Source organism: Muscardinus avellanarius (genome assembly GCF_963383645.1).
Source record: "Muscardinus avellanarius genome assembly, chromosome: 19".
NCBI lineage: Eukaryota > Metazoa > Chordata > Mammalia > Rodentia > Gliridae > Muscardinus > Muscardinus avellanarius.
This window is the reverse complement of record NC_137805.1, coordinates 47925140-48066649: the sequence shown is the minus strand read 5'-3', so window position 1 is coordinate 48066649 and position 141510 is coordinate 47925140. Positions and strand designations below refer to the sequence as shown.

Here is a 141510-nt window from a genome sequence, read left to right as displayed (position 1 = left end):
TATGGTGAATGAATGAACGGGAGACCACAACTCCAGAAAATGAAAATCCATGAGGTGCAAGGCAAACCCAGCCCTTGCCCCTGAGGCCTGCATCCTAAAGCGGAAACGCACGCCCATATAGTTCCACATCGTGGCAGTTGCCATGAGAGGCAGCCGATCAGATGCAGGGATTGGGGTAGCGCAGGGGCCTCTAGTGAGACAGGGGGCAGGAGGCTGGGCCTCTAATGAGACTGGGTAGGGGACAGGAGGCTGGGCCTCTAGTGAGATAGGGGGCAGGAGGCTGGGCCTCTAATGAGACTGGGTAGGGGACAGGAGGCTGGGGCCTCTAATGAAACGGGGTGGAGGCTGGGCCTCTAATGAGACGGGTGGTGGGGCCAGAAGGCTGCTCTGGAGATGTCTGATTTGGGCTCTGGGTGTTAACAGGTCAGCCAGCAAGGATGGAAAATAAACGACCTTAGGGGAGCAGGAGGGCCAGCTTCCTAGGACCGCAGGAGATCAGGGTGACCTCAGGACTGGCCCTGAGCACTGTGGGAGGAGGCAGCCCTGGTCTTCCTGGCTGCTGTGTGACTAAACAGGCCTCTGGCCTGTTTTTAGCCATAGCCAGCTTCCTTGCCCCACCAGCTGCCACCCAGTCACCAGTGGGACGGGAACAGGGGATTCGTTACGCCCGGACCTTTGGGCATGTGGTCTTTGCCATGTGTGTAGGAAGGCACAGAGAGAACGAGGTCCAGGGAATCAGGCCCTCCAGTGGGGCCGTTTTTAATTTCAGTTTCAACCTGTTGACTAAATTATACACACAGGGTACAGAATGGGACTTCCCATATATCAGTCCTGGGGGTAGGAATCATTATCCCACTTCACGGTTGAAGAAAAAGAAGCTCAGAGAGGTGAATGTACTTGCTCAAGGTCACCCAGCAAGGAAGAGGAGACCACAGAAAAGAAATCCAAAGTCTTGTCTGTGTCTGTCCCCTTCCTCAGCATCCTGTCCCCTTCCTCAGCAGCAGCTAGACACTGCCCCCAGGTGGAGGGGAAATCAGGTTTAGGGATCATGCCCAGGAGCCAATACCTTCTTTCTTTTCTTTTCCCTTTCTTTCTTTCTTTCTTTCTTTCTTTCTTTCTTTCTTTCTTTCTTTCTTTCTTTCTCTTTCTTTCTTTCTTTCTTTCTTTCCTCTTTCTTTCTTTCTTTCCTTTCTCTCTCTTTCTTTCTTTCTTCCCTCCCTCCTTTCTTTCTTTCTTCCCTCCCTCCCTCCCTTCCTTCCTTTTCTTTCTCTTTCATTATCTTTCTTTCAGGGGTGCTGGGGATTGAACCCAGGGCTACATCCCCAGGCCAATTTTATTTATTTTGAAATGGGGTGTCATTAAGGTGCGGAGAGTCTCACTAAGTTCTGAGGCTGGTCTCAAATCTGTGATCGTAACCAGGCGTGGTGACACACACTTGTAATCCCAGTACTTGGGAGGCTGAGACAGGAGGATTGTAGGTTTTCAGACAACCTCAGGTACTTAGTGAGGCCCTCTGCAACTTAGTGAGACTCTGTTTCAAAATAAAAATAAAAAATAGGCCTGGCGGTGTAGCTTGGAGGTAGAATGCCCCTTGGTTCCATCCTTAGTACCGCAAAAACAAACAAACAAACAACCCTGTGATCATTCTGTCTGGGCTTCTAAAGTACTGAGATTAGCCAGGCATGGTGGCACACGCTTAAAATCCCAGCGCTTGGGAGGCTGAGACAGGAGGATCGCACAGGTTCAAAGCCAGCTTCAGCTACTTAGTGAGACCCTGCTTCCAAATAAAGTATAAAAATAGGTCTGGGAGTATAGCCTGAAGGTAGAAAAGCCTCTGGGTTCCACCCCTAGTACCACTAAATAAATAAATGAAGTACTGAGATTACAGGCTTGTGGCACCACACTTGGTTCCAAATACTCAATTTCACATAACAAGCATTTATATTGTACCAAACTTAGTTGTGCACGCCTGTAACCAGGACTTGGGAGGCTGAGGCAGGAGGATTTCACACTCCAGGCCAGCCTCAGCAGTTTTATTGAGACACTCGGCAGCACAGCGAGACCCTGTTTCAAAACCCCAAATTAAAAGGGCTCGGGGTAGGGTGCCCCTGGGTTCAATCCCCAGTACCACAAAACCCAACAAAATACTTGCACTGTGATTTCCACATGCCAGATCCTGTTAGAAACACTTTGCAAATATTAACTCAAATCCTCAGGGCGGCACCGTGGGGTAGGTCCCGCGAGTGTCCACGCTATAGATGAAGAAAGCACAAAGAAGGGAAGGAGCTGGCTCCAGGGCACGCAGCTAGGAAATGGCGGGCCGGGCCATGGACCCAGGCAGGCGGGCCCCTGGCAACCCGAGGGCCGTCCGTGTGGGGAAGGGTTGTTTCGGCTGAGGTCTGGATTCTGGCCTTCAAGCACTCCCAGCAGGCGGACATGCCAGGCTGGCCGGCACCACCTCCCCTGCTTCCTCATCACTGCGGCGGCCTCAGAGTGCCCGCTGGCCCCGGAGAGGGCTGGCCGGGGGTGGGAGGGGAGCGGAACTGCGGGCCTGGAAGGCCATAAGCCGGGAGGCTTGGGGGGGGGGCGGGCGTGGAAGAGCCTGAGCGGCCTGGCTGGGCGTGGGCCTGGGGTGGGGAGTCCTCTGGGCCTGCCGGTGAGAAGCTTCCTGGCAGGTCTGTGAGGCACAGAACCCCACGTGATGTCACGGAGGGGACTCAGAAACTGGGCAAGAGACACTTGGTTAACTCCCATATGCCAAGAATCTGAGCGGCTGTGATTAAGAACCCTGTGTGTGCGGTACCGGGGGATGGAACCCAGGGGCGTTCTACCTCCAAGCTACAACCCCAGCCCGATGTTTTTTATTCTTTATCTTGAAACAGGGTCTCACTAATTTGTGGAGGCCTCACTAAGTAGATGAGATTACAAGCGTGCACCACCATGTACAGCTCTGGAATATTCTGAGTGTGTGTGTGTGTGGTGTTGGGGACGGAACCCAGGGGCATTCTACCTTCGAGCTACACCCCCTGCCCTATTTTTATTCTTTATTTTGAAACAGGGTCTCACCAAGTTGCAGAGGGCCTCACTAAGTAGCTGAGGCTAGCTGCGAACCAGGATCTTCCTGTCTCAGCCTCCCAAGTACTGGGATTACAGGCGTGCATCACCAGGCCTGGCTTAGAAATACCACTGATTCTGCCATTTTATCTTTTTATTTTGAAACAGGGTCACTCCAGATTGATGAGAGTCTCACTACTTGCTGAGGCTGGCCTCCAACCTGCAATCCTCCTGTCTCAGCCTCCTAAGTACTGGGATTACAGGCCTATGCCGCCAGGCAAGCTCTCAGTGTCCTTCTGCTCTAACCGGCTGCAGAGGAAGAGTGGGGCAGGTCCCTGCCTGGAGGGAGGCAGCCTCCAATAGGGAGGTCTTTGAAGAGGGTCCACTTAGGAAAGGGCAGGCAGCGGGCTGGGGCTGAGGAGGTGGCTGTCCCGCCTTGCTGCGTGGCTCTGGCCTGGTCACTTACCTTCTCTGGCCTCGGCCTCTTCATCTGAGCCGTGAGGCTCCATCTGTCTGGGCCAGTCCAGATCTGGCATTCAGAGTCTCTGTGGAGCACTGGCCACCCGCATCCCCGCCCAGTGGGAGCCAGAGGTGTCCGTGGGTCATGGAAGGAATGTGAGGGCTGGAGGCCCAGCGGGTGGGGCCCTGGGTGGCGTGAGATCATGGTGTCTAGGCGCCATGGCCCAGCACCGTTCTCCTGGGGTCACACCCTCCCCTGGGACTCAGGCCCAGAGTCAGCTCCCATCCCCCACCCCGGGGCAAAGGGACTGGAACTGAGGCCAGAGAGGTGGCCCCGGGCCCAGGTGGAGTCCCAGGCCTGCGCCAGCCCAGGGACCTGCGTGGCTCGGGCTGGGGTGTCTGCCTTTGCTTCTGACAGACAAGAAGCCTCGGGGGGGTCAGAGAGAGGTGTGCAGAGGAGCTGGGGAGTGTGTGGGACGACCCTGTGTGCTTGGCCCCTTCTGCATGCTCTCCCGGGACCCGGGCTCAGCCTTCTTCCCCACGCCCAGTTCAGAGGTCTCCTACTGGCTCAGGGCTCAGGCTGGGAAGGGACCAGGTCACCAGGGCCCGTCAGGAATGCACAACAGGACGTGCCCAGCAGAGGCCTCCTCCGACCCAGCCAAGAAAGAAGCATGCTGAGTCTGTCTGTAGCCACGGGCCTCTCGACCCACCCAGCGCCTGCCTGGCCCCCCAGGCCTGCCCCGCAGCAGGCACCACAGACCCTCGCCTGGCTCCTCCACGCGGGTCGGTGTCTGGCGGGGCCGCAGGCATGGGGGAGGCTCCGTGCTGGCCAGGCATTTCCCCAGCCCCTTCCGGCCACAGTGAACCCCGCCCCGTGGGTCCCCCACCTCAGCCCTGCAGTCTGTGGGAACCAGACAGTTTGGGCTGTACAGCCAGGCTTCCTCCCGGGCCCCAGGGGACCTGCTGAGGGAGGAGGGAGCCGCAGAGGCTGAAGCCAGGATGGCCGGCTGCCCAGGGAAGGCTCTGGAGGGACTGGGCCCCTGCCCAGCCAAGGGGTCTTCAGCGCCCTGGTGCCTCCCTGTGAGCTAGAAGACCAAAGTGCCCTCAGCCCCTGTGCGCATGGCCCCCTGGGAGGGCTGAGGCTCTGGAAGGGGCGGCCCAGGCTCCTTCCTCTCATGGGCAGCACCCGCACCTCCACATTCCAGTTTCCACCCAAGGGTGTAGCTAGAGGCTCTCGAAGTGGGCTTCTGATGGGTATCCTGGATGGCCACACAGCCTGCCCACCTCCGAGGGAAATGCTTCCATAAAGAGCCAGGGAGCAGGGGACCAGGAGAGCGCCCCATTCGTGTGGGAGATCCAGAGGAAGGGAGGTGTGCCTGTGAGCTTGGGGACCAGGGGGTGGGGAACCGCTTAGCCCTGGCAAACAGTATTTCAGAGAAGCCCTGCCTCCCTTAGGGACACCACCGCCCTGATCCCACTCCCCACCTGCACTCCCCTCACCTGCAGGCAGAGCCGCTGGGTTCTGGTCCCAGTGTCCCCGCCACTCAGTGGGCGCCAAGCTATCTGAGACTCAGTTTCCAGCACTGTGAGTGGGGCCAACATTCCATATCACCCAGGGGAGGTGATAGATGTCTGGGATCGAAGAAATGCCACAAATGGTCATGGGTTTTATGGCTGCTCATAACGGGCGTGCTGAGACAGTCTGGGGCAGGAGAATCAGTCCCCTGGGCCATCTCAGCCTCAGCCCCCACCCAGTCCCTCTCTTGGTCACATCCCCTCTGCCTGCCTTATCCCTGATACTCCTGGGAAACCCTCTGCGAAAGTCCCAGACAGGAAAAAGACAGTTCTATCCCAGGTCCTCAGCCCCTGCCGCACAGCCACCACCACCTCACCTAGACCTGGCGTTCTGGCCTGCAGCCCCAACCATCCAGCCGCTGACCCACATCATCACACCGGCTTTATTGATCCTGAGAGCCACAGAGTAAATCCCAAGGGGCTCCGTCCCCCTCACCCCCAAGTCAGTTTGGAGGCCCCGAGGGCCTGGCCGAGCTTTGGTTTTGGAACTGGCTCCCGTCCTACTGTCCTTGGTCTGCCAGGGTGGCCCGAGAGCTCTCCGGGTCCTACAGGGTTGTGCCTGGCAAGGGCCCTGCTGTCACTCAAAGAAGAACATTCCTGGGGTCCGGTATAAGCAGGGGGGCAGCCCCAAAGGGTAGCCTGAGCCTCCCTGGACAGGGAAGCCCCCTGCAACCCATGGTTCCTTGGGGTCAGCTGGCAAGTGCAGCGGGGCCCGGAGTGTGGCCGGAGGAGTGGGTGATGCAGGAGAGGGGGTCGCTGAGGCCAGGAGGTGCTCCAGGCCCGGGTCGGCCCCCATGCAGAAATTCAGCGCCTGCAGCCGGCACTGGTAGTTGTTCCCAATGCCTGCTTCAGGGCTTGAGACAGGCGCGGGGGCCTTGCTAAAGCCCTCGGCCTCAGAGAAGCCAGTGGGAAAGCTGAATGCCGGGCACGCGGAGGATGAGGCGGCGGCGGGGAGCTCCCCTGGGCCTGCAGGCTTGGGTGCACACAGCTCTTTGGGCTCCACAGGTGGCCGAGGACTGACTTCAGTGGTCGTCGGGCAGGTGCTGGCTGGCAAGGCCCCCAGCACACACCCAAAGCTTAGGCCCTTGGGGTCCAGCAGCTCTGGTGGGAATGGGCACTGCCTGGCGGTTGTAGTGGCTTCGGAGTCCTGGCTGGTAGCCCTGAGGGGTCCTCCGCGAGCCTTGGCAGGGCTCTTGGCACCCTCGGCATCTGCCCGCCGGGTGAAGCGGCGGCGGCGGCGGAGGAAGCTGCCGTGCTGAAACATGTCATGGCAGTCGGGGTCCAGCATCCAGTAGCTGCCCTTGCCGGGCTTTCGGTCATCACGGGGCACCTTGACGAAGCACTCGTTGAGGGACAGGTTGTGGCGGATGCTGTTCTGCCAGCCGGGCCGGTTGTGGCGGTAGAAGGCAAAGCGGCCCATGATGTAGCGGTAGATGCCGCTGAGTGTGGCGCGCTGTCCTGGAGAGCTCTGGATGGCCATGGCGATCAGGGCTATGTAGCTGTAGGGGGGCTTGGTGGGCTCGGCTGCAGGGCCCAGCGGCCCGGGCGGCGGCTGCTGCATGCTGGCCGGGCTGGCCGGGCTGGTGGCTGTGGAGAACACAGGGCCAGGCACGACGTCCAGGCTGGCGTCCGGCACAGCCTGCCTGGGCTGGTTAAAGGCCCACTGGCCCAGCCTCCCAGCCTGGGAAGGCAAAAAGGGGTGGGCCCACCAGGCTGCCTCCCTTCCTCCCCTGCAAGGCCCGAGAGGGGCGGGCACTGGAGGAGCTGGGGAGTGTGAACAGCTTAGCTGCCAGGGGTGAGGAGGTGGGAGGGAAGACACTGGGACCCCCCAGCCCACATGTGCTGCGTGGTGGGGCTGGGGAGGGACAGGATGTGAAATTAAGGAGACAGAGAGAGAGAGAGAGAGAGAGAGGCAGAAGCATAAAGAACACACTCACAAAGAGAAAGAGGCAGGGACATAAAGAGATAAAGACGGGGCCAGATACAAGGAACCAGAGAGACACATCCACGCAGGGACAAGGAGTGTGCGGGAGAGTTAGACCCCGGGGTGACGAGGGCCCTAGAGAAGGACGGAGCTGGACACCCCAGCGTGAGGTGGGGCAGTGTGCTGCTGAGACCAGAGACAGGCAGAATGTGAGCAGGGTCCCCATGGGCTGAGGAAAGCCCCAGGCACCTCTCAGCTCTCCACTGCGGGGCCCTCTCCTCTCCCATCTCCCATCTTCCCCTGCAGTGCAGAGCTACTGGGGCCACGCTATCCCTATCCTCCTGCACTGGGGTGTGTACCGGTTTCCTTGGGAGGTAAGGAGGCAGGCCCATTCTTGCTGGGCCCTGCTGCCCTCTAGTGCCTAGTGTGGGGAGGACAGCCATTTGGGCAGAGAGGTCATCTCAGAGACTTCCCCATCTCTAAAATGAACTGGCATCTCTTTAGCTGTCCGGGCCGCCGCGAGGAGGTGAGACTCCCTTACACAGAAGGCAGCACCCTGGGCGAGCATCACACGAAATGGATTGCCACTAGGAACTGAGCTGTCCTGGAGCTGGCAACAACGAAGCCCTGGACACACTTCATCCTTCTGACGGATGGGACAGTGTCCTCCCTGAGCACCTGCTCCCACGCCCGTGCACCTGTTCTGTTCCAAGCCCTCCCCCTCCCGCCACTACATCTACTCCTTGGACCAGCGCTGGTTCCGAGGTCTTCATAGCTTCTTTTGAACAGATAGATGATCTAAGGCTCAGAGAAGTTAAGTAACTTGGTTGAGGTCACAGAGGTAGTAAAGCTAGGATTAGAACCCAGGATCAGGAACTTCTTAACACCACTCCTTTGTGAGGGTCAAGAGAAGGAGACAGTTATAGGACCTCAACTGGAAAGCAGGCTATGAACCCTAAGAGAGCGGAGACCTTGCTGTTTTGCTCTGTCCCCAGGACCCAGTACTGGACCCTAGAACAGAGTAGATGTATTCCATACACACTTGTTGAATGAATAAAAAAATAGCAGCTAACTGGCTTCTGTCTTTTGTTGAATCATACAGTACCCCCCATGGTTTGTTGGCTGGGGGTGCAACTCAGTGGTAGAGCACATGCTTAGCATATGTGAGGCTCTGGGGTCTATTCCAGCAACACACACACACACACACACACACACACACACACACACACACACACAGTCACTTATTAATATATCATCAAAAGAGTTTATTTTGTTGGCATCTATAAGATTACTATAAATAAGGTCAGAAATAAGAAAAAGAAAAAAGTTACACACAAGGCAGTTTAGTTACAAGATAAACTTATTGTATTTTGAAAATGCAGCACCTGCTTCTCAAGGGTTTCCTACAGCTTACAGTCTGCAAAGATCTGCGGGGCTTGGGAGGGGCTGGACTCGCCTCTGGCCTTTGCCTTAGCGATGGCTGTGTTTGGGAGTCTGCCTCTGCTTCTTCAAAAATAGTGTTCTACTGCTGGTGGTTCAGCCTTAGCATCTACAGCTGAAGGCTCACAACAAGTCCTTGTGCCCCAGGGAGAGGGCCTAGTGGCAGGTGGGAGGTATCATCTAGAAACTCAGTCCCTTAGAGCCAAGCAAGTCTGCTACAGGTTGGCACTGCTCTGAATAACCCCCAGGATCTAATTACTGGTAAATGCAGCTTTAAGCAAACATTGTGGGCTCACAGGTAGGGCAAGGCTGTACCCAGGCAGCTCTTGGCGTGCTGGGCTCTTAAAAAGTGATTCCATTCTATTTCTGCCCCAGTTACTGTGGTCTTTGAGACTTCAAGGTCCAGCTGGGTTTCCAGCTGCCTAAGGCTACTGCAGTCTTCATCTTGTGACCTGGGGGTGGGGGGGGGCAAATCCACTGGTTCAGGGAGGGGGGGTAGGGGCAGGGTCTGTGCTCCGTGGGGGCGCTGCTGTTAGTGGGTGGGGGAGGAGGAAGCAACCCGCCCAGGGTGACTCTGTTTCCACAAAGGTGGGCAACACAGTCCGGGGTGCCGGCTGGGACCCTGCAGGGCGCAGAGAGGATCTCCCGGCTCCACCTGCGGTGGCGGGGGCAGCGAGACAAGCCTTGGTTTCTATGGGAAATCACAGCGCTAGTGACAGCCTATCCCCACGCCTTTTCCAGGCACGGTTCCATGGAACAGAGGGTCATTCAGGGTCTGGGCAAGGTGGGGGCCGGGTGGGGGGGGTGCACTTAGGGCGTGGTTTGCGCTGGAGTGGAGAGTGAGTCACAGACAGCTCCTTGGGCTGGTCAGGGGCCCCAGGAACTCCTCCACAAACACAGATGGATCTGGTACTCTGGTTCCTGACCGCCATCCTGCAGGTGGGCGCGCAGTCCAAGAACTAGGCACCCACCCGGTGCCCACCTCGCACCCATATCCCATGCCCACGTCCTATATGCCACATCCCAGTCCCAAGCCCGCACGTGTCCCCCTTGCCTGGCACCCCTACGTCCACTCCCTGCCCTGATGCCTAACCCATGCCCACTGCCATCCCGTGTGCCTATGATGCCCAGTGCCCCTGGTGCCCACCCTATGCTAGCCCATGCGGCCAAGTCCTCTGCTTCTGTTCCCATCCAGGGCCCCACAAGCCGGTGCTACGCCCCCTAGAGGCCTACCCCATGCAGTCGGTTGGCCAGCCCTCCCGATAGGCTATTCTTTCCCAGCCCGGTGCTTCTGTGCTGTGTCTCTGTTTTGATATCCTCCCCCAGCCCGGCACCCTGAAGCCCATACCCAGCGCCCACATCTCGTGTGCCCACTCCCCTCTGCCCACCCCATGCCCGCCACCAGCGCCCGGCCACCCTGCCCCATGCTTACCCTCCGGGAAGCGGCTGGCAGGGCGCTCCAGCCCGCGAGGTTTGCGCGGTGTGGGGAGGGTGCACGCGGGCCTGGCACAGGCCCTGAGTGAAAACGCCTTTGGGCGCCACCCACAGCATCACCCATGCTCCGGCTACCACAGCCACGCGCGCTCGGGGAGGCCATCTGAGGAGCTGACTCGTGCCATGCGTGCCCACAACCGGCCCCAGCGGGCCCTTGGCGGCCGCAAGCAGCAGCTGTCCACTGGCTCAAGAGGTGACCTCCTCCCAGCATGTGGGGCTTGGCGCACTAGCGCTACCAGCAATCTGCCAAGCAAGGGGACAGGGGCTTAGGGGGGCACTAGAGATGCCAACTTTTCCTTCTCTTTCTTTTCTTTTCTTTTCTTTTTTTTTTTTAATTTTTTCAGTATTGAGGATGGAACCCAAGGACATTCTACCTCTGAGCTACACCCCCAGCCCTATTTTTAATTTTTAAACTTTTTTGGGAGTACTGGGGGTGGAACTCAGGGGCTTTTCTACCTCCGGGCTCTACTCCCAGACCTATTTTATACTTTATTTGGAAACAGGGTCTCACTAAGTTGCTGAGAGCCTAAGTAGCTGAGGCTGGCTTCGAACCTGTGCGATCCTCCTGTCTCAGCCTCCCAAGCATGGGATTACAAGTGTGTGCAACCACGCCCGGCTTCTTTTTTATTCTTTATTTTGAAACAGGGTCTCACTGAGTTGCAGAGGGCCTCACTAGTAGCTGAGGCTGGCCGCGAACCCGTGATCCTCCTGTCTTAGCCTCCTGAATGCTGGGATTACAAGCGTGCGCCACCACGCTGGCGTTTTCCTTCCCTTTCTTCACCGGCCTACACGGTAACATCCTCCCAGCTTCTACCTCGGGAATTTTTGCCACTCCCTCCCGGTCAGTACTAATAATTCTAGTAGCAGCAGCAGTAAATAATACCGTGCAGTGTAAACACTAACTGGCAGTCTAGCTCCATGGTTGGAAGCGCAGCCTCTGGGACCGTCTGGACAATAGGGACCCTGTGACCTTGCAGCCCTGATATCTGGGATTCTGGGAGCCCCCCACCCCTCAAAGATCAATGCTGGTAGAAATAACAAGAGCGACAACAGTATGTCCCATTCCGCCCTAAGGAGCCGGCCGCAGAGTTCAGTGTCAGGGCTGTGGGCTCAGCAGCCAGGCCCTCCACTCTATTCTCCCGCTGCTACTTGGTAACTAGCTGTGTGCCCTTGGGCAAAGTTCTTAGCCTCTGTGTTGTGATTTCTGCACTTGCTAAATGGGGATGGCGGGCAGCATCTACCTTGCAGGGCTGAGGGAGGGCTTAGAAGGACTGCTGACATAGGTGAAGTTCAGGACTGTTCGCTGCTGAGTGGTTTGGGAGAGCCAGGGCCCACCCCTGGGCTCTCCCCAGTTAAGCACAGTGGTCCTTACCAGGATTGCTGAAGTCCTCAGAGAAGGTTCAGGGCTGTCTGTGGTCCTGTGTCTGGTACCCCGGGGAAGGAGGGTGAGCCTCTGCACCCCCTTGACCCCTAGAGCAAGGAGAGGGCCAAGGAGAGGTGGGGGCAGGTGAGGACACCCAGTCCTGACTGTGGTCAGCCAGCCAAAGGGTCTGGCAGGAGGGCGGCTGATGGCCAGGAGGCCTGCTGGGCTAGCGCGGGGGACTGCAACTTGTCCCCATCATTTGTGGCCAATCCAGAGTCATCCTGAGCGCTGGGAGAGAGGCTGGCTTTGAAGGTGGGAGAGGAGACCCGTGGGCCACAGGAGTTGCCACGGCGTCCCCATCTGGGCAGGGGGCAGTCTGGCTGACTGAAGGCAGCTGGGACTGATAGGAACTTTGGAGTTTCAGAACTCAAGACCCTCTCCACCTTGGAGGTCAAGGGGGAGTCAATGGGATACTGGAGGTGATAGGGTCAGAGTGGGTCACTGGGCTGGGGAGAGGAGTGCTGCAGTAAGGAGCTAGAGATGGTAGAAACAGACAGCTACAGGACCGGTGCTGATGGGGGCCCCTGAGGACATGGGCGATGGAGACAAAGAAGTGACCCAGCGATGACGGGGAGAAGGTAACAGGTGATACCGAGTGATAGAGCTGGATCTAGTGGGGCGTGTGGGGCAGTGAGAGGCTTGTGGGTGATAAAGGAGGAGGTGATTTAGAGAAGGGGGTTTGAGGCAGACAGTGATGGACGTGAAGATGGTGGAGGGGATGAGGATGGAGAGGGAGCCGGGACGGAAGACAGAGCAGAGGTGGTGGAAGCGACGGAGCAGAGGTCGGGCTATACAGGACAGGGACAGGGATGGAGTCAGGGGTCAGGAGCGTCTGGGGCTGCAGCTGCAGCTGGCGAGGGCCGCTGTGTGTCTGGGCTGAGAGGTGCCTGAGCGGGAAGGCCGCAGGGGCTGGCGGCCTGCACTGACCTGGTCAGTCCTGCGGATGCCCTCAGTTACTTCCCCAGGGGGCTTTTATGGGCTGTGAGGAATGGCCCCCCCCTGGAACACAGACCCTGGCAACTGTGAGGAGCAAAAGCAGTCTGTTGTTCCCTGGGCCTCGAGAGGGGTTCCCTCAACCAAGGTAAGCCCAGACAGGAGTACCAGAGCTCACTGTGGGAAGGCCCACCTGTCTCTGGGCCTTAATGCCTGTCTGTCTGTCTGTCTGTCTGTCTGTCTGTCTGTCTGTCTCCTGTCTGTCTGTGTCCTGTGTGTGTGTGTGTGTGTGTGTGTGTGTGTGTGTGTGTGTGTGTGGTACTAGAACCCTTCTACCTCTGGGCTATACTCCCAGACCTATTTTATGTTTTAATTGGAAACAGGGTCTCTTACGCCAGCGCGGCTGGCTTCAAACCTGCGCGATCCTCCTGTCTCCGCCTCCCAAGCGTGGGGATTACAAGCGTGCACCACCACGCCCGGCTATCTGTCTCCTTTTTGCTACTAGGAATTGAACTCAGAGGCATTTAACTTCTGAGGTACCTCCTCAGCCCCTTTTATTTTTTATTTTGTAAAAGGGTCTCACTAGGTTTCTGAGCATCTCGCTAAGTTTCTGAGGTTGGCCGTACACTGGGATCCTTTTGTCTCCTAAGTACGGGGATCACATGTGTGCTCCTCCACACCTAGCAGTTTTCCTCTTTTCAAGCTGGCAGGAACACTGGGTGGTCTCAATGTCCTTCTAAGTTTCCCAGACCATGAGTTCAAGCTCCGAGAGTGCACTATTGCCTAAGGAGCCTCTGCGCTGTCACTGGGAGCAAGGTGGTACCCGGGCCCGGCATCGTCAGGCACGACGCAGTAGACCTTATAGGGGTTGGAGATGTCCAGCTGGCGGCGCTCGTGGGCCCCTTGGAAGTCCATACCCTTGTTGAGGGCACAGTGGAGCTGTGTCTTCCGAGTGGAGGGGTCCCCCTGGTCAGTGTCCTCCACGTGCCTGCCCTTGTGGAAGGCCTAGGCCTAGAGGTGAGCAGGAGCCGGGGGATAGGATGGTGCCAACTGTAGGGATGAAGACTGGCTGGACCCACCTCTCAGACTCTCCCTTTTTCCCTCTTATTTTTTTATTTTTTTAAAAATTTTAACTGGGGATTGAACCCAGGGGTGTTCTGAGCTACTCCTCTAGCCCTACCTTTTATTTTGAAACAGGGCCTCATTAAGTAGCTGAGGCTGGCTGCAAACCTATGATCCTCCCATCTCAGCCTTGCAAGTACTGGGATTCCAGGTGGGCACCACCACACCCGGCTCCTCCATATTGGGTTTTTTTTTTTTTTTTTTTTTTTTGTGGATCTGGGGATGGAGCCCAGGTCCATTCAACTTCCAAGCTACACCTCCTGCCCTATTTTTTATTCTTTATTTTGAAAGTGTCTCATTAAGTTGCAGAGGGCCTCACCAAGTAGCTGAGGCTGTCGTGAACCTTGGTCCTCCAATCTCCGCCTCCCAAATGCTGGGATGACAAGGGCGCGCCACCACGCCCGCTCAGCTCCTCCATATTCATACTGTGTTGTAGCAAGGACTGGAATTGGATGGGGCGCGAGAAGAACAAGGCCTCTGCTCTTGAGAAACTCGAGTCCAGCAAGAGAAGATGGCTGCATTCAGCTGATCAGGAATAACCATATTGCAAATTGTGGATTGTGATAAATAGCAATAAATACGTGAGGCGATAGGATGCACACGGCGGCAGTGGTTTGCCATGTAGAAAATTATAAAGGCGTGGTGGCGCAGGTTTGTAATCCTAGTACTTGGGAGGCTGAGACAGGAGGATTGTGGGTTTGAGGACAGCCTTAGCAAGTAGTGCAACTTTCATCAACCTAGTGAGACACTGTTTCAGAAATAAAAATAAAATAGGGCCGGGGGGTAGCTCAGAGGTAGAATGCCTCTGGGTTCAATCCCCAATACCACACACAGAAAATCAAAATGAAATTCTTACCTGTTGCCACAAAGTGGTCTCCAGGTGATCTTAAAAAAAATCATAAAGCCAGGCGTGGTGGCGCACGCTTGTAATCCCTGCACTTGGGAGGCGGAGACAAGAGGATCGCGCAGGTTTGAAGCCAGTCGCGCTGGCTTAAGAGACCCTGTTTCCAAATAAAAAGTATAAAAATAGGTCTGGGAGTGTAGCCCGGAGGTAGAAGGGTTTCCAGGAACCTCAGTACCACCAAAAAAAAAAAAAAAAAAAAAAAATCATAGATCGCTGGGCGTGGCACACACTGTAATCCTAACATTTGGGAGACTGAGACAGGAGAATCACGATTCGCGGACAGGATCAGCTTCTTAGGCCCTTTCCAACCCTGTGAGACCCTGTTTCAAAATTTAAAAAAAGCTGGGCGTGGTGGCACACGCTTGTAATCCCAGCATTCAGGAGGCTGAGACAGGAGGATCGCATTCGCGGACAGCCTCAGCTACTGCTTAGTGAGGCCCTCTGCAACTCAGTGAGACCCTGTTTCAAAATAAAGAATAAAAAATAGGGCAGGGCATGTAGCTCGGAGGTCGAATGCTTCTGGGTTCCACCCCAAGACCTGCAAATAAATAAATAAATAAATAAATAAATAAATAAATAAATAAATAAATAGGGCTGGGAGTATAGCTCGGAGGTAGAATGCCCATGGGTTCCATCCCCAGTGCTGCAAAAAAAAAAAAAAAGAAAGATATCATAGATAACAGGTAAAACTATAAAACTAATAGACTATAGCGTAGAAGAAAATCTTGTAAAGGCAGAGAACACCTATTGAACAAAACTCAAGAGGGATGGGTCATAAGGCAAAAAAAGTGCATGTCTGAAGCCAGCAACATACAAGGCACTTCTGCAGATGGCAAGGGACAGAGGAATCCCCTAAAGGAGAAGCACTCATCACGCAGGAACGGGTGCGTGGGAAGCCAGAAGCCACAGCATCTGAGGAGGAGCTCGAGTCTAAGCGGCAAGGGAACGCACGTCAGAATGGGAGATGGGGCAGCCGGCTGGGTAGAGCTCGGGGCCGGGGACGTGGACACTGGTGGCTGTGGAAAGGGCGTAGCGTTTCTGTCTGGTAGTGCCGCATGCCCAGTGCCATCAAGGAGTAGAAACATGTCTCTGCAGCAGAAATCCCCACTCCAAAGGAATTCTCGCAGCGGCTCACAGGGGCCTGGTGAAGGGACCCCACAGCAGCATTTTGTGCTGGGAGTTGGAAGCAAACTTGTGTCCATCCTGGGAAAGCGGATGGGTGTGTGTGTCGTGGATGCCTACTAGAGAGTCCACGCAGCGTCTAGAAGCAACAGACTAAATCTATGGGGAGGAAACAAGAGCAACAAAAACAAAAAAAGTGAGACACAGAATGAGATCTAGAACACATGGTGTGTATGAGGTTAAGAATGTACACACAACAGCCACGCCCTTCGTATCTGTATGAACCATAGATATTCATGAAACATATTAGAAGGATGGTTGTGGTAGAGGGATAAAAATAAATAAGCCAAGCATTTATTTACTCTATTAAAAAATAAAGGAGCCACTTTAGAGAGGTACCCAGAAAAGGCCTCTTGAAGAGCTGGCACTGGGTTGAAGACTGAGAGCGTCAGTGTGCCTGAGAGCTGGGGAAGAAACTGGTGTCCTGGGGGAAAAGAAAGGACAGATGCAAAGGGCCTGGGGTGGAGAGAGAGCGCTTGGTTGAAGAAGGCGTGGGGGCTGGCACGGTCAGAGGGGGCCAAGGACAGCTATTGCCTCTAGTTACCACGTTCAGCATGGAGGGAGTTTAACTCATGGCTCACACCCACCCACTGTTCTCGGAGACTCCCGGCTAGTGGGGAACAGGCACCCAAAGAGAACAGCTACAGTTCCTGTGTTGGGGCCAGGAGTGCGACCTTTTGAGGCTTGGTTTCGTTGTCTGTAAACGTCTGTAGGTGTCAGTAATTCCTAACCTCATGTGGTTGTGGTGGTGTAAGACAAGCTGGTATACATGAGGCACTTAGCAGAGCGCCTGGCACACAGTCAGTGCCTATTCATTGTAATAAGTGCATCTATTCAGGATCACTTACCCACTGGGTTAATAATGCTTTGACCCATAGGCAACGTGGGCACAGGGCGGGTGGGCAACAGCCGCAACAAGGGGGCCTTTGCTTTCTCTCTGCTGTGTCGCAAGCCATGCCTGGCATGCAGGAGGCGCTGGATGAAGTGAGCTGGGCTGGAGCTGAGCAGGAGGTGAAGGGTGGAGGTGCCTGGCAGAGAGAACAGCGTGCGCGCAGCCTGCTGGCGTGGAAGGGTGTGGTGTGTGCGGGAACAGTGAGCAGCCCGTGCCACTGGGGCTGGGTGTCTGAGGGTATGTGTAGAGCTGAGTCTCATGATTCAGGTTCGTCATGTTCTTTCAAGTCCCTGTATACACTGAATTAGCAAATACAAGACCATTGCTTTTAGGGGAAATATATTTTATCAACTGATCATCTCGTTTTATGTGTGTTTCTGTTTAAAGACACTATTTGGTGCCAGGGATTGAACCCAGCATTGTTCTACCTCCGAGTGACAGCACCAACCCTTTAAAATTATTTTTTCATTTTGAAAGTATCTCACAGGCCAGGCATGGTGGTGCACGCTTGTAATCCCAGCGCTTGGGAGGCTGAGACAGGAGGATCACACAGGTTTGAAGCCAGCCTCAGCTACTTAAGTGAGGCCCCGTTTCCAAATAAAATATATAAAATAGGTCTGGGAGTGTAGCCCTGAGGTAGAAAAGCCCCTGGGTTCCACCCTCAGTATCACACACACACTAGATAAATAAATAAATAAATAAATAAATAAATAAATAAATAAATAAATAAATATTAAAAATGTTATAAGACTGGGTGTGGTGACCCTTGACTGTAATCCCAATACTTGGGAGGCTGAGATGGTAGGATTGCAGGTTTGAGGCCAGCCTTGGCAACTTAATGAGGCCCTCAACAACTTGATAAGATCCTGTTTCAAAGTAAAAAATAAAGTAGGTCTGGGGATGTGGCTCAGAGGTAGAATGTCCCTGGGCTCAATCCCAAGCACCACACACACAGACAGACAGACACACACATGCACGCACACACACACACACACACATACATGAGAATAAGGCACTAAGTTGACTGTACAGGACACTAGTTGGCAGTATGAAGGTCGCGCTGAAGGTTGGAGCTGCCCTGCGTGAGCTCATCTTCAGCCGTCCCCATTTTCAACCTAAATTTTTGTCATTTTGTGCCCATCTGTGAGTGGCCAAGAAGGTGACTCAAGTACTGATTTGGGGAGTACAGAATTTGCAAATATGAAATCCATGAAAATTGTGGCTCGACTATGTGTCCATTGGAGGACAAAGAATTATTTTATTTTATTATTATTTCAGTACTGGGGAATGAACCCAAGCTACCTTCAAGCTATACTCCCAGCCCCTTCTTAGTTTTTATTTTGAGACAGGGTCTTGCTAAGTTGCTGAGGGTCTTGTTAACTTGCCAAGGCTGGCCTCGAACCTGTGATCCTCCTGTCTCAGCCTCTCCCAAGTTCTAGCTGAGGACTGATAGTTTGGATAGATTTACTGGGTGGTAACTTAGGCAGGAGGGCTTGGCTGGAGGTGAGTCTCTGCGGTCTGCCACACATGCCACCATGGTGTCCGTCATGAAGTTGGCAGGCTATGGGCTGGGCCTCGGAAACCGTGAGCCAAAGAAACCTCCCTCCTCTAGGTCACTCAGGTCAGGTATCTTGGTCAAAGCGGCAGAAAAAATGGACTAAAACAGCCACCTGCGTAGGTGGGTGGGTTGGGGTGGTACAGCCAGAAGGAAGGGGAAGGCCGGCCCCCAGAACCTCCCTCCTTGCAACAACGGCATATAAATCTTAAGGACAAGGCAGGTAAGCCCCTGTTCGATGCTTACTGAGCACCTACTATGTGCCAGCCCCATAGCTCTCACCATCTGGTGTGAAGAGACAGACTCATCGCAGCGCTTCGAACCCAGGACAGGTGGATCTGAAGGGGGAGCTGATGGACCAGGGATGAGCTTAATGAATGAATGAAACCAATTGGCCCATGGGGAAGCCCTCTCCAGGAAGAGATGTTTAAACCGGGGACACAGAAGTCAGGCTGGAGGCGGGTGCTGGGGCGGGGAGGGAGCTAGTGGAAAGGACCCCCTGCGGGTGCTTCTTTCTGAAGGAGTGGGGGCGAGAGAGGGTGTTCGTGGTGATGGCCTGATGTGCAGTCGGTTGAGACTCTCATCAATCTAGTGAGACCCTGTTTCAAAATAATGATGAAATAGGACTGGGGGATAGCTAGGAAGAAGAATGCCCCTGGGTTCAAGCCCCAGTTTGTCTCTCTCTCTGTCTCTGTCTGTCTGTCTGTCTGTCTGTCTGTCTGTCTGTGTCTCTGTCTCTCTCTCTCTCTCTCTCTCTCTCTCTCTCTCTCACACACACACACACACACACACACACACACACACACACACACACACACACGTTTTGCAAGCTGTTGAAATTCGCCCTTTTCCCTTTGGGGTGGGATCCCGAGGGAGTTCCCATGTTTGGGTCTAATGGCTCTGGTGAGATGTGGCCCGAGAGGTATAGGTGGTTGGTGCAGGTCACCAGTTGTCTGGCTAATTCTAAGAGGTGTTTGAGGGTCTCCAGGAGACAGAGACCACTACCCTCAGCCCCAGAGGCCAAGCGAGTGGCCTAAGGTCCCACAGCTCACCGGCGGGTGCAGCTGCTGGGCCCATGCCCCGCCAGGGCTCCCAGGTCCGGTAGTTCCCTCACCTGACCCTGTGGCGCGCTGGCGGCCCTGCCTCGCTGCGAACTTGCAGGGGACGCGGAAGAGCGTCTTGCCCGGGTCTTCCCAGCGAAGCCCAGTGTACAGTCTGCTCTCAATCTGCCCCACTGGCCGGTGGAGGAGACGCACAGGACCCCTACCCCCGTTCTTGCCATGGATCCCCTCCTCACAGGGGCCTTCCTCCTTCTGTCCAGCATGGACCACAGGCCACAGCACAGTGCGCAGTGAGCCGAGGGTTAGATCCCTGAGGTGCGGCAGGGGACCCGCAAGGGTCAGGGCATCTGGGCCACCTGGTACAGGGAGGCAGCAGAAGTGAAAGCTTGTGCCCAGGTTTCACCTGCCCGCTCCGCTGCAGCCTGGCCTGGAGGCTGTCTACAGGTTCTGCGGGCTGTGGAGGGCTCCCACCCGCACCCAGGGACCACCCGCACCCAGGGACCACCTGCACCCAGGGACCAAGCCTGCGCGGCCCTGGTGTCTGCTTCTCTTTCTCTCTCGCCTAGCCTCGCCTCTGTCTGTTTTTCTCGCTCTCTGCTAGGAGCTAAGCTCCTCCTAAGTCTTCCTAAATTGCTGAGGCTGACGTCAAAAATGCAATCCTTCTGTCTCAGCCTCCCACGTACTGGGATTACAGGAGTGCCCAGCTGCACCAGGTTCAGTGTGTGTGTGTGTGTGTGTGTGTGTGTGTGTGTGTGTGTGTGTGTGTGTTACTGGGGATTGAATCTGGGGGCATTTTGCCTCTGAACTCTACCCCAGCCCTATTGCCACGCCTTTTCTAGAGGGCTCTCATATAAGAAGTAGAACTCAGAAGAGCTCTTTGCCATTCTTTTTTGGGCCATTTTTTTTTTTTTTTTTTTTGCCATTTAAGGGCAGCTTTTGCAGCTCTTAACCCTCTCCCCATGGCGCTCTCATGCATTTCGAGATGACCAGCGTCTTTCCTGAACCTGTGTCTTTACTTTGCTTGAATTAAAACCTCTGCCTTAGCTGGGCGTGGTGGTGCACACTTGTAATCCCAGAACTTGGGAGGCTGAGACAGGAGGATCTCACAGGTTCAAAGCCAGCCTCAGCTACTTAGTGAGGCTCTCGGCAACTTAGTGAGACCCTGTTTCCAAATAAAATATAAAAATAGGTTTGGGAGTAGAGCCCGGAGGTAGAAAAGCCCCTGCGTTCCACCCTCAGTACCACAAAAATAAAATCTCTGCCTTTCTAACTGGCGCATATTGAAAATCTTTTTACCACGGAAGCCAAGAACTCACAGAAGTTATTGTGTTGCCTGTTAGATGAATTCGGTTCTTATTTCAGATCCCCCCCGCCCCCACATAAGCTAAGTCTCCTGAAAGGCCCTGGTCTGACCAGTTAAGCTACCATCCCCCTCTGACCGAACCTGGTCACTTACCTGGGAGACCTGCCCCCTCCTGGTGCCCTTGGCCAATCAGTGAAAGGGACATTCCCCCGCTGACCCCAAGCCAATTACCTGGCCACACGACCCCCTCCCATGGGACTCTAGACAATTAGTTCAAAGGGCATTTCTCCTAGCCTACTGGCCCCCAATCTGTAACCCCAAGCCCCTATATAACCCTGATCCCAGCACGCGCTCTCTCTCTTCCCGGATTCTTCTTTCTCTCTCCCCCTCTGTCTATCTGTCTGTCTGTCTCTGTCTGTCTGTCTGTCTCTCTCTCTCTCCTCTTTCTCTCTCTCTCTTCCTTTCATACCGGCCCCTCCAATAAATCTCTTGGCTACAAGGTGGTCTCTGGTGTGATCAAACTTTGTCCTTTCATTGCCCATGCCAAGTGCACATTTGTTAAATGGCTGTGGAGGAGTGGAAGGGGCGGCAGGGGAAGGCCACTTCATGCATTGCCTCCCCTGAAGCCGGCTCCCGCCTTGCCCGCAGCCCGAGCCCCGTGCGAGTGGCTGCTGGGTTATAGTTGCTTCAGACCCTTCTCGACTTTAGGTTAATTTTGGTTTAGGAAAATCCAGCTCAGCAGCCGGGCATGGTGGGCATGGTGGCGCACGCCTGTAATCCCTGAATCTGGGGGCTGCGACAGGATTGCGGAGGCCCTTTGCAACTCAGTGAGACCTTGTTTCCAAATAAATAACTAAGTAAGTAAATAAAATCTGGGCATGGTGGCACACGCTTGTAATCCCAACGCTTGGGAGGCTAAGACAGGAGGATCGTACAGGTTCGAAGCCAGCCTCAGCTACTTAAGCTCTCAGTAACTTAGTGAGACCCTGTTTCCAAATAAAGTATAAAATAGGTCTGGGAGTATAGCCTGGAGGTAGAAAAGCCCCTGGGTTCCACCCCCAGTACGAAAGAAAGAAAGAAAGAAAGAGAGAGAGAGAGAGAGAGAGAGAGAGAGAGAGAGAGAGAGAGAAAGAGAGAAAGAATGAAAGATAGGGCTCGGGATGTAGCTCAGAGGTAAAATGTCACTGGGTTCCATCCTCAGTACTACAAAAAAAAAAAAAAAAAAAAAAAAAGAAGTCCAGCTCAGCCATCACCTCTATTCATCCTTGGGGCCAGGTGCTTATCGGGCAGCTCTGGCTTCTAAATTCCTGGTGGGAAGGGTCATTCCCACTAGCTGGAGGGGTGTCCGTAGCCAGTAACCTCCCAGACCAGCAGCTACTTCCCACCCACCACCACTGGGCTCAGACTAAGTCCACACCCAGCCTCCCTTCTCTAGCCATGCTCCCGGGTAAGCTGCCTGGCCTCCCTGAGCGCCCATTTTCTCCCTCAGGATAAGCGAGCTCAAGCCGAAGAGGGTCAGGTGTGGGTCTGGGGTGTGGCCATAAGCACTTCCTAGCGTGCTAAGGTGCTGGGTTCGATCCCCGGCACCAAACACAAGGTCAGGTGCGAGGGAAGCACTACTGGACGTAGTGGCCAGAATTTATAGAAAGGAGGAAATGCGAGCGGGGCGGGGTTCTCTGGGGACACTTTTCCAAGCGGTGGGAGACCAGCGCTCCCGTGGTGAGGCGAGGCCGGAACTCAGCGGTGCAGACTGCGGTCGAGGAGGGCTTCAGAGGACGCAGACCCCCTCTCATCCCTGTCCCCGGGCCCCGGGGCGGGCGCGGGGCGGGGGCTTTGGCCGAAGGACAGAGGCCACGCAGGCAGGCAGCTTCCGGTCTCTTTAATGAGCCTCCCGGCCCCAGCCTCCCGCACGCAGCCTCTGGGCGGAGGCGGAGCCCCTCCCGCACCGAGGCCCCCGCGGGCCGGCCAGGGCAGGGCGGGTCTGGCCCCGCCGCCTGGGCGCGTCCGGCGGGGCGCGCAGACAGCCCCGGGGGGCGGTGCAGGACGGGAGCCGCGGGGCGCGGTCCTCACTGGCCGCCCTGGCGAGACAGACACCGCGGGAGGCAGGAGAACGTCTGCTTGACCCGCGCCAGCAGCGGCCGCGGCCGGCCGGCCTCCCGCGCGGGGCGCGGCGCCAGGCGCTGCAGGGCGCCCTCCGAGGCGGCGGCCGGGCCGCGGCGCCGGCACAGCGGCGGCAGCGCGCGCACGTGCTCCTCGTCGCGGAACGGGCTCTCCCCGAAGCGCTCCTCCAGCTGCCGGCGAAGCTGGGGACGCGGGCAGTCAGGGCCCGCCCCTCCACCCTCTCCGTCCGCCAAGTGGCCCCCGTACCCCGCCCGCGGGCGTAGCGACAGCCCCCCCCCCCCCAGGGCATCCTCGGCCGCCCAGCCTCGGAGACCCTGCTCTCAGCCACCTGCCGAGAGCCAGCCAGCACCCCCTCACTCCTGGTTCCTGACATTCCCCTGCCCAGGAGGAATAAAGAAGGAACTGCTTTGGTCTCAGAAAGACCCAAGGATGGGAGGCCGTGGGCAATTGTCCCCAAAGCGGTGAACGCCTCACGTGCCTGAGGTTGCAGACAGAACTGGCAGCACGAGAGCTAGGGCTCCCGGCCAAAATGAAGGGCCCAAGTCTGTTCTAAAGGCTACCACGTTTTAAGTTAAAAAAAAGAAAAGAAAAGAAAAACCAGCCAGGCCTGGTGGTGCAGGTTTAGAATCCCAGCATTTGGGAGGCTGAGACAGGAAGATCCCGGTTTGCGACAGCCTCAGCTACTTAGTGAGGCCCTTTGCAACGCAGTGAGACCCTGTTTCAAAATAAAGAATACAAAATCGGGCTGGGGGTGTAGCTTTGAGGTAGAATGCCCCTGGGTTTTATCCCCAGTACCACACACACCAGAAAAAAAAAAAAAAAAAGAAAAAAAAAAAGGAAGAAAGAAAAGGAAAAGAAAAACCAGTGGGCATGGTGGCACACACCTATAATCCCAGTACCTGGGGGCTGAGATGAAAGGACACTCAGCAATTTAGCAGTCTGTTAAAAAAAAAAAAAAAGACTGGGAAGCCGGGCATGGTGGCACACACTGGTAATTCCAGCCTTTCGAGGCTGAGACCAGAGGATCTTGGTTCAAGGACACCCTCTGCAATTTAGTGAGACCCTGTTTCAGAATAACGAATTTAAAAAAAAAAAAGGGCTGGGCATGGTGGCACACACTTGTATTCCCAGTGCTTGGGAGGCTGAGACAGGAGGGTCCCACAGGTTCAAAGCCAGCCTCAGCTACTGAATGAGGCTCTCAGCAACTTAGTGAGACCCTGTTTCCAAATAAAGTATAAAATAGGTCTGGGAGTATAGCCCAGAGGTAGAAAGCCCCTGGATTCCACCCTCAGTACCAAAAAAAAAAAAAAAAAAAAATAGGGTTGGGTGTGGTGGCACGCATTTGTAATCCCAGCATTTGGGAGGCTGAGACTAGAGGATCACAGTTTAAAGACAGCCTCAGCTATTACTTAGTGAGGACCTTTGCAACTCAGTAAGACCCTGTTTCATAATAACAAATAAAAAATAGGGCTAGGGGTGTAGCTCGGAGGTAGAATGCCCTTGGGTTCCATCTTCAGTTACTGCCAAAAAAATTTTTTTTGACTGGGGGTGTGGCTCAGAGGTGGTTCAATCCACTGTATAAAAAAACAAATCAGCCAGGTATGGTGGCATAAACTATGAATCCTGGCATTTGGGAGGCTGAGACAGGAGGATCGCAGTTCGCAGCCAGCTACTTAGTGAGGCCTTTTGCAATTCAGTGAGACCCTGTTTCAAAATAAAGAATAAAAAATAGGGTTGGCAATATGGCCGGTGGTAGAATGCCCCAGGGTTTGATCTCCTGTACCAAAAACAAGCAAACAAACAAAAACCCCACAAAAAAGATAGACCACCTGGCTGTTAAACTACACCTTCCTGGAAGCTGGATTAGCTCAAGGCCACAAGTTTGGGACCCCAGAAGAATCTTCCACCAGCCCCCTTCCCACACCCCCACCTGCTCCCTGCCCAGCCCTACCTTCTGGGAACTCCCCCAGCCAAACTCTTCAAGTTGCTGTCTAAAGCCTGGGTTGGGGTTGGCGATGGGCCTGGTGGCCTGGATGGCGTCTAGCACTTCCCGCCAGCCTAGCCCGGTCACCGTCATCACATACGCTGTCACAATGGTGGTGCTGCGGGAGATGCCTGCAAAGCTGAGGTGCCCAACAACCCCCAGGCTCCAGGTAAGGTGAGATCTCCTTCAAGCCCCCAGGTACCCCATCTCTCCTTCCCTCCCCCACCCTTGCTGCCAGAGCTCCAAGTACAGGATCCCAGGAGGACAGGGCTTCCTCGCTCTGGAGCTCTGCCCCTGAGAGCCCCTCACCCGGCCATTGTCTCCACATCAAAGGCTGGGGACCTCATCCATGAACTCAACCAACACCTCCTCCTCGTCTGGAGCTCACAGTATGGTTGGGGGGACAGACACTAGGCAGAGGGGCACCTGCAGGTGGCACTCTAAAGATGGGTCTGGGGAGCCGGGCGTGGTGGCGCACGCTTGTAGACCCAGCATCTGGGAAGAACCCAGACAGGAGGATCTGGGTTTGCGGACAGCCTCAGCTACTTAGCGAGGCCCTCCGCAACTCAGTGAGACCCTGTTTCAAAATAAAGAATAAAAAATAGGGCAGGGGGTGTAGCTCAGAGGTCGAATGTCCCTGGGTTCCATCTCCAGACCCGCAAAAAATAAAAATACATAATAAAAAAATAGGGCTAGGGGTGTAGTTTAGAGGTAGAATGCCCCTGTGTTCAGTCCCTGTTGCTGCAAATTAATGATAATGATAATAATAATAATAATAATAATAAAAATAGGGCTGGGGTGTTGTTGGGAGATAGAATGCCCCTGGATTCAATTCCCAGCACCACAAAACAAAAATAACAACAAAACCACAAAGTAGAAGCCTGGCGAGTTGGAGACTAGGCATTAGAGCCAGTAGATGGTGAAGGAGGGGAGGGGAGTGGGCAAGCCTGGAGCGCCCTGGCCTGGGACAGGTGTGCCGGGAGACATCACCTGGGCCAGGGCTACCCAAGAAGACTCAGAGGTCCTGTCTGTCGCCCAGCCTGGGGCTCCCCGCTGCCCTGCACCCTTACCTCAGAGGCCCAGGGCAGCAGAGAGGGAGCAGGACGACGGACTACGCCCACTTATGAACTCACCCCTCTCCCAACAGCCCCGTCAGCCTGCATCCGGTCCTCCATTTTACAGATGAGAAAACTGAGTCTTAGGGCAAGCGGCTGCTGGGCATGGGCCCGACCTCAGCCTCCAGTGGCCTCTCTGGAGGAAGGCTGACTGCTAGATGGTAGCAGCTGGAGAGCCCCCCAGGTGCTATGTTCCCCCCAGGATGGAGGCGCCTCCAACTCCCCAACTCACCAGTGCACGAGGCAGCTTCCCCCGCCCAGGCGGCAGCTGTGGATGAAGGTGACACACTCTTTGAAGTGCTTTTTGCTGGAGGAGAAAGCAACAGGGGCGCTGGGGACAGGTCTCAAGGCATTGGTTCCCTCCCCACGCATGGGGTAGTGAGGGACGGAGAGCCCTCCAGGCCAGCCAAGGCGTGTTACCTAGGAAACCACAGAGGGGGTGTGGCCCAGAAGCCAGCAGCGTTCAGGGCGGGAGAGAGGCCACCACCCACCCCTGTTTTCACTGGGGGATTATTTTGCCTTTTCAAAGAAAGGCAAGAGAGGAGGCCCTGGGGTCCCACCTGTGGGGTCTGCAATGATTCACCTAGGAACAATGATGGCCAGCAAGGGGCTGGGAGCAAGACCCCCACGAGGTGCCCCAAACTCGGGGCGGGGGGCACTGATGCTAATAACCAAAACAAAAAATCCATTTTTGTCTGAGCCCCTACTACAGCAGAAGGGACTGCAGACCCTTCCGTAGGTCCTCAACCCGTGCCTTCTTATCTTTGAAAGCCTCCTTGACCCTGACTGGACTCCTGTTTGACAGAGGAGACTCAGAGAAGGGGAATGGTTTGTCCAAGATCACACAGCAGCAAAGGGCAGAGCCGGGCACAGGTCCAGATGTCTTAACTCCACGGCCCAGAACAGCTGAGCTTAACCATTTCAAATTTACTGCTGCATCTGGTCCCAAGAGACAGGGCCCATTCTCCATTTTCTAGCTAAGGAGATGGGAGTTGGGAAGGTTGAGAGTCTTAGCTGGGGACATGCACAAGGACATGGTTGAGGCAGATCCCACCAGGGCCCTGTGACAGCTTCCTGGTCTCCCCCAGACCCTGTCTTCCTCCCCAGCAGCAGGAGGCAGCTGTCTGTCCACCCAGGGGAACTTACATGGGTACCTCAGGGGTATCAGCCACCGGGATGCGAAGGTAGGTGATATCCTGCAAAGACCAAACACACTCAGGCAGTGGGGACCCTGCTGGAATCCCCCTTCCCCTCCCCTTCCCCTGGCCTGAGCTGCCTAAGCGCTGTGTGGCCCTCTCTGGGCCACTGTTGTCTCCCTGTCCAAAGAAAACAGACACCACCTCTGACTCCAGAGCCTTCTGAGCAACGTCCTAACTTCATAAGTGACCTGGACTGAGAACTTGATAAGAACAACTTAAGAAACTTTTATCTAATAGTTTAAGAAAAGACCTCTGAAAGTGACTCCCCTGCCAGTGGAGGGTACAACAAGATTACTGAGTGAGAAGGGCAAAGCAGATTGGATTACCTCAAAAATAAGTAAACATTATTTTAAAAAATTACATTTCATCAATTATGGTTAGAAAGCCATTCCTAAATGTGAGACGTCAAGGGGTGGATCACCACCGTTTTTTTCCCAGCAGGCTCGCTATGATGCCCGTTCCTCCGAGCCTAACCACCACATGCGCTGTCGGGACTGTTTTTGCCCACGTTTGGAGAACCCCATTGCTCTACAGGACCTCCTTTAATGCTCTCGTATTTATATGGCCCTTTTCAGGCTCCTGGTCCACCACTGGCTGTGGCCAAGGGACCACTGGCTAGGTCATCTCTTGTCTGTGGCTTTGTGCAAGGTTCTGGCCCTTCTCTGTCTTACGATCCCCAAGGTCATGGAATTCTGCATTTTGTGCAAGGTTTGCGGTTTCACTTTCAACACATTTGGCCTTGGGTTGGCATGGTATTGTCAAACTCTGCTAAATTCCCAAATGGCTGGGCGGGAGAGCTGCTAGTGAGGAAGGAGGGGAGGGCACGGGGACAGGACTTATTTTTGCAAGTAATCATTTCATTAGTAAATATATTAATAACTTGACAACCTTCCCCAAAGCAATCCATTTGGACTACATATCCCATATACTCCCAAACGAGGCTGCCCTATAAAGCAAAATCAGGCTCCATTGGCCTGGAAATTTCTTCTTTGACGCTGAAAGCCATAGATTATTGGAACAAACAGGCCCTGAGAGAAGGACCCTACCCAAGGTTACATTGCAAGTCCATGGCAGAACCTGGTTTCAGTCTCAGATTTCCTAAGTCTTTTCCCACCCACAGGTCCTTCCCTTCAGTGGACAACACAGACACTAACAGGGCTTTGTTTATAAAGTAAGAATAATTAGACCAGATGTAGTGGCACATGCCTGTAATGCCAGTACTTGGGAGACTAAGACATGAAGATTGCAGGTTTGAGGACAGCCTCAGCAATGCAGCCCGACTCTCAGCCACCTAGTGAGACCCTGGTTTTTTTTTTTTTTTAAAGGGGGGGGGAGCTGGTAGTGTAGCTTGGAGATAGAATGCCCCTGGTTTCAATCTCCAGTACCACACACACCAAAAGAATGTTTTAAACTTTATTATACCAGTTTTAATTTGTTGAGCATTGATTATATGGGTCTCAGCAACTCCGTGAGATTGGTACTATTATAACAATTCCACTTAATAGGTCAGGTAATAGAGGCTCAGAGGGAGGAAGTCCTGTGCCCAAGGTCACAAAGAATGGTGATGTAACTTAGGTGTCCTGTGGGTCCTATCACCCTCGACTCCCTTTCCCAGGATTCAAGGATGCCAGTAACAGCCCCTCCAGTGGGGACCACACCTTACAGTGTGTAAAGCTTCTTCACCTCCCCACAGTGGGCTCCTGCGGACAGTCGGGACTAAGAGACCAAAGACCCAGAGAGGTAAAGTCACAGCCCCACGCTGCACAGCAAAACACAGAGCCCAGAATCATCTGTGTGGGACCATCTCTTCAGTGGGGCAATGGCTGCGAGACCTCTGGGGCCAGAGGGCCTGTGTTCAAATCCTAGCTGCCCAGCTTCCTGGGTGTATGGCCTTAGATAAGTTAATTTACCTATTGGGGACACAGTTGCCAAATAGGGATGATAACATAAACCAGTCCAGTGATGGAGAAGCAATGGGCTAGCAGGGTCAAGACGGCAGCTCTGGGCCTAACACACAGTAGATACTTGATAAATGGTGCTAAGGGGACCACAGCCCACCCAGCCTGCTCACGGCCCTGGGATGGGGTTTGGAGTACCTGTAGCAGAGGCTGGGGTGACTCATGGATAGAAATGATGTGTGTGATCTTATTCCGGCCCAGCTGATCCGGGTCTTTGGCATCTGAAAGAAATGGGATGGCCAAATACGAGGAAAGCCTGCTGCCCGGCTCTCCTCCCCCTCCCACTCCAGTGTGGCCCACCCGCCACTGGCTGCCTGCTCTTCCCCAGCTCCTGCCCTGGGCACTGAGGTCCTATATGTCCTGTGACTTTAGTCTTGCCTCTGAGGCACCCACAAGCCACAGAAAAGCACTTGCCAGGCTTGCACGTGCCGTTCCTTCTGACCCACACACCTCCTCAGCACAGCCTTTGACCCAGCAATTGTGTGTGTGTGTGTGTGTGTGTGTGTGTGTGTGTGTGTGTGTGTGTGGTACTGGGAATGGAATGGAACCCAGGGACATTCTACCTCCGAACTGCACCCCAGCCCTATTTTTTTTTAATCATTTATTTTGAAACAGGATCTCACTGAGTTGCAAAGGGCCTCAGTAAGTGGCTGAGGCCGTCTGCAAAGCACAATCCTCCTGTCTCAGCCTCCCAAGTGCTGGGATTACAAGTGTGCGCCACCACGCCCTGCCTGACCCAGAAATTCTACCTCCAGGAATCTGGGGTCAGAAGCGTTTGCACACAAAGAAAGCTATGTGGAGGACAGTGCTCTCTGCAACTCTATATATTTCAGAAACAACTACAATAGCCTTCAGTTGTCCATCAGAAAGGGACCAGGTAAATAATGGTTTGCCTGTAATTTGAACTACTGTGAAGCTCTCTATGTGCTAATGTGCAGAAATGTGCATAATAAACCGGGCGTGGTGGCGCACGCTAGTGATCCCAGCACTCGGGAGGCTGAGACAGGAGGATCGCAGTTCGCGGCAGCCTCAGCTACTTAGGCTCTGCAACTCGGTGAGACCCTGTTTCAAAAATAAAGAATAAAAAATAGAGCTGGGGTGTAGCTCAGAGGTAGAATGCCCCTGGGTTCCATCCTCAGTACTGGAAATAAATGTGCATAAGAGATTTGGGGGGGGAGCGTGGGAATTGAAGCCTGGGGCTTACTACCTCCGAGCTACACCTTTAGCTCTATTTTTTAATTTTTTGTTTTGAAACAGAGTCTCACTAGGTTGCTGAGAGTCTCACTACATCACTGAGGCTGGCCTCAAACCTACAATCCTCCTGCCTCAGCCTTCCAATTACTGGGATTACAAGCATACACCACCACACTAGGTTCCCATTTTGTTTTTTTGTTTTTTTGGTGGTACTGGGGGTGGAACCCAGAGGCTTTCTACCTCCGGGCTATACTCCCAGACCCACATATATACATATACATACATACATATTTAATTTGGAAACAGGGTCTCACTAAGTTGCTGAGAGCCTCACTAAGTAGCTGAGGCTGGCTTTGAACCCATGCGATCCTCCTGTCTCAGCCTCCCAAGCGCGGGGATTACAAGCGTGTGCCACCACACCCAGCTCCCATTTTGTTTTAAATATATCTGAGCCAGGCATGGTGGTGCACACCTGTAATCCTAGTACTTGGGAGGCTGAGACAGGAGGATTGCAGGTTGAGGATAGCCTCAGCAACTTAGTGAGGCCCTCTGCAGCTTGAGACCCTGTTTCAAAATAAAAAATAGAACAGATCTGGGGGTATAACTCAAAGGTAGAGTGCCCCCGGGTTCAATCCACAGTACTGCCCAAAGTAAAAAAAAAAAAAATTAAGAAAAATATATTTGTATCACCAAAGATATATGAGGGCCAATTCAGGGCTGTAGCCACAGTGCCATCAGAGGCTATCTGCAGGAACTGGGTGTCTAGTATGTAACAGACCTTTTATAATCAGCAAAACTACAACAGCCCCTCTATCTTCATAATCCAAGTCCTCATTCAACGATCACTTCTGGGTGCTTACTATCTGTAGCCTTTGGCTGGGCACTGGGGGCCTGAGGTCAACTCCGTAACTCCTGGCCTTAGGCACCTACACACTTAAAGAGGACTCGGACCTTACGTAGTCAAAGCAGAAATCAATGCAGTGGGAGCTGCTGCTGAGCTCTCAGGAAGGAAGGGACCAGAGCACCTGAGCCCCTCCATCCCAGGGCTGCAGACCACCATGGGCCCCCCAAGCCCCGCACAGCCTGCCCTCGCCTGTGGGCGTCTGTATTTGCCTCCCCAGAGCCCCTGGAAGCCTTTGAGGGCAGGGATGGGGTTGCGGGCAGGGATGGGCTGGCTCTACATCTTTGTCACAGCTACCCACTGAGATTGTGGAAGGATGGATGGAGCAGGAGAGACAGAAACTTGTAGGCCCACTAGCCCCTGGCACTTGGCTACTTTGTCGTTTCTCTCAGCCTCTGCTGGACATTGGGGTTGGTGCTGGGGTCTCTGTTTTCAGAAGGGCCCAGAGACCTCTCTTTGGTGGGCTCCGGGCTTCCCAGTTGGAAGCAATGGGGAGGACCTCCCTGGAATCTCAGCCCAGAACCTCAGGGCAAGAAGAACACTTGGGGCTGGTGGGCCTGGGGCCAAGGAGGTGGCTGAGGCGCAGACCCTGAGCTCAGGGTCTCTTGGCAAAACACAGGTAAAAGGCTGAATTGGGGTGGGGGGCTGAAGGACTTGCCTCCCTGCCTTTCAGGCCTTGCAGGACCCCCACTCCTGCACCCCTGACCCTCCATACCCCTTTCACTCCCAGCCCCCTTCCTGAAAACGGCTCCGGGACGTGGGCCAGAGCAGGTGGTGGGCACGGGCCTGGGACGGGCAGCGTGCCATGGCCTTGGGACAACATGGGCAGTGCTCACCAATGAAGTTGCCGAGGTAGAGTCCAGGAAGTACCTAGGGGAAGGACAGGCAGGGGTCAGCGGGGCCAGCTGCCTCCTTCCTACCCCCCGCACCTGGCGGACTCATGCCTCTCTGTGTGCCATGAGGCACCTCGGGAGTGACCTCCCCCCCTCAAGGAGTCTGGGCCCTCTGTGACAGGGTCTGCGGCTCTGGGGAGGGTGGGAGAGCCTCTGGGCAAATTAGCCACAGGAAGGGACCAAGGGAGATTGGCTTGGGGACTTTGAGGGGGAAGAGGGAGACTTAAGAGAAAGTTGTAGGGGAAGAGGAAGGAGGTAGGAGTGGGCTGGGAAGGGAGGTGGGCTGAGGCTGGCGGGTGGTCACCATGCAGAGGCAGAGTGCCCACCACGGAGCAGTACCAGCGTCCTCGGACTCAGACCCGGAGACCCAGAAGGTGCTCCCAGATAGTCTGCGAGTGCCGGACACAGAAAACCGGCCAGGGACAGAGGTACCGAGGCGATGTGGGCACCTGCTCCCGCGGGGAGGAAGGTCAGAGGCGGGCGGACTGACCTAGTCGGGGCCGGGGCCGCAGCCGGCGGGTCTGGGGGCGGCCGAGCGAGGGCTGCGCGGTCTGTCTCCGCCCCCCTACCTTGGTCATGCCATTCCCCATGATCCTGGGGGTGGGGGTCCGGGCGCACCCCCAGCTCGCCGCCCGGAAAGCGCTCGGGTCACAGCTGCCCTGCTCGCCCAGGCCCGGAGCCTGCAGGCTGGCCGGGAACCCGGGGCCTGGCGTCCGCGGCCCTGCCCAGCACTGTCCAGCTGCTGCCGCCACCGCCCGCCGACCCCCGGCCCCGGAGCGAAAGGATGGAGCCGCCGCCGCCGCCGCCGCCGCCTCCACCGCCGCAGGCTCCTCCTACCCCCTCAGTCATGTGGGGCCCCCGTGGGTCGTGGCGGGGCCGGACAAAGCCCCAGTGTGCCGGGCCCACGGCCCTCGGGACAACGGCAGCTTGTTGCGGCCGCGTGGGCGCCACCTCCGGAGGTGGGGGCGGGGCGCCGCCCCACCTGGCACCGGCAGGCGCGGGTGGGTGGGTGGGTGGGTGCCCTAGAGAGCCCCGGCGAGCCCCGCACACGGGTCGGGCTGTGACCTCCCTGCAGCCCAGGGTGGGAAGCGCCCAGCTTCTTTGCCTCGGATTTCTAGCGAAGCCTAATGGAGATTCAGACCCTGGTCTCCAGGGACTCTTTGCTCTTCAGTTTCTGTTTGCGACAAAGATAGTGGGTAATTTCCTCTGTTACATCCCCCCGCCCACCAGCCATCCTACCAGCTAGGCTTCCTCCTTCCCACACATCCAACCCCCTATACCCCCACCTGCCTAGTCACCCCCTTGGCTTCTGTGTGCCCATCCATCCACCCACCAATCCACCCTCTCTATCCATCCATCCATCCACCCACCCATGTATCATCCTATCCTTCAACATATCCATCCACCTTCCCATCCTTCCATCCTCCCACTGTTCCATGAATCCATCCATCCATCCTCTCATCCCTTCCTTCCATCCATTCTAACTCCTTCGAGGATGTGCCATCCGAGTAAAGCTCTGCCGAGACCAGGCATAACTACTGTTTAGGGACACCAAGAAGTCAGAGGTAAAAGTGGGGAGGGAGACGTGGGAGGAGCCTCGTCTGAGCCCTGGGTTGGGAACTGCAGGGGATGTAGTTGGAGACCTGGAAGACCACGGCTCGTGGTGTTTGCCCGACTTGCTGGTGATCCTGACGCGGTCCCTTTGGGCCCCAGTGAACCCTGTCTGTATGTCTGAGTGTGTCCTGGTGAGCCTTTCTGCCGGTTGAGACAAAGGGTCTAAAATAATTGAGACCAGACATCTTTTATGAGGCTGAAATAGAAGCAGCCGGACCATTTTCCCTCCAGCCATCAAACTGACCTGTCCACCTAAGCAGCAGGTGACTGTGGGGAGATCAGCACGGGCAGGACAGAGACAGAGCGCATTTGAGATGCAGCGAGCAAACAAGGAAGGCCTTTCTTCAGGTCCCCTCCTTCCACAAGTTCATACGCGGGCTGCCAGCCTCAGCTCTCTGCACCCAGGGTTCGCACAAGACCCAAATTATTCAGGACATGTTTACTGAGCACCTACTATATGGTAGGTATTAGGACATGACTGTGGATAAGACAGAGATGGTTCCTATTTTCATTATTAAGAAGAATAGAAGCCGGGCGTGGTGGTGCACACTTGTAATCCCAGCATTCGGGAGGCTGAGACGGGAAGATCGCGTTTCCTGGGCAGCCTCAGCTATTTAGTGAGGCCCTCCACAACTCAGTGAGACCCGGTTTCAAAATAAAGAATTAAAAATAGGGCAGGGAGGTGTAGCTCGGAGGTCGAGTGCCCCTGGATTCCATCCCAGTACCCCCCCTCAAAAAAAGATAGAATGATAGCCACATGTGTAATTTAATTTTTTTTCTAGTAGCCACATTAAAAAAAAAGTGGAAGCTGAGCCGGGCGTGGTGGCACATGCTTGTAATCTCTGCGCTTGGGAGGCTGAGACAGGAGGATCGCACGGGTTCGAAGCCAGCCTCAGCTACTTAGTGAGGCTCTCAGCAACTTAGTGAGACCCTGTTTCCAAGTTAAAAAATAAATAGGGCTGAGGTTGTAGCTCAGAGGCAAAATGCCCTGAATTCAACCCCCAACATAAAAAAGTAGAAGCAAATTTATTGCAAATAATTTAATTTAATTTAACATAGCCACTATATAATCATTTAGGCACACAATCAGTATTTAAACGATTAACAATATATATTGCATCCTTTCTATCCTATTCAGTCTTTAAGCTCTGGTATGAGTTTTACATGTCGAGTTCATCTCATTCGGACACTGCATGTCAAATGGTAACAGCCATTTTGTGTCCAGGAGCCACACATCTCAGATATAGGAGAGAAAGCAAATGAAATAAGTAAATAGACAAATGCATTTACAAAAGGTTATTTTTGTTGTTGTACCTGGGATTAAATCCAGGGGCATCTACCTCTGAGCTATACCCCCAGCCCTAATTTTTATTCTTTATTTTAAAATAGGGTCTCACTGAATTGCAGAGGCCGGCCGCGAACTGGGATCCTCCTGTCTCAGCCTCCCAAATGCTGTGATTACATGCCTGCACCACCACGCCCCACTCACAGATTATTTTTTTAAAGGAGCCAAAGGGGAGGCAGGAAGAATTCATTCCTTCCTTCCTTCCTTCCTTCCTTCCTTCCTTCCTTTCTCTCTCTCTCTCTCTTTCTTTCTTTCTTTCTTTCGTGCTGGGGGTGGAACCCAGGGGCTTTTCTACCTCCGGGCTACACTCCCAGACCTATTTTATATTTTATTTGGAAACAGGGTCTCACTAAGTTGCTGAGAGCCTCACTCAGTAGCTGAGGCTGGCTTCGAACCTGCATGATCCTCCTGTCTCAGCCTCCCAAGCGCGGGGATTACAAGCGTGCGCCACCACGCCCGGCCAGGAAGAACGTCTGAATGGGTTCTAAGAAGGACCCAGTTATTCCAAGCGTAGAGAGAGCATTTCCACCTGAGGGGTGGCACTTCAAAGGCCCTGCATTAGGAGAATGTGCCTTTGTGAAGAGCTGGTACAATCGGAACGAGGAAGCCCAAGGAGGTGGTGAGACGAGGCTGAAGACTGAGCGAGGAGGGAGCCTGGGCACGCAGGGCGGCCATGTATGGCCGTGACGAGGGGTTGACATTGTTTTTCTTCCACAGGACAGAAAGCCATGGGACCCAGGAGGCCACGTCATTAGCGACCCTCCCTGCCCCCACCCCCTGTATGCTGGGCATTGAACCAGGGGTGCTCTACCCCTGGTCCACAAGTGCCACATCCCTAGCCCTTTTTCATGTTTTAAATTTTAAGACAGGGTCTTGCTAAATTGCCCAGAATGGCTTCAAACTTGGGATCCTCTTGCCTCAGCCTCCCAAGCGTCTGGGCCACCACACCCAGACTGGTGTATATTTTAAGTCCATCGCTTTGACCCCTCAGTGACCCTCCCCTTTGGAAAGCAAGAGATGACAGTGCCTTGGGACAGAAGGGACAAAGCAGCCGGAGAGAAGGGCTGGACTCAGCGTACGCGATACCTGGGCAGTGCGGCGGACGGCATCTGCACATCTGTCGGGGAAGGAAGGACTTCCAGGATGGCGCCCAGGTTCCCTGCCTGGGAAATCACCGTCTGTGTCTCAAAGAAAGAAGGGCCGTTAGAGGTGTGCACTATCACGCCCAGCTACAACTTACTTTTATTCACTCAACAATAGGTTTGGGGGCTCTTTCTGTGTTGATAAACATCTGGCCAGGTGTGGTGGCGCATACTTGTAATCCCAGCGCTTGGGAGGTGGAGACAGGAGGATCCCGCAGGTTCGAAGCCAGTCTCAGCTACTTAGGCTCTCAGCAACTTAGTGAGACCCTGTTTCCAAATAAAGTATAAAAAAATAGGTCTGGGAGTATAGCCTGGAGGTAGAAAAGCCCCTGGGTTCCACCCCCAGTACCGTAAAAAAAAAAAAAAAAAAAATAGCCGGGTGTGGCAGTGCAGAAGTCAGCCTGTGCGCCACCATGCCCGGCCTCAAATCATATCTTATATTTTGTTTTAATTTATATCTCTCAGTTGGCTTACTGACCATTTGGTGGTACTGGGGGTGGAACCCAGAGGCTTTCTACCTCTGGGCTATACTCCCAGACCTTTTTTTAAAATATATTTTATTTGGAAACAGTCTCACTAAGTTGCTGGAAGCCTCACTGAGTAGCTGAGGCTGGCTTCGAACCCGTGCGATCCTCCCGTCTCAGCCTCCCAAGCGCGGGGATTACAAGCGTGCGCCACCACGCCCGGCCAACTTACTGACCATTTGAATTTCTTCTGCTGAAAAACAAAAAATCCTCTATTTGTGTCCTTTCCTCTTTTTTCTTTTGTAAAGATCATACAGATCTTTTTTTCTATTCTTTACAGTTTCTTTTGTTGTTGTGGGGTTAAGACCAGGGATATTCTACTTCCAAACTATACCTCTAGTTCTTATTTTATTTCAAAACAAGGTCTTGCTAAGTTGCTGAGAGTCTCACTGAATTACTAAGGCTGGCCTCCAACCTGCAATCCTTCAGTCTCAGCCTCCCAAGTATGGGGGTTAGAGGCATGTGCCACTGTGCCTGGCTGGGAGTATCTTTTTAGTAAAGGTCTGTAGGAGTTGTCGGTGTGCTGGCCCTTTGATATACGTCATTTTTAAGCCCATCACAATTTATGGGGTTTTGTGTGTCTTCTTTGTCTTGGCACAATGCTTTTGAGTTTCACCTATGTATTGGCATTAATACTTCACATATCAGTATTTGTCAATATTCATTCTTCTTTATAGCTGAATAATACTCTACTATATGTATATACTGCAACTTGTTTGTCTTTTATGGATATTTCTGCTGTTTCACCTTTTGGCTGTTGTCAGTAGTGCTTCTATGCACATGTAATTTATAGTTTTTTAATTTTTTTTGCAGTACTGGGGGTGGAGACCAGGGGCAATCTAGCTACACCCCCTGCCCCATTTTTTATTATTTACTTGAAACAGGGTCTCACTGAGTTGCAGAGGGCCTCACTAAGTAGCTGAGGCTGTCCTCAACCACGATCCTCCTGTCTCAGCCTCCCGAATGCTGGGATTACAAGTGTGGGCCACCACGCCCGGCTTGTACTGATGTTTATTTGAGTAACTGTTTTCAATTATTTTGGATCTATATCTCAGTCTTTTGTGTTTTGTTTCATAGTTGTAACTATTCATTTAATTAATCTATCTTATTCATCCGTTCGCTAGACAGTGGTGGCCCTGCGCCAAGGCCCAGCCGTTCATTAAGCTCTGGGAACCCAGTAGCAAATAAAAGCTCAGTGTTTTCTTTCTTGGTGCTTCTGCAGGAGATACTGAGGGCTGAAAGGAGTCTAAGGGGTGGGTGGTCAGAGAAGGTTTTCCCAAGGTAAAGTGCAAGCTGAAACTGGACAGAAAGGATAAGAGCGAAGCTTAAGGTTAACAGAGACAAGTATAGATATAGGAGTGTGAGATGGGAAATCCGGGCCAGTGACTGACAGAAGGCTGAGGCCGAATGGGGACAGCAGGGGCAGAGTCCTGAGCGCCTGGCCAGCAGTGCCTTGCCGATCAAGGTGAGGTCTTCCATCCGTTCCTAACCGCGGCTGAGCCAGGGAAGGCTCTACAGATACAGGGCAAAGTCCAGATTCAATTTGTGTCTTAAAATGCTTTTTGACAGCCTGGCATGGTGGCACACACCTGTAATCCCAGTACTAACCAGGCTGAAACAGGAGGATCACAGGTTCTCAGCCAGCCTCAGCGACTTGGAAAGACCCTTAAGAACCTAGCAAGGCCCTGTTTCAAAACAAAACAAAACAAAAAAAATAAGAAAAAGGGCTGGGGGTGTATTTAGGAGGTAGAATGACCCTGAGTTCAATATCTAGTACACACACACACACACACACACACACACACACACACACACACGTTAATGAATTTAGAAAGTGACCGGGAGACTGGCCACATTACCATTGGACCAGGTGACTTAGGACTTAGGGAGATGCCTCCCGGGTAAGAAAACCTAGCAACCATTTACAGTTACCAGGAGGTGACAGCTTTTCAGAAGCAGCGCTCTGAGAGCAAGGGGAGAGCGGCTCGAGGCGGCCCAGGGCAGCTGGATGCTCCGGCAGCAGGAGTGTGCCCAAGGTCGCTGAAAGGTGGGGCTGGAAGAGGGAGCTTGGAAAAGTGGAAGAGCCTGACTGCTAGGACGCCCCAGCCTCCCCGGCCCCGCCGAGGGGCGTGCCCTTGGCTCATCCAATCACAGCGGCAGATCCGTGCGCCCGGTCGCCTTGGAAACGGGACGCATAGGCTAGCGGGCGCTCGGGGCTGTGAGGGTCCGGCCCTGGGAGCCCAGTCATGTCGCGACCGAAGGTAGGCGTGGCAGCGGCCCACATCCTCAGGGAGGAAGGAAAGCCAGGGAAGGGGATTCAGGACTGGGGCTGGGGGACCTCGCAGGGAGATCTCCTCGGGGACAGAAATGTCGAGCTCAGAGGAAAGTCAAGTCCCGAGTCAGTCTGCGACCCTGGCCCGCTGGCGGGAAAGTTGGGAGACTGGGGTTCTTAGATGTACTCAGCGATTTGGGGGACTCCAGAGGAAGCTCAGAACTTCAGACTTCCATCTATCCATTTCTCTATTCATCAATTTCCCCCAAATTTCTAATTACTAGCGTCCTTTCCAGGCCCAGCCATTGCTGGCCAAGAGGTGAATCCGAGAAACCCCTGCCCATTAAGAGCAGTCAGGTCGACGCACCATTTTAAAAGTAGACGGGGGGGGGAAAAAGGCAATAAATTAATAAATTACTCTAGACTCCACCTCCCCACTCCAACTTGTTTCTTTTCTCATGGTCCAGTCTCAAAAATGGCACCTGTATTTTTTTTATTGTTGCTCACAAAACAAACACAGGCTAATCTGCTTTCAGAATGCCTTGAGCTTCCTCTTTTTACCAGGAGTCATTCATTTTGTGTGTGGGGGGGGAGGTGTTGGGGGTAGAACCCAGGGACTTTTCTACCTCCGGGCTACACTCCCAGACCTATTTTATACTTTATTTGAAAACAGGGTCTCACTAAGTTGCTGAGAGCCTCACTCAGTAGCTGAGGCCGGCTTCGAATCTGCGCGATCCTCCTGTCTCAGCCTCCCAAGCGCGGGGATTACAAGGGTGCCACTGTGAATGTTCAAAGTCAATCTTCCCTGCTAGCTTCAAGGGAGGTCCCACAGGCTCCTCCCGTGTTGCAGGAGACTTGGTCCCTGCAGAACAAGAAACAGTGGCCAGATGAGGCGTTTATGTGTGTGGCTCAGAGAGCAAAGCCGGGGTCTGAGCCCGGCACTCAGAACACGCAAGTTCTTTTACGCGCCTGCTCCTGCTCCCTGAACTTTCAGAGGGCGGGGTGAGTGTGAGGTCTGTCCTGCCCAGTGTGAGCGGGATGCAGAAGCAGAACGGCCGGCAGCCTGCAGTTGTTTCTCTTTGCTCCAGCAGCCACTGCCTTATACTGTGGTTTCTGTTGCCTGGAGAGGCTCTGCTGTTCACCTTGAGAGAAGAAGGCCTTTTCTTCTAACTTCTCTAGGCTTCTAGCCAAGAAATGTCTTCAAGAACAAAGCTGTTCTCCTGCCTCCCGGGTATCCCCAGCTCCAGGGGCAGAACTGATCACATGATCGCTATTGAGTGGCTGCTGTTGAACTTCCTGGGTGCTCCGGCCAGAAGCCTGGCCTCCACCTGGCCTCCTTCACCGCAGCCTTCTGCGTCCAGCCAGGGACCTCGCACCTGCTGCGGTGTCCCTTCACTCCCTAATCTGTCTTCAATTAATTCTTCATTTCACCTCAACTATTATAATGCTAATTATGATCCAATTCTCAATTTAAAAAATACTCTATTCAGCACATGTCAGCATATCACTTTATTATTATTATTATTGTTATTATTATTGACGATTGAACCTAGGGGCATTCTACCTCTGAGCTATCCCCACCCCCAGCCCTGCTTTTTAATTAATTAATTAATTAATTAATTTTGGTACTGGAGGTGGAATCCAGGGGCATTCTACCTCTGAGCTACACCTTCAGCCCTGTTTTACTATCTTATTCTAAAACAGGGTCTAAGTTGCGGAGGGCCTCACTAAGTAGCTGAGGCTGGTTGTGAACTTGTGATCTTCCTGTGTCAGCCTCCCAAGTACTGGGATTACAAGTGTGCGCCACCACGCCTGGCTTTCTATTTTTTTATTTTGAAACAGGGTCTCCTAGATTGATGAGAGTCTGGCCATGTTACAGAGGCTGTCCTTGAACCTGAGATTTTCCTGTCTTGGCCTCCCAAGTACTGGGATTACATGTGTGTGCCACCATGCCCAGTTTATTTTTTTGTTTTGAAACAGAGTTTTGATAAATTGCCTAGAGACTGGCCTCAAACTTGCTTTCTTCCTGTTAACCCAACAGGAAGAAATGCTACTGAGCCATTCACCAATCATGTTTTAGAACTATTATAATAAAACAGAAAGTAAACATTTACTGCACTAGTCCCATCCCATATGAACCTGACTGATTCCTTTGAAAGAAGGGAGCAACTGCAGGCTTCTGGGAGATGCAGCCCATCGCAGCCCCCGCCCCCACGAGTGTCAGGGTGTGGCTGACATCAGACCCCTGCTGGACAAGGGCAAAGTTAGCAGGCTGCTGCTTTGTGAAATTACACATATTATTTTTGTTGCTGGAGAGGCAGAGCTCATCTGTATATTGATGCAGGAGTTTGTGGTTTCTTTCAAATGATGCAGGGAAATGGAAATATGACCTTATTAAGCAAGCATACCAGGATATGCTGTGTACATTCTCACAAAGACATGCCCAGAGAAGGCCAGAGGTCAGAAGGCCAGGTGCCCCAGCCTTTGACCCCTCCCCAAGAATGCAGTTCCTAGGACCTCAGCCCTGGAGCAGGCGAGGAGCTCTCCAGGAGGTCGGGGGTGAGGAATTGGATGAGGTAGGAAGAAAGCTGGCTTGGGTAAGGTGGTCAGAGCGCAGGGATGTGTTGAGCTGGCGTGACAAACTGGCTCTGGCTTAGATGTTTGCAGCTGGCAGGTAGTTGGAGTGGCGCCTGCGGAGTGGGAGTGGGGAGGGCAGCGGGCACCGGCTGTGTCCTGAGCCAGTGCCCTCCCGGCTCAACGCCACTGATCCCGGTCACGCCCTCCTCCCATGTTGGAAGCAAAATGAGAAACAATTTAAGTTTTCTTTGTAGAGCACTTTGAGCCATCTCTGAGTTACTTTCTCTGTGAGGTGCTTTTTGTGTTTGTATGTGGTACAGGAGATTAAGCCCAGGGCCTCAAACATGCTAGGCAAGCGCTCTACACTGAGGAATAGCCCCGCCCCGACGCTAGCTTTTACAATGTCTTGTCGCCTTGTCCTTTGTTTTGGAGGTCTAGGGATGGATCCCAGGGGGACCTCCGAGCTCCACCCCTGGCCCTAGTTTTTATTCTTTATTTTGAAATAGGGTCTCATTAAGTTGAAGAGGGCCTCATTAAGTAGCTGAGCAGCTGAGGTTGTCTGCCGACTGTGATTCTCCCGGTCCCAGCCTCCCGGATGCTGAGATTACAAGCGTGCACCACCACGACCGGATTTCTTTTTTTTTTTTAATTTGTATTTTATTTTATTTCTTATATGAAGTATTTATTTTTTAATTATTTTTTCAGTACTGGGGATGGAACACAGGGACTTTCTACCTCTGGGCTACACTCCCAGACCTATTTCTTTTTGTGTGTGTGTGTGTGTGTGGTGCTGGGGGTTGAACCCAGGGGTATTCTACCTCTGAGCTACACCCCCAGTCCTATTTTTTATTTGGAAACAGGGTCTCACTAAGTTGTGGAGGGCCTCACTAAGAAGCTGCAGCTATTTACAAACCGCCATCCTCCTGTCTCAGCTACCCAAGTACTGGGATTACAAGTGCATGTCATCACACCCGGCCCCAGACCTATTTTATATTTTATTTGAAAAAAGGGTCTCACTAATTTGCTGAGAGCCTCACTAAGTAGCTGAGGCTGGCTTCGAACCTGGGCAATCCTCTTGTGTCATCCTCCTAAGGACTGGGATTACAAGCGTGCGCCACCATGCCCGGCTAGCCTTGTTTTTTCTAAATGTACTATTTTAGTAGTTGAAGGAAATATTCATATCCCTGGACTGTTTTTCACATCAAGATAGTAATAGGACTTCTATTTCAGGCAAGATAGCAGATGAGATTTCTTGAAAAGACTCAACAACTTAAAATATAACAGCTATCTTTGGAAATGTGTAGCTGAGCGTTGTGTGTGTGTGTGTGTGTGTGTGTGTGTGTGTGTGTGTGTGTGTGTGTGTGTTGGGAGGACTGATGCTGGCAGAGAGATCCCCAAGGACTAAAAAAAGAAAAGAAAATGAAAAACCAGATGTGTCTTGGATTTTGCATTTTTCCTGGGGAGGAGAATTTAGTAGTAGCTGGAGAGGGAGCGGCTGGCAGGGAGCTGGATCTCGGCGATCTCTAAAGCTCAGCCCTTCGGAGGAAGTATTAAGTAGACTAAGTCGCCTCCTCAGCGTTGGGGGACACCCCAGCTGGGCCGTAGGTTGGAAAGTCTCGTCTGAGGAGCTCCCAGGTTGCTTCTGATGCGGGAGTGTGGGGCAGACGCCTGGAGAAGCTCCACTTCTTCCCACACCTCTGTGCAGGCACGTCTTCCTGCTCACCGCCCAGCTGTCCCTTGTATGCTTTGCAATATTCTTTATGATGAACCATTCACTGTAAAGAAGCACACATACAAGTCTCTCCTGAGAACTCTTTTTCTGTGTGTGATACTGGGGATTGAATCCAGGGGCATTCAGCCTCTGAGGAACATCCTCAGCTCTATTTTATTTTTTATTTTGAAACAGGGTCCACTAAGTTGCAGAGGGGCTCCCTAAATTCCTGAGGCTAGCCTCGAACCTGCAATCCTGTTTCAGCCTCGCAAGCACTAGGATTACACGTGTGTGCCACCACGCCTGGCTTCCTCTGAGAACTCTTAATCTTGGATGAGTCCTCAGACCAGTCTAGGAAATGTTAACCAAGACATTAACATAATATTTACTGTTCTTAGGATATTACAGAATGAAATGTTGAATTTTTCTGAAGAACTATGACTCCCATCATGGTTGAATTATATAATAATTATATAAGAAAAGATATTTATTTAATTACATAACATTTACACAATTACATAAAAAGATTTTTAAATTGGTAAAGAAATAAAAAATGAAAAACCCATTAATGATAAACAGGGAAATAGGGAATAATAAGAAATTTCTCAGTTTGGTAAAGGACAACTATAAGAATCTACAATCAAGCCAGGCGCTGTGGTCCACCCTTGGAATCCCAGCATTTGGGAGACTGAGACAGGAGGCTCGCAGCTCACAGCCAGCTTCAGCTACTTAGTGAGGCCCTCTGCAACTCAATGAGTCCTTGTTTCAAAATAAAGAATAAAAAATAGTGCTGGAAGCTGGGCGTGGTGGCGCACTCTTGTAATCCCAGCATTTGGGAGGCTGAGTGAGACCCGGCTTCAAAATAAGGAATAAAAAACAGGGCAGGAGGTGCAGCTCGGAGGTCGAATGCCCCTGGGTTCCACCCCCAGACCTGAAAAAAAAAATAGTGCTCCAGCCAGGCGTGGTGGAGCACGCTTGTAATCCCCGCGCTTGGGATTGCACTAGTTCAAAGCCAGCTTTGCTGGCTTAAGAGACCCTGTTTCCAAATAAAAATATAAAATAGGTCTGGGAGTGTAGCCCAGAGGTAGAAGGGTTTCCAGGAACCCCAGTATCACCACACACACACACACACACACACACACACACAAAATACTGCTGCTGGGAGTAGAGCTCAGAGATACAATGCCCCAGATTCCATCACCAGTACTGCCCCCCCCAAAAAAAGAACCTATTATCAGTACATATCTATCAGTGTGTGTGTGTGTGTGTGTGTGTGTGTGTGTGTGTGTGTGTAGGGATGGATACTGGAGATTGAACCCAGAGGCAGTCTACCTCTGAATTACACCCCATCCCTGTTTTATTTTTATTTTGAAGTGAGGTCTTGCTAGGTTGATAGGAGTCTCAGCACTTGCTGAAGCAGCCTCCCGAGTACTGGGATTACAACCATGACCAGCTCAGTATCTTCTTCTTCTTTCCTTGGGTGGTACTGAGGATGGAACCCGGGGACATTCTACCTCTGGGCTGTTATACCCCTAGCCCTTCTTTGTTTTAAAGTCTCACTAAGTTGCGGAGGGCCTCACTAAGTAGCTGAGGCTGTTCTCAAATCGCAATCCTCCTGTCTCAGCCTCCCAAGTACTGGTCTCACAAGTGTGCGCCGCCACGCCCAGCTCAATTATCATTCCTTTTTGTGTGTGCGGTAATGGGGATGGAACCCAGGGGCCTTCTACCTCTGGGCTCACTCCCAGACCTAATATATATGTGTGTGTGTGTGTGTGTGTAATCTTTTTTTTTTTTTTTTTTTTTGGTGGTACTGGGGATGGAGCCCTTCTACCTCCGGGTTACGCTCACAGACCTATTTTATATATTTTTTGGAAACAGGGTCTCTTAAGCCAGTGAGCCAGGCTTCGAATCTGTGCGATCCTCCTGTCTCCACCTCCCAAGCATGGGGATTACAAGCGTGTGCCACCACGCCTGGCTATTTTATATTTTATTTGAAAACAGGGTCTCACTAAGTTGTTGTTGCTGAGAGCCTAAGTAGCTGAGGCTGATGTCGAACTTGCATGATTCTCCTGTGTCAGCCTTCCAAGAACTGAGATTACAAGCATGTACTACCACGCCCAGCTTCAATATCATTCTTAAAAGTTGAAATAAACCAGGTTTGGTGGTGCATGCTTTAATCCTAGTACTTGGGAGGCTGAGACAGGAGGATCAGAGGTTCACAAGCAGATTCAACAATTTATCAAGGCCCTCTGCAACTTAGTGAGGCGGATTTATTTATTTATTTATTTATTTATTTATTTATTTATTTTTGTGTTACTGGGGGTGGAATCCAGGGGCTTTTATAGCCCAGATATAGAATCTGGGCTATACTCCCAGACCTATTTTATACTTTATTTGGAAATAGAGTCTCACTAAATTGCTGAGAGCCTCACTAAATAGTTGAGTGAGGCTGGCTTCGAACCTGTGCGATCCTCCTGTCTCAGCCTCCCAAGCGCGGGGATTATAAGCGTGCCCCACCACACCTGGCAGTGAGACTGTTTTGTGTTTTTTTTGTTTGTTTGTTTTTGGTGGTACTGGGGTTCCTGGAAGCCCTTCTACCTCCGGGCTACACTCCCAGACCTATTTTATAGTTTTGAAACAGGGTCTCTTATGCCAGCGCGGCTGGCTTCGAACCTGCGCGATCCTCCTGTCTCCGCCTCCCAAGCCCGGGGATTACAAGCGTGCACCACCACGCCCGGCAGTGAGACTGTTTTGAAATATAAAATATTGCCGGGCGTTGGTGGCGCATGCTTGTAATCCCAGTACTTGGGAGGTGGAGACAAGAGAATTGCAGGTTCGTAGCCAGCATCTGTTACTTAGGCCCTCCACAACTTAGTGAGACCATGTTTTAAAATAAACAATAGCCAGCTGTGGTGACGCACACTTGTAATCCCTGTGCTTGGGAGGCGGAGACAGGAGGATCGCGCAGGTTCGAAGCCAGCCCCACTGGTTTAAGAGACCCTGTTTCCAAATAAAAATATAAAAATAGGTCTGGGAGTGTAGCCTGGAGGTAGAAGGGCTTCCAGGAACCCCAGTACCACACACACACACACACACATACACACACACACACACACACACTAATAATAAATAAAATATAAAATATGGCTGGGGGTGTAACTCAGAGGTTGAATGCCCCTGAGTTCAATCCCCAGTACAAAAAAAAAAAAAAAAAAAGTGAAGCACAGAATGCTCCCTTAAGGTCAGGAGCTGGATAAGGATGATTATTCTCATCACTTTTAGCCAGTGTTGTACTAGATTTTAGCCAGTGCTGATAAGCAACAAAAAGAAATAAAAGGCCTATTGAAAAGGAAGAAAAATCTGCCTTTATTGACAGGCATGATTGTATACATAGAAATAATGACATAATTGCATACATAAAAACCCAAGGAATCTATAAACTACTACAATCAATAAGGGCATTGCAAGGGCAACGAATACAAGGTCAGTATACAATGCTCAATAATGCTTCTGCGTGTATTAGCTTTCAATGGCAGCTGTAACAAATTATCCTCTTAATCATCTTGCAGTTCCTGAGGTCAGAGGTCTGAAGTGAGTCTTGCTGAGCTCAAGTCGAGGTGGGGGTAGGACTGCACTGACACTGGAAGCTCTAGGGAAAACGCCACCCTTGGGCCTCTTCCAGTCTCTAGAGGCTCCCATCCCTTGGCTTAGCCCACGTTCATCTTCAAGGCCTGCATTTCTCACATTGCATCACTCTGACATGGACACTGATTCTTCTGTCTCCTGTAACCACAGTTAGAGACTTTTGTGATTACATCAGGTCCACTCAGATAACCTAAGTAACCTCTCTCTCTCTCTCTCTCTCTCTCTCTCCTTCTCCCTCTTGCAGTACTGGGATTGAACTCAAAGACATTCTACCCTTGAGCCACACCTCTTAGCCCTATTTTTTAAATTTTGAAACAGGGTCTTACTAAGTTGTGGATGAAAGGACAAAGCTTGGCCACACCAGAGACCACCTTGTAGCCAAGAGATTTATTGGAGGGGCTGGTATGAAAGGAAGAAAGAGAGACAGACAGAGAGACAGAGAGACAGAGAGTCAGAGGGGGAGAGAGAAAGAAGAATCCAGGAAGAGAGGGAGCGCATGCTGGGATCAGGGTTATATAGGGGCTTGGGGCTACAGATTGGGGGATAATAGGCTAGGAGAAATGCCCTTTGAACTAATTGTCTAGAGTCCCATGGGAGGGGGTCGTGCGGCCAGGTAATTGGCTTGGGGTCAGCGGGAAATGTCCGTTTCACTGATTGGCCAAGGGCACCAGCAGGGGGCAGGTCTCCCAGGTAAGTGACCAGGTGCGGTCAGAGAGGGATGGTAGCTTAACTGGTCAGACCAGGGCCTTTCAGGAGACTTAGCTTATGGGGGGGGTGGGGTTCTGAAGTAAGAACCTAATTCATCTAACAGTGGAGGGCCTCACTAAGTAGCTGCAATCCTCCGATCTCAGCATCCAAGTGCTGGGATTACAAGTGTGCGCCTGCACGGCTGGCTAATCTCTTTCTTTTAGGTCAGTTGATATACAGCCATAATTCCACATGCAGCCTTTGCTCCCTATTGTCTTGTAATTGAGCTGTAGGCCTAGGGACGAGGACACAGACAATTTGGGGCACACATTCTGCCTCACACAGACAACTGGTTTTTTTGTTTGTTTGTTTGTTTTTTTGCGGGTCTGGGGATGGAACCCAGGGGCATTTGACCTCCGAGCCACATCCCCTGCCCTATTTTTTTATTCTTTATTTTGAAACAGTGTCTCACTAAGTTGTGGAGGGCCCCACTAAGTAGCTGAGGCTGTCTGTGAACCGCGATCCTCTGGTTTCAGCCTCCCGAATGCTGGGATTACAAGCGTGCGCCACCACGCCCCGGCTTAACAACTGTTATCAGATAAATAAAAAGTGAAATTTAGAGATAGTATTTACAAGAGTATCACAAAATTATAATTTAACTATAACTGTACAAAACTTCTATGCTGAAAAATAGAAAATATTGGAAAGAAACTAAAGGAGACTTAATAGAAAAGCTTTTTTTTTGCGGTAGTGGGGATGGAACCCAGGGGCATTGTACCTCTGAGCTACATCCCCAGCCCTATTTTTAATTTTAATTTTTATTATCAATTTATTTATTTTGCAGTACCAGGGATGGAACCCAATGGCATTGTACCTCTGAACTAAATTTCAGCCCTAATTTTTAATATTTTTATTTATTTATTTTTATTTTATTTTATTTTATTTTATTTTATTTTATTTTATTGGTGGTACTGGGCTTCCTGGAAGCCCTTATACCTCCAGGCTACATTCCCAGACCTATTTTATACTTTTTATTTGGAAACAGGGTCTCCTAAGCCAGCGTGGCTGGCTTTGAACCTGCGCGATCCTCCTGTCTCCGCCTCCTAAGCGCGGGGATTACAAGCGTAAGCCACCATGCCCGGCAGGATATTTTTATTTTTTGAAACAGGGTCTCACTGAGTTGCAAAGGGCCTCTCTAAGTAGCTGAAGCTGTCCTCGAAACGCAAAAGCGTGTGCCACCACGCCCAGCGAGAAAGACCATTTTCATGGAGTGGAAAACAGTAACAAAAGAAAAATTTATATTAAAGTTCAAATGACTCACAATTGCAAACAAGGAGTTGGCCAAGACAAGAGGATTGCACAGGTTCAAACCCAGCCTCAGTTACTTAGTGAGGCTCTCAGCAACTTAATGAGACCCTGTTTCCAGATAAAATATAAAATATGTCTGGGATTATAGCCCGGAGGTAGAGAGCCCCTGGGTTCCACCTCCAGTACCACCACACACACAAAAACCAAAATCCTGCAGTAAGTTAAGCTGGGAAGACAGGTGGATATACAAAATCAGTGACATCATTTCCCTTTCCTCCTCGCAGAATCAAAATTACAAGGGCCATGGATCGTCAAAAGGAAAAGAACGGTGAGTCCCACAGCACCCACAACAGGGTGACCTCCTCCTCCCGCTCTTCTGCTTTCCTCCACATAGAATCTAGGATGACTTTGTATTTTTTAAGCTCTTGAAAGAGGATGTCCCCACGTCTTGGCTGACGTTATTTCTGAGGAGGAGCCAGAGTCAGTCTCTTTGTCTTTGGCACCACCTCCGCACTAACGCTTCCTGGTGTGACCTTTTGTGCCCGTGCTAGAGCCAGTTGCTCTAGGACTGCTTGTTGGAGAGGCGATTCTTCCTTCACTGAAAGACTTCTGCTCCTTTGTCAAAACGAGTTGGCCACATTCGTGTGGCGTCTCTCTCTCCAATGATATCACACAGTTTGCAGCTGTGCAATAGATTTTGAAACTGAGTAGATTAGATTTATCCCAGTTCAGTCATATTCTCTCTTTCTCCCTCCCTCTCCTTTCTTACTTCTTTCCTTCTTTCCTGCTTTTTGTAGTACTGGGGATTGAACCCAGGAACATTCTACCTTTGAGCTACACCTCCAGCCCTATTTCATTTTTTATTTTATTTATTTATTATTTACTTCTCTGGCACTGGGAATGAAACCCAGGGCATTCTACCTTTGAGCTACACCCCCAGTTCTATTTTTTATTCTTTATATTTTGAAACAGGGTCTCACTGAGTTGCCAAAGGCCTTACTAAGTAGCTGAGGCTGTCCGCGAACCGCAATCCTCCTATGCGCCACCCCGCCTGGCTCACTGTCCCGATCAGGCGCAGGGGTGTCCGAGCCCGTGCTGATGTCTGCGGGGTTTGTTTCGTTCCCCACATTGGTAATTGCGTCTTGTTTCTTTGTCCACCTTGCTGACAAATAGGTGTGCCAATGTTATTGATCCTTCCCAAGAATTAGCCTTCTATTTTATTGATTTTTTTCCCCTTGTTTTCAAGTGTATCGATCTCTAACTCTCCATCAGGTCTCCTTTTTTTTTTTTTTGCGGGGTCTGGGAATGGAACCCAGGGGCATTCAACCTCCGAGCTACACCTCCTGCTCTGTTTTTTATTCTTTATTTTGAAACCGGGTCTCACTGAGTTGTAGAGGGCCTCACTAAGTAGCTGAGGCTGTCCGTGAACCACGATCCTCCGGTCTCAGCTTGTGATTACAAGCGTGCGCCACCACGCCCGGCTTTGTGTTTTATTATTTGATACTGGAGATTGAACCCAGGTCTTCAGTGTGTGTGTGTTTATGTGTGAATGCGCGCACATGTGTGTTACTGGGGATTGAACTCAGGAGCATTATACCTCCAAGATACACTCTTTCAGCCCTTTTTATTTTTTGTTTTGAAACAGGGTCTCCCTAGGTTGCTGAAATTCTCACTATGTTTCTGAGGGTGTCCTCAAACCTGAGATCCTCCTGTCTCAGCCTCCCAAGTATTGGTAATACAGGAGTGTGCTACACACCCAACTGAACCCAGGTCATTCTACCTCCCAGCTACACTTCCAGCTGTGATTTTTATTCTTTTTATTTTTTTATTTTATTTTTTTTGGTGGTACTGGGGTTCCTGGAAGCCCTTCTACCTCAGGGCTACACTCCCAGACCTATTTTACACTTTTTTATTTTTGGAAACAGGGTCTCTTAAGCCAGCGTGGCTGGCTTTGAACCAGCGCGATCCTCCTGTCTCCGCCTCCCAAGCGCGGGGATTACAAGCGTGCACCACCATGCCCAGCTAGTCTTTTTATTTTTTAAAAGAGGGTCTCACTAAGTTTCAAAGGGCCTCACTAAGTAGCTGAAGCTGTCCACGAACCACGATCCCCCAGTCTCTGCCTCCTGAATGCTGGGATTAAAAGTGTGCGCCACCATGCCTGACACCACAAGCCCTTTAAAAATTTTTTTCTTTTTATTTATTTATTTATTTTTGGTCATACTGGGGATGGAACCCAGGGGCAATCTACCTCCAAGCTACACCCCTAATCCAATTTTTTATTTATTTTGAAACAGGTCTCACTAAGTTGTAGAGGGCCTCACTAAGTAGCTGAGGCTGGCCAGGAACCTGTGATCTTCCTGTCTTAGCCTCCCAAGTACTGGAATTACAAGCTTGCTCCACCACATCTGGCTCAATTTTTTCTTTTGTCTTCTTTCTTTCTTTTTTTTTTTTTTTGCGGTATTAAGGATGGAACCTAGGGGCATTCTATCTCCAATCTATGCCCCCAGCCCTATTTTTTAGTCTTTATTTTTGAAACAGGGTCTCACTGAATTGCAAAAGACCTCACTAAGTAGCTGAGGCTGTCCATGAACCATGACCCTCCTGTCTCAGCCTCCCAAATGCTGGGATTACAAGTGTGTACCACCATGGCTGGCTTTCAATTGTTTTTTTTAAATTTTGAAACAGGGTCTTGCTAAGTTGCAGAAGGTCTTGCTAAGATACTGAGTCTGGCCTCAAACCTGTGATCCTCCTGTCTAGTCTCGAAAGTACTGGGGCTGCAGGTGTGTGCCACCACGCCTGGCTTTTATGTTTGTTTTATATATAAGATCTTGGGTTTTAGTTGTATTTGTAGGAGGAATAGGAAAAATTCCATCTGCTCTATCTTCTCAAATGAATGCCAGGAAGGGAGATTTGCAAAGGTTTATCATGTAATATAAGAATTAGTCATAGTTGGGCATGACGGTGCATGCCTGTAATCCCAGTACTTGGGAGGCTGAGATAGAAGGATCATAGGTTCAAAGCTAACCTCAGTAAAATAGTGAGACCCTTAGCACCGTAGCAAGACTCTGTTTCCAAATAAAATATAGAAAGGGCTGGAGGTGTACCTCAGAGGTAGAAGCGCCCACCACTACCCCTGAGTTCAATTTCTAGTACCAGAAAAAAACAAAAAATAATTAATCATGGCACATGTAAAGGAATCAGACCATTCCTGGGGCATAGTAGGCACTGGATAAAATGCCTGCAACTTTTTGTGTGTGGTACTGGATGTTGAACACAGGGACATTCTGTCTCTGAGTTATACCCACAGCCCTATTTTATTTTTATTCTGAACAGGGTCTTGCTAGGTTGATGAGAGTCTCACGACTTGCTGAGGTTGTCCTCGAACCTGTGATCCTCCTGTGTTAGCCACCCAAGTACTAGGATCACAGGTGTGTGCCACTACTCCCAGCTGCATGCAATTTTTTAATGGTTCAGAGATTCTGTAATTCTCAGTTTATTTTAAATGCTGTCAGGCTATGGTGCTAAATTCTGAAATTCAGTAACTCTATTTTGACATTTTCAGGTTTGGCATTTGATCGTTTTCCCTCCCCTTTTTTTTCCTGTTGTGGGGCCATCCTAGGAAAATCACTGATTCCGGCAAATGTCCTTTTTCCTTGTCTTGCAGAGAGCAGAGAGCATCAATCCGGTTCAAGACCACTCTGATGAATACACTCATGGATGTCCTACGCCACCGGCCGGGCTGGGTGGAAGTGAAGGAGTAAGACCCGCCTCCCTGTTCCTCAGACCCTCCTTCTCTGCTCTCCTCCCAGGCCCTGGGCACGCACTAAGAGTTGCCCCCAAGTAGCTGTGATGATCACTTAGCACCACAGTATTTTAGTTTAATGACTCACACCACCTCGGTCCTGTTAATAAGATATACTGCTCAGAGGTACTAAGCCAATTAAGGTCGCTCTGTGTCAGAGTGGGCTGTAAGCCCAGCTCAGTTTGACAGGTATCAAGGGGTGTCCTGTGGCTCTTGGTAGACTCAAGGGCTGCGGCTAGCCCAGGTGAGCCAGCTGGGATCCTCCAGGGATGAGCCCAGACTCAAGGACTGCTCTTCCTGCTCACTTACTAGTTCTATGACCTAGAACAAGTGACTGGATCTGGATCTACATGTCTTTTGTTTTGTGTGTGTGTGTGGGGGGGGTACTGGGGATTGAACCCAGGGGCATTGTACCTCCGAGCTACACCTCCAGCCCAATTTTTTTTTTTTAGTCTTTTTATTATTTGAAACAGGGTGTTGTTGAGTTGCGAAGGGCCTCGCTAAGTAGCTGAGGCTGTCCACAAACTGCCATCCTACCATCTCAGCCTCCCGAATGCGTGCTCCATGCTCAGATCCTACATGTCTTCTTTTATGCTGGCCTCTGGGGTTACCAATTGAGAAAAATCAACATATGATGTCTGGCCCCATCAGTTAAGGCTGGTGCTGATGGGCTAGAAGTTTTTTGGTCTGTCCCATTGAGGTCCCTAAGCAGGAAGTCCAGAGTTAAAAGAGCCCCAGAAACGTGGGAGCCATCTCCTTCCATCTTTCCATTTTCCTCTCCTTTGGGCAAGGCCCTCATCCTCATGGCCAGGCGGAGCCCCAGCCCCACCTTCACACTGCAAACCCAGGAAGTAGAAAGGAGGCACTCTTCCCTGGAGGGACGCACTCTTCCCCAGGTCCCTCACGCCTCCCGTGGCAGAGCTAAGCCAGCTAGGTGCACCCCTAGCTGCAAGGAAACTTGGAAAATGCACTACATTTTGTCAAGTGAATGCTGAGAATTCTGTTCTTGTGGAAAAGGCAGAGCATGACTATGAGAGGCAAGGGGCAGGCAGCTGCTGGGCCACATTGCTCAATAATAGCTAAGCCCCCCAAGCTCGAGCACAGCGCATGCAGGAGCTCGTACGTCACCCCAGCACATCTTCCAGGTAGGTGCTATTATCATCCCCATTTCACTAGCGAGACACCTGGCGCAAAGTAACCAAAATGCCCTGGCTGGGGTCACTCAGCTTGTAAAGGCTTGGGCCTGGATTTGGACCTGGTCTCCCCGTCTGCAGAGTCTTGGGCTCGGCCTCCACCCCACTCTAGCAGCCTCTCAGGAGGTGAAGGAACAAATGAGCCAAGGTCAGGGACCTGGTGCTGCAGTGCATCCTGGGAGATGGGCTTGAAGTCATTCACGAGATGAGGAGTCAGCTGTCCATGCGAGCTGCGTTCCAGGTGGTCCAAGACAGCTCTCCTTGGGACTGTGGGGCTGGGGCATCAGTGACAACAGTGTTGACCAAGGTAGCTGCAGTGGATTTGCTGTCTGGGTTCTCGTGATCATGCTAGCTGAGGCTGGCTGTTAACCTGTGATCCTCCTGTCTCAGCCTCCCAAGTGCTGGGATTATAAGTGTGGCCGTCATGGCTGGCCTGTTTACTTTTTTTAATTTTTAAAATTTATTTTATTTATTTATTTTGCAATACTGGGGATGGAACCCAGGGCATTCTACCCCCGAGCTACACTCCTGGCCCTGTCTTTTATTCTTTATTTCCCTTTCTTTCTTCCTCCCTTTCCTTTCCCTTCCCCTTCCTCCCTCCCTCCCTCCCTCCCTCCCTCCTTCCTTTCTTTCTTTCTTTCTTTCTTTCTTTCTTTCTTTCTTTCTTTCTTTCTCTCTTTCTCTCTTTCTTTTTCTTTCTTTCTTGTGAGTCTGAGGATGGAACCCAGGGGAATTCGACCTCTGAACTGTACCTCCTGCCCTATTTCTTTTTTTTATTCTTTAATTTGAAACAGGGTCTCACTAAGTTGCAGAAGGCCTCACTAAGTAGCTGAGGCTGTCCGTAAACCACGATCCTCCGGTCTCAGCCTCCCGAATGCTGGAATTACAAGCGTGCACCATCACGCCCAGCTTATTCTTTCTTTTGAAACAGGGTCTCACTGAGTTGCAAAGTAACTCAGTAGTTGAGCAAAGTCACTAAGTAGTTGAGGCTGGCCTCTAACCACAATCCCCCTGTCTCAGCCGCCAAAATTCTGGGATTACAAGCATGCGCCACCATGCCCTGCTCTGTTTACTTTTTATTTTGAAACACGGTCTTGCCAAGTTGCTGAGGATCTTGTTAAATTGCTAAGGCTGTCCCTAAGCCTATGATCCTCCAACCTCAGTCTCCCAACTACTGGAAATACAGGTGGGTGTCTCTACAGCTTCAGCTCTCTGTTTTTTTATAATTCCTTTAGTAACACAAAACTTTTTAATTTTGACAAAATCCAATTTACCTAATTTTTCTTTTGTGTCTATATTTGTGTGTGTGTGTGTGTGTGTGTGTGTGTGTGTGTGTGTGTACTGGGGATTGGACCCAGGGACAGTCTATATCTGAGCTACACCACCGGCCCTTTTTATTTTTTATTTTGAGACAAGTTCTCACTAAGTCCCTGAGAGTCTTGCTGTGTTGCTAAGGCTGTCCTTAAATCTGGGATTCTCCCGTCTCAGCCTCCCAAGTACTGGCCTTACAGGTGTGTGCCACCACACCTTGCTTGGTGTTACATTTAAGAAATCATTGCCAAATCCAAGGTCATAGAGATTTATGTTTTCTTCTAGGAATTTTATAATTTTTAGGTCTTATGTGAAGGCCTTTGATCCAATTTGATATAATTTTGTATATGGTATGAGTTAGGAGTCCAACTTTAATATTTTCAATATAATTTTTAACTTTTTATTTGAAATAATTTTAGACTTATAGAAAAATTTCAAAGATACAGTCATTCTTTAGTAATAAAAGGGATTGGTTTTGGGAACCCTGAGGATACCAAATCCACAGATGCCCAAGTCCCCTCAATAGAGTGGCATCGTACTACTTGCATATAACTGTGCACTTACTCCGCGGATTTTAGACAGCTTCTAGCTTACTCGTGCTGCCTAGTGCAGTGTAAGTGCTATGTACGTAGTTGTTTATATGGTATTGTTCAGGGAGTAATGAAAGTTAAGACAAGTTTAGTGCACATCCAGATTCCCCCTTGAACATTTTCAGTACACAGCTGGTTGAATCTATGGATGCGGAACCCAAGGGCGCCCTAGCTGGCTGTAATCCGCAGTTCCCTTTCTTGCAGCCTCACCCCCTTTCTGTCAGTAGCTTATGTAATCATAGTATATTTGTCAAAGTCTGGAAGTTACCGTTGATACAGTTAACTAAACCGCAGACATCCACTGCACCTGAGCAGTGTTTGTCCACTAATCAATTCTTTTCCTACTCCAGAACCCAATCCACGGCCCCACAATGCATTTCATTAAACCCCGATTGGCTCAAATACATGCCAGTTCTTGGTCTTTCGCTGCCTTCATGTCATTGACATTTTGAAGAGTACTCTTTATTTTGCAGAACACCCCTGGCTTTGGCTTTGATGATTTCTTATCATTAGCCGGGCATTTTTGGCAAGAACACTGCAGAAAGATGCTGTGTGCTCCCTGAGGGGTTCATGATGCCAGCCTGTCTTATGACGGGTGACATTACCTGAATCACTAAGTTAATGTGGAGTCTGCCAAGTTTCTCCAGCAGAAATTAGCTCTGAAAATTTTTTTTAATTAATAAGTATTCACTGCCAGATGTGGTGGCCCACGCTTGTAATCCCAGCACTTGGGAGGCTGAGACGGGAGGTTTGCGCAGGTTCGAAGCCAGCCTCAGCTACTTAGTGAGGCTCTCAGCAACTTTGTGAGACGCTGTTTCCAAATAAAATATAAAATAGGTCTGGGAGTGTAGCCCAGAGGTAGAAAGCCTCTGGGTTCCACCCCCAGTACCACAAAAGAAGGAAAGAAAGAAAGAGAGAGAGAGAGAGGAGAGAGAAGAAAGAAAGAAAGAAAGAAAGAAAGAAAGAAAGAAAGAAAGAAAGAAAGAAAGAAAATAATAGAGCTGGGGGTGTAACTCAGAGGTAGAATGCCCCTGGGTTCCATCCCCAGTACTACAAAACAAACAAACAAACAAACAAACAAACAAACAAACAAAGTATCCACACTTGTAATCCCAGCATTTGGGAGGCCGAGACAGAAGGAAGTTCTCGGACAGCCTTAGCTACTTAATGAAGTTCTTTGCAACTCAGTGAGACCCTGTTTCAAAACAAATAATAAAAAATAGAGCTGGGGGTGTAGCTCAGAGGTAGACTGCCCTGGATTCCATCTCCAGCACCCAAAAAAGAAAAAAGTAGCTTGTGGGCAGATACTTTAACACTATGCAAAAGTACTGACTTCAACAAACTTTCATGCAGTAGTTTTAGCAAGCATTCTTTAAAGATTCTTGCCTAGGTCTATTATTATTATTATTATTATTATTATTATTATTATTATTATTATTATGGTGAGTCTAACTATTAGGTTCTATAAAGAAAAGGCTTTCTCTTTCTGTTTTTTTTTTGGAGGGGGGGTTGAATCCAGGGGCATTCTACTTTTTTTTATATAAGAATTTCTCATTACAGGTTAACGGCCTTAATTTTTAAAAAATTTTTATTGGTGCATTATATTCATACATCATATTGGGGTAAAAATCTTGTGTGGACATACATGTACACATCACCCATTTAGCCTCTACCCAATTCTCACTCCGTTCCCTCCCCATCCCTCTTTCCCATGCTTGGCTTAGTGGTTGACTTCGATTTGTTTAAGTACATTGTATGTTTTAGAGAATTCCCTTCTTGGCATTCTATTTCTGAGCTACACTGTCAACCCTTTTTTACTTTTTTTTTTCTTGTAGTGGAAGTTGAACCCCAAGGCATTCTACCACCAAGCCACACCCCTAGCCCTATTTTGTGTTTTATTTTGAAACAGTCACCTTAAGTTGTGGAGCGCCTAAGTTGCTAAGTTTGGCAGTGAATCTGTGATCCTCCCCTCTCAATCTCCCAAGTACCGGAATAACAAGTGTGCACCACCATTCCCGGCCACTACTAAGCTTTTTTACAGTACTAGGGATGGAACCCAGGAGCATTCTACCTCCAAGTTATACCCCAGCCTTATTTTGTTATTATTATTATTCTTTATTTTGAAGCAGGGTCTCACTGAGTTGTAAAGGGCTTCACTAAGTAGCGGAGGCTATCTGTGAACCGCCATCCTCCTGTCTCAGCCTGGGATTACAAACGTGTGCCACCACACCTGGCCTACTCCTAAGCTTTTTAAATGATATTTTGAGGTTTGTGGGAGGCACAAGGCCCACTTTCTAGGAGACATTGCCACAGAGCACCTCCACAAATGATGGAGAACCCTGCGCCTCTCCACCTCTGAGTTCAGGGGTCAGGCTGGACTTGTCTACCCATGATGTGACATTCATAAGAAACATCGTCCAGCAGCCACTAGAAACTGAGAAATGATTTTTTATTTTTTTATTTTTTATTTTTTTGGTGGTACTGGGGTTCCTGGAAGCCCTTCTACCTCCGGCTACACTCCCATAGGCTACACTCCCAGACCTATTTTTTTATACTTTTTTTTATGTGGAAACAGGGTCTCTTAAGCCAGCGCGGCTGGCTTCAAACCTGCGCGATCCTCCTGTCTCTGCCTCCCAAGCGCAGGGATCACAAGCGTGCACCACCACGCCGGGCTCTGAGAAGCTATTTAAAATTGCACTCTAGTTCCTGGAAAATTCCGGAGGGAGTGCCATCCCTGCTCACAGCCAAGCTTCTTGGCCATCTTCCCATTTGCGACTACTCCATGACAGCGTTCAGCGGCAGCTGCTGGAGACCGCTCTGTGCTGGGCTCGCGACACCCGGGCGCCTGTGATGCTGGGGAGGAGTGTGTGTCATGAGTGTCTTGGAGGCAGGGTCGTCTGGGAGAGTCCTTGCTCACACGTCCAGCCGTCTGGGCCAGCAGCCAAGATAATGTCTTGTGGCTTCTCTCTGTGACCCCACAGCCCGAAGCCTCTAGGATAAGGGGCATGTAGGAGGTGTCTTGGAAATGTGACCACCACAGCACCGCCCTCCATGGTGTGTTTGGGCCCTGGTCATTCCTTGCCCTGAGCTAGTTTCCCCTCATTGCTGTGTATCTGCCTCAGACTTCCCGAAGATGCTTTGCAAAACTCAGTCCAGTGGGCGTGGTGGTGCTCGCCTGTAATCTCAGTATTTGAGACAGAAGAATCGAAGGTTCGAGGCCATCCTCAGAAAATTAGCAATACCCTGTTTCAAAATAAAAAATAAAATAGGGCTGGGTACATAGCTCAGAGCTAGAATGCTCCTGGGTTCGATCTCCAGTACCTCCCCAAATGTGGAAGCAGTCATGGTGGTTTTATTTTATTTCTTTCGCATCGTTTTCGAGCTCTGGCACACAGACATGGTAGATTGCCTGGCTTCCTGTCCCTCTCCCCCGCACGGTGCTGAAGAATGGGGTCAGGATTTGGAATCTGGCAGAGCAGGATGTGTGTCCTGGTGGTGCCGTGTCCTTGAGGTTATCCCGTCTTAGAACTCTGGGGACGCACCTTTCAGAGCTGCTCTGAGACTCGGCGAGAGGGGGACTTTGTGAACTGGAAAGCTTGCAGATACGACCAGCTCCGCCATTTGATACTGCTGGCCGCAGGTGCTGCTCAGGCAGGCAGCACGGGCAGGTCTGTCACATGTCACAGGGCACGGTGGAGACCGTCTGGAGGGGACGAGCTCCGTGCACCTGGTAGTGCTAGGCGGCACCTGGGCTCAGTATGGCCAGATCTAGAGAGTTCTAGGAAGCCAGCCACCTGCAGTCAGCTGGCCCAGAGCCACCTCCGAGAGCCTTCTGGTGATCACCCTGCCATGCACCCTTTCTCTGGCCCCCTCAGCCCCACCTCCCTGGGCCCCAGACCTGGCAGTGCTGGGGTCCTCAGGTCACGACCTTTGTCCCCTCACCCCAGTGAAGGGGAGTGGGATTTCTACTGGTGTGACGTGAGCTGGCTTCGGGAGAACTTTGACCACACCTACATGGACGAGCATGTGCGCATCTGCCACTTCCGGAACCACTATGAGGTGAGTGGGGCAGGCGGAGGGCGGGAGCTCACCGGCTCCTGTCACTGGGGTGGCGGTAAGGACCAGAATGGTGGAGCATCGGGCTGTTGGGGCAAACGTGCCCGGTGGAGACTCAGTGGCCTAGACCTCTGATGAGCTGGGGCTGCGTGTGTGGATCAGGCCATTTGCGGGGAGGACTCAGGTGACGGGCTCTGGAGCAGGCCTGTATGGGGCTTTGAGGATCAAAGGAGCAGATGCTTGGGGGACTGTGGTGATTCCAGGGTGCCAGCAAACTGAAAAGTTTGGGGTAGGGATAGAAGGAAGATCTGGGAGGAGCTCCACTACAAAGATGTGGCTGGAGGAGCCAACAGTGGGAGATTTAAAAGATTAATTAGCTTGGTGGTTAGTAAATATGAACTTTGGAGTCAGGCAGGCCCAGGTCAAGCCCTGGATGTGCCAGCCTCTCATTGGGTAGCCCTGGATGATGGGCTTACCCTTGCCAAGCCTCCACCACTTCTCTGCTCAGTTTCCCTGCCTGTGAAGTGGGGGTAATCATAGATTAGTAGGTTCTGTTTCACACGTGCTTTGTTTCTGCTGTTTTGTGGGTCAGAGGATGGCGGCTGGGGATACGTTGGGATGTCCAGGCTGAGGTCAGAAGGTGGGCTGGCCCGGAGTAGGAGGCTCACCATGGCCTGGCCCCCTCCATACCCAGCTGACCCGCAAGAACTACATGGTGAAGAACCTGAAGCGGTTCCGGAAGCAGCTGGAGCGCGAGGTGGGAAAGCTGGAGGCAGCCAAGTGCGACTTCTTCCCCAAAACTTTCGAGATGCCCTGCGAGTACCACCTGTTTGTAGAGGAGTTTCGCAAAAACCCAGGAATCACCTGGATCATGAAGCCTGTGAGTGGCAGGCAGGGGCCCCGGGGAGGGAAGCAGCGGGGAGCCAGGGAGTCCCAGGCACCAGCAGGCATCCTCCATGGCCCACTCAGGTCAGGATCCACCTGGGTGTGCAGTCTGAATGCACGCTGCCTTCCCAAAGGGCCGGCTTGAGCTCCTCCTCTGCAGAGTGTAGACCTGGCCGCTCTGACCACTGGTGTGCAGTAGGTGCTCAATAAGTATTTACTGATTGCATAAGAGACCATCAGAACACCAGGGAGGGAGTCCAGAGCCTTTCTTTCTTCCTGACATGAAAGAATACAGTGTTTGGGCTGTGCCAAGCGTTTTACTGCGTGACAACCCTTGGGAGTAGGTGTCACCAGCCCCACCTCATAGATGAATAACCGGAGGCCTGGTTATTCGGGCTTCCCACACACGCACTTGCCATATGCTAAGTGTGGACTGAGATGCTGGGATACAGCTCTCAGCAAGGCAGACGTGGCCTCTACTCTCCTCGAAGGCAGTCAGTGAGCCAACCGAGGATACACGTGTGGTTACAGGTGTGCCGAGTGTCTTTAAGGAGAATGGTGTCAGTTCCCAAGGGCATGCTCCAGTGTCCTACTTCCTCCAGTTACGCCTCACCTGCCTGCAGTTTCCACTACTCCTCAGTTGTTTTTTCCAATTATGAATCTCTCAAGTGGTCGAATCCACAGATGAGGTCAGAGTCCTTGTGATCCAATAATTGCCTAAAAGTGCATCTCTGGATGTTGCTGTATTGGGACCATGACTTCAACACATGAGCTTTGCAGGACACATTCCAGATCCAACCCTACTACCACCATAGCTTCCAGTGCCTCCTAGAGGTCCCTGTGTTTTGTGGGCTTCAGAAGGTGTCGGGCCCCAGGAATGGAGTCGGAGGGGGCAGCTTTCCTTTGGGGGCTGAAGAGTTGTGGGGCCCGGTGGTGGCTGACACACAAAACAATCAGCCCAAGCGCTCAGAGGGGAAACCGGTGCCGAACAGGCGGCAAAGCGGATGCTCTCCACTAGGACGTCTTGACCCCTCCCCGGCCCCACCTCTGCCTCACCCCGGGCAGGTGCAGAGAGGAGGCTCAGGCTGGAGCCACGGGGATTAGGCAGATGAACACTGTGACCCACCAGAGAAGGATTCTGGCTCCCAGCATTATCCTGTCTGACAAATGATAATTTGTGCTAATTGGGAATGAGCAGTTGTATATTAAGTTGACTTCTTTGCCAGCCCATGGCCTTTGTTAGCAGCAGACACAAGACAGCTGCAATCAGGAGAAGCATCATGGCTGTGAGTGTGCGTGCGTGCGTGCGTGCGTGTGTGTGTGTGTGTGTGTGCGTGTGTGTGTGTGTCTTCTCCCCTGAATAGCTGTTCTCTGCCTGTGGTTGCTTCTGGGCAGCATGGAGCTGTATGACACTTGGCAGGTTACTCTACCTATCTGAGTCCATTTACTTCTCTATAAACTGGGATTGAGTAGGCCTACCTTACACAGTATTTAGTGAAATTATACATGTTATAAGCATGAATCATGGAAGTTATACTGAGGGCTTGAGTCAGGTGCACAATACCTGCCCATTTTTCTTGTTTTTTCCAAGAGTCCAGGAAATGCCCTCTTCTACCCCTGGGAGGCACTGGAGCAGGGCACTTTGAGTGGCGAGGCTGAAGAGCATCAACCCCCAAAACCTGGGTGTGGCAGACTTCCCGCAGAGCCTGGCACAGAGACATCCAAGCCTCGGTGTGCGCGTGCGTGCGTGTGTCTTGCATCATGGGCCAACACGTCTGAGATCCACAGGGCAGGCCAGCAGGCTGGGACGTGGGCAGGATTTCTATGTTACAGTCTCGAGGCCCAACTGCTGCTTCTCCAGGAAACCTCAGATTTTGCTCCCAAGCCCTTGCCGGCTGGAGGAGGCCCACCCTCACTGAGGGTGATATCCTCTACTCAAAGTTACTGGTTATAGAAGTCAGTCACATCCACAGGACGCCTCCTGCACAGCACCTGACAAGTGCTGACCGAGCACTGGGCCTGAGACTCACCTGGTTGATGCATCTCTCAGGTGTGAAGGTGCCGCCATTCCAAGGCCACATTTTGAGAACCAGGGGACTGGGACATTAGTTCTGGATTTTTTAATTTATTTTTTGGTAGTATTAGAGATTGAGCCCTGGGGCATTCTACCTCCGAACTATACCTTCAGTCCTATTTTTATTTTTTATTTTGAAATAGGGTCTCACTAAGTTGCTGAGGCTGGCTGTGAACCTGTGGTCCTCCTGACTTAGCCTTCCAAGTACTGGGTGCCAGGCGTGTACCACTGTACAGCCACTGTTTGTTTTATTTTGAGATAGGTCTTTTTAGTTGCCTAGGCCAGACTCAGACTTATGGCCTTCTTGCCTCACTGTCCAGAATAGCTGGGATTATAGGTGTGCACCATCTTGCCTGGCAAGAATAGTGTTTCCCACTGGGGAAACACTGGGCACACACTTGTAATCCCAGCATTTGGGAGGCTGAGACAGGAGGATCATGGTTCACAGACAGCCTCAGCAATTTAGTGAGACCTTTTGCAACTCAGTGAGACCCTGTTTCAAAATAAAGAAAAAAAGTAGGGCTGAGGGTGTCAGTCAGAGGTAGAATGCCCCTGGGCTCCATCCCCAGTAACCCCCCCCCCCGCAAAAAAAAAAGAATAAAAAAAAAAGTGTTTCTCAAGCATAAACTGTTTAGGTGCAGTGATGCCCACCTATAATCCCAGCTACTTGGGAGACTGAGAAGGGAGGATCCCAAGTTCCAGGCCAGTTGGAGCATCTTAAGAGTACCTGTTTCAAAAAAGAAAAGAAGCTGGGCGTGGTGGCACACGCTTGTAATCCCAGTGCTTGGGAGGCTGAGACAGGAGGATCGCACAGGTTCAAAGCCAGCCTCAGCTACTTAGTGAGCCTCTCAGCAACTTAGTGAGACCCTGTTTCCAAATGAAATATAAAATAGGTCCTGGAGTGTAGCCTGGAGGTAGAAAAGCCTCTGGGTTCCACCCCCAGTACCACAACCAAAAAAAGAAAGAAAGAAAGAAAGAAAGAAAGAAAGAAAGAAAGAAAGAAAGAAAGAAAAGGAAGAAAGATAGCAGAAAAGAAGGTACATTTGACTGACTACAAAGGAAAGCAATTATGTTGAAAAATAGTTCTCAAACTGTATTGGTCTGGGTACCCCAATAAACAGTTGACAAGACAGATTCAAAATGCCAGTTTCGCCTGTGAGAGAGTGCGTGGCGGGAGCTGGGAGAGCCTAGGCGAGCTGTCCCACCTCAGTGGGGAAGGAGAAGAGGCTATGTGGAAGTTCCTGCTACTGTGTAGCCCAAGAAGAGTTCACTAGGCCCAGGGGAGGATCCTGCTGTCAGGGTGTCCCTGTCTCTCAGGAACTTCTCCTCAGCCATGAGCATCCAGGGCTGCTCAGTGCATCTCAGCGGGCGGAGCTTGCGCTCTCAGGGGCCGCTCCCCCGCAGCTGGGGGCCTGGGTGGTACATGCATCGCGCAGCCACACCACTACTAGAAGATTCTTCATGCCATAGTCACCTGTGCTTTTCCTTAACTATTAAAGAGCCTAACAACAGGCCTCAGCGCTACCATAATTTCAAAGTCATAAGGCACATAAACACTATTTTGAGATACCTGCAACAGTCGATGGCAAAGTCGTGGAATGGGGATACCCACGGCATGCTGCTCACACTCGTCACAGGAAGCAATGCAGGACGTCTGGCTGGGAGGTGAAAGCGCAGATGAGTGGGTTTTCTCCTTCAAGTTTATAGACCCAGGGAATGTTCTTCAATGAAAAGCAGTTTACTCAGGGATGGTTTATCGGGTGGCTCCACAGCCCCATCCATTCCTCGTTGAGAAGGCAAGCTGCTTCTCCAAGTCATGTCACGGTGGCTGCAGGCCTAGCTTCACCTCCTTGGGGATAAAGGGATGCCATGGCTTTTCCCAGAAGTCCCTGCAGCAGTCTTCCCCCGGCATCGAACCAGTCACATGGCAGCAACCTGCGAGCTCCCCAAAGGGCAAGGGCACCAGGAGGAGTTGATCCAAACATGGCCTGTTGGTCAGAATTAAGAGAGGGCGGCCGCACGGGAGACCGACAGCACTGAATGTCACATGATGCCTTCGGCCCCAGGGGCCAGGCAGGCCGGGAAAGGGACAGGAGCTGTGAGTGGCTACGGTTGGTACAAAACCAGAGTTGTGGTCTACTCTAATAATCCATTCAAATATTATTTTTAATCACAAATACATCTTTTTATTTATTTAATTTTGCAGATCTGGGGATGAAACCCAGGGGCATTCAACCTCTGAGCTACACCCCCTGCCCTATATTTTTTATTCTTTATTTTGAAACAGGGTCTCACTGAGTTGTGGAGGGCCTCACTAAGTAGCTGAGGCTGTCCGTGAATCGCGATCCTCTGGTCTCAGCCTCCCGAATACTGGAATTACAAGCGTGCGCCACCACGCCCAACTCACAAATACATCCTTTATATATCCAAAAATGTCCCTTCCAAACTGTGCAGTAAGACATCCCCAGAAGTGGCCTGATTGACCTGTGGTTTTGTGTAACCCTGGCACTTCACGAGAAGCCGTGAGCTGCGGGCTCATGTGCACAGATGTAACTCCCAGCTCTGCTACCTGTGGCTGGTGACTGGTTTGCTCTCTGCTCATTGATTTCTTTGGCTGAAAATGCAAATAACACCAATGACTATGTCAGAGTTTATGTTTTTAATGTTTAAATGAGGCAGTGTGTGGTAAGTCCTTGGGCCTGGCACAGAGTGACAGGTGCTAAGTACTGACGGCTAATACCACCATTGTTATGAACCTGGCTCTATCGCTGAGTAACAGACCACCCCAAAGGAAGTGACTTGGAACAACAATAACGTCTTACTTTTTCACTCATCAGCCTCCCTCTGGGCAGCATTTGGCAGGAAAGGCTCATCTGTGCTGCTGTAGCAGCTGAGGCTCTCGGAGTCTGGAGTGCGCTTTCCAGCCTCCCCGAGCAGTTGGCTGGCAAGTCGGTACCAGCTGTTGGCTGGTCCGCAGCCAGGGATGAGGCTGGAGACTCAGTCATGCTCCATGCGGGATCCTCCATGTGATACGGACTTCCTCGCAGCGTGGAGGCTGGGTTCCCAGGGCCGCCATCCGAGCAGACAGCTGGGCAGAGGGCACCTTGCCCCTTGTGATCGGCCCCAGAATTCATGCAATGTCGCTTCCGCCATACATCATTAGTGAAGCCAGCCCTGAAGTGCCCCCCCCAGTGCTGGGGGGACATGGGCTTCGCTGCTTGCGGGGGAGTTCTGGAGAGCATATGGGGCTGGAGATGTTGTTATGATTGTTTTGGAAACTACCATCTGCCAGAGCTATAGGTGATGTGCAGTCTTAACAACCCTGATGTATTACCGTGTGGAAGTTAATTTTTCATTTTTTTATTATTCCTCGAGGGGGCATCTCTGGGAACAGACTTGTCGAGTTACTAACAATGGTTAAAACGTAAAGATGCTTCCTTATCTCACATAAAAAGCAAGCGGAGGTGTGCGGCTCCCGGCCGGGGATTTGTGCAGCGAGGTCCTTCACAGCCCAGGCTCCCTCTCCGTGTCTGCTCTGCATTTGCGGTGTGCTGGCTTTTGTCATCAAACTTGTCACCCCCTGGATATGGGATAGACTACAGACATCACCTCCTCAGAAAGTAGCATTCAAAGGAGGAGGGGGCAGACATTTCTTCCTATATCTCTCTGTCTCCGAATCTCTCTTGTGCCCACTTTTTCTCCACTCCTCTATTAGCTGTTCCTCCCTCCTCCTCCCTCCGTGTGTGTGTGTGTGTGTGTGTGTGTGTGTGTGTGTGTGAGAGAGAGAGAGAGAGAGAGAGAGAGAGAGAGAGAGAGAGAGAGAGAGAGAGACTGTATCTGGTACCTAGAGGTTATTCTACCTGAGTTACACATCTCCAGCCCTTTTTATTTTTTCTTTTGAAACAGAGTCTCACTAAGTTACCACACACTGCCTCGAGCCTTCGATCCTCCTATTCCAGCCTCCCAAGTACTGGGGCTACAGGTGTACACCACCACATCCCGCTCCTCCTGAATATTTTTAACATGGAGGAAAATATGGCAAGATTTTCCTTAGGTCTCATTGGCCAAAACTGGTCACATGGTTTGTTTTGTTTTGTTTTGTTTTGTTTTGTGTGTGATACTGGGGTTCCTGGAAGCCCTTTTACCTCCAGGCTACACTCCCAAGGGCTACACTCCCAGACCTAATTTATACTTTTTTTATTTTTGGAAACAGTGTCGCTTAAGCCAGTGCGGCTGTCTTCGAACCTGCGCGATCCTCCTGTCTCTGCCTCCCAAGTGCTCCGTCCGGAGGTCACATGGTTTTTACCAGTTGAAAAGGAAGCTGGGATACTGGTATCTAGCTTTTCTGGCCCTCACCTTGAGAGAGGGCTTTGTCTGCAGAAAGGACAGGAGGGGATATGGCTGCAGGGAAGCAACCAGCGGGGCTGGGGGCGGAGCTCTGAGATCAAGATGTATAAATCTTAAAAATACTTTTTAATTGAAATGAAATAAAGCTTTAAAATGTGCCCGAGTGCTTGTCCAGAAAGTCTCAGCAGGTCAGGTGGGTCATGCTCAGAGAACAGAGAGAAATGTGAGTTTGCACTTTGTGCTGGAGAAGAGACAGATTGGGGAGACCTGATCTGTAGCTGCAGGGCAGTTCTGACACCCAGGTTTGTTTCAGAAGGCCCTAGAAGCCAGGCCAGATTAGCAAACTTTAGTTCAATACACAAGGTCTACGTTACAGCTAAAGCATAATGCCCAGCGCGCAGTAGCCCCAGTTCATTCTTTTGTATGACTGTGACAAAATGGGCTGTTTGAGGTGAGCTGCTGAGCCTGTGGGCGTGCAAGACCCATAACGACAGGATAGTGCAGACCCGTCCTCACGGGAGGGGTTGACGCCTGGCCTCCGTGGACACTAAGGATGCTTCCAGCCCCTCACCTCTGCGCTATGAATTACCCATGCTGAGTTCAGTAAAAGCAGACTGATTTCAGTATTAGCTGAAGCAAAACCTAATTAGGAAGGCAAATTGATTTCCAAAAACAGAATTGGATGATATGTTCCCAGGACTGTTAGAAATGGTTTTTTAATTGTCTGTTCTTTTGCATTATTTATGCAAATGTATGTCTTTGGGAGCTAGGAGCTAAGTCAGCCTCCGATGGCCTCCCCACCCCGGCTTAGCACCTTTTCTGTTCCAGTTCCTCAGGGGCTGAGCTGGGTCTTTCTTCTGAGTATAGCTGGGTCCCTGGGAAATGGACAGAGAAGTGCCCAGGAGGGCTCAGGCCTCAGGCTGAGGAGGAGCTGCGGAGCTGAGCACTGCCTTTCTGTTTCTGTCCCTCCCCAGGTGGCCCGGTCCCAGGGGAAGGGCATCTTCCTGTTCCGGAGACTGAAGGACATCATGGACTGGAGGAAGGTGAGCCCGCGTGTGCCCCCTCCTTCCAGAACCCCTTCTGCCCTCCCAGGAGGAGGGGCCCTCCTTTCTGCCCGCCACGCAGAGAGGATGGCAGAGGGCCTCTGCCACGGGCCTGCATCTCTGGACTCTGGATTGTCTGAGTTAAAATCCTGACGTTGGTACTCCATAGCTGTGTGACCTGGGGCAAGTAGAAATCTGTGGTCGAATCAATCCTGCCTCTGCCTTTCAATATCTGTGTGTCCCTGGGGAAATTACTGAAGTCCTCCGGTCCTCTGGGGGCTGGGATGGGGCGGGGAGGAGCAGGGTGACCCAACTCCTGCAGGTTCAACAGTGGGTGCTCAATAAAGGCACCCCCTATACCATGTCCCTGTTCTCCCACACGCACCCGTCAGGGCACCGCCTGCAAGAAGCTCCCCAGCCTGGAGGCCCAGCCCGCCCGCAGTGCCATCAATCCGTCTGGCAGCCACGTGAGTAGAGGAAGGACCCCTGGCTGCTCAGGTGGGGAGCAGTGTGCGGGGTGTCTGCCCCAAGAGCCAGGAGCCCCGAGTCCTGGGCTCCCCGCACTGGGCCCCTGTATGAGCCCCGCAGGCCGTGACCCTTGTCTGTGGACCTGTTTCCTTGCGAGGTTCCTGTGAAGGGGACAGCAGGTGGGAAAGGGCTTTGCAGACTGGGCAGGGCTTGGCATGTGTGTGAGGGCTGCTTCCCAAGGGGCAGGGATGTCCCTGGGCAGCCCACTGCTAGAACTTTCTGCAGTGATGGGAACGGTGCGTGGCTGCGCTTTCCCGGAGGCTGAGATTGCCTCTTCTGGGGGCCTCACACAAGTGGAGTCTTGTAATATTTGTCCTTTCGTGTTTGGCGTATTTGTGTGTGTGTATGTGTATGTGTGTGTGCGTGCGCGCGCACTGGGAATTGAACCCAGGGACGCTCTACCTCCAAGCTACACCCCCATACTTGTTTTATTTTTATTTTGAAACAGGATCTCACTGGGTTGATGAGAGTCTCTTTGCAGACTCTCCTTGCAGAGGTTGTCTTCACACCTGTGATCATCTAGTCTCAGCCTCCCAAGCGATGGGGTTACAGATGTGTACCATGACACCCAGCTCCATGTCTGGATTATTTTATTTCATCATAATGTCTTCAAGTTTCATCCATGTTGTAGGGTGTAATTTTATTTATTTATTTACTTACTTACTTATTTATTTATTTATTGGTGGTACTGGGGGTGGAACCCAGAGGCTTTCTTCCTCCAGGCTATACTCCCAGATCTTTTTATATTTTATTTGGAAACAGGGTCTCACTAAGTTGCTGAAAGCCTCACTAAGTAGCTGAGGCTGGCTTCGAACCCGTGCAATCCTCCTGTCTCAGCCTCCCAAGTGCGGGGAATACAAGCATGCGCCACCACTCCCGGCTTTATTTATTTATTTGCAGTACCTGGGATGGAACCCAGGGACGTTGTACCTCTGAGCTACATCCTGAGCTATTTTTTAGGTTTTTTTTTTTTTTTTTTTGAAACAAGGCTTCACTGAGTTGCAAGGGGCCTCACTAAGTAGCTGAGGCTGTCCATGAACCGTGATCCTTCGGTCTCCACCTCCTGAATGCTGGGATTACAAGCGTGTACTACCAAACCCAGCTCTTAATGTATAATTTCATTTTGTTTTATTCAATTTAAATGTAATGTAAATAAGCACATGCACTCAGTGGCTGTCATGTTGGGCAGCACAGATCTAGAAGTTAAATTCTTAGGCTCAAACCGGGCATGGTGGTGCATGCTTGTAATCCCAGTATTTGGGAGGCTGAGACAGGAGGATCGCGCAGGTTCGAAGCCAGCCTCAGCTACTTAGTGAGGCTCCCAGCAATTTAGCGAGACCCTGTTTCCAAATAAAATATAAAAGGTCTGGGAGTATGCCGGGCATGGTGGCGCACGCTTGTAATCCCCGCACTTGGGAGGCAGATACAGGAGGATCGCGCAGGTTCAAAGCCAGCCGCGCTCTGGCTTAGGAGACCCTGTTTCCAAATAAAAAATGTAAAAATAGGTCTGGGAGTGTAGCCCGGAGATAGAAGGGCTTCCAGGAACCCCAGTACCACCAAAAAAAAAAAAAGTCTGGGAGTGTAGCCCAGAGGTAGAAAAGCCCCTGGGTTTCATCTCCAGTACTACCAAAAAAAAAAAAAAAAATCTCAGGCTCTGGGTCCAGGATGTGTGGGTCCACACCTGAGCGGTGCCACCCCACCTCTCTGTGCTGTAAAATGGAAATCACGTGAGTGCTTACCTGAGAGGGTCAACTGATTTAATGACCAAATTAGACAGGCCAGCTGGACAGTGTCACATGCCTGTTATCCCAGTATTTTGGAGGCTGAGGCAGGAAAATTTTAGGTTTGAGGCCAGCATGTGGTAATGTAGTGTGACCCTATCTCAAAATAAAAAGTAAAAATGGTTGGAGTTGTAGCTCAGAGGTAGAACCCCCCGGATTCAATCTCCACTACCACATGTACAAAAATAAGACACTCGAGTACAGAACCTAGCACAAGTCCTGGTCCACAAGAAATGCTCAGTGTCTACATTATTTCAACCAGGACCCAAGAAGTTCCGATGACCAGAAAGACGAGATACCCGTGGAGAACTATGTAGCTCAGCGTTACATCGAGAATCCCTACCTGATTGGAGGTGAGACGGCTGTCTTGACTCCGTGCCCTTCTGAGTAGTCCGTCAGTCAGTCAGCAAACCTTGACTAGCTCCCGGCCGAGGGCCAGCCTGACGCCAGAGTGAAGGCGGGCAGGGACAGAGGCTCCACGCTCCCTGTCTCCTAATCACTGTCCGTGCAGTTCCCTCTGGTCAGCGTGCCCTTCCTACTCCTGTCTTGGTGCACAAATAACCTTTGAGAACCAGTTCATTCATTTCTTCATCCACGCACGCACACATTCATCTGGCAAATATTTATTTACTTATTTTATTTTTATTTATTTATTTGTGTGTGGGGGGGTGCTGGGGATTGAACCCAGCATCATTCTACCTCTGAGCTACACCCCTAGCCCTATTTTATTTTGAAACAGGGTCTTACTATGTTGATGAGAGTCTCACTGTTTGCCGAGGCTGTCCTTGAACCTGTGATCCTCCTGTCTCAGCTCCGAAGTACTGGGGTTCCAGGCATGCGCCACCACGCCCGGCTCTGGCAAATATTTATGAAGAGCCTCCTCGGGCCAGCCCCTGTCTTGTGCCCGCTGCCCACTCCACTCTCATGAAGTTTCTTCCCCCAGCTGAGTAGACAGCAGTCCACCAGAAAATGATTAAATAAGAACCCACCAGTGGCAGGTGTTCAGAATTAGATTAAGCAGGGTGAGAGGACAGAGTAGGTCTGATCAGGGGGCCCTCAGAAGAGAGGACGTGTCCTGAAACCCAACAGACACCAGAGTTGCCCAGGGGTTGGTTTGGAGGGGACTGAGGGAACTGGGAGGCGAAGGCCCCAGGCGGGTTCCCTAGGCAGATCCTGCATCTGTCCTACCCACCCAGGGTCTGCAAACAGCAGGCGCAGGGCTGTGCCTGGGCTTTGGCTGGGGTGTGTGTGTTGGGGGGGGCAGCCACAGGCGTGGTGCACAGACAGGACCCTGTCAACCCCTTCGCCCACCTCCTTCCTCTCTGGCTCAGCCCAGGCACCCAGCTCTCCCAGGGCCTCTGGCCCTCCTGAGGCCCCAAATCACATTGGGCTAGGCAAGTATCTGTCGCGTGCCGCAGGCCACCACTCCCCAACACTGACCCTGCCCCGGTCATCCTCTCTTGTCCTTGTGTGGTTTTACTGGGAAGCCCTAACAGCAGGGCTCATGCCTGTCTGTCCACGGCGGCACTCAGGTGGTGTCTGACAGTCACAAATCAATCTTCTTTGCCTGGCAGGACGCAAGTTTGACCTTCGAGTCTACGTGCTGGTGATGTCGGTGAGGCGTTAGGCGGGGCTCCTCCAGCAGGGACAGGGCAGGGCCGGGCCGCAGCAGTGGTGTGAGCTCTTCCAGTTTTCTCTCTGCTTGGAGGATCCCGTGGTGGGGGGACATCCAGGGCTGGCATGGGGTAGGCAGACATACCCAAGCTTTACATCCCAGTTACCCCAGCTTCTAGATTTTCCCTCCACCTATCATTTATTCGTTCATTCATTTTTGGCCACCACAGTGAGCATTAATTGAGCACCTACTCAGCACCAACTCTAGTACTTAGCAGGGTGTATCTCACTCAGTCCCCCTAGTAACCCAAAGAGTTAGGTTCCATTACGATCCTCATCTTACAGATGGAGCAGATGCGGCCACACAGATCCAGCCAGCCAGCCCTAAAGCCTGCTGGGGAAGAAAGCCAGGGGCACTCTACCTCTGAGCTACACCCCAGCCCCATTTTTATTCCTTATTTTGAAACAGGCTCTCAGTAAGTTGCAGAGGCCTCACTAAGCAGCCGAGGCTGTCTGAGAACCATGATCCTCCTGTCCCAGCCTCCCAAGTGCTGGGATCACAGGTGTGCGCCCCCACGCCCGGCTAGAGCCTCCGCATAATAGAGAGGTGCTATCCCCCCACATTCATCTGCCCACTCATCCATCCAGCCGTCACACCTGCACAGTGTGCTGCTCTGCACTGGCACCAGGACTCGGGCGTCAGGCTTAGTCCTGAGTCTGGTGAGGCCTCCAAGTGTGGCGGGGATCGCACAAGGTGCTCCCTTCTGCATCCCTGCCCCAGGAAAGGAGGGCAGAGTCAGAGCACAGTCTGAGGGTGCTTGGATGCTAGAGGGCGATTGGGGATGCAGGAAGGGTGTGCCCCCGGTGCACGCAGCACCGAAGCGAGGGGCCTCAGGCCTCGGTGTGCATGCCCTTCCCTTCCCCACCCAGTACATCCCGCTGAGGGCCTGGCTGTACCGGGATGGCTTCGCCAGGTTTTCCAACACCCGCTTCACGCTGAGCAGCATTGATGACCAGTGTATCCTTCACCTGTGTGCCACTGCCCTCACACCTGCCCATCCCCAGGGAACCTCCAGATGTTTGCTGGGTGGCAGCCGGGGTCCAGGCCCAGGAGACACGACAGTGGGCAAGACACAGGCAGGCTCAGGGCCCAGCTGTTCTTCTCCATGCTGGCTTTGGTGGTGTCTGAGCCTCATGATTCTTCATCCCTCTGGGAGAGACGGGTTAGTTCTGCGGGAGAACGCGCTCCTCCTTCCCTGGGACCTTCTTCAGTGCCTGTCCGTTGGCTCGCTCATTCATTCAAACGCGACTTCATTTTCACCCATTTGATTGGCAGAGACCAAAACTCTGGTGACACAGTGTTTTGGCAAGACTGTAGGAATACATATGTCGTTGGTGGGAGTGTAAATTGATGCAACCCCTTAGAAAGTAATATGGTAAACATCTACCAAAGCCCAGTGCACACATGCTCTGAGCCGGAAATTCTGCTTCTGGAAATTCATCCTGCAGGTGTGCCTGCGGTGTAGGAAGAGACGGCTTAAAGGCTGTTCATTGCTCAGCTTTGTGTATGAGAGCAGAAATGTAGGAAGCAACAAAATAAATGGTGCATTTATACAGTGGAATACCATGCAATCGTCAAATGAAAATGAAAGAGTGCTATAGGTACAGATAGGAAAGTTTCCAAGATGTAGTGCTAATTGGAAAAAAAAAAACAAAGTATAGAACCATAAAAAGTATGCTGCCATTCATGTTTGGAATTATATGTCTTATCTGTGTGTAGACATCTCTGAAGGACAGTCAAGAAACTGAAAGTAGGAAGAATACAGCTGAATTTACTCTCCATGCTAGTGTGTGTGTGTGTGTGTGTGTGTGTGTGTGTGTGGTACTGGGGGTGGAACCCAGAGGCTTTCTACCTCCAGGCTGTACTCCTAGACCTATTTTATACTTTATTTGGAAACAGGGTCTCACTAAGTTGCTGAGAGCCTCACTCAGTAGCTGAGGCTGGCTTCGAACCTGTGTGATCCTCCTGTCTCAGCCTCCCAAGCGCGGGGATTACAAGCCTGTGCCACCATGCCTGGCTCCATGCTAATTTTTTTTTTAAAAAACCTATATTCAAATTAAATTATTCCTAGCTGGGTATGGCTTTTAATAGTAATATTACTCTTGAATATCCAAACCACAAGTTTTTTCCCCCCTAAGAACTGTTCATCAGTTTAAAATCCTGAGAGCAGGGGAGAAACTGGAGAGTGGCTGATGGGCTCAGGGCGCAGTTCTGTGCTAACACACACAGGCTGTGGCTTTGATTCTAGTGCTGAAGGAAAAGAAAGAAAAAGAAACTGAAAACAGATGTCATCTCAGAGAGAAGAAATGAGTGTGATGAGTGTGAGAGGGACAGGGATAGAAAGATATTTCCATATATATATTTGGTGGTACTGGGGATGGAACCCTTCTACCTCCGGGCTACACTCCCAGACCTATTTTATATTTTTTTATTTGGAAACAGGGTCTCTTAAGCCAGCAAGGCTGGTTTCGAACCTGAGCGATCCTCCTGTCTCTGCCTCCCAAGCGCGGGGATTACAAGTGTGCGCCACCACGCCCAGCTCCTTATATATATTTTTGTATTTTTTCTATCTTGATTTTTTTTTTTGCAGTATTGGGGATTAAAAACCCAGGGCCTTGGCATATGCTAGACAGGTGCTCTACCACTGAACTATACACTCAGCCCATATTTTGTACTTTATGATCTGTGAGAGATGTCAATGCATTATCTGCAAAATATGCACATTTTTGTGGGTGCTACAGATTGAACCCAGGGACATTCTATCTCTGAGCTACACCCCCAGCCCAATTTTTTATTCTTTATTTTGAAACAGGGTCTCACTGAGTTGCAGAGGGCCTCACTGAGTAGCTGAGACTGTTGGTGAACCCAGATCGTCCTATCTTAGCCTCCCAAGTACTGGGATTACATGTGTGCACCACCACGCCTGGCAAAATATAAACATTTTAAGAAAAAGGTTTTAAATATTTTTGGCCTGAGCTTTATAAGAAAAGGGAGAAACTGGGTATGGTGATGCACACTTTTAATATATATATACACACATATATATTAAAATATATATACATACAAAATACACACACACACACACACACACACACACACACACACATATATATATATATATATATATATATATATATATATATATAGAGAGAGAGAGAGAGAGAGAGAGAGAGAGAGAGAGCGAGAGCGCTTGCGCTGAGCCAGGCATGGTGGTTCATGCCTGTAATCCCAGTACTTGGGAGGCTAAAAATAGAGGATTGCAGGTCCAAAGCCAGCCTCAGTAATTTAGTGAGGCTCTCAGCAACTTAGTGAAACCCTGTTTCAAAATGTAAATAAATAAATAAATGGATGTGATGTAGCTTAGAGATAGAATGCCCCTGGGTTCAATTCCCTGCACCAAGAAAGGAAGGAAGGAATGGAATGAAAGAAGAAAGGATAGAGACAAGCGTGGTGGCGCACACTTAAAATCCCAGTCTTGGGAGGCTGAGACAGGAGGATCGCAGGTTCGTGGCCATCCTCAGCTACTTTAGTGAGGCCCTCCACAACTCAGTGAGACTCTTCTTTCAAAATAAAGAATAAAATAAGGCTGGGGGTATCGCTCGAAGGTAGAATGCCCCTGGGTTCAGTTTCCAATACTGAAAAAAAAAAAAAAAAAAAAAAACCTCAAGGAGAGGGACAATCCAGAACTCTTTAGGTCCGGATGACCTGCGCACAGAAAATAGTCCTTACGGCAGCGGAGGGTGGATGCCGGCTGCAGCTGGGACGCGGCCAGGGTTTCCAGCTAGTTCAGCTGGTTTCAGCGAGCTCACATGGCTCTGCCTCAATTTCATTACTCAAGTGTGTGCGTGGCCTGGGATTGGACCTTCTGAGCACTTTTTGCCCTTTTTTTTCTGCCTTGCTGACTTCATTCCCAGTGTGTTTATTTAATAATTCTAACGAGCATTCATCACATGAAAGTGATCAAATCTGGTTTCGTTTTCTTGCCGCCTCCTTTTTTAAAATCAAGATGGATACACGCACATCACGCTGAACAGGACCGACTACACTGACCCTCTGTAAACATCAGTGGTCCTCCCTCCCTCCCCTTTGTGAGAGTTCACGCATCTCCGGGCATCGTGGGGACTTACTAAACACGCGAAGCCCCCTCCCAGAGCCAGGAGCTATTTAATGAGGCTTTGCCCAATTAATATTCACAGTGAGTGAGTACACATCATCTTCCACCCTCTTCCTTTAAATTGTTTCTAATTTTTAAATTTGGAAACATTAAAATGTATAGAAGACAAGGCCAGGCGGCCAGGCGGCCAGGCGTGGTGGCGCACCTTGTAATCCCGCGCTTGGGAGGCGGAGACAGGAGGATCGCGCAGGTTCGAAGCCAGCCGCGCTGGCTTAAGAGACCCTGTTTCCAATTAAAACATAAAATAGGTCTGGGAGTATAGCCCGGAGGTAGAAGGGCTTCCAGGAACCTCAGTACCACCAAAAAAAAAAAAAAAAAAAATGTATAGAAGACTGCAGAAAAGACTACAACAGAGTTCTATACACCTACCATAAGGATTTGACAACAATATTATGCCAATTTGCTTCAGATATTAATACTAACTTTTATTATTATTTTAATATGCTTTCATTGGTGCATTATAATCTCACATCATAAAGCATATTATGTTGACAGTGACATACATGCACACAGTGCTTAGTATGTACCAACTTTTTTTTTTTTTGGTATTGGGGATGGAACCCAGGGGCATTCTACCTCTGAGCTACACTCCCAGCCCTATTTTTTATTCTTTATTTTTGTTGTTGTTGTTGTTGTTGTTGTTGTTGTTGTTTTTTAGTGGTACTGGGGTTCCTGGAAGCCCTTCTACCTCCGGGCTACACTCCCAGACCTATTTTATATTTTTGAAACAGGGTCTCTTACGCCAGCGCGGCTGGCTTCGAACCTGCGCGATCCTCCTGTCTCTGCCTCCCAAGCGCGGGGATTACAAGCGTGCGCCACCACGCCCGGCTATTCTTTATTTTGAAGGAGGGTCTCACTGAGTTGCAGAGGGCCTCACTAAGTAGCTGAGGCTGTCTGTGAACCACTATCCTCTGGTCTCAGCCTCCCAAATGCTGGGATTACAAGCGTGCGCCACCACGCCCAGCTCATTTTTGCTTTTTTTAAAATGTGTTTCTGTTTAGAAAAAAGGATGAAAGAACTACTAAGATAGTAGCTCTGAAAACTACAGAGGCCGGGGTCGTTTGTCGAGCTTTTTGGATTGTCATTTGAACTTCTACATATAAGTGGCCCCATGGTATAAATATAACGTTTTTTTCACTAGACATTATTATCAGTATTTTCTTTGTACACATTTTTATTACATAATATTCCATCGAGTGGCATTTTCTGGTTCACTCGTCTCCATGTTTGCAGGCACCTGGGAAGTATTCAGTCTCTTGCTCTTATGGCACGTTGCTCCAAAGGAACGCTTTTGGAAGCTTGTGGGGAGGGGGCTGAGGATGGAAGCCCCGGCATTCAACTCTGACCCACACCTCCAGCCCTCCTCCTTTTAATTTTTGTTTTGAAATAGGATCTTGATAGGTTGCTGAGAATCTCCCTACGTTGCTGAGGTTGACTGAGGCTGGCCTTGAACCTGTGATCCTTCTGTCTCAGCTTCCCAAGTACTCAGATTACAGGCATGCCCCACCACGCTCAGCTCCTTTGGAAAACCTTTTGTTGAATATCAGATTTTTCATTCAGGTGGTGTCAGAAAAATAAATGCCAGGTCAAGGGCATCTCACCAGATTCTTCCCAGAAGGATTCTTTTATTTGGGGCGGGGGTACTGGGGATTGAATCCAGGGGCATTCTACTCTGAGCTACACCCTCAGCTCAATTTTCTATTCTTTATTTTGAAACAGGGTCTCACTAAGTTGTGGAGAACCTCACAAAGTAGCTGAGGCTGGCTTCAAACCTGTGTGATCCTCCTGTCTCAGCCTCCCAAGTACTAGGAATTACAAGCATGCGCCACCATGCCCAGAAGGCAGTCATTTATTTTTTATTTTTTAAATTTTTTTTGGTGGTACTGGGGGTGGAACCCAGAGGCTTTCTACCTCTGGGCTATACACCCAGACCTATTTTATATTTTATTTTGAAACAGGGTCTCACTAAGTTGCTGAAAACATCACTCAGTAGCTGAGGCTGGCTTTGAACCTGTGCGACCCTCCTGTCTCCGCCTCCCAAGCATGGGGATTACAACTGTGCACCACCATGCCTGGCAAACAGTCATTTAAAAAGCCGATTCTGAGACCATGGGCACATTCTGGTGACACATACATGGGCACTTACAATGCTATTCTTGCAGCCATTCTGAAGCTTTCAAAGTGAAAAGGTGAGCGGATGGAAGGGCTCCATGACCATGCAGGGCTGTCCTAGGGCTCGCATCTTCTCCAAGCTGCATCCCCCAGTCCAGCCTTTTTAAACTGTGTACCATCAGCTCTTTCTAGAAACCCTGAGCATCTCCAGATGGCCTCCATCCAGTTATGTTGTCTCTTTTGTGTTTTCAGTCTTTGTTTATTAGGGTCAGAATGTCTTATTGTTGAAAATATGTGAGATTTTTATACAACAAAAACATCAGACTGTCACATTCAGTACAATCTTTTCTCTAATTGTTTTCCCCTGATGTATGACTATTTATTTTCACATAGTTGACTCCATAATCCTCCATTGAGTTTTTCTGTCATTTTTGTGTGTGTGTGTGTGTGTGTGTGTGTGTGTGTGTGTGTGGCACGGGAAATTGAACCTGGGGTATTCTACCTCTGAGCTACACCCCCAGCCCTATTTTATTCTTTATTTTTGAAACATGGTCTTACTAAGTTGTGGAGGGCCTCACTAAGTAGCTGGGCCTTGAACCTGTGGTCCTCCTGTCTCAGTCTCCCAAGTAGTGGGATTACAAGTGTGTGCCCCCATGCCCAGATCCTTTGTCATTTATTTTGCTTTTCTTGTCCTTTTTTTTTTTTTTTTTTTTTTTTTTTTTTTTTTTTTTTTGAGGAACAGGGGATGGAACCCAGGGGCATTCTACCTCTGAGCTACACCCCCAGACCTATTTTTTATTCTTTATTTTGAAACAAGATCTCACTGAGTTGCAAAGGGCCTCACTAAGTAGCCTCCTGTTTTTTTCTTTTGTACCAGGATATCCAGGCGTCCCCTGCCCTGTTTGTTCAAAAGACCCCCACACACACTTAGTTACCTTGGCACTCTTGGAAAACCACCTGACCAAGGCAGTCTTAGGGCTTCCATTCTTTTGAAATTGAGGCAGAAAAACTCCCAGAAAACTATAAAAGAAAAAAATCATTCAAAAAGCTCTGAAACAGGGTGTGGCGGTGAACACTTGTAATCCCAGTACTTGAGAGGCTGAGACAGGAGGATCGCAGGTCCAGAGCTAGCCTTAGCTACTTAGGCCCTGTTTCAAAATAAAGACTAAAAAAATATGACTGGGGTGTAGCTCGGTGGTAGAATGCCCCTGGGTTCAACTTCCAGTACTGCAAAAAAAAAAAAAAAAAAAAAAAAAAAACTCTGAAGACAACATTCCAGGGAAAAGATGGGAAAGAAGCCCCCCATCTTCTCAGAGGCTTCTCACACACCACAAACAGGGAGAGACCTAGAGCTTCCACTTCTCTGGCTGAGCAATGTCCCAAATAAGGCCTGGAAAAGGTGGCGCACTCTTGCGGTTCCAGTAGTTGGGAGGCTAAGATAGGAGGATCACAGGTTCGAGGCCAGCCTCAGCCATTTAGCAAGACCTTCAGCAACTCATTGAGATCCTGTTTCAAAATAAAACAGAAAGGGCTGGGAGAATAACTCAGAGGTAGGTAGAATGCCCCTGGGTTCAAATGTCCAGTGCTCCTTCAAAGAGTTTTCCTAGAGAAAGTTTTATCTTATGGGGATCTGTCCTGCTCCTCCCTAGGGTAGAGATGTTGAGGAAGGGCGTTCTGAGTGGCCGTCACCTCCCTCTGGGAGCCTCCAAGGTCTGGTGTGAGATTTTTTTGGGAAACAAGTGAGATGCTGTGTGCTGTCACGCTGACGCCACTGCAGGGACGAGGATACCAAAGGCGACTGTCGGCTGAGTCTTGCAGGCCATCCTGACCCGCCCAGCGCTGGCTCCCTTCTCCAGTCTTCCTGCGAAGTTGCCACCTGGCTCATACCCCCCAGTGGCAGGAGACCGGTGTGCCCTGTGACGGCCGCTCTCTGTTTGTTCCCTCTATTTGTTTGGAAGCGTCCTTTCCTCTTGAGCTGAAAAATCACGACAACATCAACATGTGCTCTGCACAGACAGTGCTGACTGCTCTCAGGCCGTCCTGTGAAGCCAGCACCCCATACGCACCCCACTTAATAGGTCGGGAGACAGGCTCGGCGAGGCTAGCGCTCACTCAGGAAAGAGACAGGCAGGATTTGGACCCAGGTCCATGTGGCTCCAAAGCCCGCATATGTGGACCTGGAGCTGTTCCATAGCTATCCCCACCGATTCCCAGACAAGGGTCTCAGTCCTGTCCCTGGAGGCAGCGTGGGGCTGCGCTTCCAGCCTGTCCACACTGGCCCTTGACCACCAACCTCCTCCAGACGTTCACCTCACCAATGTTGCTGTGCAGAAGACATCTCCAGACTACCACCCGAAAAAGGTGAGAAGCTGGGCTTCCGCTTGACACGGCGCAGCCTCTGGGATGGGCCGGGCAGGAAGAGTGGAGCGGCCAGGAGCCCAGGACAGGCCTGTCTTGGGCGCAGAGTCCACCAGTGAGGGCAGGCCCTCCCTTTCCATTTGCACAGCCCAAGACAAGAGCACAACGGAGCTCTGCACACTGTGTGTCTAGACATTTGGAAGTTACAGCTCAGACTCATGTATCCCCAGACAAAACGTGTTCTATCCTTCTGTCTTGGCAGACATCTTCTACTGATCTTGTCAATTGATCCATTGGTGTATCTTGCAGATGTTCTTTCCTTCTATTTATCTATTATCTATCTATCATCTATCTATCTAATCTACCATTTTCTAATCAATATACTAACCCACAAAGTCAGGTTCAAATACAGAATCCTAGATTCTCAGAGTTAGGGCCAGATCAAGGGCTCGGAGGACGAGCAGGAGCCCAGCTTGCTCTCCCTCTCCATCGCACACGGGGCCCTGTGAGCAGCAGCCTGTTGGCCACTCCTTGGCCTGGGATGACACGTGGTCAGTGCAGTGTGTCCTCAGGGAGGCAGGCCCAGGGAAGGGCTTGCGCAGAGACATCTGGGCCCAGTCCTCTTAGTTACAGAGCTCCTGTGCTCTACACGAGGCCTGCACCCAAGTCATCCTCAGCACCAAGGGAGATTGGTCCCTCCTACCTGGGATGGCTTGCGGGTCCTGGCAGCGGGGGCCAGCTGGCCAAGGCCCCGCTCGCCCAACCCTGCCTTCCAGGGCTGCAAGTGGATGCTCCAGCGCTTCCGGCAGTACTTGGCATCCAAGCACGGCCCCAAGGCAGTGGAGGTGCTCTTCCAGGACATGGACAACATCTTCGTCAAGAGCCTGCAGAGCGTGCAGAAGGTGATCATCAGCGACAAGCACTGCTTCGAGCTCTACGGCTACGACATCCTCATCGACCAGGACCTCAAGCCGTGAGTGGGCCGGGCTCAGGGCTCTGCCTCCAGGCTCTGCTCCAGGCTGCCCAGGCTAGAATCCCAGCTCACCACTTCTTAGTTGTGCAAGGTGGGGCGCGCTTCCCTGTTCGAGGCCTCAGTTTGCCAGTCTGTAAAATAGGATTAGTCCTTGTAATCCCAGCATTTGGGAGGCTGAGACAGGAGGATTGCAGTTCGTGGCCAGCCTCAGCTACTTAGTGAGGTCCTTTGCAATTCAGTGAAACCCTGTTTCAAAGTAAAGAATAAAACAACAGGCTGGGGTGTAGCTCAGAGGTAGAATGCCCCTGGGTTCCATCCCCAGTACCTAAAAAAAAAAAAAAAAAAAAAAATAGGGCTAGTCACTTGCCTGTGCCTTACAGGACTGTCAGAGGGCAAGTGAGCTGTCGCTCAGCTCTAGGCGACCCTTCCTGGTCCTCAGAGTCAGGGTGGGCCCCGTGTGCCAGGCAGAAACTCCCACAGAGTCTTGGCGCAAAGTGCCCTGTCAGGGGTATTGTTACAGCGGTGCTCCCTGCCAAGAGTGTGGTGCATTCCTGCCGTGCAGGGCTGAGCTGGCAGGGACACAGTGAGGGCCTCACAGGCCATGGAAGCTCTGTGGGTGGTTGTGGGGGTCTGAGGCTATAGCAGGGCAGGGACGCAGGCAGGCCTGGCCCAGAAGCACTGCAGGTGCAGGGGATAATTCCCCTGCCCAAGGCCACCACGGAGGTGCTGAGGGGCTCTCAGGGCCAGGGCCAGGGCCCCAGAGCAAGACCCAAGTTGGCTCCTGGTTCAAGGGAAACTGAGTCCTAGCACCACTGTCTCTCTCTTTTGCCCCCAGCAGGGAGATCTGGCTGCAAGCATTAGTTGGACGGAGAGGCAGGAATAAGCTTAGGAGGAGGCAGCATGGAGTGGGAAGGGGTCCCTGGTCCCCTGCCTTCTGGGGCAGCTCCGCCCTCACAGCACCCAGCTCCTTATCTGCTAAGTGTCCAGGTTGGCTAGAACGAGGGCTCCCGTGCCAGCGGCCCCGGGGCTGCTTTGGGCCTGAAGATACAGGTTCTTGGAATTTGGCCTTCAGAATGTTTTTGTTCGTGTTGAAATTTATTAACAAGCTCTATAATTTGGAAGGCATTTTATATAAAATAGGATTTGGGTCTCTTCTGGAAACATCAGACAGTCTTGAAATTCTGGGCTCACACTCCCCCAGGGTGACACTCTCCTTGCTGCCCACAGCCACCCCTTAAACATGGAACGCGGCAGGCTCCACCTGCCCCACCACCTCCCCAGCCCCTGCCCGTGTCAGGTGTCAGCTATAGCAAGCTTAGGCCGGGATCTTCTTGCACAGAAGGAGAAAGGCCAGCAGGAGAGCCCCGTGACTAGACCAGCTCCCCTCCTCTAAGTTGCGGTCTCCACATGGAAAGGCAGAGAGAACCTGCCTGCGCTGGGAGGCAAATCTAGGCACCTCATCCAGCCGCAGGGAAACCCCAGGGGCCCCAGGTCAAGTAACCCTTGGCTCTCCCGCCCTCCCCCAGTTGGCTGCTGGAAGTCAATGCATCCCCTTCTCTGACCGCCAGCAGCCAGGAGGACTACGAACTCAAGACCCGCCTCCTGCAGGACACGCTGCACGTGGTGGACATGGAAGCCAGGTGAGGCAGAGCAGCCGGGCTCCACCAAGCCAGGAGGACTCAGAGCCGGAGACATTGTGGCCTGTGGCACCATGTTACAGATGGGCAAACCGGGATGTCCACACAGGACCTCCTACAGCCAGGCCACCTACAGCTGAGACTCAAACAGGATTTACTCAGAACTTCCCTGACTGCGGGACCCTGCACCAACCACTGCACCTCTCTGAGCCTCTGTTTCCTCATCTGTAACGCGGGAAACAGCATGAGTGCCCCACAGGGTTCCATTGATTTGCTGAGATAATTGATTATAAAATGCCTCGCTCACAGTAACTGCCCACTGAGAGGCCCTTTATTGTTGTAACAGTGTGTATGTAATGTAAAGAATTCAGGGCCTGGCTTCAGGAATGAGTGGACCCAGGTGTTCAGTTAGTGCTGGTTGAACGCACTCACACACTTGCATTCTCCCCCCACCCCACTTTCCTGTGCATCAACTTCTCCCCAATTATTCCAGCAAAAGTTGAAGGGCTAATTCCTCATTGCTGGGGATTGGGTCACATGCCAATTCCTGAAATAGTAATTATGATTCTGATTGGCTGGTGTAGGATTTGTGCCCACCTCCCAGAGGGGAGGGGCAACCCCACCCAAGCCACATAGGTCAGGGAGGGAGGAGTCGTTCTTAAAGGAAAAACTGAGGCACGCATGGACTGAAAGAAGGTGAAATGGATGCTCAGAGACCCAAGTGGGCACCAGATACAGCCAGTGAATATTTGGACGAAAGGAGGAATTCAGCCCTGTTTGGTGGCACACACTTGTAATCCCTGTACTGGGGCAGCTGACACAGGATTGCAGGTTGGAGGTCAGCCTCAACAACGCAGACCCTCAGCAACCTTGCAAGACTCTGTTTCAAAATAACAAAAGTCAAATAAAAGGGCTGGGGGTGTAGCCCAGAGGTAGAATGGCTCTGGGTTCAAATCTCATTACAAAAGCAAAAAAATAAAAGAAGAAGAACAAAATGGAGGAGGAAGGGAAGGAGGAGGAGGAGGAAGAGGAGGGGAAGGAGGAGGAGGGGGGGGAATAATTCTGGCAGGGTTGGCACCAGTAGGGTTCAGAGAGGGGTGGACACCTGGCTTGGGTCTTGGAGGGCCCACCAGGTACACTTTCCTTAACCCTTTGTATCTCCTGCCTGCCCAGACTCACAGGAAAGGAAAAGCGAGTCGGGGGCTTTGACCTCATGTGGAATGATGGCCCTGTCAGCAGAGAGGAGGGGGCTGCGGACCTGTCAGGGATGGGCAACTTTGTGACCAACACACATCTCGGTATGTAGGGCCAGGTGGGAGGCGGAGGCCAGGGCTGAGTCTGGGAGGTGGCGGGTCGTCTAGGCACAGCTCGACAGCAGTGGGTTCTCTGCACTGGATCTGCACCTTCTCAGCTGTGTGACTTGGGCAAGGGACTTAACCTTTCCGTTCTTCATCTGTAAAAAAAAATATGGACTAGTTTCTATATGTGCCTGGCACATTACCTGGCACATAGTGAGAGATATTACTAATCTGTCAGGAAGTAGAGTTAAAAAAAAACTTAGGTGGAAGTCAAATGAGTATATTAAGTATAATACATTAAGAGAAATTTAGAACTTCAGGGCTTAACTCTGAAGCTGGTTTCTAAAAACTGAAAAATTTCCCTGATTATAAGAATTATTCACATAGTCAGGCACCATGGCACGTGCCTCTAATCCCAGCAACTCAAGAGGCTGAAGCAGGAGGATCGCAAGTTCAAGGCCAGCCTGGTCAACTTAGACCCTATTGCAAAATAAAATAAAAGGGCTGGAGATGTAACTTACTGGTAGAATGCCTCTAGGTTAAATCCCCAGCACCAAAAAACAAACAAACAAACAACAACAACAGCACAAATTCATACTCATTGTAGAATATTTGAAAACTAAAGAAGACAATCTTAAAAAGCATCCAGACGTAACCATCTCTGACAATCTGGTGTGTTTCTTTCCAGTTGAAAAATGCATATATTTATACTTTTTCTTATAAAATTGGCACTGAGCTGTAATTTTGAGTCCTGCATTTTCCATTCCAATATGAGTAAGACCCTCCTTCCTATGTGAAAGCACTCATTGGCCAGGTATGGACTAAACATCTTACACCCGTTATCTCATCTCACTTTTAATGACTTTTGTTAGCATCTCGCAGATGAGGAAATGGTCTCCAGATGTTTCACAAATCGTTGAAGGCCTCATAGAGTTGTGAAGGCCTCAGTCCTAAGCTTGAGCCATGGCTCATCTGAGTCCAAAACCTGAATGGTGACCAATAGATTCTCCTGACCCATTAGCAGAGCTAAAAAGAAAATTGCCATACAGTTGCAAAATATTTAGTACTCATACAAGCCAAAATTTACCAAGCCAATTTCTTATAATTGGCCATTTGGCACAGCCTAATTTTTTACTCATATAAATAAAACTATTGGTGGACATCCTCTCCCATAAAATTCAGCTGAAATCCTGGTTATTTCCTCAGGACAGTTTCCTAGAAGCAGAATTACTGGGTCAAAGGGAGGCACTTACTACAACCAAACTGCTTTCTAGAAAGAAAACACCAATTTGCCAGTTTAAAATAAATTTTAAAAAAACTTGTGCCAACTTGGTAAAATGTACTGGCACATTATTGTTTTTATGTGCATACCATTGATCACTGGTGAGGGTTCAGGTTTTTTAACTTGCATTTCTTCTTTTGTAAGCTGTCAGTACTTATTTTTCTCTGGGTTGCTTAGTTTTCTAAGTTTATACAGGCTTTCCGTATTAATGTATTAGCAATATTATCCCTTTGTTACACTTACCGTAAACGTTTCCCTGGGTTTGTCATTTACTTATTAATTTTTGTTTTGTGGTGCCTTTTTTCTTTTTTTGATGAAATTTTATATCTCTTTTAGGGTTTGGCATGACTTTTAGGTTTGTCTGAACACAACTAAAAAAAAAAAACCAACTAGGATTTACATAGAGGGGGACTTGTCTCAACCACAGGAGCCCTGGGTGGGCCACACAGGGCTGGCGCCATGGCTGTGTGATGTTCCCAAGGACCCAGATCTCTCCTCTGTCCGCCTGCCACACTCAGTGGGTTGGCTTGGCGCCATGGCTACTCCATCTCCAGGCATTGTGTGTCCATGTCCCAGGCAGAAAGAAACACAAAACCCCAAGGGCCAGTGCTTTGTCTTAAATTGGCTATAACTTCTTATTCCAAAAGGGAAGTCCTCCCAGGGACCTCTTGGGACTAAGGCTCAGAAGTCCCGCAGTGTCTGCTACAATTCATTGCTCAAGCTGGTGCTGGGCCAGCTCAGAATCACACAGGAAGGACACAGACTCCGCCTCTAGAGGAGAGGAGAGAGTCACTGCTCAGCAGTGTGTGAAGGGTGAAGAACCGCAGCCATCTCTGGTTCCTGGGTCCCCATTGGGTGGCACAGTTCAAGAACAATGGTTCTCCATCTTGGCTGCATATTGGAATCACTTGGGAGCTTTAAATGATAGTGACACCTACCAGAGATAAAGATATGGTTGTCCTTGGCATCAGCATTTTAAAAATCTCTCCGCAACTCAAATGGGCAGCGCAGTGGAGTGTTTGGGTAGATGATGGAAAACACGGGAGCTGGTGAGAGGGGTGGGAAGAATGTTGACGATGGGGAATTGAGTTAGGGATGTGTCCAGGGACACCTTTGTGAGGTCAGCAGATAACCCAAGCGGTGCTGAAGTTCAGAAGGGGTTTGCACTGGGTGAAGACTTGCCGTAATAGAGGTAGAGCGCGGCTTCCACGGACATGACTTTGGAAAACCCTAAGGACGCACAGGGTGGGCCCTCAGCTCGGGGGCTTCGGAGGCCAGTGAGTGACGTGGAGGCAGGGGTTTGGGTGCTGAGAAAGGTGACAGGCATCTCCAGGCACTTGTGGCCATGAAGATTCGGTTGAGTGTCATGAGTGGGCCTAGCGCAAGAACAAATAACCAAAGTGTTGCCAAGAGATGAGTGCCGAGAGTGAGCGGGAAACAGGCTGCACCATCAGCATGCTGGGAGCCTCTTCTCGTCAAAGACGGCCCGGTACAGGCTTCCAGCTGCCAGGATCGCTGAGGGAAAGACTCAACTCTTAGCCGACCGCCGGGCACGCGGGCTGGGAGGGGAAGCAAGCTTCTCATACCATTGCTGCTGTATGTATGCCCTTTCATTGAGAACCAGGAGGAAGTGTGGGTGGCGGTGAAAATAGTCTGAGCTCAAGTACCAGTTCTGCTTCTTGAGTGAGCTGGGCGTAACCTCTCTGAGCCCGCCTCCGTGTGTACACATCATTTCTGCTGAGAAGTGCAATGGCATCCAGCACCTGAGGCAGCCCTGGCTGGAGGTGAGCCTTGGTAGGTTAGTTTCTGCTGATGTTCGCTCTGTAAGGTGGGCAGTATCGTCCTGACTGGGAAACTGATACTCCAGAGGTAAACCACCTGCTTGAGGGCTATGGCAGCTCAGGAGTGTTGCCAGGAAGCAAGGCCAGCAGCAAGACTCCTGCAGTCCCCTCCTCCCTGCAGGCAGTGGGCGCAGGCCCTCCATTCCTCCCAAGAGCAGCACCCAGCCGACACCCTACTTCTCTTCTAGGCTGCGTCAACGACCGGAAAAAACAGCTGAGGCAGCTGTTCCGCTCCCTTCAAACCCAGAAGAAAGCTTCCAGCTGACCCCGGCTGCCACTGGGAGCCAAGAGGCCCTGGGAAGTACCACTCCGGCCTCTCCCACCCCGATTTCAGTACAGCAGCACCTCACAGAGCACTCCTCCCCTCCCCCTCGGCCTGGCAGCAGCATTGCTGGCTAAGCAGCCTGTGCTTGCTCCTTGGACTGCACTCCTGTACCCTCACCCCACCTGCGGCCATTTCTGCACCAGGAGACAGCCAATCCTGGGCCTCGATGGGTCTTAACTCTGACAGATTGGCTTGGTGACTGGGCCCAGAGACGACAAGTGCAGCAAGTTATGCTCTCCCAAAGAGATCACATCTAATAAATGAGCAACGGCTTCACTTGGAGTCACTGGGCACTGAGCCTGGGTCAGCAGGTGCTTCTGGCTATAGCCAAGTTCTCCGGCTTTTTTTGTTTTTGCAGTACTGGGGGGTTGGACCAGGAGTGCTTTCCCTCTGAGCTACATTCCCAGCCCCTTTTAATTCTTTGAGAAGGTGTCTTAAGTTGCACAGCTGGCCTCAGACTTGCCATCCTCCAGGCAGCTGGGATTACAGCAGTGAGCCATGGCACCCGGCTGACTTTGGCATTTTGATGTCTCTTCGAGGCCGGGCTGAAAGGGTCCCTCAGAAGCAAGATTCAGGAGCTTGGGGAATTTCTTTAAGCTGTGCTTACCAAGCCAGAAATTATTAGATGGTTTACTCAGTCTGGGGAAGGACCTAAACACATCCTCTCTGCAATAATCTGATTTTGCTTATCAGAGGAGCCAGTGGACTCCCTTTAACCACCCTTTGAAAACTAACGGACTGGTGCATACCAATCTGAGATGACAGGTAGAATGGGAAGGCACAGCTGCCCAGTGTGAACATTTATTTAAGTCAGCTGGGTGCCTCGGGCACCTCTCTGGGGCTTCTGGTTTGAGATGAAGAGCTAAAGCTTTTTAAACCAGAAAATCTTTGTTCTAATAGGCAATATGGTTTGGGAACTGGGTATAAGCAAAAAAATTTGCATTCCCCCACCCCACCCCCACACCCTTAAGCCTCCTCTTGGTTTAAGAGGGGTTGCAGAGAGCTGGGTGTGGTGGCGCATGCTTGTAATCCCAGCATTTGAAAGGCTGAAACAGGAGGACTGCGGTTCGGTTCATGGACAGCCCGTTACTTAGTGAGGCCCTTTGCAACTCAAGTGATACCCCGTTTCAAAATAAAAAATAGGGCTGGGGGTGTAGCTTGGAGGTAGAATGACCCTGACTTCCACCCCCAGTACCAGAAAAAGAAAGAGGAGGAAGAGGAGGAGAAGGAGGAGGAGGAGGAGGAGGAGGAGGAGGAGGAGGAGGAGGAGGAGGAGGAGTTGGAGTTGCAGCAAGCCAGGACTGGTGGCTCACTGCTCCAGGGGACCTACCCCTGAGATCCAGGCAACTCCCTCAAACTCTTCCTACTTCGGGGCAGTTCTATCTGCAAATGGCAGAACCTGACTGCCTAGGTTAAGACCAAAGGGGTTCTGGAAGGAAAATACTGGCAAATCCAAGAAATGAACCGGCTGGCATTTGAAAAGCCAAGACCTTCTGCCTCCAAAGCGTGGAACTGCACAGCCCCAGGCATGAGCTCTAAGCCCCACTTCCCAGGGCAAAGAACTTGATTGGCTCCTGGGCCAGGCAGGCAGGGGCAATGCTCTGATGGAGAAACTGTCTGACAGTCACAACAGCCATCTACCTAAGTGCATTCTGCGACTCCTAACTTTAACACTTGTATTTTATTTTCTGTGGTACTGGGGATGGAACCCAGGGGCATTCTACCTCCGAGCTACACCCCTAGCTCTATTTTTTATTCTTTATTTTGAAACAGGGTCTAAGTTGTGGAAGGCCTCATTAGTAGCTGAGGCTGCCTGTGACCCAAAATCCTGTCTCAGCCCCCCCACCCCAAATGATGGAATTACAAGCGTGCACCACCATGCCTGGTTAACATTTGTTTGTATGTATGTATGTATGTATGTATGTATTTGTGGTACTGAGGGTGGAACCCAGAGGCTTTTCTACCTCTGGGCTATATTCCCAGACCTATTTTATGCTTTATTTGGAAACAGGGCCTCACTAAGTTGCTGAGAGCCTCACTAAGTAGCTGAGGCTGGCCCTGAACCTGTGCGATCCTCCTGTCTCAGCCTCCTAAGCACTGAGATTACAAGCGTGTGCCACAACGCCTGGCCTATTTTTTAATCTTTATTTTGAAACAGGGTCTCATTAAGCTACGGAGGGCCTAAGTAGCTGAGGCTGTCCGTGAACCAGGAATCTCCTATCTCAGCCTTCCAAAATGCTGTGATTACAAGCATGTGCCGCCATGCCTGGCTTAGATAAGGTATTTTAGTTGATTAACATTTTCTTAATTAGCAATATTTAAGTCAGGAGTCTGGCCGGGTATGGTGGTGCACGCTTGTAATCTCAGCATTCAGGAGGCTGAGACCTGATGATCGCGGTTCACGGACAGCCTCAGCAACTTGGTGAGGTTCTCCACAACTTAGTGAGACCCTATTTCAAAATAAAGAATAAAAAATAGGGCAGGGGGTATAGCTCGGAGGTCAAATGCCCCTGGGTTGCATCCCCAAACCCACAAAAAATATGTTAGGAATCATCCAAAATTTTAGTTCCCCTTGAAAAAACCTAAGATCTAGCCATACCAGCCTATGTCCCTATGTAACTCTGGGCTAAATGGATTAAGGGGACAGGTAGGGCTCACCCATCCCACTTAGTCACTTGATATCTACCTAAGCCTGGTATCAAGGCAAAAAAAAATCCCTCCCGTTCTTTTTTGGTGGTACTGGGGTTCCTGGAAACTCTTCTACCTCCAGGCTACACTCCCAGACCTGAAAGCAAAATTTCAGCTTTGGCCTTGGCCACTGTGTTCCCTCAGGCCCCCATACCATGCCCTAGCATGTATTTTTTTTTTTTTTGAAACAGAGTCTCTTAAGCCAGCAATGCTGGCTTCGAACCAGTGTGATCCTCCTGTCTCTGCCTCCCAAGTGCAGGGATACCAAGTGTGGGCCACCACGCCCTGCTAAAACCCCTCCCATTCTTAAAGGAGCACTGTGCCCTCAGTGAAGGATTGAAGTGAACACTAGAAGCTAGTTGTTCACTTGGTTAAGATTTATTGAGCCCTCAATGAACAGCAAGGATACCCCTGTCCTAGCAGCACACACCCTCCCGTCTCTTGCCACAAAGGCAGCTGGGCTGAGCATCGCCACACCCCGGTTTTCAGAGGTGGTACAGGGCAGTGAGGAGGTAACCCCTCCCAGTCTCCTCCAGTGCAGGATCCTGCAAGGCCTCCTCACTAAATAGCAGCCAGAGGGTTGAGAAGCAGCACCCACTCTGGAAAGGACGAAGCTGGAGGTTGAAAGAAATGTGTGCCTGCCCCACAGATGGCTGTGGTGAGCCAGAGGATCAGGAATCTGTGCTTTATTGAGAAGCCACCTGCCAGCCTCCTGCTTTATTCCACACATGCTACCTGACAATGTTGCTTGCTCTTCTGAGGAATGCTGGCACAAAGCTCCCTCCGCCTCTCCCCTCCTCCCGGCCTGGGCCCATCTCAACAGTGGCCTTTGTGAGAAGTGCCTCTCTAGTCATTCACACACCCCCGCACCCCTCCTGGAGGCTGCCAGGGCCCATCAATAGGTCTTGTGACCACCGAGCTCCCGTGGTCAGGCCCAGAAGACAGGGACAGGCAGAGGGATCCCTCCAGAGCAGTCCACCAGAGCAGTCCAGAGCTGCAGACAGTCTCCGTGTGGGAGCCACAGCCACATTCCTGATGCCTGTCCCTTACAGGGCCGATCCTGTCCTTGCAGGTTTCAAGGATGGAGGGTCCTGGATCCATCCCTACAGGGGACTGCTGATCATAAGTCCCCCGTATTGGTACTTGAGTCTCATCCTTTCAAGATGACCTTGAGAGCTTTCAGCTCATCCTGGTTGAGGGGGTTCAGATTAAAACCCTTCAGCTCCGGTTTGCCTGGAGAGAGAAGACAATTCATGAGCAAGTTGTGCCTCCTGCCGCCAACCTACTGCCAGCTCTGGCCTGGGGCCCAGGAAAGCAGCTAACACTGCATGAATGCGCCAAGCTTGGTCTGCAGTCTGTCACACACGGGCCTCAGATTCTGCAGTGCCCTAAATGACCAACATCACATTACACCTGGGTCGCTGAGAATCTGCAAAGTCAGGACTGTTCCCAGAGACCTCCAGACTGTTGCCAGAGCTGGGACCCAGCACTGGCGTGCTCATTACCTAAAATTTCAGCTTTGGCCTTGGCCACTGTGTTCCCTCAGGCCCCCATACCATGCCCTAGCATGTGATATGGTATGACCCGGGCAACTCCTAGTGCTAGTAAACGAAGCTGTGGCAGGAGTTAAGACCACAAACCTCCCTCCTGTCCATTCTGTCTCTGGGTGGCTAAAATCACTGCCTTCCTGCTCCTGTCCTTCCAAGCGTGTATTGATGGTTCCCTCCCCGCTTGCTCCCAGTGTCCCCCAGGACAATACCTTGGGCCTCAAATAGGCGGTTGACCTTCACTTTCAGTTGTTTCTGGAGTTTTTCTATTTCTTTATCCAGGTGGTCCTGATCTGAAAAAATAAGGTAGGCACACAGAGGCCAAAGTTATACTATAGAAGGAGGGACCCAGGCAGTGGGGACACAATTCCCCAGACCCTTTAGGGAGCAAGGGCTCCAAAGCATTTTGGAAGAAAAAGGGGCCTCAGAGACCAACTGAGGAAGGACTAAGGCTGGAGAGACATGTCCTACCCAAGAAAGGGGTGAGCACCCAGAGACCTGAGTAATGATGTGGGTGCCCTGGCTGTGGCAGACCCTAGAGGTTTGCTCTCCCCAAATCTCCATTGTCAAGTCTCCACTGCAGGGGATGTGCGAGCTCACTCACTCAGGCTCTCTTGCAGCTATATGCAGCCTTGTGACTTAGCTACAGGTGGCCTTGGCCAATGAGGTGTTGGCAGGAAGCCCTTGAAAGAATGGTCTTATTTCCAAGCAGAAGGCAATACCTTAAGAGGAGGAAGCTTTTGTATTTCCTGACACATGGACAGAGTCCTGTAAAGTAGCATAATGGCCATCGGAGTATGTTACAGTGCCACCGCTAGGCAGGTGTGTCAGCTCTCTGCACAATTTCTTACATAAGGAGAAAAGAACTATATTTCCATAGAACTTAATTTGTTGGGTTTTCTGTTATTTGTAACCCATTTGATAAACCAGCACTATGTTAACACATACACTGTCTTAGCTCAGCCTCACAACTGTGCTATGTAGATTTGTTCCCATTTACAGAGGGCAGAGCAGGGGTGAAAACCCACCTTAGTCTGAGCCCTGTAACACAGCTACCTTCCATCCAGCCTGCCAAAGCCCGACTCTCAGTTCTGGGTTGAGGCCCAGACGGTGTGAAAGGAAGCCATGTCTCTGGACTCCTCCGCAGAAAACCTTACCTTTCTCTATCATTTCCTTCGTCTGAGGGTGAGGCATCTTGATAAACATGCTCCCAAAGCAAACCATCACATCATCTGAAACAGCAAGTGGTCATTTCTTCAATGGTCATTGCTTTTTTGAGCACCTACTTATCAGTTTTTAGAGGCTGAGAACACAGCAGAACAAGCTCACATTATAGTGGATGACAGAAAATAAGTATATGACTGAGAGTTTGATAAATGCTATAGTAAAAAATAAACGAAGAGGCTAGGGAATGCTAGAGTAGACGATGGATTTGTTACTTATACTCACTGATAACAGAACATCTGGGCAGAGAACTGAAGAAAAGAGGTATGAGCCCAGCAGACAAGGAGGGAAAGTGCAGCCAGGCACAGGAAATAAGAAAAGATCCATGGTGTGCGAGGGTGTCAGGAACATCAAAGAGACCCGTGTGCATCAGTGAGTGAGGGGAGAGGAAAGGGGGATAGTTTGGGGGTGTGGGAAGGATCTTGCAGGACAACTCTGAATTTTACTCTGATGAGATAAAAAGCAACTAGAAGATTCTGCACATGCAAATACACTTTGAACAAAATGCAACTGTCTTCCCCGGCCCCAGAGCCCTTCATTCTGACCTGGTCACTGCCATCTCTCCAGGCTCATCTCACACCGCTCCACCCTTGCTTGTCACAGCCACCTGGCCTCATCTCCGAACCCCTCCTTCCTCCTAGATATTCTCAATACCCACCCATATGCAATTTTGTCTCTAGCGCTCTTACCATTTTCAATTATGTGTTTTATATCTGCAGCGCATGGGACAGGAACCATCAGGTTTATATATCCTTAGCACTCTCTCATCCTCTGCCATCATCTGCAATTTTTAGTGAGCCAGGAGCTAACAGCCAGTCACTGTGATTAGCTAAAATTGCGAGCCACAGCTGGGCGTGGTGGCGCACGCTTGTAATCCCAGTGCTTGGGAGGCTGAGACAGGAGGATCACACATGTTCGAAGCCAGCCTCAGCTACTTAGTGAGGTTCTCAGCAACTTAGTGAGACCTTGTTTCCAAATAAAATAGAAAATAGGTCTGGAGGAGTACAGCCGGAGGTAGAAAGCCCCTGGGTTCCACCCCCAGTACCAAAAATAAAAAAATAAAATTGTGAGCCACAGTCTATGTCAGAACTGCAACATTTGCTCCCTCATCTCAACAAGCTGTTTTAGTTTCCCAGGAGGCTGAGTTACACATCTGTAGCTTCTTTCTTGGCCTCTGTCAGGATAAGGTGGAGGGCTCAAAGGAAGACAGAACAAGCCTCCAGGAAGTTCCAACTTACCAGAGAGGCTGAGATCCTTCTGTAGGGCCCTCAGGCCCTCTCGGTTCTGATTCCTTTTGGTGTCCAGGTCCACAATCTGAAACCATGAGCAGACTAGAACTCAGCCATCACTTGCTAGCTCTCAACACATAAAGGGCTAAGGGGACAAAGGCATCATTCCTGGGTTACTCCCAACTTCCAGCCTCAAATGCACTGATGTGTGAATGTGTTTCTTCTGTCAGCTTCCAGGTCCTTAAAGACAATACCTTGTGCAGGTGCCTAGCCCCCAGAGAAGGTACTAGGAAAACATGTGCTGACTAAATGGGTAATTGTGTTATCCACTCAAACTTGAGGGCATATTAGAATCACCATGAAATGGAAACCTTTCCTCTGGCATTGTGACTAAGCAAACCAAAGCTCTATTTTTGGACTAGCTCTTCTACCTAATTCTGACCTAGTATCAGAAGAAACATAATACTAGATTGGAACAGCACCCCTTGGGGGCACTACCTGAGTAGCTAATGCTACTCAGGGCTACTCAGGAAGTAAGCACGTAGTACCCAGTACCACTTGCGAGTACTGATGTTGGAGCTGGAACACCCAGGCTCGAATCCAGCTGCCAATTATGAGCTGAGTGATTTTACCCTACTATTTACACCTCTAAAAAATGGAGATATGAACAGCACCTACCTTGTAGCAAAGAACTGAGTTAATACCTAACACATAGTAGGTGCTTGATACGTTTTAACTGCTATTATCTTCATCCTCCACCTTAAGGGAGTATTTAAAGTGATGAGCCCTTCCCAAGCCTTCCCCTTCTCAGTGAATACCTGTCCACCCACCCACGCCTTCTCACTGGAGATTGAGAGGGAGTCAAGAACCATCCTTGACTCCTCTAGCTCCCTAACCCCTTTATCTAACCATTATGACAGCCCACTGAGTCCACTTCCAAAGTACACTTCTGACCAATACACTTCTCTCCATCACCACTACCTGGTCCAAATCCATCTCCAGGATGGACTTGCTCCCCACATCTCCAGCCTTGCCCCCCACTATATTCCATCCCACGGATGCAGCCACAGGGATCCTTTAAAGCCCTAAATCAAATTACATCAGCATTCCCCCACCCCATGAACTCTCTTCAAAATCTGGGAACTTAAGTTAGAACCAGACCCAAACTCCCTGTGCAGGTCTACAAGGCCCTCCACAACCAGGGCGCTTCCACCCCTCCGGATCACAGGCCCCTCAAGCCCCTCCCCGGTCCCTGCGGGCCCTCCGGGCCTTGACCTGGACGCGGCGCCCAGATAGACGAAGGGGTCCGGAACTGCACGTGGAAACGGTGCCGGGAGAAAACGCGCAGGAAGGATAAGAAAAATGTCCAACACAGAGCAGGCGCTCACTTCCTTAATACCAGCGGGGCAAGGGGAGCGGCGCGCAGGGCCCCGCAGCTGTCGCCCGCCCAGGTCGACGCGCCGCGGACGGGCCTCCCACCTGCCGCCTGTCCGCCAGCACCTCCTCGGCGAGCTCCTCCACCTCCACCAGGTACCGCAGCACCCGCTCCGCCTCCGGTGACAGCATGGCGCCCGCCAGCCCGAGCCGCGACCCGCGCACCTTCCTACCCAAGCCCGGCGGCCGCTCCTTCCGCGCAAGCGCCGCTCTGACAGGTCTTCCGGCGCGCCTGCGCACTCGAAAGAACGGCGTTGCGTCGTCAGAGGGACGCCAGAGGCGGGGCTTAGCCTGGGAGGCGGGGCTTAGCCTGGGAGGCGGGGCTGGAGCGCCCCCTGCAGGCCAGGACCGCACAGTCCCGGGCACGCCCTCTTCAAATATGAATGCCTACTATGCTCCGGGTGGGGTCGTCTTAGGTGCTGAGGATGCAGCAGTGGACAGAACAAAATCCTTGCCTTCTTGGAATAGTATCGTAATGAGAATCGACAATTAACAAAGCAAATACTGTGGAGGGTGGGTTAGGGAAGTAGCTCAGCCATAGAACTCTTGCCTAGCTTGAGTGAGGATCTGGGTTTCATACCCAGCACCACAAAAAAAGAAAAAAAAAAAAAACTCTATGGAGGGCAATGATAATGGCTTCGAAGATATATAAATCGTTCTTTCCTGCTTAAGGACCACCAAGAAAGCCCATGTGGCAGTGTGACTTTGATTTAACCTCCGACATCTTTAGTTTTCAATTTGTAAATGAAGTGGCATCCAAATTCCCTTACTGTCTGTCCTTGCAGGATAGAAAGGAAGTAAGTATTCGAAGTTTCATCTGAGCAGTGTCCTTAAATCCCTCTGTTGAGCCCAAAGTCCAAAGAAGTTGGTCCAGATACAGAAAAGGGGCGAGTGAGCCATGAAGTCCAGCCCAGAAAAGGGGTCACCTATATAGAGCCGGAAAGTGAGTCTAGTGGGCCGTGGGATCTGGGAGGACTTCCCGGAAGAGGCAGGCAGATGGGAAGTGGCTGCCCGTTGGAATCAGGTTTCCTAAAGTTCTTCCTGCACAAACCGCTCGGCATGTCCGCAGAATCCAAGGCTCATAGGGAGGTACTTTGACCTTCTGCCTTCCTGATTTCAGATTTTTATTCTCCCCTTTTGGCTCCTGGTATTTAGCCTTTCACACTCTAACCCTTGCTTGACTTACACAGCCACCTTGGCACAGACATAATTTTTATTCCCTGTCTCACAGATGCAGACAGGGACCAGAAGAAGGGTACTGCCTCATCACACAGCAAGTCAGGAGCAAATGTGGGTCTGGAAGCACTCCCTCCCACAGCTCTCTCTGGGCCCTCCCCCAAACTGTGGCCCCAGAAGTCCCAGCAGCACCTCCTCGTTGCCTGGCCCTGGGCTGCCTTCAACTAGCAGAGGCAGGGCTCATTTCCCCTGCAGCCACCTGCTATGAAGAAGATGGGAGATTCATTAAGGATTCCTCACTGAGGGTGAAATTTGTCGCCAAATCCAGGATGTTTTATGTAAACACCTTCTGGTTCAGAAACTCAAGCACGGGCCCTGTGAAGGAAGGGGGAATTTGTCAAGGAGAACTGGGCTTTACCAGGCATCCCTGGGGCCTGCACCTCAGCACTGGGTCTTCCCCACCTTGGGGCCCAAAGAGGGCTGAACAGACTGACTTGTTTGACCCTGCCAGATGGGCATGAAAGGAAGGGAGTTGACGGAGGGTCCCGTGGTAGCAGTTTCTTGGCTGTGAATGGCCCTTCGCAGCCTCTCCTGGCTACTAGAATTTGGAGAGGTGAGTCATGGTCATAACCAAGACTTCAAGATGGTCAGATCAGGAGGGACTTAGGGATCGCTTATCTTTCAGAATCATTTATTCCAGGCGGGCATGGTAGCACACGCTCATAATCCCAGTACTTAGGAGGCTGAGATAGGAGGATCGCAGGTTCACAGCCAGCCTCAGCTACCTGATGAGGCCCTCCACACTTAGTGAGACTGTGTTTCAAAATTAAGAATAAAAAATAGGGCTGGGGGCGTAGCTTGGAGGTAGAATGCCCCTGAGTTAAATCCCTAGTATTGAAAAAAAAACCCCACATTTATTTCACATATATGTATTTGCTTCCCAAGCCTCGTGATAGAAATTCACCATGAGCAAACCAGACATGGTCCCTGTCTGCAGAGACCTCCAGTCTGGTGGTGGAGAAAGTCGACACAGAGCAAGCAGGTGAGCCATGTGCCAGGTGGTGGTGTGTGCTATGGAAATTCAGAGCGGGGCAAGGTGGGAGGGAGCAATTTGGGGCTGTTTGAAGTACGGAACTCAGGGAAGTCTATGAGGAGGTGGTGTTTGAGCAGAGGTGTAGAGGAAGTGAGAGGGTGAGCCACGTGGCTACCTCAGGAGCAGCATCACTGGCAGAGGAAACAAAAACTGAGGTAAGCCTTTGTCGGGCAAGTTGGGAGAACAGTGGGCCAGTGCACGAAGACAGAATGAGGGAGAGGGAGAGGTAGGAGATGAGGTCAGGGTAGAAGGAGGCCTTGAGTAGGCAGGGCTGTAGAATGGACACGGCCCTTGCTGAGACCTCCTGCCCCTGCTGCACAGTGGCCATGCGCATCTCTGCTTGGAAACACCAGGGAGCTAACATCTACAAGAACGAACCCCTGCCAAGAGGAGAGAGGAATCGGTGACTATCCCTCCCCCCCCAGTGTCTGTTTTTGCTGCTGTGTTCATCCAGACGAAAGGACCACAGCAAATTCTCTTTGAGGCCAGGCTCTTAGCCTTGATCCTGGGTGCTGGAGACAGGCTGGAGAAGGACAGCTCCTGCAGGCCTTGTCAACGGAGATAAGGGACTGGATTTTGTTCTCTTCTCAGTGAGAAGTTGTCAGAGGGTTTGTTTGGTTTGGTTTTGGTTTGTGGTGCTAGGGATTAAACCCAGAGACCTTCTACCTCTGATCTGGACCCTCACCCGATTTTATTTTTTATTTTGAAACATAGCCTCACTAAGTTGCTGATCCAACCTGTGATCCTCTCATTTCAGTTCCCACATACTGGGATTACAGGTTTGCACCACCCCGCTCAGCCTGTCAGGGGTTCAGGGACAGTACGGGCATATTTGGGTATGCCTTGGGAGTCTGTCTTTGGCAGGAGGATGGGCTGAGAGGAGCAAGCAGGGCACAAGAGGAGCAAGCGTGGCACTGTCTTCTAGCTGGTGTGTAGTGAGTGTTGGGGTGGGAGGGTGATGCTGGGGCTTGAAGAGGTGACTGGGCTGTGGCTGCACTGGGATTGGGAGAGTGCAGAGCTCAAATTCCCAATTCTCCAGGCAGCCTGGGTGGTGGCTCTGCCAGGTCTGGCCTGTGCACAGTCCATCCAGACTCCAGCTGCTGGCAACTGCTCCAGCACTGCAGATGGGTCCTCTGCTCACCCGGGTGGTCCCCAGCTCCTCCCTCCACTTCCTTTGCACCCTTGTGGTCTTGGCAGGTGGAGGGGAGACCTCTGCTCCCTCTCCTCCCTGACCCAGAGAATAATCACTCACATTTATGGGATTCCCCTCGTGCCCTCTTTATCCTCCCACATCCCCGGGTAATGCGGGAGCTGGCTCCCACCAGGCAGATGGGAACATTTCTCAGGAAAGGAGGAAGGACCGGCGGGACCCTCCCAAGGTTATGCAGCCAGACGAGGACACCAGAAGGGAGACACATCTCCCAACTCCCCAATGCTAGAGGTTTTTTATTTTTCCAGCACTGAGGATGGAACCCAGGGGCAGTCTACCTCTGAGCCACACCCCAACCCTATTTCATATTCTTTATTTTCAAACAAGATCTCACGAAGTTGCAGAGGGCTTCACTAAGTAGCTGAGGCTGGCTGAGATCCTCCTGTCTCAGCCTCCCATGTACACAAGCATGTGCCGCCACACCAGCCCCAATGCTTAGATTTTTACCAGGCAACAGATGGCCCCATGGCTTGACTCGGTAAGCCCAGAATATTCCAGGCCTCCCTGAGCTGATCTTGACTACTAAATTCATTTGTGTTCAATTCCATGAAGAGATTTTTCTTATCAAAAATGAAAATGTTATCTGGGCATGGTGGCGCATGCTTGTAATCCCAGCATTCGCGAGGCTGAGACAAAAGAATCACAGACAGCCTCCGCTACTTAGTGAGGTCCTCTGCAACTTAGTGAGACCCTGTTTTAAAATAAAGAATAAAAAATAGGGCAGGGGGGTGTAGCTCAGAGGTAGAATGCCCCTGGGTTCCATCCCCAAACCCACAAAGGAAAAAAATGAAAATGTTACACAGAAGACCAAAATTACATTTTGACACCCTCCCCATCTGAGGTCCCTCTAAATACCAATTCGGGTATATCTTTTTAGAACCGTGATACACAAAGACAGGATAATAACCCCAGAGAAAACCCTTAGGGTTTTGAATGTGTATGGCAAGGCACCATGATAGAACACATCATATACAGGGGCGTCACCCGCAATCTGTCTGCTCTTAGACATCAATGATTGGTGTATTCAGATATTCCTCCTATTTCCTTTTCTTCTTTTTTTCTTATTTGTTTATTTATTTATTCATTTTTATTCTGGGGTTAGAACCCCGTGGTGTTCTCCCCTCCAAGCTACACCCCCAGCCCAGCCCTATAAAATAATTTTTATTCGTGTGTGTGTATGTGTGTGTGTGCGCGCACGTGTGTGTGTGGGGGGGTACTGGAGATGGAACCCAAGGGCATTCTGCCTCCAAGCTACACCCCCAGCCCTATTTTTCAGTCTTCTTTTTTTTGAAACAGGGTCTCACTAAGTTGTGAAGGACCTCGCTAAGTAGCTGAGGCTGTCACAAACTGCAATTCTCCGGTCTCAGCCTCCCGAATGCTGGGATTACAAGCGTGTGCCACCACGCCCAGTTTATTCTTTATTTTGAAACAGGGTCTCACTGAGTTGCAAAGGGCCTCACTAAGTAGTTGCTGAGATTGTATGTGAATTGCGATCCTCCTGTCTCAGCCTCCCAGATATTTCTCCTATTCTTTTTTTCTTCCTTTCTTTCTTCTCCTCCTTCTCCTTCTCCTTCTTTTAGGTACTGGGAATTGAACCCAGGGGCATTCTACCTCTGAGCTACACCCCTAGCCTTATTTTTTTTTAGTCTTTTTATTTTTTTGAAACAGGGTCTCACAAGTTGTGAAGGGCTTTGTTAAATAGCTGAGGCTGTCTGCAACTGTGATCCTCTGGTCTTCATACTGGGATTATTAATAAGTGTGTGCCACTGCGCCTGGCCTCCTCCTATTTTCTTTTCCTTTTCTTTTTTTTTTTTTTTGTGGTACTGGGGTTCCTGGAAACCCTTCTACCTCCGGGCTACACTTATATTTTTTAATTTGGAAACAGGGTCTCTTAAGTCAGCGAGGCTGGCTTCGAACCTGCGCAATCCTCCCGTCTCCGCCTCCCAAACTTGGGGACTACAAGCATGCGCCACCACGCCTGGCTGTTTTCTAACTGCTGAAAAAAGTTCATGTATAAACATGATAGTTCAATGTTTACCTGTTTTGTTTTGATTTTGTTTGTCTTTTGTGGTGCTGGGAATTGAATCCAAGGGTGTTTTATCTCTGAACTACACCTCTAGCCCTATTTTATTTTTTATTTTGAAATAGGGTCTCACTAAGTTGCTGGGGCTGGCCCCAAACCTGTAATCCTCCTGTCTCATCCTTTTAAATACTGAGATTACAGGGGTGTGACACCGCACCCACCCATAGTTTAGTCTTCCCAGTTAAATTTTATACACTGAAGTACAGAGGGTCCACTTCATCCCACCTCTCGGGTCTTTAGCAGCTGAGTATTTTTTGAACCTGACAAGACTCTTTCTTGTTTGTATTATTTTTCTCCTGGATCTTCTACCCCTACTCACTTCTAACGTCACTAAACCTTTCTATCGTGTTTGATGCATTTCCTCACATACTTAGGATGTTTTTTTTTTTTTACAAAATGCACAGTGTTGTTTATGTGTCTGCATATTTTTAAAGTTTTTATGGAGATTTAACACAGAGAGAACGCACAGCAGTGCACTGTTCTTGAGCTTTCTAATCCTGAAACACCCATGTAACCAGCCTTGAGATCAAGAAGCAGAACGGGCAGGGCGTAGCTCAGCGGTAGAGCACTTGTCTCGCACACTTGGGCTTCAATTTCCCTGTGCCACACACTCACGCATGCAAAAGAAATAGAACATCTAGTAGCCCTCCCAGAGGGTCTTGCAACATTCCCTGCCACTACCCCAAGAATGAACACTCTTCTCCTCTTCTCATCTTGCCACCACTTAAGTTTTATTTTTTAACTTGGCACAAATGGAACTACTGTGTGTGTGTGTGTGTGTGTGAGAGAGAGAGAGAGAGAGAGAGAGAGAGAGAGAGAGAGAGAAGAGAGAGAGAGAGAGAGAGAGAGAGAGAGAGAGAGAGCAAGCATACCTAGGAATGGTATTGTTGGGCACGTTTCATTTTGCAGGTATTAATAAAATGGATATACCTTATTTGCTTTTTATTTTTGTGGCACTGGAGATTGTGGTGGGGGTGGGGTAGAGAAGTATGTCAGCCAGAAGAAACAACCAGGTGCAAAAGGACCTTTTCATTTTGTGGCAGAAGGAAACCTGGATGCCAGCATGGCTAGAGCCCAAGAAGGGGACAAAATGGTGGGAAAGGATGAATGGGTGGGCAGGGCTAAGTGATAAATGAGAGCCTGGTGGGCAGACCAAAATTAGAAAGTGGGCTTATTCACTCAATAGCTAATTATTGAATACTTACTATTAACCAGAAGTCATACTATAGCAGTGACCAAGACACACAGGGTCCCTGTTCCCACAGAGCTCGCTGCAGCATATAATAACAGTAAGCAGAGGAGGAGTGCTAACCTTCACAGGCCTGCTGTGGAGTGCCAGGTACTTGTGCTGAGCACTTTCCATGGGTGATGTCATCTGATCTTCACCACTACCTGTGGAGAGCGACGGCCCATCTCCTGAAGAGGACGCAGAGGCTTAGCAAGGAGTGATTCAGCCCTCATTAAGGAGTCTGGAGGATTAACTGCAGTTCATTTTTAAAGTCCCTTGCCTTTTCCGAGTACTTTCACTCAATGCTGATGTCTGGAAGATATATTAGCACAGTCCCTGAGGAGAGCATCCATCAAAATTGTAAACATATATATCATTCAATCAGCAAGTCCATTGCTAGGAGTTATTCAACAAAATTCAAACGAGGTGCCCACCAAGTTACTTACTAAAGTATTGTCACAGGCTGGAGGCAACCTAAGTGCCCGTGGTTTGGGAGACTTGTCAAGTAGATGATGGTATATCAGCTCAATGAAAGTCTGTGGTGCTATGAAGGAGAATGAGGCGCCATCTATGCACAGATGCAATTTTCAAAAACACTGGGATGTGAAAAAGGGCCAGGTACTGAACTGCATATAATTAAGCTGTCATTTGTTTAGAAATGATGGTGGTGCATATGGTGATGGGTAGACGAGAGAGAAGGAGAAAAACTCACATAAAGTGTGTGTCACTGGTTGCCTCTGGAAGGGAGCTGGTGGGTAGAGGACAGGGTAGGAGAGACACTTTCCAATGTGTCCCCTTTGTAACATTGGTTTTTGTTTTTGTTTTTGCAGTACTGGGGATTGAACCAGGGGCATTCTACCTCTGGGCTATACCCCTAGCCCTATTTTTTATTCTTTATTTTTATTTATTTATTGGTAGTGGGGATAGAACCCAGGGGCACTCCAGCTCCAAGCTACACCCCCAGCCCTATTTTTTGAAACAGGTATCACTGAGTTGCAAAGGGTCACACTCAGTAGCTGCTGAGGCTGTCAAAGAACCGCAATCCTCCTGTCTTGGCCTCCCAAGTACTGGGATTACAAGTGTGTGCCACCACACCTGGATACTATTGGGTTTTTAACTATGTGAATGTATTAACTCTTCAATAAATAAATAAAGGCAAATATGTTTGTTTAAATCCCAGTACTTAGGAGGCGGAGATAGGAGGATTGCAGGTTGAAGGTCAGTCTCAGCAACTTAGCAAGACCCTTACCAATTTAGTGAGACTCTGTTTTAAAATAAAATAGGGCTGGGGATGTAGCTCAGAGGTAGAATGCCCCTGGGTTCAATTCCCAGTAAAACACACACACACACACACACACACACACACACACACACACACGATTTTGTAGGGAAGAGACATTAGAATGAAGAAGACACCCAGAATTGTTGACTTGAGATTTCTTAGTACTTCCCTGGTTTTGTAAATAAGGAAATCAGTGTCGAGAGATGAAGTGACTTGCTTAGGGTCACCTGGTCAGGTATGGCAGAGCCAGGACTGGCTGTCACTCAAGCTGTAGGCCTGTGCCCTTCCTGTTGTGGCCGCCATAGGACCACTGAGCATCTGTTCTGTGCCAGGCTCCACTAAGCACTGAGGATTCAGTGAATGGTCCAGGTATGACTGCTGCCTTCACAGACCTTACATTCTAGACAAGAAACAGTGTGCCTTATAATGTTGTACAGTAATAAATGCAAATAAAAATAAGGCAGGGGGCTGGAGATGAGTTTCAGTGGTAGAGCCTTTGCCTATCATGCACAAGGCCCTGAGGTTTTTTTTTGTTTGTTTGTTTGTTTGTTTTGCGGGTCTGGGGATGGAACTCAGGGGCATTTGACCTCTGAGCTACACCCCCTTCCTTATTTTTTATTCTTTATTTTGAAACCGGGTCTCACTGAGTTGCAGAGGGCCTCACTAAGTAGCTGAGGCTGTCCGCGAACCGCTATCCTCCAGGTCTCAGCCTCCCGAATGCTGGGATTACAGGCGTGCGCCACCACGCCCGGCAAGGCCCTGAGTCTGATTCCCAGCACTGAAAAAGAAAAAAAGTAAAGAAAAAAGAAAATAAAAGGCAGAAGAGGGGATAAAGAACATGTGTGTCTGTGTGTGTTGGTACTGGGGGGCAGGTTAATGACCAAGCAAAATCCTTTTGTAGAGGCAACATTTCAGAGAAGAGAAAGATGGAAGCTTGTGAAAATGTGTCAGAGCAGCGGCAAGAACAAAAACCTCCACAGAAGGAAGAAGGGAGCTCATTAACGGGAACCGAGGAGCCCACATGGAATCGTGGAATTGAGTGAGCGAGGGGAAGGAGGTGAGAGGCAGGAGGAGAGTGGGGAAGGCAGGGCTAAAGATTCTGGCTCAGAGTGAGATAGGAAGTTGTCAGAAGGTCGGAAGCAGACACGGACCTTGTAAGACTTCCCTTTTTAAAAGGCCTCTGGCTGAGGGTGGACATTGGGTGTTAGGACGGGAGGGCAGGAGTCCTGTGAGGAGGCTGGGGCGTCCTGGAGAGGAGACAGGATCTTGGCCTGGGGCAGTGTGGTAAGGAGCAGAGGTCGGTCTCCCATCTCTCTAACTAGAGTATTGAACAAGACGGTGGTCCTGTAGGGCCTTTTCAACTTTGGCATTTGGCAATCTGGTGAATTATCTCAGCAATCCAAACTCGGGGAGGCCAGACCTTTTTCTTTTTCAACGTTCTCTAAGCTTCTCCTCTTGGATTCTGAGTCTGAACAGAGCCCAGTGAGCTGCAGCTCCAATCAGAGCCTTCTGCTCACCCCCACCACTGCCAGCCCACTCCTGTCCCCACCTCCCAGGGACAGATGGGTGGGCAGCAGGAGACAGCTGGGCTTTGATGCCTGCAGTGCCCCAGGGGAGAGAATTATCTGAGAGTTCATAACCCTTCTCTGCCTTCCAGATCTTGAGTTAAAAGCCCCAAATGTCACAGCCCCAAGGGGCAGGGGTTGGAGTCTGCTCAGAGAGGGGTGAGAGGAGACACTGTTCAACCCCACAGCTGGTTGCACAAGACAGAGACCTAGGGTGCTGAGAACTCTGACACTGGGAGCAGGAAGCTGTCCAGGCTGAGGCTGGACACTGCTAGCCCTTGGGCCATGTCTGACCCATTGACTTATTTATTGGCCTGAAAAGTGTTTTTTGAAAAAAATTTGAGCCATTGCTTAAAGTTCAAGAAGTTTAAAAGGAAAATTGGAAATTCTGACTTCTCTTGAATAATTAGAAAATCTGACCATATCAATTGCCCATTTCCTTCTTTTCTTCTTCTTTTTTTGCGGTACTGGGGGTGGAACCCAGGGGCTTTCTATCTCTGGGCTACCTCCCAGACCTATTTTATATTTTATTTGAAAGAGTCTCACTAAGAAGCTGAGGCTGGCTTCGAACCTGCACGATCCTCCTGTCTCAGCCTCCCAAGAGCGGGGATTACAAGCGTGCACCACCATGCCTGGTGTAATTGTTCTTTTCTGTATTACAACATCCAGTAGGTGCTGAGTAGCAGTGTTTTCATTATTATCTTATTTTATTAATAGGCAAATATATTCACATGATTGAAAAAATGATAGGTAGGCAAATAATGAACACCCCTCTTGATTTTATCCCCCTCTGCCAATTTTCCTCTTCAATTTCTCTTATTTCCTTTTGTTTTTTGTTGTTGTCATTATTGTTTTCTTCCCCACTACCAAGGACTGAACTCAGGAGCTCCACTGCTGAGCCAAATCTCCAGTTCTCTTTCTTTCTTTCTTTCTTTTTTTAATGGTATCTTTCTTAGTTGCCAAGGCTGGCCTCGAACCTGTGATCCTCCTTCCTCAGTCATAGCTGTGCCCAGCTGTAATCCCTTATTTTCTTAGGTAAACATCTTTTTTATTTTTATTTTTATTTTTGGTGGTACTGGGGGTGGAACCCAGAGGCTTTCTACCTCTGGACTATACTCCCAGACCTATTTTCTATTTTATTTGGAAACAGGGTCTCACTAAGTTACTGAGAGCCTCACTAAGTAGCTGAGGCTGGCTTCGAACCTGCGCGATCCTCCCGTCTCAGCCTCCCAAGTGCGGGGATTACAAGCGTGCGCCACCACGCCTGGCTTTAGGTAAACTTCTAAAGTTTCCTTGTGCATGTATGAGCACATAAAAATAGGTGTTACTGTCCCCCACTTTTGAACCAGCTGCTTCCCTGGTCCTGCCCCCCTGTTTTCCTGTGAAGGGCTTTCGGGATCAACAAAAGTGTGCGTTGCCCTGGGCCATTCCACTGTTACAAATCCCATTGGTTTATTTAGCCAGTATCCTGATGGGCATTTTGGTCATGCCCGATATTTGTGATTACAAACAATGTGGGATCGATGCCAGTTTGCATGGGTGCAAGTATTTTAGTAGGGACTGAAAAGCAATGATTAATAATGGGTCCATGCAGAGGGTGCAATAGGCAAGGACCAGGCCCTCAGCAGGATCCCAAAGTGAGGCTAAGAAAAGAGAGGTGATGAAGGCTGTTCCTAAGAATGATTTCAATATGATTGGGAGACCATGATTCCCAATATGGCCTTGGGACTAGGGAAAGGCTCCTGAATGTGCCTCTAGCACTTGCTAATATGGGACTTCTCTCTCAGGGTCTCTATACAATGAGAGTGGCTAGGGAACAGGATGTAATCTCAAAGGGCCTGGGCCACATCCACCACACCAGCCAGACAAAGCCTCTCCCGTGTGTGTGTGTGTGTGTGTGTGTGTGTGTGTGTGTGTGTGTGTGTGTGTGTGAGAGAGAGAGAGAGAGAGAGAGAGAGAGAGAGAGAGAGAGAGAGAGAACGAGCGAGCGGGGGCGGGGGGCATTGGGGCTTGAACCCAGGGGCACTCTACCCTGAATTATGCCCCAGTCCTATTTTATTTTTTATTTTGAAACAGGATTTCACAAGGTTGATGAGAGTCTCTGTATTTGCTGAGCCTGCCTTTGAGCCTGCACTCCTCCTGTCTCAGCCTCCCAAGTATTGTGATTACAGGTATGCACCACCATATCCGTCTTCATTTAATGTTTTCATAAAATACCTACCGAGTGTCAGGTACTCTAAGAACTAGGAGATTTGGTGGTAAAGAAAATACATTAATTTTTCCAACCATCATAGAGGTCCGGGCAGTTCTGAACAAACATTAAAAGATAAATTGCCAGTGTACTGATGTTAAGAAGGAAGAGACTAAGGTGTATGAAAGCTCATAACAGAGGGGCATCAGGGAGACTTCTCTTAGGAATGAGGAGCAAGGCACAGCTCAGCTGAAGATCCAGGGGGGTTCCAGTGGGAGGTATCACCCCAGTTAATAATTTCCATTAATAATCTTTACTACAGGCCCCAGAGGAACACTGCTTATCTCCCCTTTTACTTTTCTCAGAAGGTAAGAAAAATTGGATGACTTGTTCTAAGTCATGGAGCCATGAAGAGATAGGTAGGCTTCAAACCAGATCTTCTGGCTCCAGGGTATTATATCTAAAAGCCTGTCTTCTATTGACTGTTTGAATAGGCAAATCCTGGGGTGTTGGGAGGCATGGGAGGTGGAGGAGCAGCCTCCACTTGGGTGGGGCCCTAAAGCCCCCCCTCCAGGTACCATGGGAGGGAATGTTCCAGACTGATGAAGAGACTGGCCAGGATCTGAGGGTTTCCTCCTGCCTCCACCACTTAGGGCCCTGTGCCTACTATAAGTCTCCTTGCCGAGGGTCATAGGAGACAAAAAAGGCAGAGATATTCCTTTTTAAACCACAATGGAATTCAAACCTCCCAGCCCAACTAACAACCGCTTTCACTAGTCGAAACAGCTATCAGCCTTGCCTTGAATCCAGTCTGGGAACTCCCTTGGCACCTCAGTCTTCCCCCTTTGTTTTTGGCTTTGGGCAGCAGCTGGTCCCCCAACCTCCACACATTACTGAGTCCCTGGACACAAGGCGTGCTGGGCTGCAGGACCACAGAGGGCTGCTTCTTTCTGGCCCAGGGCAGCTGTCTGCCTTCACCCTCCTCTCCCTGCCACTCCAAGCAGGGCGGCCTTTCCACTTCCCTTCCTCCCCTTGCCCCTCTTCCATGCTTTCCCCTGAGAATTAGCAAGTCCTAATTTGGAGCTAAATGATGAACTTGAATTTGATGTTAGCACTTATTGTATGACTTTGGCCAATTTCATTAACTTCTCTGTGACTCAGTATCATCATCTGTAAAATGGGAGGGGGGAATGTACACTACCTCACAAACTGTGAGAATAAAATGAGTTAGTAATTGTGCAGTACTAGGAACAGGGCCCAGCAGAGGGAAACTCTTATGAAGTGTTTGTATGATAAATGCCCTGGGCCATCCAATCTGAGCTAAGGTGGAAGGGGTGATGGGCACCCAGGACCTGTGAGAGACCCTGCCTTCTCTCATGGGTCATTGTTATAATCTCCCTCTAGTCTCTCCAGGGACAAACTGCTTCTCTGTGATCAATTTTCTACCTGGCTGCTGGGTCTTCTAAATCCTGATGTAGCCACATTACTCCCTGATCAAGTTTTGCAGTGGTTCCCCATTGCCTGCTGGATACAGGATTCTGGGACCTCACCCCTCGCTCCTCTCCTCCACCTTCCTGGATCTGTCCTTGATTCCTTGAAAGCATGCTCTCAGTCTTGGGTCCCCAGAACTTCGCACTCGCTCCTTCCTTTCGCCAGAGCCCCCTCCCATCTCTTCCCTCCTCCTCCCCTACTAGGGCTGTGGCCAGATGAAAGCAGTCCCTGAGGGAGGGAGAGACAGCAACTCTCAGAGCTGCAGCTTCTTAAGCCCCCAAAGGAAGACAAAAAGAAAAGGGACTTGCTAGGATCAAAGGAGAGCACAGAGGTGGGCGTGACAGGCAGTTGTCTGTAATCCCTGTACTTGAGAGGTAGGAGGATTGCAGGTTCAAGGACAGCCTCAGCAACTTAGGGAGGCCCTAAGCAACTTAGCAAGACCCTATTTCAAAATAAAAAGGGTTGGAAGTGTAGCTCAGAGGTACAATATGCCCTGGTGTTCAACCCCCAGTACCAAAAAAGAAAGAAAAGGAAAGGAAAAAAGAAAAAAAGAAAAGAAAAAGAAACAGTAAGTGAATATTCAGGAAACGGTAAACTGGGACGCGGCACATTAGCGCAGAGTGGTCGCTAACGGTAATGGGGACTGCTCAACAGCTGCTCTCCCGGCCCCTTCCCCCTTCGTTCCAAGACCCCCTCAGACCCAGGCCACCAGAGGTAAACATCCCGAGACAAGTGTAAAATAAGAAGATAGGAAGGGGCAATAAAGAAGGAAGTGGGGGTAGCGAGAGGCAGAGAGCATGTGCTTGGGGCCCCACGCCTCCCAGGGAGGAGAGGAAGCGTGACCTGGGATGCTCTCCCCCTCGGCCCCTCTCCCTCCCCAGCGGGATGCCCCGGTCCAGCCACCGCGCGGGCAGCGTGGGGGAGGGGCCTGCAGCGCCAAGAAGAATGAATAATTGAAGTAGAGGGGAGGAGGAAGAAGAGGAGAAGGAGGAAAAGGAGAAGGCGGGAGCCGCCCGCACAGGGTCCTCCCCACTCCGCACCCACCCCCTCCGCCGCCCGGAAGTCGCTCCCCGCCTCCTGCTCCGCCAACATGGCCGCGAAGTCGGATGGAGCAGCGGTCGCGGCCGGCCCGGGGCCGGAGGGGGCGGTCGGGGGAGCCCGGGGCGGTGCCGGCGGGCGCGGGGAGGCGGCGGCCGTGGCCGGGGGCCCGGGGGTGGTCGAGGCGGGAGGCCCGGGGCCGCGCTACGAGCTGCGGGACTGCTGCTGGGTGCTGTGCGCGCTGCTGGTGTTCTTCTCCGACGGCGCCACGGACCTGTGGCTGGCGGCCTCCTACTACCTGCAGGGTCAGCGCACCTACTTCGGCCTCACGTTGCTGTTCGTGCTGCTGCCCTCGCTGGTCGTACAGCTGCTCAGCTTCCGCTGGTTTGTCTACGACTACTCGGAGCCCGCGGGGACCCCGGGACCAGCCGTCAGCACCAAGGACAGCGGCACCGGAGGAGCCGCCATCAGCACCAAGGACAGCGCCGGCGCCTTCAGGACCGCGGAAGGCAGCCAGGAGCTGAGCCCCCGGCCCGCGCCCTCCTCCGCCCGCACCTACCGCCGCCGCTGCTGCCGCCTCTGCGTCTGGCTGCTGCAGACCCTCGTCCATCTCCTGCAGCTCGGCCAGGTCTGGAGGTAAGAGAAGAGCAGGTGGAGAGAGCTCAATCCGAAGAGTGGGGATAGCAAGCAGCTCCCTGCCTTCCCAACCCTGCCCTGACCTTTCCAAGATCCTTCCAGTCCTGGCCTCCGCCCCTCCCCACCCCACCCCGCTGCAGATCTCATTCTGTTTCTCGTCAGCTCCTCTGATCTCTGCCCCCAACCCTGTCCAACCCCAGAGCCTGAGGAGGGTGTAGGGCAAGAAGGGAAAGAGATCCTCGAGAATGTGTGAATGAGGGGGACCACGCGCTTGTGAGGAAATGTGTGAGGCTTGGAAAAGAGCCACAGCCCTGACCTCTCCTGTCTGCTTAGGGAAAATATCAGAAATCCTTCCTTGCTCTCATAAAAGCTCAATTGCACCCCACCTCCAACCTCCCAGGAGAGATGGAATTTGAGGCAGCTAAATGGCTCTCCTGCCTAAACTTCTTGGGCTTTTAGAGAAAGTGTATGCTGGACCCAGCTGGGAAGCTTTCTGGCTCCTATGTCCTAAGGACTCCCTCAGGAACCACCCCCCAGGAAAGGGCCAAGGGGACTTGCCACCTTGAATCAGGCATTAGATGGCCACTGACTTTCCTTTAATCCTAGGACACTAAGGCAAAAGCTGAGGCTTTGTGCAAGCTGCTCACTTGCAGGCATCCTCCCCTGCCAGGGCGGAGAGTGCCTGCTGTGCCGAGTTAATTGGAGAGAGGGGGGTTCTAAACCTAGGGCTCCTTTTGCATCCAAGTTGCTCTAGTACCTTTGGCTCTACCGTGCAGTGACAAAATGAACTTACTACGTGGTCATAGGCAAACCTCCTTCTCCCTCCAAACCCCACTTTCCTTGCCTGTAAAATGAGAGAGAATCCCTGCTCTTCGCTCTTACTAGTCTCCTGTTTCAGTTTTCTTACTTATTGGGATAGTCAGGTGAGAGATGGTCTGTGTGAGGGCCCTGCAGACTGAAAAAGATTTGGGGGATGTAATGGATGATCACGATTATAACAGATGTGGAAGAAGCATGAAAAAAATCATTCTAGAGACGTAAAGGGAGATTATTCTGTTGTTCTAGTTACTCTGCTACTTGTTCATGTATTTCGCCTAACTCAGAAGATCCAGTTCTGGGCTGAGGCTTGGAAAACGGGACTCCCAGGGTCTGTCCCAGCTGCTCACTTGCTGTGTCACCCTTGCCGTATCGTCTATTCTTTCTCTGCCTTGGTTTACCCATCTTTACTTGCCAAGTTGATGTGTATGAATCACTTAGCTTGCCCTGGGGGAAAAGGGGGTGGAGTGATATCCACACAAGGTGGTGTTATTATTATTAGCTTAACACATAAAAATACTCATGTCTACATCCAGGAACTAATCTGCATTTATCATTCTGTGCCCGAGTGGACAGATGGTGAAAGTTATTTTTAGACTCTGAAATGGTAACTTCCTATTCTTGGTAGCCAAAGCTTCATCCCCCTTTTCCTTCAGCCTAAAGTGGGCCAGCTGCCCCATGACACACTGGCTACCCTCCTCCCCATTCAGAATCCACTTGCAAGAAGCCAATATATCTCTTCTTTCTTGCCGAGTTTCTATCAAATAGGGAAAAAAAAAATGACCACAGGCAGGGGGTTTCAGGGGAGTGGCTGAAAATGGCTGAGGGTCCACTGAACTCTGTGATTTCTTAGATAAAAGAGCTATTTCCACTATTTCCACCGTCCTCTAAGTAAGGGAGTTTGGATGAAATAATTTTCTCAGGGATAGCAATCTAATGGCAGTGGGTTGGAATCTGTCCTATAGGACTGTGTTGTGTAGTTTCTATAGTATTTTTTAAACCTAACATCCTAGCTTCTCTTGGGAAAAAAACAACAACAATTGGTTCTAGCAGTAACAGGCTGTAACAATTAATACAGGGTAAGCGTGCTCTAGCTTGTCCACTCTTCCTTTTGATTACATCTGGAACATTTCTTTTAGGCGTGAGAGCCCTAATTTATGGTTCTATTACAATTGTTTCATTAAGTACACATCCGTGCTAAACCTACTGGCTGTCTTTTTACCTGCTTTATTTCCTGTGTCCCTCCTAATAATACAGTCATGTGGTTAGTATTATAATTTTTACTTGACAGAAGAGGGAGTGGAGGCTAAGAGAGGGGAATCCTTGCCCAAGGTCACACAGCAAGGGATTGGAAGAGTTGGAATTCAAGATTCTTTGCCTTCAGAGTCCCAGTTCAATTTATCCACCTTGCAATTCTGCCACTAACGTGTCCCTCATGCTTGAAGAATCATGAATCTGAGATTCCAAGATTCCAGGATGATAGAAAGTCAGGCTTCTGTTGCACCAAGATAAGGATGTGAAAAGGGGGAGAGAGCTGAACCACGTGGGGAAGGTGAGGACACAGCGTGCGTTGTGGGGAAAGTGCTGCATGGGAAGGGGCACTTTCATTTTCCTGTTGCTTTCTAAGTGACCTTGGGATGGGCTTTTCCCATCTCTGGGACTCAGTTTCCCTGTGTTTGAAACAAGATTAGACTTGGTGCCCTTAAGGACTGGAGTGTCCCTTTCTGGTGCCCCATAATTGTTTAGCACGGTTCTCTGCACTGAATACTGCTCAGAATAGCTTAAGGTCATCACGTTAGAATTGGCGGCTCTCTCTCAAGTACCCCCTCTGTGTCTAGGCCACAGCACCGCTCTGTCTCCTGCCAAGCCCTGAACTCTAGACAGGTTCTGAAATGAGTTAGTGACCTGCTGTGTGCTTCATTCCCTGCACAGAACAGAGATCAATTAAAGAGAGACATGGGGCTGGGGGGCTGCAGAGAAATGGAAAGGAATTACCGACAGCTGACTGTTCTCTCTGAATTCAGATTCTGTATTGAATTAGGAGAGGTTTCATAGAAATAGCTACTGGAAATGAAAAATCCACATCAGGTCATTTTAACCAAGCTAGAATTCTGACTCTGGATCTCTTGTCAGAGCTAAAGTATCTGGGCCCCTGTCCCAGAAGCTTTGAATTCTGAAATGGCTGAGGGTCTGGCTCAATGGGGGGGGGGGATCCAGAGAAGGTATAGTGGCTTTTCTATACCTTCTGGCATTCCTAGAAATTAAGCAGTGTTGGCACAACATGTTTGCTTACCATGTGAGACTTTTCCACCAATGATCTAAGTGGCAGGGCCTGGGATAATAAGTAAGGAGATATGTATCTGAGTCCTCCAAGATCAAACCTAAGAGGTTGGCGGGTCATTCACCTTCTAATCCCATGCTCCCAGTTCTGAATGAAATAAATATAAAGTACACAGTGTGTCAGATAAGGAGACATTATGAGGAAGAAGTATCCTAGACAAGAGGAAGCTACCACCCACCTACCTGGATAGTGCCCTGAGAAATCGTGGACCCATGCGGGTGTAGCTCAGAGTTCAATCCTCAGTACCCCAAAAACAAACAAAAAAAATAGTACCAACCAAAAGAAACACACCTGTCTTCTCTGTAACCTCAGGTCAGCTCTTCACAGTTGATCATGCTCTTTTACACAGATGATATTATTTTAAACATAAAATGAGAGCATTCACAGATACTGCACACCTCCTGGGTTCCAGCAGGCCCCATGTGAGGTGGTCCCGGCATGTGATCTCATCTTCCTTTAGAATCTTCTCTCTGATTGGCTACTGATAGCACTCACTTATCAAATAAGGAAGTGGGCTCAGAGAAGCAAGAGACTTGTCTGAGAGAGGTGCCTGCCCATCTTTGTCCAGTTCGCAGGTCCAGCTCTATCCTTGCTATCACACACTGGCTATGTTGGGACCCCAGAGCAGCATCTCCATGCAGTGACAGATTGAATCCCTGCGAGAAGAGCAAACAGACCCTTTGGTGGGGCACAGATCTGGCTGTGGGCTGGATGCCAGCCCAGGCTTCATTCCCCCGCCCTCTGAGCTATTAAGCCACCGAGGGCTGTTAAGCCAATTAAGGTCTAACCCTGTCTCCCCCCGACCCTGTGGGCAGCAGAGCAGTAAGCCATGAATCCTTCTTTCCCTAATCTTGAACTTGTGGGTCCCAGCTTTGCCCAGATAAGCATGGTTTGCTAAGCCAATTAGTGTGAGAGGCCTGGCATGGGATTCTTCCCCGGCTGTTGAGATCTGGGCACCTGGAAGGGTGGGGGCAATTGGGCTTTGAGCACCTCCCTCCAACACCCTCTCCATGTCCAGGCAGCAGCACTGCTCCCCCTGCCTGCTAACAAGCCGGCACTCTAGAGAGGTTCTAAAACGAGTTAGTGACCAGCTGGGCGTGAAAGGCAGGCTCTGGCTTTCCCCTCTAGAAGGCTGTGTTTTTGGCATAATGGTTAACAGCATGGACTCTGGATACAATGTTCTCAGTTCAAATCCTGACTCTACTACTTATATGTGACCTTGACAAAACACATCATATCTTTTCCTTTTCTTCTTTTTTTTTCCTTTTTGGTGGTATTGGGGGTGGAACTCAGGGGCTTTCTACCTCCGAGCTATACTCCCAGACCTATTTTATATTTTATTTGGAAACAGGGTCTCACTAAGTTGCTGAGAGCCTCACTAAGTAGCTGAGGCTGGCTTCGAACCTGTGCGATCCTCCTGTCTCAGCCTCCCAAGAGCTGGGATTACAAGTGTGCACCACCATGTCCGGCTGCCACATAATATGTTATCCTTTCTAAAGCAGGGACCATAATGGTACCCACCAACTTCTTGAGTTGTTTCAGGTTTAGTGAGATAATGTGTGCCAAGGGTTAACAAAAAGCTGGTTCTATCATTAAATGTTCAAAGACCACTGGCAAAAACTAGTGCCAGCCGGGCATGGTGGAGCACGCTTGTAATCCCAGTACTTGGAGGCTGAGACAGGAGGATCACAGGTTTGCAGCCAGCTTCCACTACTTAGTGAAGCCCTCTGCAACTTAGTGGGACCCTGTTTCAAAATAAAGAATTAAAGCTGGGTGTGGTAGCACATGCTTGTAATCCCTGCACTTAGGAGGTGGAGATAGGAGGATCGCGCTGGTTCGGAGCCAGCTTTGCTGGCTTAAGAGACCCTGTTTCCAAATTAAAAAAAATATATAAAATAGGTCTGGGAGTGTAGCCCAGAGGTAGAAGGGCTTCTAGGAACCCCAGTACCAACAAAAAAAAAAAAAAAAAAAAAGGAAGAAAAAGAAAGAAAGGAAGAAAGGAAGAAAGAAAGGAAGAAAGAAAGAAAGAAAGAAAGAAAGAAAGAAAGAAAGAAAGAAAGGGGTCTGGGGGTGTAGCTCAAAGGTAGAATACAGCTGGGTTCAATCCCCAGTACTGGGGGGAAAAATGAGTGCCATCAGCCTGAGCTTTGTTCCCTATGGACAAGGTCTGTTCACTGAGCATGAGGCGCCTGGTGAGGGGCAGGAGCCACAGTGACATCGCGGACACTCCATCTGCAGTCACTTGTTCAGCAAATGTTATTGAGCACCTGCTGTATACCAGGCGCTGGTCTAAGTGCTGAGAACAGAGTGGCCAATGAAGCAGCCTTGGCCTTTTGGAGCTCAGTAGTCTAATGGGAGAGATCAATACACTAAATATAAAATGTATATCATATCAATTATAATGGATCAGTTGGTGGTAATTGACACGAAAAATACGCAGCAGCAAGGGGACAGAGGGGTGCCAGGGAGGAGGGTGGGCAGGGCAGGCTGCTCCAAGGAGGAGGCCTGTGGGGAAAGGACTGGACGAGGCGAGTGGGAGCCGCGTGGTCTTGGAAAGGGAGGCGGGAGAGCAGGGAAGGGCCTGGGTGGCGCAGCAGCACGCAGGGCTCCTTGCCATGAAAGAGGGGCAAGGGGGATTTGACCGAAGGAGAAACGGGGTCATGATTTGTTTCACGATGTCCACTCTGGCTACTGAATGCAGGGGACTGGAGGGGAGCCAGAGCGCACCCTGCAGAGGCTGCTGTGGAGGTTTAAGGGAGAGAGGACATGTTGGGCCAGAGTAGCAGCGGCAGGAGCAGGGTCTGCCTCCAAGCCAAGCTGTCCTTCTCCATCCTCAACTTCCCCACGGGGGCCAGACAGTCAGTGTCCAGACCCACTCACTGAAACCAGCATCCCTTGTGTCTGCCACTGCCAGTGACCTTGGGCAAGGGGACAACTTGTCTGCATTTTTTTTTTTTTTTTTTTTTGGTGGTGGTACTGGGGTTCCTCGAAACCCTTCTACCTCCGGGCTACACTCCCAAACCTATTTTTTATACTTTTTTTTTTAAATTTGGAAACAGTCTCTTAAGCCAGCGTGCTGGCTTCGAACCTGCATGATTCTTCTGTCTCTGCCTCCCAAGCGCAGGGATCACAAGCGTGCGCCACCACGCCGGCTTACTTGTCTGCATCTTGATTTCCTCATCTACAAAGTGGACATTCCAGTATTGAAATCTATCTTGTGTGGCCTGGGGGTGTAGCACAGTGCCTAAAACACAGATGTACTCAACAAGTTCTGTTAGCCTTTGCTAGTTGTATAAAGTGGGTCAGGGGCTGGGGTCCTTAGTGGTTTTCAAATTATGTGTCCCAGTTCTCTTACCATCGTTTTAAATGAGGTAGCTGAGTTCCTCTTTTTTGATATGTTGGCTGATTCATGTCTAAGATTTTGTTGTGAATAATCAGGCCTGCAGCTGAGGCATGTTTACAACCTCCTGAGCTTTTGGTAGTGACCCTTTACACGGTTCCTTCCTGCTCTGGCTCTGCAGGCTTGCTCCAGCTGGGCCTCTCCACCTCTCCCCGGGAGACCCCTCTCCAGGACACTCTGCACGCCCACTGCCTCCTCCCCCTGCGCGTCCACTGCAATAGGCCATTAGAGCTGCTCCTAACAGACTCGGTGGCGGCAGCAGTTGGGCCCAGCGTCCCCGTTTGATCTATAAAGACCACACAGGAAAGCCCTGGGGAGGGGAAGGAGGAGAACTGCCAGGAAATGACTTTGAACCCCAGCAGCTGGGCGAAGTGCCCTGGGGAGAGGAGGGAGGCTGTTTGGGATCTACTCTGGCCTCTCCATTCACCACCCTGCCTTTATAAGGCTGTCCAAATTCCTCCCATGGGAAATTTTATCAGCTTCTGGTTGTCATTCTCCCCACCCCCACTCACCGCCTAATCCTACCAGAGCGACGGTCCTGAAGCCTGGATCTGGGCGTGCCACTCTGGAGCCCCAGGGCAGCCCAGCTTCCCCCTGCCCTAGGGCAAGCCCAAGTGTTTTAGCCTGGCATCAAAGCCCTTTACCTCTGCCCTTCCATCTTCTCCCTACCCCTGCCCCTGACCATCTACTGCCCCCTCCCTAAAGCAAGCCACACCTTCCTCCGTGCAGATGGTCTGCCTCCTCCAGCAACATCCTTTCCCACTTCTCTCTATAAAATCCTGCACACCCTTCATGCCCAAGTTCTGTTGCCACGTCTTTGAGCTTTCCCTGAACAAACCCAGCACACAGCACTCTCTGCCCTCAGACCCCATTTCTCACTCCTGTGACCAACAGATGTTGCTTTTTTTATAATCTAAAATAGGAATCGCTTGGTGGTTTTGTTTGTTTGTGGAAGAGCTGTACGCTCCGCTGAAACCTCTGCAGCATAGGAAAGGCTTAAAGGCTCCCCTCCACTCGTTACCTCTTGGAGTGGAAGGGTGGGATGGAAGAGATTTCTGCTAACTTATATATTTCTTCTATTGCCTTTAGATTTTACTTCTGGTTCTTAGTTAACCAAGGAAAACACGTATACATTCACCTGTGTTTTAAAAAATATAACTGAAAATTATAGTATTTATTGACCGTTCTTCTTTATGAAATTCCTGTCATAAAGAAGAATGGTGTAGAAGAAAGCCTATAGAGCCAAACTTTCTGCTCATGAGCTTTGTGGTCCTGGGCCAGTCAGTAGACTCTCTGGGTTTTAGATTCCTAATGTGTGAAATGGGGACAATGGTCTCTGTGTGGATGTCCATTGTGCAGGTTTATTGAATTAATATGTGGAACATGCTTTGCACAGTACTTAGCACACAGTAGCTCAATTAGTGTTAGCTAGCAGTATGGCCCATTTTACAGATGTGTAAACTGAGGCACAGAGAGGAATGGATTTCCAGTTAGTAAGTAGCAAAGCCAGGGTTTGAAACCATATCGTCAGTCTTCTAAGCCTACATGCATAACCACTAAGCTCTCCTACCTTATACTGGTTAAGTATATTCTTAGAAAATAGCCGATCATGCATTGTTTTGAGAAGCAGAAGAAAAAAATTAGAAAATTATTATATAAATGTTATTTTAATATAAAGTACCCACTGCTAACATTCTGGGTTCTTCCTCTCGGACACCCCCCAGGCACTATTACTCATCCCTCGTTACCCGGCCTCCCTGATCACATTCCATTGTGATCGTCTGCCCACCTGCTTGGTTTTCTCACCGGATCACGTGCCCTTGAGGCCTTGTCCCTTCTTCTCTCTGTCTCCTACGGTGACTGCCCAGAGCTGATCCTCTGTTACCACTGGGGGCCTTGCGCCCAGCCAGCTCTGCCGAGGTCCACAGCAGGTGATGGGAACTTCGGCCTCTGGTTTGTGGTTGATTGACAGGAGCTAAGTCAGCGTGGGCATCTTCTGCAGTCGTGGACACAGCACTGAGGTCTGAGAGTCTGCAGCCTCAGCCTTCCAAACTGTCCATGGGCTAAAGCTAGGGACAGCACAGAAGATACAATAGGAACAGCCTTGGGGTGGCTTCCCAGGAGGATACAGGTCAGGCTAACTTACAATACAGGCGGAGTAAATGTTGATGTGATTTGAATACAGCCTCTGTGATTGGCACCGTGGGCAAGTCTTCATGACCTGGAATTCAGTGACTCCAGCTGTGAAGCGAGCTGGAGGTTGAAGAATTCTGGTTGAGTTTTTCCAGGACTTGGACAAGAGAGCAGAGTACCTAAGTGCTGCTACAGACCAGACATCATGACTTCGTAGCTAGGTGACCCTGGACAAGTTACTTTACCAGCCGGAGATCCCATCTCATCTGCAAAAAGGGGATGGTGAGAATATCCACCTCTTACAGTTCTGCTAAAGATGTCTCGAGATAATGTAAATGCACAGGATTTGAGGCATAGTATACATAGAGTATCCTCAGAAAACATTTAATGTTGGTATTATTATTATTGGCCCAAGCAGTTTCCCACCCTGCTTGTTTAGCATCAATAGAGGGATAAGGAGAGGGACATTAGGGGTCTGTTGGGTTATTGAGAAAAATCTCAGTTACCTTCACAGATTGACCTCCTGTTGGAAGAATGCTTGTTCTGTGGCTTCAGAGATAGTGTTCAGACAGCTGATGACCCAGCCTTAGAGACAGGCAGTATCTTTTGAATAAAAGTGAGAACACCGTCAATCAAGCCACCCAGAAACAGAGCAGGCTGCTCCCGAGGGCATGACCTCCATATTGGCAGAGGCTCATGCAGGCAGAAGTGGCTAACTGGCAGGGACTTCTACTTGAGTTTAGGGGGCAAACTGGAGGATATCCAAAGCCCCTTACTCTTCTGACACGGTTCTACCTTGGGGATTTTAAGATGCTCCGTTCCATGATGCTTACCCTCCAGACCATAGGCTACAATCTGGCCTCGCCGTGTGATGGTTAGCCTGTACAGTATTTTTTTTCCTTTTTTTTTTTTTTTTTTTTGCGATACTGGGCATTCTACCTTTGAGCTACCTCCCTAGCCCTTTTTATTTTTTGTAGGGTCTCACTAGGTTGTTGAGAGTCTCCCTAAGTTGCTGAGGCTAGCCTTGAACTTGTAATCTTCCTGTTTCAGCTTCCTAAGTACTGGGTTTCAGGCATGTGACACCATGCCTGTCTTTGCCTATTTTTTTTTTTTTGTGGTACTGGGGTTCCTGGAAACCCTTCTACCTCCGGGCTACACTCCCACACCTATTTTTTATACTTTTTTTATTTGGAAACAGGGTCTCTTAAGCCAGCGCAGCTGGCTTCGAACCTGCATGATGCTCCTGTCTCTGCCTCCCAAGCGCGGGGATTACAAGCGTGCGCCAACCACGCCCAGCTTTGCCTATTTTTTAATGAAAAAATATTTTATTTTGTACTGGGGTTGAACTCAGGGCACTCTACCATGAGCCCTTCTTATTTTATTTTGAGCAAAGTCTCACTAAGTTACTCAGGCTGACCTTGAGTTTACAATCCTTCTGTCTTAACCTCTGAGTAGCAAAGATTACAGACTTGTACCACTGTGCCCGCCTCTAATAAACTTTTTTCTTAGAGCAAATTTAAACATATACAAGGCTAGGTGTGGTGGTACATGCCTATAATCCTGATACCTGGGAGGCTGAAATAGGAAGATCGCAAGTTCAAGGACTGCCTCAGCAAGTAGTGACACTCTCGTCAACTTAGTGAGACCCTGTTTCCAAATAAGAAATGAAATCAGGCTGGGGATATATCGTGAAGGTAGAATGCCTCTGTGTTCAATCCGCAGTACCACACACACACACACACACACACACACACACACACACAAATATATATATATATATATATATATATATATATATATATATATACACACACACACACAACACACACACACACACACACAAGTAGAGAGACTAGGCTAGTACTTCCTGATGCACCATCACCCACTTAACAGTTATTGACCCCTGGTTGACCTTGTTTTATGTAGAGAACACTGTCCAGTAGAACGCTCTGCAGTGATGGAAATGCTCGGCTGCGCTGTCCAACACAGCCACCCCTGGCCTACATGGCTACTGAGCATGCCTGAGACCCAGGAGCCAAGTTTTGTTTTGGTGTGTGTGTGTGTGTGTGTGTGTGTGTGTGTGTGTGGTACTGGGGGTGGAACCCGGGGACTTTTCTACCTCCGGGCTATCCTCACAGACCTATTTTATACTTTATTTGGAAACGGGGTCTCACTAAGTTGCTGGGAGCCTCACTAAGTAGCTGAGGCTGGCTTCGAACCTGTGTGATCCTCCTGTCTCAGCCTCCCAAGGGCGGGGATTACAAGCGTGTGCCACCACACTGGGTGAAGCCAAATTCCTAATGTAATTAATTTTAATTAATTGTATGTGGGGTGTGTGTGTGTGTGTGTGTGTGTGTGTGTGGTGCTAGAGATGGAACCCATGGGCATTTTACCTGTGAGCTACACCTTCAGGCCTGTTTTATTGATAGATTTTTTATTTGTTTATTTATTTATTGAAACAGGGTCTCACTAAGTTGCTGAGGGCTTGGTTAAATTGCTGAGGCTGGGTTCAAACCTGTGATCCTATGATTTCAGCCTCCCAAGTACTAGGATTAGAGGCATGTGCCACCACACCTGGCTAATTTAAATTTAAATAACATGATTGGCTAGCGTTGTTGGTGTTGGGCACAGGTCTGCAGTCCATTGCATTTCCTTTCCTTTCATATTATTTTGATGCAAATTTCAGACATCCTATCTTTGTATCCATAAGTATTTCAGTAAAACTCCAAAAAGACTTTTCAAAAACATATCACTCTATGTAACAGTGCTATCATACCTATAACAAGGAATAATAATGTCTTTTAAATTAATATGGTGTTTCTTTAATTAGCTTCCAACATTTCCAAATTGGGGCTTTCTTTTTGCATATATATCCTAATTTCCAGCTATTTTTTTAAAAAGAAAGAAAGAATGGATGGATGGATGGATGGATGGATGGATGGATGGATAAAAAACCTAGCTTATTCTTCCAGGGCAGCCATGGCAGGAGCTGATGGGTAGTTCCTCTTTGGACGGGTACCTGCTGTATTCCCCAGAGCCAGATAGTGAGATCACCTCAGCCCCTCTGAGCATCAGTGCTTGAAACCCTTATTCTGTTATCTGGAATTTCACAGGCAGAACAGAGATGAATGGAGTGATGCTTTCTCCCCACCTTGACTCCCAGGATAACATCTGATTCCCAGGATTCCTTCTGATACCATCAGGAGACTGGAATCAGGCTCATGGTATCCCAGCTCCACACAGGGACCCCAGGAAAAGAGAAAGGGGGAACAAAGGAGCTTGGGATCTTAGCATATGGGATCCTGAGTTTTAATCTTACTAGGCACCAATTTAAGCAGCCCATTTCACAGATGGAGAAACTGAGGCCCAGAGAGAGGAGGGAAGCTGGCTGCATGCAGACAGCGAGGGGTGTGAGGCTGGGACTTGGTCCCAAATGCTTTGCTGGAGGGCGGCTGCCAGCTCCTCTGCTGGGACAGAGGCCGGGAGCTGGCGGAGCGGTGGAATGAGAGAGGGTGTCAGCTTCTCAGCCAGAGCCTGGAATTAGGAGCTGGGAAGTGTTTGGCCTCCACCCAGCAGAAGAAAAGGTGCTGTGACTCTGCAGGGGCTGCCGAGGAGGAGGAGGGAGACAGCCTCGCTCCCAACACCACATGAGATGGGAGCCAAACGTGTAAAATCACATTCTTTACTGACATTTATGACTCATTTGGCTGCCAACCCCAGGAAGGTCTTTTTTTTTTTAACATTATCAAAAGTGCTCAGAATTGAGGGCTAAGTTGATGGGGAAGGGGTCTCAGGGCCATCCTCTCTTAAGAGCTTTCTGGACTACACTGGAGGTGAGGTAGCCAGCCTTCCCTGAGAACCCATAGACCATATCTGGGTCCCTGGGTCCTGGCTCAGCTTGTTCCTGCACGGGGAAGGGGGCAGGATCCTGTAGCCCTGGCTGGAGACACAAGCTGGTGCTCTCTGGCTGGCTGGCACTGGCCACATCACTTCCCTGAATGCCCACTAAGTGCCTCTGGGCCATGCTTTCCTCTCGTGGCAACCTGTCCTCTGCGTGCCTTGACCCCTGCAGTCTGTTCCCAGAGCCAGAGCACTCCCTGCAAGTGCCCTGCCCTGGGTGAAGCCTTGCGGTGTCTTAGGGTGGGTGTAGCTCAGAGGTAGAATGGCCCTGGATCCAATTCCCAGCCTCTCTCTCTCTCTCTCTCTCTCTCTCTCTCTCTCTCTCTCTCTCTCTCTCTCTCTCTCTCTCACACACACACACACACACACACACACACACAAACACACACACACACAATGCCGGGCTAGGCACTAGGGATGTAGCAGAGAACAAGATAGACTTGTTCCTGCTCTCATGGAGTTCATGGGGGAGGACAGAGAGTAAACAAGCAAGTCAGGTAGCATGGGAGGAAGCGATGAGAGGGTTTTGGGGGCAGGATACCTTGAAGGGCAGGGTCTGTGAAGCCCCTGGGGAGGTGACGCTGAGCCGAGATGGCTGAGGGCGGAGGGTGAGTCTTCAGGACATCAGCGCAGGCCTGTGCAGGCAGAAATGCTGAGCTGGACCGAGCTTGGTGAGCTTGGAAGCACAGGCCCAGTGAGGGTGGGGCGTGAGGTCCCGGAGGTGGGCAGAGGCTGCTCATGCTGGGCCTCAAAGGCCACTGAGGAGGGTGGCTAAGCGTAGTAGGGGCTTGACCTGACCCAGGCATTTACAAATTCCTTCGTGCTGCTGTGTGAGGGAGGCAGAAGAGGAGAGGATGGGAGCAAGGAGACGAGGCCAGGCTACAAGGTACAGTGGCCTGGGCAAAGTGGTGACCCACGGAGGAGAGAAGCACTTGGGTTTGGGCCAGCAGGGCTCGGAGTTATCAGAAGTGGGTGGGTGGGGAGAGGGCTGGTGAATATCTGCTGCTTGGCCCCATTTTAAAGATGAGGCCTGCCGGGGGTGGTGACGCATGCTTGTAATCCCCGCACTTGGGAGGCGGAGACAGGAGGGTTGCGCTGGTTCAAAGCCAGCCTTGTTGGCTTAAGAGACCTTGTTTCCAATTAAAAATATAAAATGGGTCTGGGAGTGTAGCCTGGAGGTAGAAGGGTTTCCAGGAACCCCAGTACCACCAAATAATAATAATTATTAATTTATTATTATTAATAATTAATAATAATAATAAATAAGATAATAAATAAGGATGAGGCCTGAGGCCCACAGACAGCCTGGGCCTTACCAGAGCCATCTGGGTCTCCTGACTCTTTGGTTGCTATTATCTTCTCTTGGTGTCTGCAAACCCATGGCATCCTAAGATAAGCTTCTGGTCCATCATGCCCAGTTGGGGTCGTCCAGCTGCCCACCCTATGCAACTACAGCTGCTGGGATAAGCCACTGGGGTGGTAGAGACAGGGTGGACACGAGGCCTGCTGACCTCCCTGTCCCTTCTCTGGCTCAAGGGGCCGGGGAGAGCCAGTCCTAGCTCTCGCTCTTCCTGTGTGACTTTAGACAAGTCCCAGTCCCTTTCTGGGTCTTAGTTTTCTCATCTGTAAAATGAAAGTGATGGCAGTACCCACCTCAAAGGCTCGCAGTGAGGAAGGCACAGCCAGTTATATAGTTGGCACTTAATAAATGTGAGCTGCTATCATTATTACTGACTCCTGAACCCTGTCCCCCGCACACCGACAGAGTAGAGGTAGGCTTGGCCGGCAGGATGTCCTGCTGCCTCTCCAGCCCCACCCTGTTCCATCTGCAGGGGTCTGAGGGCCCTGGCCACCTTGAAGACCACAGAAGCCTCCAGCCAGCATGGAGACTGGTTCCCGGATGGAGTGGGAGCAGGGAGCCGCTGGAAGCTGCTGTTTTTGGCCCCGAGTTGTGAGGGGGAGTGGGGAGGGGGGAGAACACACACTCAGAAACACAGAGACTGACAGATGGAGGAGCCGAGGATGTGAGAGACACAGACAGACAGAGAGGGACCCGAGTCAGGGAAAGGAGGAGCAGGCAGCAGAGGATGGCCGGGAAACTGGCAGTCACGCCGAGCCACGAGCTGAGCAGCAAACTGGCAGATGGACCAAGCAGCCGAGGGACTGGAAGATCCAGACAGACAGACTCAAAGCAGATCCAGGCTCCAAGACAGAGAGAAGACAGGACTTGTCTGTCTCTGCATCCAACGGACACACAGACAGGTTGACCCAGGATCCTCTGTTCAGACTAAGGCATGGACATAGTATCTGAGAGACAGTGTGACCCAGAGTCTCAGGAACCGACAGATAGACTGACCCAGGGTCCCAGCGTGATGCTGACAGATAAATGAACGACTCACAATGATGTAAGGATGGATAAAGAGTCGGCCCCTGTATTCAAAGGACAGACGTGACAGGCAGATCTGAGCCACAGACAGAGACAGTGACCCAGGATCTGAGGTCCAGTTTGGGGCTAGATTTGATTGTCTTAGTGGAAACTGAGACCTGGGCCAGAGACCCAACCTCATGCCATAGACTTGGGGCGCTCAGGAACAGGAGACAGAGTGGTGTGGAAACTGGCTTCTCAGGAACATGGAACTCTTGTCATCCACTCCTCCTTCTGGCCACTGGAGCAGACCCCATGAACGCTGGGGGATGCTGGGGGAGGGGGGTCCTGGGTCACAAGAGGCCACCGAGCCTGGAAAGAAGGGACGGAGCTTTCTTCCAGTTCTTGACCCTGCTGTCTACTCATGGAAGCCACAGGGCCCAGAAAAGACAACTTTCCAGATCCTTGAGGGGACAGACTTCACACCCTAACACTGCTGGCTTCTCTCCCTCTTTTCAAGCTTGGCTCTTTTGCTCCCAACCTTAAGAGTAAACACTTATCTTCTTCCATTTCCAGAACACACTTCTTCACTTTGCACAAGACTTGGGTGGGGGGGGGCATAAGTTAAAGCCCAAATAGACTTATGAATGACTGTTTCTTCATCTATAAAATGGGGACAGCAGACATGGCCTTTAGATTAAGGGCACTGACAGCAGGACTAAAATTATGAGTATGGCTAAATCTAAAATTATGAGTAAAGGCTAAAATTATGAGTATGGCTCACACCGGGCCTCAGCCTGAGAACTGTTGGGAGGAGGCCTAGCCATGGTAGAGGCACCGAGGAAGACTTCCTGGAAGAGGAAGGACAGAAATGAATCAGAGTGGACACAAGAACCTGCAAGGTGTCCTGTCTCTATGGAAACTCAGACACAGAAGTCCTAGGACCTTCCAGGATCTGGATAGAGACACACATGGCAACACTCACATTTATTCTCATTCAACAAATATTTATTGAGTGCCTACTGCATGCACTAATGTGAGGGACACCGTGGTAACCAGAACAGATTAGTCTTGCCCTCAGAGAGCACCAGTGCCAGCAGAGAATAGAAAATACATTCTAAGTCAATAAACAGGGCTGTTTTATAGTATGTTAGGGAGAAAATAAGACAAGGGGCTGAAAGAGACCAGAGCAGCTGGACAGGTGGAAGCGTCAGGTGGGATGGGTGGGTGGCCTGGAGGTCTCTGGACCACGACACGTGGCTGAGCAGGAACCAACAAAGTGCAAAGGACCTATGTCAGGAACAAGTTTGGCTTGTTTGAGAAACCTCCAGGGGACCTGAGTGTGGGGTACAAATAGGACAGTAGTTTGAAATATTGGGAGAGAAACAGGCAGGGCCAGGTGGCTAGAGCCTGCAGGCCCAGAGGGTAGCTCAGGTTCCATTCCCAGTGGGAGAGGAGCGGAGGCCCTTGGGAGGTGCTGAAGAGGACTGACTGATCTGACAGGGGTTTTTCCACCCCCACCCCGCTGGTGGCCATGTGGAGAGTGGACTGTAGGGGGCAGGAGGGATGTGGGAGCCTACTGAGAAGGCTGATGTGGTTGTCCGGGCAAGAGATGACAGTCAGCTGCACCAGGCGGTGGCATCAGAGAGATGAACAGACCAAAGATATATTTTGGAGAAAAGCAAATGTCCACCCCTCCCCAAGGCTGTATCCCTTGCCTTGAGATGGAGCAGCCTTCTCTGTGGAAGCATTAATCTCACTGGTGGTAACATCGACACCTTCCAAATTCCTTTCAAACAGAGTGGGACATGGGGTAGGGTGGGCTTCCTGGGGTTTCAGGAGTGTTGTATGGTTGTCAGGAGGAGCCTGAGCTCCACCCAGTACATGCTTCCCCCATACACACCATGTATACATCCCTCTACGGCTTGTAAATTATTTTCAAATCTATAATTTAATTGAATGCTCACAGAAAGAGGAAAATAAGGTTCAGAGAAGCAAAAAGACTACCCAGAGCCACGCAGCAAGTCTGGGGACTGCTGGGGTGCAAACCCACAAGCCCAGCATACTGCCATCTTGCCCTTCTAATTTTTTTTTTTTTTTGGCAGTACAGGGGATGGAACCCAGGGGCATTCTACCTTCAAGAATTCTATACCCCCAACCCTATTTTATTTTTTATTTTGAAACAGGATCTCACTAAGTAGCAAAGGGCCCCATTAAGTAGCTGAGGCTGACCTTGAACTTGTGATTCTCCTGTCTCAGCCTCCCAAGTACTAAGATTATGAGTATGGACCACCACACCCAGTGCCAGCTCCGTTTTAGAGGAGAAACTGAGGGAAATGAGGTGCATGTCCTGGGCAGGATTGTTTTAAGACCTTTGTGGGCTCCACATCTATCAAGCATATTTAAATGGAGCCACATCAAACATCAAATGTAAATTATATATAACAGATAAGAGCCAAATTGCAGTTGACTAGCTGACATTATGTTCTGTTTTGCAGACATTTAATTAAACATTTATTAATTTTGATTCTGAAGTTTTTCCCTGTGTTTTGGATCCAATTTATTTTTTTTTTCGGGGCTCAAACATCCTCCCAGGCCCATGAACATCTCATAGGCGTTTGGCAGTGAGCATCTGGTGCCAGCTGCAAGGAACAACCATAGTTTGGATCCTGTAGCCAAAAGGAGCAGAGTGAGGAGAGCCCAGGCCTGTCCTCCCCGGGGCTGCAGCTGACCTCGATGGTCCCCACTGACCCCACATCCCCTGGACCAGAGGCCGCCTTTCTTCCCTTCTGTTCCTGCTCCTTCACAGCAGCGGCCTGGGCTGTGGGAGCCCTTTGTCTGCGGCTAGCTGGGAGCTGGCAGAGGAGAGGGCAGGAGTGGGCAGGGAGGTGGGCAGGCGGCCTGTCAGGTGGTGATGGGTGCTGGCCAGGGGCCGGGCCTTCCTCATGCTGACCCGGCCCGGAAACAGATGGTCTTCTAGCCTCAGAGAAACTTCCAGGGTGTCGCCCTCCCCCAACTCCCCAGGCCCCTTCATGTTGGACCAGCTGGTCTCTCCTTCCTACTCAAAGCCAGAGCCACAGGAATGGGTTGAGAAGTGGGGGAGGTGGAGGCCGGGAGAGTTGACCTCTGCTCAGGGTCTCTCCCACGGCCCCACACCTCTGGCCACCTCCAGGTCTGCTCTCTGCCCTTCCGATGCTCCCTACCTTGGCTCGAGAGTGTCACTGCTGGCCTGGACCAAACCCCAGCCCTCCTGGCTTCCCTCCAAGCCAGCCTGAGTGAGCATGTGAGCCATCACATCACCGCTGATTCTGGGATGGAATTCAGATTTAGAATAAAATCCGGACTCTCCAGTCCAGATTGGTGTGTGTGTGTGTGTGTGTGTGTGTGTGTGTGTGTGTGTTGCTGGGGATGGAAGCCAGGGCCTCTCACATGCTAAGCATACACTCTACTACCACTGAGCTACACCCCAGCTTCCCCAGTCCAGAACTGGATGCCCTTTAATCTTCTTATGCACCTGCCCATTAAAATCCTCCTGCCCAGGCCCAGCACACCACGGGCCATTCCCCTAAAAGGCCATGTTTCCTCAGACCTCCGTCTCTTTGCAGCTACTGGTTCTGCCATCCAGAGTGCCCTTTGACCTCTTGAGTACTTTCAAATGCCAATCCAATGCTTAAAACACAGATTAAATCATTGCTTCAGACAGAGGTATCCATCTCTTCTCTGGGTTCCAAAGCATCTCACAGCATCTGTTTCACCTCTTACCTTGTCTCCTTTCCATGGGACTGTGAGACACATAAGGACACAGAACAGATCAAAACATGCTTACTTTGTAAATGAATGATTCTGGCTCTAGAGATCCTTATGTGAGAGGAGGCAAGATCCCAGAGAACAGAAGATACAGGGAGGCAAACTGCTGTTCATCGGAAGAAATAGGATCTACACCTGGAGCTGCTCAGGAGCTTGGGGCCCCACATCAGGAGAGAGGGGAGTGAGCAGTGGGTATAACTGCAGGGGGGCTAGAAATGCTGAGGGAATTCCAGCACCGTAAGGGAGAGTGGACATGCATCTCCCAGGTCAGCTGTTGAGAGCATGGCCCCTTCCTGCCAATCCTGTAATGGGCCAAATAGAGGGTGTATCTGCAACATCAATTGGTGTCAAGAAATGAGAGAAGCATCCTAAACTGGATGTCTACGGCCATGTTTTGAGCAGAGAGTCTGGGTTCCAGAACAATTGCTCGAGAGGGTCTTCAGAGTTATCAACCCATCTCTCTCATTGGAGATGGACAAACTAGGTCCAGAGAGGGGCGCATAGCTGTTAAAATGATGATAGCCATTTAAGGAAACTGCTTATCAGCTGGTCCCATTGCACTGTGATCCTCCCTGGGGCTGGCAGCACACCCTGAGTACAGTTGGACCCCTGATTCCCAAACCATATCCTGAAAATGCCAGTGTCCCCCATCTAGGAACAGACTCTCCAAAGCCCTGGTTTCCTAACTTCAAATTCAGGCAATAGGGTGTTTAAATCTATGTTGGGATTTTCCCCCTCCTCTGTTTTCTTGGGGAGGCCACTTTTAGAGGATCCCTCTATGGTTTCAGTAAAGGGCCTAATGTCCCATGAATCACAGCACTTAGGGGTCTGGGAAATGAGCAGAGTTTGAGGTCCCAACAGCCAGAAGTGGAGATGCTGGGCATGAGAGGGGACTCTGACGTGTGTAGACAGGTCTCATCTCATCCAATATGGGCACTGCACTTCACAGTGTGCAAAGAAGCTTCACATCCATTTAATTCTCATAGCTACTTTGGGAGGGACTGACTAGGGCACAGAGAGGGTCTTGCCGAAGACCAGGCAGCAAAAATTAGAAGTAAAGTCAGGTGGCTGGGAGTGGTGGTACATGCTTGTAATCCCAGCTCCTCAAGAGACTGAGGCAGGAGGATCACAAATTTGAGACCAGCCCAGGCCACTTAGGAAAACCTTGTTTCAAAATAAAAAAGACTAGGGATATAGTTCAATGTTAAAGCACCCTTGAGTTCAATCCTTGGTAATGAAAAAAAAAAAAAAAGACAAAGAAAAAGAAAGAAAAGGAGAAGCAGCTAGCTAAGACAGGAATTGAACTCAGGACTCAGGGTTCCTTCTCTACCCATCCTGGGGTTACCAGAGTCCTATTTAACTCAACAAACTTGCAGTCATGCATTCAGCCCACTTCAATTGAGTGCCTCCTGTGTGCCAAGAACTGAGGCTGCTGCAGTTAGCAGGCCAACCTAATCTTTCTTGTCGCACTCACGGTCTGGGGAAATGCATGTGTGGCCAGACAATTACAACCCACGGTGGCAGGGGCCGGGTGAGGGAGGCAAGCCTAGGAGACTAGCCCAGGCGGAGTGTGCTCAGCAGAAACTTCCTGAAAGAAGTTGTGCTTAAAAGCTGAGCTTGAGGCCAGGCATGGTGGCGCATCCTTGTAATCCCAGCATTCGGAAGGCGGAGACCAGAGGATCCTGGTTTGCGGACAGCCTCAGCTACATAGCAAGGCCCTTCGCAACTCAGTGAGACCCTGTTTCAAAAATAACAAGACTAAAAAATAGGGTTGGGGAATGTAACTCGGAGGTACAATGCCTCTGGGTTCCATCCGCAGTACAGGAAAAAAAAAAAAAAAAAAAGCTGAGCTTGAGCTGAGAGCATGGTGGTGCATGCTTATAATCCCAGTACTTGGGAGGCTGAGACAGGAGGATCGCAGGCTTGTGGCCAGCCTCAGCTACTTAGTGAGGCCCTCTGCAAATTAGTGAGACCCTGTTTCAAAATAAAGAATAGAAGGGGGAGTGTAGCTTGGAGATAGAATGTCCCAGGTTCCATCCCCAATAACGCAATAAATAAATGAAATTAATTAAGTTAAAAATAAAAAGCTGAGCTTGAGAAGAAAAACAAGACTTACCCAGGTTTGGGGCTGGGGCAGGGTTGGAGGGACAGAACAGAGCGCTCCAGGCATAGACAGCAGGTGGGAAAGGCCAGCTGTGATGGGGAGCATGGCGAGCCCCCGAACCTGTGCCCAGTGCAGAGGGCCTGGAGCTTGTTGGAGAAGCAGCAAAGTCTCAAATGCCAGGGGGCAGTGAGTAGCTTCCCTGTGGCCGGCGGTGAGGCTGGGCGCTCAGAGGCAGGTCAGGAATAGGCCAGGAAGACACTGCACAGAACTGGGGGCTGGCCCCAGGGCTGTCACAGAAGGACCCTATGGAGGAAGCGCTTGGTGGTTTCCAGAACGAGGCAGTGCCATCTAGCGGTTATAATGTGGCCTTGCACTGCTTCCTAGCGGAGTGACTGGACTACAGATCCGCCTCTCTGGGTGTTACTCAGGGCACTCTCAGGTGTCAATACCCTCCAAAGAAAAAGCGCGGCCTACGGGGCTCGTTTGTGCCAGTACTTGAGGCTGACAGCCCGTGCGTGCTCTCCGACCTCAGGCCTCGGGATGAGCCACTGGGCGGTGGGCGGGCCCGCAGCCGAGCGCGGGAGCTGAGGCCGCGTCCTTCCGCAGGTACCTGCGCGCCCTGTACCTCGGGCTGCAGAGCCGCTGGCGCGGGGAGCGGCTGCGGCGCCACTTCTACTGGCGGATGCTGTTCGAGAGCGCCGACGTGAGCATGCTGCGCCTGCTGGAGACCTTCCTTCGCAGCGCGCCGCAGCTCGTGCTGCAGCTCAGCCTGCTGGTGCACCGCGGCCGCGAGCCCGAACTGCTGCCGGGTGAGCCCCGCCCCCGCCCCGAGCCGCTGGTCAGGGCTTAGGGAGGCCGGACCTCTACTCTCATCACCCTCTGAGGCCCCCCGCGTCCCCTCTGACCCGGCCTCTCCATCCCCTCGCTACCCTTCGGGCCCCCTGGGCACGCCCTGCCGCCATCTTCCTTCCCTAGTCTCAGGGCAGACCAGACCCCCGTTTCTGCCCTTTGTCCCTCAACACACCTTAGGCCCGCTGCCGAGTCATTTGCCCACTCTGTTTCCCAAACCATCCTGACCCCAATCTGCATCTCCCGGGGATCCTATTTACTCCCCCTGAGGGTCCCGGTCCCCTTCTGGCTGTCCTCCTACGGGCCTTGTTAACTCCAGGCCCCTTCCATGACAGTCCAGGACAGCTGCTTCAGTGCCTGGGAAACACACACCCTGCCTCCCTGGAGCACCTGGTGTTCCTCTTTTCAGGCCTGAGCCAGCTTCAGTGTCCCAGACACTCCATCCTCCCTGGGCTCCCTGGCTCCTGCCACTGTCCCCACCTTAGCTCTGCTTGCTGCAGGGCCCCCTCCACTCAGCCTCAGCTCAGCAGCCCGTATCCTCTACCAGCCCCTCACCTCTTCTTCCACTCCCAGAATTCTGAACCCTCATTTCCCATCTTCCCACCAAGACCCCTGAACCTTAATGGCCCTACGCTAGTCTTAGACTTGACTCTTGTGGATATCAAATTACCCAACATCCTCTCCCATGATGCTCCCACACCCACAGAAGGACCCAAGCCCGTCCCCTCAGGAACCCCCAGGCCCTTACCTCACCTCTGCTCACCCAGAGATCCTTGTACCTCAGAACCAGCTCCTGACCCAGCCCCTCCCCCTCTCCCCAGATCCCAACCCAGCCCCACCCTAACCCGGCCCACCCATCCGCACCCTGTCTCCACAGCCCTCTCCACCTCCGCCTCCCTCGTGTCCCTGGCCTGGACGCTGGCTTCCTACCAGAAGGTGCTGCGGGACTCAAGGGACGACAAGCGGCCCTTGTCCTACAAGGGAGCTGTGGCCCAGGTGCTGTGGCACCTGTTTACCATTGCAGCCCGCAGCCTGGCCTTTGCCCTCTTTGCCAGCGTCTACAAGCTCTACTTTGGCATCTTCATCGTGGCGCACTGGTGCGTCATGACCTTCTGGGTCATCCAGGGAGAGACAGACTTCTGCATGTCCAAGTGGGAGGAGATCATATACAACATGGTGGTGGGCATCATCTACATCTTCTGCTGGTTCAACGTCAAGGAGGGCCGCAGCCGCCGCCGCATGGCGCTCTACTACTGCATCGTGCTGCTGGAGAACGCAGCGCTCACCGGCTTCTGGTACGCCAGCCGCAACTTCTCCACCGACTTCCACTCGCTCATCCTGGTCTGTGTGGTGGCCTCCAGCTTCGCGCTGGGCATGTTCTTCATGTGCGTCTACTATTGTCTCCTGCACCCCAGTGGGCCTATGCTGGGGCCCCAGGCGCCTGGCTGCATCTTCCCTGAAGCCCCAGGGCCCTGCAGCCCACCGGCTGATGCTGTCACAAGTCCCCCAAGGTCCTTGCCGAGGACTACAGGCGCCGAGCGGGAAGGGGCCTCTGTGGGGGGTGAGCGCGCAGGGACCCCCACGCCACCTGTCTTCCAGGTGCGACCCGGCTTGCCTCCCACGCCAGTGGCCCGCCCCTTGCGGACAGAGGGGCCGGTCATTCGGATTGACTTGCCTCGGAAGAAGTACCCAGCGTGGGATGCTCACTTCATCGATCGGCGGCTCCGGAAGACCATCCTGGCGCTGGAATATTCCTCCCCTGCCACGCCTCGGTTGCAGTACCGGAGCATGGGGGCATCCCAGGAACTGCTGGAGTACGAGACCACGGTGTAGGCCACAGCATCCCCTGAAACAGAGATGGGCTTGGCTGACCCCACAATCGACCACAGTATTGAGCCCGCAATTTCAGGGCTGTCAGGCTGGGGGAGTGGATCAGCTGGTCCGAGGATAGAGCGAGCTCACCACATGTTCTTTTCAGGAGAGGGTGGCAGCCTTATGGAGGCCCTAGCCCCAGGCCCTGTTTTCAACCCCGTGGCCTATTTCCTAAACTCCCCTGAACCAAGGCCCAGGGAACCAACTGGTGCTACACTCCTCGTGAGCTTCCCTGGGGGCCTCCCCAGCGTGTCCAGGACACGATGCCCCACCTTCTCCCTGCCTGGCGCTGCCCACGTGTCACCCCTGGTGGACCAGCCAGAGAAAGGGCATTGTCTGGAGTTGTGGCCTAGGCCCTGTTCCTCAGGGGTGTGGGGAGTGGGCTGCTCCTGTGGTGGGAGGGGTGGCTGAGAAGAATGGAGGAGGCCGTGGGAGTTAAGAGTACCTCCTAGACAGGGTCGGCACAGTTCCTGGAGGTCCAAAGCCTAGAGCTGAGAAAGAGGGGACTTAAAAGTGAGGTTGGGGTGGGTGGGGATTTGGGGTGGGGGCTGGCAGTGCACAGATTGACAGGGGAAAGAACCCTGAGGGGTCCAGACTGGCAGAAACATGCAGGGTGGAAGATTTGGAGGAGTGGAATCTGCAGTTCAGAGCAGAGAGATGAAAGCGACTCCTCACAAGTTGCAAGGAGTCATTCTTGTTCTAGATGAGTATCTGGAGCATTTCTTCTAGAGAAAGGTGTTGAACACAGCAGAAAAAATGTCTAGGAAGGCATGCAGTCTGGGCTCAATTATAGACGTTCTATAGCACATTTTGCAGAACTCTTCTAGAGACATTCTTAGTTCTAGAACATGTAGCTGATAAAATGTGCCAGAGCGTCACCCATGCATGTTCTGCTTTGAGAAGCAAGGACACTGGAGCCCTGCTGGTCTGCTACTGGGGATTCTACCACCTGCTGTGTGATAGGACTCTAGAAATCAGTGCAAATGGAATTTTCTAGGGATGGGTGCTCTGATTCTAGACTTCTGGGGATCATGGGAGTTCTAGGCCGCTCTCCACCTTGGTCCAGGACATCTTTCTTAATAGGAAACTGTCCTCAGAACCCCAGGGACATTTCACCTGCCAACTGATTCTCAGTTTAAAAAAAAAAAAAAAAAAAAAAAAAGCAGCTCTTGAGGCTGTGACTTGAATCCTGGCTCTCAGCCACCCACAGATGCAGCTCCCTGGGGCAGTATCTGGAAACGGATTTATTTTATTTCAGATCTGACAACCCTCTAGGACCTGTGGTCCACACCCATGGCTTATACATCCTGGAGTGCACATGGGACCGCTCATCTGGGGCTGCTCCCCTAGCCTGGGAAAAACAGTCTGGATGGAGTTTAGAAGTTGGGGAGTGGGAAGGGGACAGCTCATGGGGTGAAGGGATGGGGAACCTGTAATCAGAGCTTGGAAGCCCTGGCCCATCCCACCCCCGTGCTGAGGTGCATTCACTGGGAGGGGACTTTAGGCATGGAGGGGCTGGGCTGAGGTAGGCCATGAGAATCCTAGACTATGCAAAGTAGGGGGTACGTGGTCCTCCCTGGCTCTGCCTCCCTGAAGGTTACAGACTGAGGCTCAGATGGCAGCTACTCTCACAAGGTCCTAGATGCCTGGATGTCTCATCAAATGATGATGGGTAATGGTGAATTTGTTAAGGATGCGGGGAGAGGGCTACACTTGGGGTACAGGGTGACCCCACAGGCAGAGGGGACAGGATTACACATACACTCACGCATGCACACACATATCACAGCTGTGATATGAGTCACCCCACGCCCACAGGCAGCTGCACAAACACTGAAACAGAATGGGGGTCCCTCTTGCGACACACGAGGGTGCCTTTCCATCTTCCTTCTGCTCCTTTGTTTCCCTCACACTCTCCTCTGTTTGCAACATTCCAGGAGGAGGTGTTATCAGCCATCCTACATACAGGGAAACTGAGGCTCCCCAAGGAAAGTGAGGGTCACCTTTGGCGAGTTATTTTACTCCCTGGGGCCCTGGGATGGCCTATCTGCCTGCTTCATTCTCCAGTATCCTAGGCAGAAAAGTTAAAGATACCCTAGGAACTGGAAGCCATTACAGCTGGGGAGACTCTGAGGAGCCAGGGGCCTGAATGTGCGGCAGTGCTAGGCCTGGCCTGAGGCTCACAGGGAAGCCATCACCACATTTCAGGACTTTACTCCACATCATCTCAATCCCACAAAACTTCCCCTCAAGGCCTCTGCCTGCAATGACATCTGAGCACCAGAAAAAGTCACAGTCGCAAGGGCCCAAGGAGAGGGCTATGGGCATCTTTCCCTCCGCCCCTAAAGAACACCCCGCCCTGGAGCGCAGGCCCCATCCTCCCTGGCCTGAGGCCCCCTCTCCGCTGGCCCATCCAGCTTCACTGCAGGAGAGGAATCAGAGCGGGGAAGGCCCCTGGAGCTTTGTTTCATGTCCCCTTTTCTGACATAATCTACCTCAGCTAGTCTGTCTTCCCTGCCGGAATGGACCCCTGGGTCTTCTACTCCCAGTTCCCAATCCCTCAACCCGACCTGGCTGTTCACCCTTTCCAGGATCCCTGCAGAGTCCTTGCAGGAGTCTTTGGGGGTCCCCTAAGCCAGCTGCCTCCCACTATACAGGAGAAGTGAGCCCAGAGAGGGCCAGACACTTCGCCAAGATCGCACGGGAAGCCAGGGGGAGAGGATTGGCCTAGGAATGAGAGGCAGTTGGGTCCATGTTAACGTTTTCAGGAACAAAAGAGAACAGAGCACTGTAGGCACCAAGTGCCAGGCAGGCCTGCCCTGCCCCGTACCCAGCCAGGAGACCTGTGTCCATCCCAGGGCAGGCCTCACTCTGTATTTTCAAGCATCCAGGCACCACACACCCCTCATCGCACCCCACACTGATGTATCATGTGCCTTGTAACGGTGACCCCAGCTGAAAAGCACAGGCCTCCCTCCACTGCCCCAGGGGCTCCCCAACAAGGAGCCTTCCTCGATCTCCTCATCTTTCTCATACTTGTCTCCCCAAATCTGCCTTGCCCTCAGCCAACACCCTGAGAGTTGGGAAAGCAGAGGGCCTGGAGGGCAAGGCCTCAGGAGTGTCCAAGTGTTCTGCCAGGGCGGGGCTTGGAATGTTCAGGGAAGGCCCCCCCAGAAGACCAAAGTTCTGCAGGTCCTTCCTCTGGAGCTCGCCTGCCTGGAGTCCACAACAGCCTCAGCCAGGGGAGGAGGTTCCCTGGGACAGGGCGCATGATGGGACTCTGCAAGCCAGAGCTTGCCCTGCCCAGAGGCACGATGTTCAGTTTCAGAAAACATCATGCCGGCCAAAGTAAACACTCACATTTGGCCTCTAGGGCCACCAGGTTGAGACCTCCAGTTCAAATGTTGAGAAGGTTCTGGGGAGCCCTGCAGAGTCTAGAGAAATCTGGGCCAGAGGCCTTGGCTGCCTCTGAAGCTTTGCTAGTTCAACCCTGAGCCCCCATCACCCAGCCATCTGAAAGCACACCCCTGCTCTCAGCTGAAAAGGGAGGGGGGCTTGGAGTCCACAAGGGCCCAGTGTGGGAACTATCATCCGAAAAGGGCTACAGGCTCCTCCAGGGATGGAGGGACACTTTGGGAGCTAGAATCTTCTCCAATTTGGAGGCTCCTAGTTACAGGAACACACATAGGAGGGGGATTGAAAGCCAGGACTCACATCCCTGTCCCATGCTGGCCCCTGCCACCCTTTGGCATCTGCTCCCTTCCCAGGTGAGCTGGGGGGGGGGGAGCTGTCCATTTTTGTCCCCAAGTGCTGTGTGATGTCTCTCTCATTGAAAGGGACTGAGTAAGTGCCAGGCCTCAGGGACAGCTGCGGGGTAGGAGCCTGAGTCCCATCCCCAGACCCTGGGTTGGGGAAAGCACAGGTAACCATTCTATTGCAGACTGTACCATCCTGGTTGGGGAGAGGATGAGACATCCCCAGGCTCCTGGTTGGTGCTGGTAGAGGCAAGGGGAGGATGAGGCTGGAACAAGGCACTGTGGGGAAGGGAGAGAAGTCCAGTCCGGCCTGGCCAGGTTCTCGAAGGCAGAAAACCCCCAGGGGACACGTTGGTGTCCCTGCGCATGGCTTCTTCCACTCTCACCTGGAGACGAGGAGGGGGTCACCCTCTCCTCAAAAACCCTGGCCTTTATTCTATGCACAACCGCTGTAGGGTCCTCAGGCCAGGTTGGAGGGGTGGGGCCCTGGAGCATTGCAATAATCCCAGAGTGGAGGGAGCCCCAGGACAGAGATCACCAGGTGGGCAGAGGGTATTCTTCTATCTCCCTGGCACCCGGATCCCAGAGTCCGACCAGACCTAATATGGACCTCTCCCTGCCTGTCGCCATGGGCTAAAAGACCAGACGTGGAGGAGCCCCTGGCCCCTCGGGCTTTCCATGCCAATCATAAAAAAACCAGAATTTGGTTTTCCTCCCAAACAGGCCTCCTTTCTTGATAAAGGATTTCTCATTTTGCCACATTAAATTAAATCAAGCTGAGCTTCTGGTCACAGATAAATGCAGCCAAGGCCTCCAGTTAGCTTTGAGGGCAGGAGAGAAATTCTATATTCTGTTGGAGGATGCCCCTGCCTGTCTCCACAGATCCTCAGGCAGGGCCTGGGATCCCAAGCTGGGAACAAGTGGTTTAGTTTTGCAGCATCCTACTATAATAGAAGAGACAGGCTCAGAGACAGGAGGTGGACTGCCCAAGGTCACACAGCAAGCTAGTGGCAGGGTGAGACCAGAACCCAGGTCCTTTGGGAGAGGATCCTACCAGAACACCCCCAGCTCTGGTCCCCCTCCCCCCACACACTTTTCCTCGAGGAACCACTAGCCATGCCCGAGGGGCTGACTTTCCCTAATCAGCACAATTCCAGTGATTCTCCCCACAGTGCTGTTTCTTCCCGCACCAGGAGTCCCACCCCTGCCCACCTCGGGTTCTTAGTCCTGGTCCCACTCCTTGGTATGTACTACATCTGTGCCATTCTCAGTCCTCCCACGCCCTACTAGCTCTTCTGAGCCTCCCCAGGACGGGGAGGGGCCCCAAGCTGGGGCTTCTGTTCTGAGACTCTTTTGTATACCACAAACTTTTTGTATATTTTTAATTTTGCTGCAACATGAGATATTAAAAGTCATTTCAGTACTTGCTGTTGGTGTCCTATTGTTTTGGCTGTTTTGGGCCAGGGGATGGAGGTGAGGAAAGAGGAAGAATAAGGGCCACAAACCCTGGGGCTCCTTTAGGAGAAAAAGGCACATACCTGTAATTCCAGGACTTGGGAGGCCGAGGCTGGAGGATCACAGGTCTGAGGACAACCTCAGCAACTTAATGAGACCCTGTTCAAAATAAAAAATAAAAGGGCTAGGAATGTAGCTCAAAGGTAGAATTCCCCTGGGAGGGAGGAAGGGAGGGAAGGAGGGAGGGGGAGAGGGAGAGAGGGAGAGGAGAGAGGAGAGAGGAGAGAGAGGGAGAGGAGAGAGAGAGAGAGAGAGAGAGAGAGAGAGAGAGAGAGAGAGAGAGAGAGAGAGAGAGAGAGAGAGAGAGAGAGAGAGAGGAGCATTACACAAATTTCCTTGTTGATTGGATAGAACTTCAGTCAATCAACCAGAATTATTTCTGGGCCAAACTTTCTAGGGATTATCTCCAAACACATTTTTACAGATAAAGAGGGGCGAATAAAGATGTGGACTGGAAATATGTTTGTCAAAGGCAAAGGTCACAGGATGAATCTATAACAAAATCAAAATTCAGACTGAAGTTCTCAACTAGAACAAGTACGTATTGAGTACCTACTATGTGCCAAGCAAAGTTCTATGTACAATGAACAGGAGAGATGAAGACGGTGTGTCCCTGCCTTCCAGGAGTTTACCTTCTAGAGGACATTGCCTCACAGCAGCCCTCTGCCTTCTGGGTTCCCACTCTAACCCAGGGCTCTCAAACTTCAAAGAACATCAGAGTCACTTGGGGGACAGACAGACTCTTCAAAGGGCAGATTTCCAACTCCATACCCAGGAGATGGATAGCACATGCCAGGGAATCTGAAAACCCTCCAGGAAGTTCTGGTGCGAGGGGGCCTGAAGACCTCACTCTGAAAACCACTACTTTTTTTTTCCCCAGTACTGAGGATGGAACCCAGGGGCATTCTACCTCCGAACTACACCCTCAGCCCTATTTTTTAGACCTTATTTTGAAACAGGGTCTCACTGAGTTGCAGAGGCCTCACTAAGTAGCTGAGGCCCTCTGCAAAGCACGATCCTCCGGTCTCAGCCTCCCGAATGCTGGGATGACAAGCGTGCGCCACCACGCCTGGCTGAAAACCACTGCTTTAATGCGAATCCTCCTGCAAATCCATTTTGCACTCTTGCTTTAGAATCTCCTATGGCTCCCCAGTGCCTTCGGGATAAAGATCCGTGATCTCCAAGCCTCCTATCTTCCTGCTTTCATGAGACTCTCCTAGTTACCAGCAACAGCTTTCTACCATCCTTCATGCAGGTGGAATCCCAGCTGCCGAGGGCTCTCCCTCCTAAATACACAGTGCATGTCACGCCTAGCCTCATCATCAGACTTCTTGTCAGAAGAGAATAAATTTTATCTAGGCATGGTGGCACATGCCTGTAATCTCAGTACTTGGGAGGCGGGTATAAGGAGGATCGTAGGTTTGAAGCCAGTCCCAGCAACTTAGTGAGGCTCTTAGCAACCTAGCAAGGCCTTATTTCAAAATAAAAAATAAAGTAGGGCTGGGGGTATAGCTTGGAAGTAGAATGCCCCTGGATTCAATTCCTGGTACCAATAAAATTTTCTACTAGTCTGAGCCATCTTTGGTTAGACTGTGTTTCTTGCATCAGCAGCATCACAAATGGGGCGCCATGTGTTTGCTCAAGCTGTACATCTACCTAGAGCACCCTTCCTTCCATGCAACCTTCAAGGCTTGGCTGGAACAACTCCTGATTCTGTCTGCCTCCAAACAAGTTGCTTGCCT

At 50.9% G+C, this 141510-nt stretch overlaps 5 protein-coding genes across 5 annotated transcripts; 2 read left to right on the top strand and 3 right to left on the bottom strand.

Annotated features, from left to right (window-relative positions):
* Positions 1-5665: 5665 nt before the first annotated feature.
* FOXS1 (forkhead box S1) lies at positions 5666-6649 on the bottom strand (the record flags this gene model as incomplete). The annotated part of the gene is made up of 1 exon (XM_080716201.1): positions 5666-6649. One exon carries the CDS (start codon positions 6647-6649, stop codon positions 5666-5668), a length of 984 nt encoding a protein of 327 aa, XP_080572327.1.
* Positions 6650-22387: 15738 nt separating this feature from the next.
* DUSP15 (dual specificity phosphatase 15) lies at positions 22388-32382 on the bottom strand (the record flags this gene model as incomplete). Its single annotated transcript, XM_080716535.1, has 7 exons — positions 32256-32382; positions 31630-31663; positions 28837-28919; positions 26688-26737; positions 25774-25848; positions 24394-24565; positions 22388-22624 (listed from the first exon to the last, which is right to left on the bottom strand). The coding sequence occupies exons 1-7, from the start codon at positions 32274-32276 to the stop codon at positions 22388-22390; spliced, it is 672 nt and encodes a 223-aa protein (XP_080572661.1). The 5' UTR covers positions 32277-32382.
* A 16419-nt stretch (positions 32383-48801) lies between these two features.
* Positions 48802-87736, top strand: TTLL9 (tubulin tyrosine ligase like 9; the record flags this gene model as incomplete). The annotated part of the gene is made up of 14 exons (XM_080716657.1): positions 48802-48839; positions 52176-52268; positions 59355-59466; positions 60158-60343; positions 67744-67812; positions 68205-68279; positions 70384-70474; positions 71696-71736; positions 72666-72753; positions 80385-80443; positions 81217-81413; positions 82940-83053; positions 84224-84348; positions 87660-87736. The coding sequence occupies exons 2-14, from the start codon at positions 52213-52215 to the stop codon at positions 87734-87736; spliced, it is 1290 nt and encodes a 429-aa protein (XP_080572783.1). The 5' UTR covers positions 48802-48839; positions 52176-52212.
* Positions 87737-91634: 3898 nt separating this feature from the next.
* On the bottom strand, positions 91635-96050 carry PDRG1 (p53 and DNA damage regulated 1; the record flags this gene model as incomplete). The annotated part of the gene is made up of 5 exons (XM_080716107.1): positions 91635-91717; positions 92244-92324; positions 93189-93263; positions 94494-94569; positions 95964-96050. The coding sequence occupies 5 exons, from the start codon at positions 96048-96050 to the stop codon at positions 91635-91637; spliced, it is 402 nt and encodes a 133-aa protein (XP_080572233.1).
* Positions 96051-110327: 14277 nt separating this feature from the next.
* Positions 110328-134459, top strand: XKR7 (XK related 7; the record flags this gene model as incomplete). The annotated part of the gene is made up of 3 exons (XM_080716708.1): positions 110328-110911; positions 132384-132586; positions 133504-134459. The coding sequence occupies 3 exons, from the start codon at positions 110328-110330 to the stop codon at positions 134457-134459; spliced, it is 1743 nt and encodes a 580-aa protein (XP_080572834.1).
* Between the last annotated feature and the right edge of the window lie 7051 nt (positions 134460-141510).